Here is a 144,179-nt window from a genome sequence, read left to right on the forward strand (position 1 = left end):
TCATTGTGCCACAAAACCTTGTAAACTAAAAATTGTAAAAAATTTCAAGCGCCTGATATTATGTACTAATCTCCAATGAAAGTTCCCACAGAGAGAACTTTTTCCGCCTGTTTTCATGCAAAAACATACTTTTAGAAGCTCTAGGTGACCATAGTAACGATAAAAGATTGCACCGCTATCTTGGCGGCTCAAGCCTGGGAGTTTTTGTACTCTGGGAACATTCAGTAACTCTTGCGGTAGGCATATAAAGCAACTTTCTTGTTTCAACTCGTCGCTAAAGGGCGGAGCTGTTAGCCTATTTAGCTCGGTCTCGGTAAACGCCCGAGGTCCAGATTTCAAGGGTAAGTTTCCCAACCGAGTGTTCTAGTAACCTTGGCCTCCACGTACCTTCCACCGCATTGCCAGCTCAGAGGTGAATGCAGTATAGCGTTGATTGATATATCCCAAGGGTGACATCACATATCAGTTAAACTGACGAAAATACCTTTCCGGAAAATCCCACTAGGTCGTCAAACATTTTCTTTTATTTGTGGGGCCGCTCAATGTACGCTCGGGTCGGCCCAGTGTAGCCGAATCCCGGGAAATGTCCAACCTTGTACGGAAAGCCTAACTTCAAAGTGTAAACGTAAACTTTATTTGAACGAATGTGACATATAATTTAAAAAAAAATTAAAACATATCTTTTTTTACATGCATTCAAGTTTAGTCCCTCGTTGTCCCCTGGAGCAATGTTTGTGAGAAATTTCCCTCGGTTCGGCATCACTGTCGTCGACCCTTCGCTACTTACATGCTGAAAGCCGCGTCTTTTCTTCTCACTTAAACAATAAGGAACATGTAACAAAGCCGTTACGTACAGCATTTTATTGTCGTCCTGTGTTTTCGAGCGTTCTTAGATTCTAAAATTGCTAAATGTTATGCTAAATTAGGGCTCAGATATGAGGAAGCCGACGGAATGAGATTTAACTATGGTCCTTAGATAAACTATTTGTTGGTCCGGAATCTTGGGTGGTTTCCGCCCCAGTAAATATTGTCACCACAAAGACGAATATCCAAAAAGAAAAACAAACATAAAACTTTAAACTTTTTATTTTTGAAGGCAGCTAGTTGAATTCTTTGTTTTGTTTTAAGTTATTCCGAAATGACATGACCTCTAGGTTTCAAGCATATAGGTGGCGTTATCCATCGTCCATTTTTTCGACGGGTTTGTGGTAATAGTGGAGTTCTATTAAAGATTGGACGCATCCAATGACTTCTTTCCAAGTTGGTTTCTTGAAACATACGTCCATTCGTCAGGACTTGCGAGCGATCTAATTGCTTGACTCCTAACGTCGGCTGCGCACCCATAGTTCTTCAATTTGAACTTCGGGTAACGTTTCCGTAGCGTTATTAGAAGATTCCGGACAGGGTAACCTAAGGACAATGATGATACCTCCTGTTTCGTTATGTGACCAGGCAAGGCTAGAGAAACTTATTTTTGAAACGTCTTTTTTTTTGTCTTCTAGGTTGACACCTATAAAACCTTGAGTGCGTTTCAGCTGTTGGAAAAAATACGCAGACACGCTGTAGGTTTCAAACAATACGGTCTGAAACCAGGGTTCAGCGTGTGTGCTTACGTTGGCAATGGAGTTGAAAATGTAGCAGCAGCTTCTGGGGTTGTGTTTGCGGGCGGGACCCTCGTCATGGCAAGGCCGACCTCAGTGGCAAGTGAGTGCCCATTACACGCCTCCGTTTCGGTAGTAGCTAAGGTGCAGCCATTTTGAAATAAAAAAATTGCCTAATCTAAGACCGTTTTTATAGGGGAGCTAGTCTATATGATTGAAGACTCCCACTGCACTTTCCTATTTGTCGATCAATAAACCGCACCGAATATTGCCAAGTTTATAATACCCACGTGCGTTAAGGTAAGCATATCGTAATTTTTTTATTCAGATTAAGTATTGACGAGACAAAATTTAAAAAAAAAAACTCTTTGCCTTTTATTCGTTACATTAAAATGGGTCATCTAAAGTAATTTTTGAGTCTCATGATAGAAAATGGTTGACGCTGTCATTGTTTACTATCCTGAAGTCGACGGACTATCACTCCATTTAGGTTTAAGGAATTTCACCTATATTGTCATGAGAAATATGTGACCGTCAGTTTGTTCTTCCTGGGTAAGAGCATTTTGTATTACTTCGCAGGCGGTGTTCGCCGTGGGAAGCGTGCCCAATTCCATTGATGTTCTCCAGTTTGAAGAATTGTCGGATGCCCCATTCAAGCCTCACGTGCCTACTGACAGCGAGGAAGAAGTTGTGGTGGTACTGTACACGTCAGGATCAACGGGCCTTCCAAAGGGCGTGGAACTGTCACACAAAGCGTTTTGTGCTGCGTTTTATGGATTCAGGTATGCCGATCGGAGTGGAAGAAAGCGATTTATTTTTAGAAGACTAGATCAAAGTTGTGTGGTACCTGGAGACTCCCATTTGTTATGCTTCCGTATATATGTACAAAGACAGACAATTTCTGCCTTTAACATACACAGGGTCCAAGAAGAAGAACAAAAATGCATTTTGTACATCTCGCGTAAAAGAGTCAGATATTTAAAAAAAAGTATTCGACATGAAACCGCTGAGAGCTATTTTGTTACAAACCCTACATTATAAAAAGGTTTACATTACAAAAAAAAACGCTTACTTTCTTAAAGTGTACGAGGGAGGTCGCAAGTGACCTCCCTCGTGCATAGATTCACAAGTGACGTCACGAGTGACGTCGCGAAGCTCACGACCCTCATGAGGCCTCCACGAGTGACGTCTCGATGGAAAAGGGAGGGAGGGGGAGGAGAATGGGGGAGGAGGAGGGGGAGGAAGAGGAGGGTAGGAGGAGGAGAGGAAGAGGAGAGAGGAGGAGGAGGGGCATACCCTTCTCTCCGTACCCTCACCTCCTCAAGAGCTGCACTCTAATTCGGCATTATACAGAATTGTAAACGTCCTTCATTTTTCACAATCAAATCAACATGGCCGACAGCGTTGCTCGGTTACTTGGTCGCGACGACCAACGGGCATTTATTTTTCTGCGTGCTTTTCTCGCTCGTTCGACTTCAAACACCAAGAAAAAAGAAAGTACTTGAAACCGACCACGGCGGACATGAAGGCTGGATCCCCAAACGTGTGGGAAAAACTACAATAAAAACGATCCCGCCAATCAAGCGACCGCCGAGGGCTAGCTTAGTGAGCTCGGAAGAATATAAACCTGGCTAGGCAATCCGACCTGCTCCGACGCAGCGTTGCTCCGACTGTCTTTGGCCAAGACCGTCTGTTCATGACCGGATGGCCTACTGAATGGAATATGCCCGCGCAACCCTTGTGGACCCTTCCCGTATGAATAGTTTGATCGCTGACCTCAATTTTAGACTAAGAGGTCAATCTTTTCTCTTGTTTTCACAGTGAGTGGTGACGTGCAACGTCGTCGGAAAGGGACTCTCATCGACTCTATCTGCTTGTTTTGTGTGATATAAAGCTCAAACAAACGTCGTATGAATTACCTTCGCGACCTATCATATGTAAACTTTCTTATTAATATAGCATTTTTATTCCGACAGGACGGTATTTAAATACTGTCGAACTAGAACAGTTCGTGGGAGCTAGGCGATGCCAGTTTGGCCTTCCTTTAACGAGTGTCACGTCAGCATCGAATTGCAATTGTAAAAGATCGGTCCCGAAGCGGTTGCCAAGACGCGGTTCAACAACGGGAATCCAGCATTTGGATCAAACACGCGCGTCCCCTTCGAGAGTGAAAAGCTGTTTACGTTTCTCTAGCTGACACTCTCGTAGTTCAAACGTATATTTTTGGACGTCGGTTCGCTCCTGCATCTCCAAGGCCGCAAAAAATAACGTGTCGATTTGTTTCTATCTCATCGCAAACGACCGGTGAGGACCGCCTTCTTTTAGTAAAGGTAACAGTTATGTTGATATCGTAGCGATCGAGTTCGTACTATAGCACTCGACGAAGGCGGTTATCCTAGCCTCGGCATTCGGGCCCGTTTAAATCCGGTTAGCGTCGACATTTCACTGCACGGACACGAAAACCAGAAAAGTGTTGGCGAAAAGGCCGCCTCCGTTTGTTATTAAATATGCACATGCTTAGAAACATGCTATGCTCTCCGCTTGGTTGTTCGTGCTGCCAAAGAAGCTGTCGCCATAGCAACTGCCGCTCTCACGGGGATTGGGAGCTTGTGGGACCACTGAAGTTCTAGTTTTTCTGAACTAGAACGCCGCTTTCCTCCTCTAAGATAAGAATGCGCTCGCGTACCCATTGGCCTGACAGTCAGGTCAAACTGCTGTGAACGACGATCTTCGTAGTGTGGAATACACGTTGTGGAAGCACTGTGGACTTCTTCGCCAAGTTCAGTTTGACCACGCCACCGCTACCTCAATGCATCGAGGGAACTTTAGTCTTTTTGTACGAGCGACAGCTTCGCTGGAGCTCTGAGCGTGTAGAACACAAGACGGCACGCGCCCTCTCGTGCACTGCCGTTTGCCTCCTGGGGAGTAAAGTTATGGCGGGGTCACGCATGCATCGAACGCTTGGAAAGATTAGTCTATTCTGTTTAAGCCCGATTTGTCTATACATTTTCGCTATACTTCCGTGAGTGGCGCTGGGGTGTGAGGTATTCAACGTCATAACCACATCGGTTTCCAGACTACCAGGCGGTACTGACAAGTCACTTTATTTGCCTTAAAATTATTTTTCGTGTGTTTCCGAGCAGAAGACTGGCGTTTCTAAGGTACTGACACAACGTAGTTTCTGGCTAAGCGAAAGAAAAGTATTAAAATTGGGTTTCCGAACCCCTTTTGGCAGCTCTGCATGGGCGGCGCCACACCTGCCCTTCAGGATATGTTTTTTTTTATTCCGTTTATTTCACTTCATTATTACCATAGCAAGCCGAATTATTGTCATTCTAGATTATATTCTCTCCTTCCCCACAGGATTGACTTTTGTGGAGGCTTGTGAACGCCGTGGAGGCTTTTCAACGCCCCTTTTAGTGGATCGGTATCTCAGTAAGACGAAAGGTCAGCAAGGCTTTGAGGGACACTAACACCTCCAAAAATATTTAACTGTTTTGCCTTGCGATTTAATATGCTGTGAAGAGACTACCCAATCTCTATTTTGCTACAGACCCTATTGGAAATGACACTTCAATCCTGATGTGTTATGGAACGCCCTTAGCGCTTCAAATTCCTTCCGTTTATCAAACTCCTCAAACTTAATAGGTCTGGTGAACTTTCAGCGACCCGTGTATATGCCGCTACGTCCGTTGTGGCGATGAATTATACACCATGTCCCAAATAGCGGCCAGGCTCTTTAAATCGACCGCAAAACTCGGTTTCTTAAGCTATCGCGTTTTGATTTTGTACTGCGTTAACCAAAGGTGGTTATTTCTTCTATAAAATTCGCAGAGAGCGAGCTTACCTTAGGAAAAACGTAAAAAAAAGAAGAAAAAAAGGCTCAACTTTTACAGAAACGCAGCGAAGCCACCGGTCTTCAAACCATAGGGCGCCCTATGGTTCGAAGACCGGTGGCTTTGTTGCGTTTTCATAGGAGTTAAGCCTTTTTCTTTTCTTCCTTTTTCCTTAGGCAAGCTCGCTTTTTGCGAATTTTATAGAAGAAATGCACCACCTGTGGCCAACGCTGTACAAAATTGGAACGCGATAGGGTAAAAAACCGATATCTGCAGTCGATTTAAGGAACCTGGCCGCTATTTGGGACAGGCGGTAGTATGGTACATCGAGAATAATGTCGATTGCAATGTCTAGTTAAACCTTTTATACAATTATATGCTTGAGAATCGGAGGAATGTTCACCCTAATATGTCAAAGAGCTTACAGACGTCACATTTAACATCGTAACACCGGTAAACTTAGAGTTTCGAGCACAGTGTATCATACATTTTAGGTGCATTAGACGTCTAACCTTCTTCCTCATTTCCCGCATATATCAGCGCATGGCGCCCCAGTCATCGAGGCTAGAGAGCTTAGATTGAAGAGTAGGTTCGTTTCAAACCATCGGGAGCGTTTGCAATTTAATGGCGGTTGCCTCCCGCTTCGATCGTTCGCAGTGCGCATGCACTGCACTGTCGCGTGGCAAGAAGGAAAGCAGGCAAAAAGGCAAGTACGCTCGCAGACGATCAACGCGTTCGACACCTCCTCGCAGCTCGTATTGATAACGAGGCTTAAAAACCACGTGACCCCTTTCAAGCAGTTGGGAACGGTCCATAATAGAGGCTCTCTAAGGCCTATGCGACGCCGTCGGCTACGTGGAGAGTGAAACGTTCACCGTCTGCACCGAAGCGTTGTAAACACCCCCCCCCCCCCCTCCAAAAAAAAAGTTTTGTAATATTTTGCCTGGCTACCTATTATGGTGTCAGAAGTCTACCAATCAACATTTTGCTGGAGCGTTACCTATACTAATAATAAAGTGAAAAAAACGAAACTGTTCGAAACCGAAACCGAAACTGGACTGGGCAGGAAGAAGAAATATAGAGGAGAAAGTTATCGGAAGTTACGTAACTTAGCAACATTTAAAAAAATATACTGTAAACGACTAAATTTTCGCGAGGGCCTAATTTTCGGGAATTTCGTGAATCGCCTACAAACCCGAAAAATACGTCTCGCGAACAATTCGGGCAATATGTAAACACTACGGAAGCTACGCTCAATTCGCGAAAATTAGAACCCGCGAATAATTTCAAATTTTCCGCTTTGGCCCGATTCGCGAAAATTTGAGCCCGCGAAAATTAAGTCGTTTACAGTATATATTTGCAGTTTTTTAGAAGCCACAAAAAAGGGTATGAATTTATGTGGCTCTTTTAATGTGGTGTGTCTGCCTTCGATGGCCCCTGACTTCGATTATCTTTCATGGTTGTGTCTACAGTCTAAACCACCGAAAAAGCCACGTAAGCACGGAGAAGGCAGTGAGCGCGACTGAAACCAGCCAGTTCTTGATCGGCGGCTATCGGAAGCAAAGGAAACAAATTTCGAGCCGGAAATCGGGTTCTTGTTAGTTCTGGTCTCACATATGTCATGTGCAAATGAAACCCTCGGCAAGCATAAATACCCTGTCAGTGTCCCTTTAAACCGAGTGTGTTATTCTTCAGACCTAAAATCCGCTTTCAACAATAAAAGATGGCTTCCAGGTATCAAACCCAGTGTGCGAAAAGGAAAATGCAAAAGTTTTAATATGAGAATCAATCAGCACAGATAGTCGCACACCTGCATTTTCGGAAATGGTACTGCCAGTTGTCTATTTGAGTGAACACTATTCTGGACACTATACAAATGGTAACCAAAATGATTTCCTAGGTTATAGACCTAACCAGTGGAAACTCACTGGGCCCACACCGAAAAGGCGAGATTATGGTTCACAGCCAAAGCGTCATGAAAGGCTACATCGGGCATCCAGAAGCTACTGCTGAAGCATTGGGCGATGATGGCTGGTTGCGTACAGGTAAAAGGCCAAATAAAAATTTATATTTGCAGTTATCACAGCGACCTCTGAGTTATACTAGACTGGAATATCTCTTTTGAACTCGACTAATGCACAGACGCTTCACGTGCACTTTATTATATCCTGTCTCAATCTCATTCTTGCGCGTTGAACAATTTTAGACAAAATAAAATTACACTTTTTTTTTAACAATGCATCAAAACGAACAATTTATCTAGATCATCAATGATTGCTCATATGGGTTATTTAACACGTTTCACTCAATATATAAACAATCTCACAGTGGTATTATCCACATCTCCTAGTAATTCAGGTCCCGGGCGTCCACTTTCTGACGTCACGGTAGCCAGGCGAGTGCGCGGGAAAAGCTAGGAGTGGGCTAGGCGTGGAGCTTCACTGTGCCGGCGCGCTGCCGGCGCGGCGCGTAACTTCGAATGCAAATACTTTTATGATTGTTATTAAAACGGAACCCGTATATGTCTCATCGTTCAGTCGACTTTCAAGGTTCTTGAGCGAAAACACGTCGGCTACAGGAAAGGTACCAAACCGTTTACGAATTAGGCAGGCGAATGAGAGGCGATGAAATTTAGAAGGATGGCAAAGGCGAATTAAGAGGAATCAAAGTGAATTACGAGGAAACAAAGTGAACTAAAAGTAATTAAAGAAGAAGTAAGAGCAGTCAATGGGAAATAAGAAAGACTATAGACCGAATTATGTAAAAAAGAGAATGTGAAAAAGAGAACGTGAAACAAAGTAAATCATGTGTGTCTGTAATGCATCGGCGCTTGGGCTCTCGCCTTCAAGTCGTCTCAGAGATAACATAACAAACCCTGTGAATTTTTTCCGCGTGCATAAACCGCGTTCCAAAGATCAGGTTCTACGTTTTATACCTAGGTGCCCATGATAATAATTTTGACTTCTAGGCTTCGTGTATTAAATAACGATGATTAAAAAACGTGGTAAATATTCTCGACAACACCCTTCAAACACTTGTGTAAGTTGTCACTGTTATGAAACCAAAGGAAGCACTGTCCAGCAATCACAAGTATTCTAGTTTGAAATATACTTTATAGTCTCTCTATTTTATCACATTGAGAGCGTGCTTTCCTGATGATGAAAGGCTCCTGGATGTGAAATAAATACAATGAAGTAAAAATTAATTTTCTCCAGCAAACTATGACGCATAAAAGGAAGTTAAGCTTAGGTACATGCAATGCTAGTACCTACATTTTGTTTGCAGATGTTAAGAAAACATATTGAAAGACTTCGAAAACAGGAGTATTCATCCGAACGTTTTTATTGTATACAATAGAATTTGCTCTGAGAACAAACATCGCTCGCACACATGCATAGATTACTTCATCAGCCCACACATGCTTACACCCGAAAGCACACTGCCCAATAAGTAAGCAGTGAAAACAAAAAACTCATATTTAATCTCTCGATCTCAAGCAAACGACTGTGCCGCACATTCGTGTCTTGCTTTTCATTGCTTCCGATCCGGCTGTCGTCTAAAAAGCTGTATTGCCGATTTCCGTAATTTGTATAATTTTCTTTTTTGTTATATATACTCGGTACAATTAACAATACACTTATAGAGCGTTCGATGTTGAGGACGGAAGAGATGTCGCGACCGACCCCGAGCTTAGGGGAAAACGTCCTGTTTATACTCTCGTGCCGCCTGACTCGCATCGACGATCCAGTAACGTCGTCGTCTTTTATCGGCGGTTTGACAGGCCGATAGACCGCAACAGAGCTACTCCCCTCCCCTCCCCCCCCCCCCCCCCCCCCCCCCCCGAGCCTTCGCCTGCAGGTATGCATACAGCTTGTAGGGGAGGGACCGACTGAGCTGTTGCGGTTGCAGCAAGTGAGTTGGGCTATTGCCGTTGGCGTTATCTGTAGCGATTAACGAGGCGGCAGGTGCCCAGTCACTCGTCCGCCGCCTGCCGCTGCCGCTCATGACTTCGCTGCATTGCTCGAGGACAAGAGGGATCAAGATGCATAAGAAATAATTTGGCGCACCCTGGTAGTCGGACAAATGTCATCAAAATTGTCGCTGGTGCTTGGCATTAAAGACTTCGGCTGGCTCTCTGCGACTGCATGGCCCAGAAGCGGTAACATTGTGATTCCCAGTACAAAGCAAGCAGGCTTTGTATAGTATTATGCTTTGGAAGCAAAGAATGATGCAACATTTTTGAAGAAAAAGCAAAAAAAAAAAACATTTGTAATATGTCCGCTTGTTTATAAACAAAGCAAACGAAAAAAAAATTCCCCTAATGGAGTTTCAATATGACAGCACTTAATGACACCAATATCTATACGAAGGCACCGCAAATTTCTCTGTCCTGTAGGGGGAACATTTGTTCAATGAGCTTTAAGCTGCAATGCGTTGACACAGAAACACTGTCTACATAGGTATAGAATACGTTTTTTTTTAAGCAGTGCACTAAGTGGCGTTTATACCCGTATTTTTTTTTTTTTTTTTGCTTGAAAGGTAATTTGATGCTGGTGCTTTTGAACATCGTTATTTCGAAAGAAAGCCTTGTAATGGCCTCCGAAATCAAGGAAAATTGGATATCTATGTTGTGGGAGAAACCTGCCAGTGATATTAACTTAACCATGACTTTGTATTTCTAGAAAATTCTATTTCTAGAACATTGGTTCATATTTCGCAAAGGTGTAAGGTGTATTTCACAACCGAGAGCTTGAAACCCGCAAAAAAAAGCCTTTAGAGCGGAATGCATATATTTCCATACGGGATGATTGACCAATCAAAAGATATGCGGAGAAATTGTTTTCATAAATACGGCCTAACCATGGTTAGTGCACGAGCGCTAAAAATAAAATTTTTTCTTCTGCATAGCGTCTCATGCGCGCACTTCCGACGCGTGCATTTCTAAAACAACCGTTAAAATCGCGTACTTCGAATTGAACGAACATGGGAATTTAAACAGGGCCGATATTTCACTTTCAGGAGATTTAGGCTTATACGACACCGATGGAGGAATTCATATTATCGACAGATTAAAGGAGATGATAAAATGCATGGATAATACCGTCACCCCCGCTGAACTGGAAGAACTTCTATTGACCCATGAGGCTGTTGCAGAGGCCGCAGTTGTGGGGGTTCCCAGCTCCAAGTACGGCGAGGCTCCAGCAGCTTGTGTCGTTGTCAAAGACGGTTTCGAGAAAAACCTCGAGAGTCTGTCGATGGAATTAAAGGAGCTCATTGCAGGTATATGCCATGTTCTCGATATAGAAATTTCGTTTTATGTTGTATTTCAAGGACGACCTACCTCGTATCTTGTTTTAGTTTAAATCACACGTTAACTGCACCAAATATATTTATTTAAACAAATAACTTATAGGCTCCAAATATGAATGATGGTCACCTATAAAAGTATTATTTGTTTTGTGTGCACGAGACCGTAAAAGTACCTACAAATTCGAGATAAAGAATTTCAGGCAAAACGCAGGAAGATACTAGTAGGATATCTTGGCAGTCATATGGAAGCCACCCTTACTTAGAAACCATCTATTTTTCCTTAGCAGTCACCTCATTTAAAACACTACGACTACCTTTCGTCACCAGAGGAAAGTCGCACTCCCGTGTTTATAGGGAATATAAAAGATATAGTACTTTTTGAACATCATTTATGGTTGGTAAAAGCTACGTTCAGAGTCTGAAGATTTTGAAGTTGCAATAAAATCTTGTGACCCGGAAACAAAGCTTTCAAAGAAGCTCTTGTCCAGTGCACCGTCCAATATTATTTTTGTGCAAGACCTGGTGAAGTTGCATTACTTTGATTTTAAAGTTTCAATGAAGAAAACATTGGTTAACTTACTTCTTGCAAGCACGAGGGACGAAAAACTACAAGATTTTAAACCACATTCTGAGAAATGATGGGGTGTATAGGGGCACACCCTATGTACCATCATCCCAAGACAAAAGTTCGACGTTCAGTCCAAAGACGTCAAACCGACGATACTAACTTTCAAGAGTGGCTTGATTGTCGGCCGATACAACTTATTAGAATATATAATGTACGCATTAAAGGCTACAGTAAGATAACCGAGGTTTTTTTTTGGCACTGCTAAACCTCGGTGTTTTTTTTTTTTTATTCAAGTCTTCCATACACAGGTTAGCTATTTTGTACGTTATATCCAACAGCTATAATACCGCTCATAAAAGTTGGTATCGCCAACTCGACGTCAGTGAAAAGAACGTCCAAATGTAGTTTCGGGGTGTTAAACATGGGGCAAGCGGGGCACCCCTATATACCCCCTATTTCTGAGAGTGCAGAACAGTTTACTGCTTTTTTATCTCCGCACTGAAACAAAACACAGTTTAATATATGATTTTTCCAATAAATATATCATAACTTAAATAAATTATATAAGATGTGTGTATAAGTTATATGTAAGTTACTATATGATTTTATAATTTTCCAAATGTTTATTGGAGACGTTCACATAATTTTACACAAGGGATGCTCAGAAATGATTGAAGGAATGGAGTGATGAGCTTGCGCTACATTCTACTGATTTTTATTTGAATTGTTTCTGACCTTTCTTTCTGTTTCGCAGATCAAGCGGCTGTTTTCAAGCAGCTGTACGGCGGAGTTTCCTTTATGAAATCTCTTGCCAGGTCCCAAACCGGAAAGATCCTGAGACAAGACCTCAAGTCAAAGATTGCTCATGAAAAATAAAATCGAAAAATAATGGAGCTTGAGAAACTGTATAAGCCTTACTTTCGCTAATCTATGACTAGCGATAGGAGTGTTTCTTTGTTCAGACTGTCGTAAAAAAGTATCCAAAAATTAAACGAACTTGCGTGGATAATATTTTATGAAGGAGAAAGTAGTGAATACCGACCAATTCCACGTGAAGCCGAAATTTGGCTATTCTTTAACAATTTTAAGCAAAAATACCCAGACTCCGGCAAAATAATATCAACTTTACATTTATGTTGGTGTTTGGGGGGCTTCAGGTACCTAAATTGACAGACGGACAAAAGCAAAATCTGGCCCAAACCACTGTCCTACTTTGGAGAGAGTGTGCGGAAGAATAAAATTGAATAATTGTTTTTGAGCCAAAAAACAACGGCATTCAAGAAACGGCACCGGTAACCCCTTTGTCTGATACACTGTTTAGCATGACGTAATGAACGCGACATTCAGCGCATACGACTACATCTACCTCCCTCCTCCTTGGTGACTGGTTTATCATTTTTTTCTTACCTATATTATCACCCATACCTTCGGGTGATAACGGGGGGCGACGGGGCGCCCGCCGCCTCACAGGGGTTTCCCAACTGACCCCAATCTAAAAACGTTGGTACAGCTTCGTCCTGCCCTGTTTGATTTTCTCACTTCATCTTCGTCGTTTGAGGTGTTTTCATCGTGTATAGCCCTCTAAACTCAGTGGGGAGACGCTTCCCTTAAATTGGCTGACAAAGGAAACCAAGAAAAAAATAATTATTCTGCGATTTAAGTTTCATTCCATGGTTGAAACCACAAGCTCAAAATAAAGAGAAGCTAGAACAGAAGTAATAACTGAAAAAGTCACGCATAAAAAACTACACTCAAAGTTTGTTTGTATTTTTTTTAAGTACTTACAGAACTCTTTAGTTAATGTGACTTTCCACCTCCGCACAGCTCGCACATGTGGATACTGTGCAGATGTGCGAATAACACAGATCGTTCCATTTTTAGATAACAGAAAGTATAAAACAGAGAGAGGACGAAACACAGACGAGTACATGAAAGAATGTACTCGTCTGTGTTTCGTCCTCTCTCTGTTTTATACTTTCTGTTATCTAGTACATCGTACCAACACGCTCGTTAGGAATATAGTTCCATTTTTGTTTGCGGAGAAAGGATGTAGTTGTGTCGGGGTAAGTGGTGAGTTTCCAACTCTCCTAGGAAGGGTCTATATCGAGAGTAGAATCCCCTGCTTCGTTGTATTAACACAGGTTGGTAAAAGTGTATTCCTTGAAAAAAGCTGCAGTGCCTAACTCGGATTTTTTATTGCATTGCATCTTTTGTGCGGATAAATTCCTAATCCTTTAGGAGCAAAATTGCAAATTTGGTTAATGGAAAATTCCAATCTTTGTGATGATGCTATTCCATAGAGCAAAATTATAAAGAGAACTCCTGCAACTTCACTACTTCCTTCTTATTGGACCACATAACCAGTGACATTCCAGGTTATCTGACATGCTTTTGAAAAACCGGTTCTAATACCTCACTTTTGATTGGTAGTAGAAAAAAAAATTTCAAAGATGGTCTCTCGTATTGAGAACCAAGTGGTATAATCGCCGTTCCCTGATGTCGATGTTAGAAATAGTTCTGCGTTGGTATTTAACGATAAACGCTGGAAGACATTATTAAACGAGACAAATATTGTGATAATTGTTTTCCCTTTATACATAGCTGTTTGATTAAGAAGTTACACAATTTAAGGGTATAAAAGGAAGAAACTCCCTGTTGTATGTTATGTTAAGGCAAGTCTCTCTAATCTTTTAAAGAAAATAGAAGAACTAATATGCTATTAATATTCACGAAATGCTCATGCCACATGGTCCAAAAGGACAATGCAAACAAAAACCACAGCAAGATGAAAAATGTACAACTGCTGATTGCATCGCATTGTTGAGAAAAGAAAAACGTTCCATCAGAACCTCCTGCCCGGCTCTCCAAACTTTTTTTTTTTGATACTGATTTCGGTTCAGTTATGCGTCTCTGTGTAACTTTGCAAGAGCTGTAAAAGTAAAAAAGAGTAATCTGACAAGCCTTAGTAATAAAGATTAAAAAATCACATAATCCACAAAGGAAATCATGCTTAAAGGGACCCTGCAATCCTATTTAAGCGTCTACCTTTTTTGCGATTTCCACATCTCTCTTGGTTCGGGCAACCCAGTGGTCTCGGAGAGAGTAACTAAATATCAGTGCGTCATACTTTAACCGGACGACGTGGAAACTTCGTCCTACGCAGACTTATACTCGTTAATTGCAAAATGTAATGGATTACAATTACAAATTACCGAGCCTCAAATGTACCGTAAAGTTCCAAGAGATGCCCCACCCCCGAAAGATAGCCCACTCCTATTTTTGGCTTGATTTGCTATTTTTTTTTAAACATCGAGAGATACCCGACTCCTAGTAATAGTAGAATTGCGGTCAATGATGACCTCGGCGTAAATGCGGCTAGTTAGCTATGGCGGAATATAAGCGAACGTTGCTAGCTGGGAAGTACAGTCATCTTTGCTTCGTTGCCCCACGCCACCATAACAAGCTTGAAAGGAACATGACCTAAAAATAGTAATGTTTTAAAATTTTCTTCATTGTACTCCGAAAGTTAGGGAACTCCATATTTTCACCTGATTTGCTCTTGGTGTTAGGTGGGTTATCTCTCGGGATTTTACGATAATGGATTACCATTACAAATTACTTTCGCTGAAAAGTAACGAATTACTTTACTCGTTACCTTGCAAATTATTTTCACGTTACTTTTTACGTACACTTATCAGGAAAACAATAGAAACAATTTTGTTTTTTCGAAAATGTTCCGCGAGACTACTTTTCATTTCTCATACGCCCGTAATATGGTAGTCCTTGTAAAAATAAAGTATTGTATTTAAGAGCAAGAGTGTAGGTGCACTCCGTTCACCTATAATCTGACAAGGCACCGAAAGCTGCAACCACACCCGCCATCCCGCTAGCCTACAGCCTCCGGAAATGATGCCTGGCATTGTGCAGGCCAAGCTAGCGGTACGCATGCTCAGTAGCAGAGTCTCTCTCCGCTACGAGATTTGGTGCTAAAGAAGCGATCTACGAAAGCTCCCTTATGACTCGGGTGTTTCACCTGTTATTTACAAGAAAAGAAAACTTGGTTCTAACGTTATAATGTATAGCCCCCAATGCAGAATGCAGACGTCCCAGCTTACCTTGATGTGTTTCCGTAGATTAGAGTTCGTGGTTTTTGATGATGACATTGTGTGATTTTTGGCAAGCAAAGTATGCACTGAAGCACTAAGCTTCCGTTCTCCTTAATGCCCTGAATTCTGAACATCTCATTAAGAGATGGCCATGGAGACGACGGACACTCCATGACCGAAAACACGACCAGTAAGCAAAAAAGGGACGGGTACGGGTTATCGATCGTTTCATCGGTTCTCACTTTTATACCAATATTCGTGGAGGCCAGGGGAGGGGAGGGCATAGAGTACGAGAGAAGCGGTGGCCATCGGTCTCACAAAACAATAGAGGATCACACCACTTTTACGCGTTCTCTCTCTCTCTCTCTGTCAGCACTCCTTAGATAATGTAACCCTTTTTTATGTTGACAGTTGACTGTAAAGTGAGGAGTGGACTCGACAACAATGTCCAGACAAGTAAATCAACAGAAGTATTGTCCGTACCCTTGAAGACCATGCCCTTAGCCACACACCGGGCACTTTTCAGCCGTGCCTCAAGAGCGTGCTAGAATAAAGTAGCGCACATTAAAGGCAAAAAGAATTCGAGCCCCTTGCGCAAGGCTACATCGTTTGTTACGCGAGCTGTGAACCCGCGAATCGAGGGGGTACGGACCCGCGTTTGATGTCTGCGCAGGTGGCGGGTGACGTCGAAGAAGTTGGAAAGAGTGAAACGGTGTAAAAGACAAAAGCAATTAAGCACGAAGAGCTTCATCCTGCCCGGGAGATGAAGAAAAACACGATGGAAGACGACGGAGAGCCTACTCGGCTTTGTGTTACTTGATCTATGACTTTCGTATATTTGTACACGGACTACAGTTTTCCATTAATGCAAAATGTTGTTCGTATTTAGTATCCATAAATTAATATCAGTCCTTCACTTTGGTTCGACCTTTCACAGGAGATATCCTTTGATAGGCGCAGGTATAAGCCCCCTGAGGGGGAAAGCGGAGAAACGTAAGAAAAATAGAAGAGGTCGTTCTAGTGTAATATCTGAACTGGTTTTGTGGCAACAGCACTATCTTCAAGAAAGTCTACCCGGAAGAGCCCTAAAACTATTAAAAGCCTCCGCATAAGTGCTTTTATCTAGATACGTTAATGTTCACAGACAGTTTGCTGGATGTCGCCTACCTTAATGGTAGGCAAAATGAAATCTGACTTCCGAAATTTACATATTCAGCCTTATACATTTGCTCGTGAAATACGCTTCTCTAGAGTATGCGAGTACACAATTTTTAACTTTACCGTGATGTAAATGCAGTTATCAAAAATAGTGCTAACTCCTACTAGTAATTACGTGCATTTTGAGACCTAAGCGCCATGTTAATAAATTTAGGTCATGATATGAAAATATATATTTGCTGAGCCAAAAATTATTTATTTTTCTGCGTGCATAATGGGCGCTACTTTGGCAATCTAGAAGGAGAAAATTATAATATCAAAACGTTTTACCATTTCCAATCTGACCGCTGACAGCTCAGTAGAGCACAAGATACAGATGCAATATGCTAGAGTGTTAGGCTACCTATTTAACCCGTACGAACGGTCTGATTCGACGATCGTATGAGACTTGTATAATGTTCAGATAACGTGGGGTATGCAAGAATGCTTCTCGACTAGGTTAAAAATTTAGCACATCAATCCCCCTCCCCCCCCCTCCCCGATATAAAGAAGCAATTCCTTGCGACTCGCCTACTACGCCCACTTCGCTTTTAAAATAGTTTTATTTACATATCTATAAGGAAATATAGAGCACCGCACTGCGAATAATTATAACTTTCGATTATGCCTTTTAGCATTCCTCTACAAGTTCGCCTTTATATTTGTTTACAGTGTCGAATTACGGAGCGGCCTTTGTATTACTTTGTTCAATATTCGAGTGTCCATAATGATCTGCGTTTTCTGTTTTTATTAATGTAAACCTATAGGTCTAAATATGTTTCTCCCAAGGTAAGGTGACGAGCAAACCGCTTTCAATCTTATGACAATAAAAAGGACGAATTGGAGTCACGGCAGCTCGCTTTATTACCGTAGAATTATCGAATGCCGTCATCCTCACCGGGTGTAATTTATCATTCACATATTCATTGATTCAGTTGTTTATTTTCCGTGCTCATAAACGGCGAGCAGCCCACGTAATGATGCACAGAGTCAAAAGGAGCACACAGAAGAAATCTACGGCAAGCGCAACAGCTGAAATCTATTATGGGGGAACAAGAAATAAATAACAGTTAAATATCAGCCCTTGAACACCCAAATGATTGAACACATGAATTGAAAATGTCGATGCAAAATGTTAATGATATCAAGTTTCATGCTCTAAAAATAATTAGATGTAAGAATAAACATGCTTGGCAAAATATAATCATAAATGTGAGTCAGACAGCGGTTCCGAATCGGTTAAGGATACATTTCAGCAATCGTAACGAACAAATTATGAACGGCAGCCTCGATACAATGTTGATCGCAGTCCTTCATCACAGGGAGCAACACACCACTAGCCACAGCTGCGTTGTGCTCTTTGTATGAGTCCGAGAAGATTGGCAGACAAACCGCCTTATGTAGGCGTGTGCGCGAACTACTGATATGCACTGTACCCAGATGTCCGTTTTATACGTGTGACTTAGTCCCCTATTCATAAAATCGTATGAAGATATTTGAAACGCGTGTCTCACCGTTTCGTAAAACAAAAACAAGAAATATGGGTTAAATGAGGAGTGCTCTCATAATTAAAGTTAAAATGTTTCTTCTTTCTTTTTTCTGTGAGTGTGTGTGCGTGTGGTGTGGGGCGGGGGGAGGGGGGGGGGTTGAGAGAGACTGGTTTGGTTTAATATTATGTTTCAAGTACTTTAAAATCTATGGTCTCTGTTCAAATCGTGTGAACTATCTTGTTTTGTTTTTTATATCGCAGCATGGGCAAACTTGGCAACACAATTTCCGAGCTCTCCTCCTGCTTCATGCCTGGGGAGTTATTGCTATTGTTTGGCTGAAATACAGTATCTGGAACTTATAGTTGTTGCATTTGTTTCATATTTCAATGGAGCGCTTTTATCACAAAGGTGAGTATTTAGACTTGCTGTTCCCGGTTCTGCCGTAAAAAACTAGACTAGACCGAAAAAATCGGCAGCGACCTTTAACTTTAAAGTCCTATGATGCATGAAATGCACCTTTTAGGGGTGATTGTTTCATGTTTAGAAATCGTTACGGTTGTGAAGATCCATCATTTTTGTCAATTTTGGGGAACTCTAAATTGGTGTGTCACCTGACTAGGGAGGCGGGTAGGGGAAGGGAGGGAGGAAGGAAAAATACACTGTAGATGGGGAATGGAAAGGGGGAATAGGAAGGAGAAAGGAGGGAGAGGGTGTGGGAGGGAACAGAACGGAGGCAGTTGAGGAAGGGGCGAGGACGCTTTAGGAAGTTCAGGAGAGGGATTGGGAGAGGAAAGGAGATATATTTCCCCACTAAATTAGGCAACTGATTTGATGGGGGAGGGTATTGTATGAGAATGGGGAGAGAAAGGGAGGGTGGGAAGGGAGGAGAGAGATATAAGTAATTGGAGGTAGGTGAGGAGGGAGATGTGAAGGGTGTATGAGGGTAAAGGAGGCAGATGGGGAGGACACCATAAGAGGAGAATGGGGAAAAAACAGGATGGGGAAGGGGGAGGAGGGATGGGATGGGGAGAGGGAATTAGTGTGTCACGGAGGCGTATGTTTCCCCGCTAAATTTAGAGAGGAAACTAAATTTCTATATAGGTGACGCGACGTCAGGTCACGTTATATCGAATTCCCCGCTAAATTTAGCGAGGAAACTTAACTTGTGCTTAAGTCACGTGACTTCAATTTTCCCACTATATGTAGCCGGGATACTAAATTGTCGTATAGGTCACATGACTCAAATTCTACCGCTAGTGTTAGGGGGAAACACGACTGGTGTTTAGATCGTAGGAGATGTAAATTTGCCCGCTAAATTTAGCGTGACGTCAATTTTCCCACTAAATTTAGTTCACGTTTCGTTAGGACACGCGACGTCAATTTTTACCCTAAATTTTGTGGAAAATGCAAGCACGGGTGAACGGGCACATTTTGGGAAAGGGGGAGTCCGTTAAAAGGTATTTCATGCTCCAAAAAAGGGTGACGGCTTCAGAAATATAAAGACTATTTAAAAACGAAATCTTTATGGAAAAAAGTCCTACCGCGACTTAAAACTACACCCTAATTTGCAATTAACATGAGGCTATTAAGCTCTTAACAATTAATTAACTAGCCTCTAACGTAAGCAGTTACGGGGTGCTGAATAATATATCGTGGATACTCACGTTCACAAACAGCTCGCGCTTGCGAAACATATATTTTAAAACAAAAAGTAAAAAACAGAGAACTATTTTACTTTTGCGACATTACTTGTCCATGCTTGTATGTTACATTAGTTAAATTAATAGCCAAAAATTAAAATTGTAATGTTTCTTTTCTGCAAAATCTGAAAAGCTTTTTTTTTTTTCTTTTTACTCACCTTGGAATTTTTGTTTGTTCTATTTTGTCAGGAAAGGGAAGGCAAATTTGTCGAGCAGAACTACGTCGCGCCAGTCTTCACGTGATGGCCCGGCCTCCATAAATCTTTTGTGTGCTCTATACCGTTGCCATCTTTACGTCTTAGCTGCCGACCGGATCGTCCCAACACTACACAAAACTTCATCAAAGCCAAACTCTTTTATACTATCATAGATAAAACTTTGTTTTATCATATCTAGTTATAAATTGAAACCGACTCACAAACATCAAAATTATTTTAACTCGTGCAGCTTTTTTTTTATTCTTTTTTTTATTACAAGTGAAATACAGAAACACCTTTTAAGCAGGTTAAATCGTGGTATTCGTGTAACTTGCGGAGTCTGAGAAGCTCAACTATTTTTTCAACTTCTCTATTTCATGGGCCACCTTTGTTTTGAGGTCTTGTCTTAGGATCTTTCCTCTATCGCACTTGGGAAGAGATTTCATAAAGAAAACACCTCCATACAGCTGCTTGAACATTGCGGCTTGACCTTTGAAAAAATATATGAAGACGTAAAATCATCTAACCAATCTCCCCCAAGCTTAACGCTCCATTCATATAACCGTATTTTTGGCTGATAAAAAAGTAGAAAGACCTTTAAGTTCGTGTTCATGATATTCTGAGAATTATAGAAAAAGCATGACACAAACAAGTCACATTTGCTTTATTAGTGCCTTGAGCATTGTATGGAGTAATTTAACTAGTGTTTCTCTTCGTTGTCACTTTAAAATAGAAGTTAATAGAGTTTCAAATAGAAGCCAAATCCAACGGAACATCTGACCTAAAAATGAAGTCTGCGCTGTGTCATTACAAAAGGCAAAGCGCCATGCTTGCGTTGCGTAATGCCCCAGCGCAGCCTTAATTTTAATATCTAAACAGATGTTCCGCCTCATCATTCGCTCAGCAATATCCTAGATCGCAGAAATTAGCTCTTCGAGTGTTTTGCGGGAAAGTAGGCGCGCAGCCATTTCTTAGAGTGGAGATAATAGCCGGCTCTAATATGGTATCCAGAACATCTTGAAGTACAGTCTCAAGCAGAGCTAATTGGTACATGTTATGTATAAGTGTCAGTTAGAACATAAACACGAACACACTATAAGTATATAAAGGAACAAAAACACCGGTGCGTGTGTTTATCACTCTTTATAGTTTGTGAGTTCATGCTTATGTTCTAGCTAACACTTCGGTTTGAATTGACTAGCACAACGTCATTCATAGACTGCGGTGGAAAGAAAAGCCGATTCAACGTAAAACTTCGTTGTGCTGCTGGTGCTAGGGATGACACTGCGCTATTCGAATCGAACCACTATTCGCAGACCCCTAATATATAGTGACTGAACAGGGAAGGGAGTGATTAATAAATTTATTGCATTAATGTTAGGGAAAGGGAAAGAGAGCCGGCGAAAAATTGGGGCCAGGAGCGGCTCACTTTTTCGCCATCTCTCTTTTCATTTCCCTTCCCCTAGCTTTAATGCAATAAATTCAATAACCACTTCCTCGCCTCTTGGTTCACAATAATATTAGAGCAGCACTTCTGAATCTTCCTCACTCCACATATAAGTTCATAATAAAATCCAAACAGTAACTGCTCTCATGTCCAGAAAGTTTCACATATCTTCTTATCAATAGTGACTGCAGAAAACAAACAAATGAAGTACAAATTTACGGGATAAATGTGGCCTGGGTTCGACTACCAGTATTTTCTAGAAGTGTGTTTTTTTTACCTCAAATGTTTTATTCTGGATATGTAGTTAATTTTGTAGGACCCAGTGCCTACTGGAAAGGTGTGGAGAGAAAGAGCGAGGGGAGAGGAAGGGAGGGGAGAGAGAGGAAGATATATGTAATTGGCGGAAGGTCGGGAGAGGAGAGAGAGAGGGGGGATAGAGAGTAAAGGCGGCAAAGGGGGAGGACACCCAAGAGATTTCTAGTTATCATTTTGTATTAATGATTAGAGCTCATAGGCCGCTTTTCCCAAAATTAAATTTGTGCGTGATACTTAAAAGTTAAGCTTTAAAATGTGCAAGTTAGACACGAACATATCAAGTCAAAAATAAAGTTGGAATATGAGGAATATGACATATACCAGCAATGAGTTCCTTCAGTTCTGTCGCCAGACTCTCGAGGTTTGTCTCGAAGCCGTCTTTGACAACGACACAGGCCGTTGGAGCCTCACCATACTTGGAGCTGGGAACACCCACAACTACGGCCTCTGCAACAGCCTCGTGGGTATTCAAAATTTCTTCCAGCTCCGCAGGGGTGACGACATTATCCATGCATTTTATCATCTCTTTCAATCTCTCAGTAACATGAATCCGTCCTTCAGCGTCGTAGTAGCCTAAATCTCCTGAAAATCAAGATGCAATCTTGTCAGTATCTATCCTTCTTTAGTCAGTGACTTCGTGCAAAATAGGCACGCTGGTGGACTTTTTTTTGTTTGTTACGAAGTTTTTGTTTAGTTCTTGGGCATTGCAAATATAAATTTGGGTATTCAATGTTTAACTTGTACTTACATTTTTGTCCAATATTTGGCACTGTTCAATTCGAACTTGATTTGAGGTGAAAATTCACTAATCGTGCGCATCAAATAACTTCTTTAATATAAGAACCTTTTGAAAACCAGTCCTTGTTGATTGGTTTAACACGCCAGGGAGCTTAATGGGATGCCTCATTAGAGAAATAGTCACCTCTCAACCATCACCCGCGTTGTCAAAGCGGCAATTCGCGGCAGATGTTGTATGTTAGCTGTCTCGTAAGGGGCTCGAACAAGAGCCAAGAGCGATAATAACTTGCCTAAATAAAGATTTTTTTTTTTTTGTAGCGAAAGCTCTCTTTGTTGCGCGCAAGAACGTTAGAAAATGTACAATGACTATCGGCCATATGCATAATAACACAGAAACAGGAGAACACTACAATCCATTTCTCAAGAACTGCAGATCAGTGTCTAGAAATGCGCCCTGCACGCTTCCGTGCACACATCTAGAACACAGCGATGACAACCGAAGTAGGATCGTGGTGAATTCTGATGTCACGTAAAACTTCCTATGGTGAATTCTGATGTCACGTAAAACTTCCTAAAGCCCGCAATAATTTTGTCTACATTGTTGGCCGAACACCAAACTGCAGAGTTCTGAGACAGGTCATATGGTTAATCCTTGCCCCATCTCATGTCCGCATGTTATTTCAGTACGCACTTACAGCGTCATATAGAGGTCTCAACGCACACGCTGTAGGATAATGAACGTTAAAAAGTCCATAATAACACTCTGGTTCCACGCCAATTTGGGCGGAATAGAAATGTTTGGGTCAGACCGAGAAAGCCGTGTTCTTGTTAATAAAAAAAACAAAAAAAAACAAAAAAAAAAAGCATGTCGTACCTGTACGCAACCACCCATCGTTGCTCAAGACTTCAGCGGTAGCTTCAGGACGCCCGTAGTAGCCCTTCATGACACCTCGGGCATGAACCGCAATCTCGCCATTGTGATAGGGGCCAAGAGAGTCTCCACTGGTTATGTCCATAACCTGGGTCATCATATTGGGTCATCAATTCCTTTCATCCTTTAAAATAGTATTCGCCGACAGCTTCACTACCGTTTCCGGAAATAGTCAAATATTTGTAACAACCTCTGTTAATGAATTGTCCAATCGGAAGCGTACATCGAGCTAGTTTAATAAAGAAACTATTATCTTAGCATGAAAATTGTAGACAATAGGGGGTGATGCTGATGTAAATCAAGGCAACCCAATGGCAAAGCACTACTTTAGAAGAGAGGAAACGTTAGAATAAATGTTACATTCCGAGAGTAGGTATACGTTCTCGGAGGTCCCGCAAACGTAGTTACTCCCGAGTCGCGCATGATGAGTGTTGCCTCGCCTGTTGATTGTACTTTGTTTCATCTTAAGTCCAGACGCAGCCAACGCTACGATCTAATGCAACCAATCAAGCAGCGTGAAAAGTGCAAGTCACTAGTTCTTTTCATTTCATGATTGGTTTACTGATGATAGAACACGTACAGGAATATTGATGAACGCCATCATTGTGCTCTTTCGACGCTATGGGATGCTATTAGCTCGTATACGACGGCTGCGTATGGGCATGAGGTGAGACGAAGTACAGTCACAGTTCGATGTCGTTTTCTGGCATACTGGTCATGTTTTCGGTGTGTGCTTTGTAATACTCCCACTTAAGTCAACAGAACAACCCATCCAACTTCGGAAATTAGGTCAGTGCCACCATTTTTGAAAACCACAAATGTCTGACTATGCAGAGCCCGAAACGTCATCGGCATTCATTCAGTAAATCTTTATTTAAGGAGCATCAGGTACACATGTTAGCGAACCCGCCTGGTAGTGGGCATCCTTTGTGCGGGATACCCTGGCTGCGGCTGGCTGTTTAGGCCCACGTCACCAGGTCTTGCTGAATCCCAGGTTACGGGCTGGTCAGGCAGGCCATCCATTGATTGTAGGATGGGGTTGCGTTGGGAATGAGGTCCGGGGTTGAGAACAGAAATTACAGGTGGCGGGGTATTGACCGGGGTAGATGGAGTGAAGAAGGGTGCTGTGGGGATATGTGTTGGTCTGCAGTCTTTGAAGGGTTTTGGCTTCATCTCGTGGTAGTCCGGGTATTTTCTTTCGCCGTGACGGTAGTGGGACAGTATGTCGGCATACTTAATGAGTAGGCCGGGCATGGGGGGGTAAGAACCGAAGGTTCTTACCCCCCCTGCCTGGCCTACTCATTCTTGGCTAATATCCCGGTGTCTATGCGCGCGCGTAGCGGCATGTGCCTCCTCATTACATTCGAGGAATTCGTGTCCGGGTACCCAGACGAGTTGTACTTCGGGAAGCCGGGAGATGGTCTTGAGGACGCGAAGCGCTGCTTAGGAGATGCGTCCCCGTAGGTAATTGCGGCAGGCAACCTGGGAGTCTGTGAGCACTTTGATTGTATCGTCGCCTTTAATGGCGGCCAGGGCAATGGCAATTTCCTCGGCGGCTGCTGCAGATGTCGCGCGGACGACGATGGCGGTCATTTGATGCCAGTGCTGCAAACCTCCAAGGTGGTTTCTTGCCAGATTTGCATCTAAAAGGTCCCTAGACTTTTTTAGATTTTCAGAATATGGGTTACTTTGCATCAATTTCATTTCATTTCATTTATTTACTCTCAAGGCCGAAGCATTACAGAGAGGAGTGGTGAAGCAAAAAAAAAAAATACAACATGAACATAAACACAGCAGGGAGATTACAAAAAATGGTTGCAAATGGCGCTTTTGAAACGGTCGCTGTCGGTGATTGAAGCGATGGAGGCGGGGAGGTGGTTCCAGTCTGTGCAGGTTTTGGGAATGAACGAGTGGAAGTGCAAATTGGTGCGGCTGCTTGGGACGCCAACCTTGAACTGATGGTCGCTGCGGGAAGAAATGTACGATGGTGGCAGACAGAGAGAGTCACTGAGTAGAGAATTGAAATGATAAACCTTGTGAAAGAGACAAAGACGAGATAGTTTACGACGCAATGAAAGATCGGGTAAGTTAAGATTAGATTTCATGGAAGTGACACTGGCAGTTCGAAAGTAATTTGAGAAGATGAAACGCGCGGAACGGTTTTGAATGGCTTCTATTTGAAGAATAATGGAGTTAATATAAGAGTCCCAGATTGATGATGCATATTCAAGCTTTGACCTCACTAAAGTTTTATAAAGTATGAGTTTCAAGTTAGTTGGGGCTAAAGAAAAATTACGCCGTAGATAACCAAGTGCGCGATTAGCATTACTAGTGATGTGGTTGACGTGATCTTGCCATAAAAGGTTAGCAGAAATGATAATGCCAAGATATTTGTAGGACGAAACTTGCGTTAGGCGAACACGGTTAAGTAAGTAGTCACATGGTAGGATGCAATTTGAATGACGTGCAATTCTCATTGACTTACATTTAGCAGGGTTAAGTTTCATTAGCCAGGTGTCACACCAAAATGAAATGTTATCGAGGTCAGACTGAAGAGCATGATGATCAGCAGGTTCCAGAATTTTGCGATAAACAACACAGTCGTCAGCAAAATTTTTATAGATGAAGAAATGCAGCTAGGTAAGTCGTTAATATAAATAAGAAAAAGCAAGGGCCCTAGCACTGACCCCTGCGGGACACCGGACGTTACAGGACAGTGAGGGGAGTTATGGTCATTGGCGGTTACATATTGCGTGCGATTAGACAAGAAGCATTCTATCCATTTAAAAATATTAAGGTCCATGTTAAGTTTACTTAATTTATACAGGAGCAGACTATGACAGACACTATCGAATGCTTTAGAAAAGTCGATGAAAATGCAGTCAACAGTGATTAAGTGATCTGCAGCAGAGAATAAGTCGTTAGTAAAGGCGAGTAGTTGAGTTTCACATGAGCAATTTTTTCTGAAGCCGTGTTGATGCATACTAAAAAAGAATTAGTTTCGAGGAAGGACACCATATGACAGTATATGACATGTTCCATGAGTTTGCACGGTATACTGGTTAATGAAATGGGTCTATCATTATTGGGACAATGAGTGTTACCTGATTTGTGCAGAGGAACCACCTTTCCCACCTTCCAGTCGTTCGGAAGCGTACAGGATTCTAATGATTGTGCAAAAATCTTCGACAATATTATAGTTGAATACACTTCGGTGTTCTTCAAAAATTTGGGGTTAATGCCATCTTCACCTGGCGAAGAGGAAAGCTTCATATTTTGAATTAATTTCATTACGCCTGCCCAGTCAATAACTATTGGATCCATCGGAATAAAATCATAAACCGTAACATCGGGAAATATACATGGCGTGCTGTTAACAAACGACGATGAGAATGCAGAGTTTAAAACAACGCAGCAGTTTTCCCTAGGAACGACCGATTCGCTATCCGCAGCAAGTTCAATTGGTTTCCTTTCACTTCCGCTCACAACGTGCCAAAACTTACGCAGATTAGTTTCCAGTAGCGATGGAAGGGTTTGATTAAAAAAAGTATGTTTGGCGAGAGACAGTGCACGTGCGTACTCATCCTCTGCACAATGATAAGCTGCCCATCTCTCTGGGATCATTGATATCTTGGCTCGTCGAAAAAGACGCTTTTTTTTGTTTGATAACCGTTTTAATGTTGGCGTATACCAAGGTGACTGTGTATTTCTAATTTTACGAAGGGGTATATAACGGCTAGTAAGCTCAGTTACTTTCGATTTAAACATACACCAATTATCTTCCAACGATTGCTCAGAAAATTTTTGAAGAAAATCTGATAAAAATATCTCAAGTTCATTATTAATCCCGGTGTAGTCAGCCCTACTATAGTCTCTAAATACCTTTGAAGCTGCACATTTGCGAGGCGAACTGTTTGGAATATTAAAGTGAATGACGGAATGATCGCTTACACCTGGAAAAACTGAAAGTGATTGTACAAGATCCGGATGGGTAGTGAATACAAGGTCAAGGACAGTGGCACTTGTCGGGGTTGTACGGGTTGGACATTTCACGAGCTGAGTCAAGTTAAAATCCGAGCATGTAGTAAGAAAGGAATTGCACTCAAGAGAACCGAAGCTTGCTACGGGAAAAGGTGCGTCCCAGGAAACACCAGGGAAATTATAATCACCAAGAACAAAAATGGGCAATGACGGATACCTTACGTGTAATGTATTCAAAGCATCATATAGATCAGAAGAAAATCCAGAAGGTGAATTAGGGGGGCGATAACAAGCGCAAAAAATTACATCCTTGTAATTCAGACGAATGCGCACAGAAGTCAATTCTAGAGGCGAGGCAAGCGACACACCAAAAGAAACCAACTCGTCGCAAACCGCTATCAAAACGCCACCCCCAGACCGAGTTCCCCTGTCACATCTGTAGAACCGATACTTCTTTTGGCAATTTAAAATCTCACTATTATCTACTTTTGCGGATAGCCAAGTTTCCGTCAAGACCACAACATCAGCAAGACATGTGTCAATTAAAGAAGACAAGGCGTCGCGCTTGTTGATAACGCTCCTGACGTTACAAAGCAAAAAAGAAAAATCACGTACTAAGGAGGCACTGGACATAGTAGGCGAGGGAAGATTACGATCACCACCCCTCGCCGACCGCTAAAGTGATGTGGGTGCACTGGGCGCACCCTCAGACCTTGGTGATTGTTGCACCAAATTACGGGAGGGTCGTGGTCGAGAGAGCTCCGAGATCTGGTCTAGCTCTTGGGCATAAAAATAACACTTATCATTTACATACAACTTGTTATAAGTAAGTTTAAAGGTGGAACTCTGAGTCTTTCCAAATTCGATTAGGTTCCTTCGAGCCAAGCGCGTCGCAGGACAAAAATCTTCGCTAATGCTGATGCAGTTTAACTTTAGCTTGGCTCTGAGCTGCATCACCTGGTCCTTCGATTTAAAAGACGAAAATTTGACAATCAATGGTCTACATTTGTTTGCAAAAAACTGTCCCAATCTATGAGCACGCTCGACGTCAAATGACAGCGTGTTGGCAGTCAACTCAGCTGAACCCCTGTCGAAGCAGAGCGCTAACGCGTTTTTAACCTTTTCTTCCGCCTGTGACCACGTTTCAGACACACTGTCAGGAATTCCGTAGGAAAGTAGATTGTTTCGTCTGGATTGATCCTCCATTTCATTCAGACGTGAATGCAAGGCGGCATTAACATTCCTCTGATCTCTGTTTTCCCGTCGCAGTGCATCCAGTTCACTCTCCATTGTTCCCGCTTTATTCTCAACAGACGTAAGTCTTTCCCCGATATTTGTAATTTTGTCGTCGATTGTTTTTTGGCCCTGTTTTACTTCATCAATGGAACTTTTTAACTCTGTTTGACCCGTCTCAAACCTTTGCGACCGAGAATTCAGTTCGTTCAACAGGTGAAGCATCTGCGTGAACTGGGCCAACTGGTCTGCGCTCATAGGACCAGGATTTGATTCAACGTCGCCACAACAAAGAAGTGACCGAAAAAAAGAAGCGGAAGTCGCAACACAAGACTGCAAGGGGCGTGGGCAGGTCAGCAGCAATAAAAAACGATCGTCCGAACACAAGAATAGCAATTGTCAATTTTAAAACTTACCTGAACAAAATGAATAATGAGATTATCATTATGGAGTAGCTTAAGAATAAATTCCCGTATAGTTGGGCGTCCATTTAAAGGTTAAATTTGTTTGGTTAAAACTTTTTTACATAATTAAAGTTTGTTGCTTTGGCCTTGTGTGGCCCCCCGAAATCACTGTTGTATGCACTGCGAGATTATCTCTGACATCGACAATATACAAAGGAGCCTTGTTCCCGCTGCGCTCGGCCGGCACGAGGAGGAAAATGGGAAGGAACGTGTCTCTAAAGCCCTCTAAAACCCATTATTAAACAATCCCTAGATTTCAACACATTTTCCTTTGCCCCCAAACGACGACGGAAATCCCTAGATTTGGAAAAAAAATCCCTATGGTTGGCAGCACTGTTTGATACCCTGCTGCACTGGTTACACATACAGCATGGGCAGGCTGATGCGGATACGAAGACGTGTCAGTGTATCTTGCACTTGAGCTATCGTCGTATTTCATGCTCAATGTTCATTCTCTAGCGATGCGTCGAGCCTTAATGTGAATCGGATGCAGGTTCTTCGGGATCTCGGCTACTCGAATTAATTCTTTTAGGTGGAGAGGTACTCGTTCTTTGTGTTCTTGCAAGGGGGTGTCGCGTAGCCTAACTTTCTCAAGGTGGCTTGGCCTGGGGCGAGTTAATTTAAACCGTTCTAACTGAAAGATGTGATGTGCCTCATGTATTTCTTCCCAGGTGTTGTGGGCTCCTAGTGGACAAATTTTCAAAATGTATAGACTAATGAATGTAATGCGCAAAAGAATGCGTCAAAAAGAAGTTCGAATGCTTAAAGCATGATCGGAGAGCGCTCATTACGCATTGAAAAACTGTAGGCCATATCTGATCATAAAAACCTTGGTAAACGAAGTGAACCAAAACATCCGCGATCTGCTGCTTTACAGCATCGGATTTTGAAAAACCTGCCCCTGGTGTTCCAAATACCCAAGCCTTGCCCGGGGTGATTGAAGGATGACGATATTTCACCAGCTAGTCGGCGCAGTCTACCAACGGCCTTTAAACAACTGTGATTAGCGAATATAATTTCTAATTTTAGGCGTTAGGAAGTTTTAGGGAACCGTTTTTGCCGATCCGATACGCTATCATGGGCCCTCCGGTACTATTTGTGCAAGCGCTACGGCAAAAGACTCTCCCATGCGCAGTTCGTACCGAACGGCCCATGCTACCGTATCGGATGTTCAGAAACGGTTCCCGAAAACTCCCTATTATCCTCTTACCTCGAACTTCAAAAATAATTATGATATTGTTTTACGCGACCATTTATTCTAAAGTAAACGTAGATTGGACCTTCCAAATACTCAGACTTCGACTCAGATCGAAAGTATTCAGCCCTACTGATGGCGCCAGTATGTCAGTCTGTTCTACAGAGAGCCTAGATATGAGAGAGAGTCCATCGGAAACCACAATGAGTGTTTGCAATTTAATGGCGGATTCCCCCCGTGCCGATCGATCGCAAGTGCGCATGCGCTGCCGTGTCGCGTGGCAAGGAGGAGAGCAGGCGGAAAAACAGAGACGCACGCAGACTATCAACGGTTTCGTCCTCTTTCTCGCTGATGGTATTGCAAAATACTTCACAAAAACCACTTGATCCAGGTCGAGCATTTGGAAACTCTGTGATCTCTCGTTCGGGCGATTGTAAACAACCATGACACATTCGATCACCCTCCAGCGCCAATGCGTGAACCACCCTTTACACACCCCTTCGTGATCATCACGTTCAGGTGACGCCATGTTAAATTTTAATACTTAAATTGTATCATTAAGACCACCTATTTCTACTCTAAAGTTTACTGGAAAGTTTAGTCGTTTAGTGCTCTCTGAATCTTTTACGTGATCGTGTTCTATATTAAATGTAAAGTGTTCTAAATTACCTTCAAAAGAGTTTTAAGCAACATATTGTTTTTCGTACATGCACGCATGAAGTGCGAGGCGCATTTAAAACATTGGGCTTACCGATGTTCCAATGTTACATCAAACGTCTGTGAGCACCTAAACACATTAAATTCAGTATTTCCTGATTACCACGTGTATAAGCTCATGAGAACTTCAAGTTTGGTTGTCGATTTCTATAGATATTAGTAATCATACGCGACGTTCGATCAAAGAATTACGACACTGATTTTAGTAGCGTAAAAAAAGAGGGCACCACAGTAACGCGCGCACAACATTCGAAGCCCTTTGTGTCTCATGCTGAAGGGTGTCGTAATGTGATTGTTTGGAGCTGCGCTACACGAGCTCTTGCGACGACGTGCACGGGCGCGATGGCGATATCTCTATAGGCTGCAAACCAGAGCGTGAGCAAAGATTAATTTTGCATCAAACTCGTCAAAGTTAAAACCGAAACATTTGATTTGAATCTGCACGACTTTCACGCAGAATTGATGTTCTCTCTCGCTCTGGTTTGAAGTCTATGGTGAAATCGTATTACGTCCTGGCGCGTTGTCGCGAAATGCTCGTGCAGCGCAGCTCCAAATGTTCGCAAAATGAGACCCTTTGGCACAATGAGACACAAAGATAGATCCCTGCCTTTGAGTGCTGCGCGCGCATTACTTTCTTTTTTTTAAGGCTATAAAATGAGTCTCGGAACTTTTTATCGGATCTGTTATCCATTTAATATTTCGTTCCTGCTTGTAAATCATTTGCTCGCTGATCTTTGTCAATAAGTAATAAACGGTAAATACACAGCTATGGCAGATTTTAAACCAGACAAAAAGAAAACGTGTGAAATATCCGATAAGTTTCAGGCATACCTTGATTTTTACACCGGCAAGAGGAACTCCACTGTTGTCGAAGGTAATTTGTCCAACAGGTGAGGTGCACACTAGGCCAAACGTTTCAGTCATGCCGTAGCCAATGAGAAGTGTTTCGACGTCGAAGATTTCACAAATCTCCCGAGCAAGCGAAGTCGGGATCACTGAACCACCCATGAAAATTTTTTTTACACGAGGCACACTATCGTTGTTTCTTCGGACTTCATTGACAATACACTGCATTTGGCCCGCAATGCCAATAAAGGCAGATACCTGGGAGATAAAAAAAAATTAACGCCATATTTAAAGTGCCCTTCAGTTACTGCGTGTAGAAGGAATACAACTTCCTGGTCCCGAAAGTACTATTGTATTATCAGGAAGCCCTGGCAGTAAATATTTTATCTTAATAATTCTAAACTGATATACCACTACGTTAATCTGCAGTGGCTTAACAGGTGGATTAGAGTATATTTTATGGGTTGTAAGTTGGACGGACAAAGATTACTCACATATGAAAATTTGGAACGTAAACAATTGAAGTAACCATTGAATTAGTTTCCCGCAGCGCCTTTACACGAATGTCATTGGCCCCAACAGATATGAGGCAAGCAAGGTTCAACCCTAGAAACGGGCTCTCCCTTTGAAATCCTGTAACTTACGACTAAATGAAATGAGAGACGAAGGTTGCTGTCTCTCGCTTATCTTTTTTTAATAATTTTTATTTGGCTAGGTATTAGGAAGGATTGCAGTTTTAACAGGTGGTAACCCGGATAAAAATATTTTACCACCTAATCCCTAAAGGGGCACTGAAGTCATTTTTGAAAAAGGCCGTTTTTGATCTGACAATGCTTAAAATGTGTAAGTTCCCACATATACCAAGTCCTTTATTACAAAACCGTCTATTCATCTTAGGGCAATAGAAAAACATGTGACTATTTCCTCGCACGGACTACATTGTGTGGACCAATGAAAGCCCTACAACACGCGCAGATTTCGAATGATTTTATTATAACTTGTTTCGAAGAGAGTCTGATAGATATACATTCGGATAAGACTTCACTTTTTCTCTGCGGGCGAAGCCATCGCTTGCAAATCGCCGACAAGCGCCCTTCGTCGACCACCTTACTCGGACGAAAATTCTTCCCAAAAAGGGCGTGTCACGATCTTTAAGCACGCTTTTATCGAGGAAATAAGCTACGCACGATTGTGATTTTGGGTTTGTTGGGATGCTTAGACCGTCTAGATTGAGTTTTCACCACAAAAGGACGATCTCAGAATCGACTTCAGTGCCCCTTTAACAGTCGGATTGCTTATTCAGTTTCTTTTGTTCATGATAACGTTTTTTTTCGAAGCCTAAGGTGTAAAAACGAGTTCATAAAAACAAATCAAGAGTTATTACTTGTTTTTAGCGCTGTAGTAGATGCAAGCTCACGAGCAGGAATAAGAAAACAATATGATTTTGTTTAAATTTCTGGTCATATAAATTTTTTTTTATTTCAAATAGATTCAATAATTAAAGCAAGATGTATGCTATTATAACTATCACCTACAAAAGAGTGGTTTTGTAGTACACCGATGCGTCTCTGAAAAATAATGATATAAATATGTATTTCTTGAACCTTCATTGCTATTTATAAAACATGAGTGTCCATGAAAATTGGGAAACGGTCGACAAACGATAAATAGAAAAAAAAAATTGAAGATTAGTTTAGTGTAACGTTTTCCTCTTTGTAAACTGAAATCAACCATAATTAAGTCGATGCGAGCGTGTGGGCGGATTATATTCGTTAAAATAAACAACTTAGCTAAAGACTAAAAAAAAATTTTATAATTACTAATATTAATAATCTTTAGATTGAACCTAAACACAAAGCAAACGTCAACAAAAATATAAGATGGCGAGAGAGAGAAATAAAAGGACAACGATAATTTTTACGATCGCCCATTCAAGCCTCTATTTAGAAAAAATACACTTTTTGGATTTATAAAAGTGTACATCGGTAACTGTCACTCACTTTTTTTTTTCTTTTTCGGAGAACACTTCAGGTAAGTTCATTGAGTAGCGCGCGTTAGTGTTTCAGAATACGAAATTGTTGTGGACAATGATTATATTCGCATTAAACTGGGCATTCCGCGAGTTTGACGGGGGTACCAATGTTTTCAAATATAAGGGTGACTTCGATATTAACTTGAAATATACGGCGTTCTTCGGCTTTTCTGTTTTTAACAATTCTCAGAAAATGGAAGCTTGAGCATCACCAGTATTAAATTTAGGAAGAGCTCATCATCATCGTAGCTACGATTATATCAACGCAGCATTAAAAGCAGGCTTCAGGTATCTCTAAAAAAAAAAAAAAAAAAAAGCCGTAGTGAACTAAATAAAAAAAGGTTGCCTGACATCAGTTGTTTTAGTTTAAGGTGTTTCAAGTAATATACAAATCAGGCCTCAGCTCAACTGGACAACCTAGCGTAACACTGTACTCCACAATCCAACGGACACTTAGAAAAGCACTAAATCAGAACTAACCAATAACAATACTAATATAGGGCGGTCACTCTTCTTCACTGCATGGAAAGTACGATTAAGTTTGCATGTTAGCTCTTAAAATTCAGTAATCTTGTTGGGAATATCCTTTAGATCAGGACATCACATTTACATTGACTACCAGTACGTTTTTATTCTATTATTTATGGTCTTTGGGCATCTTTATTCATTTCCCTCGTGCGTCTACATGTGGCTGACGGTTGTGTCATTCTGTCACGACATGATTGCCAAGGTCAGTCACTTTTATAATCGTGTTCGCTCTCGGTGGGGCACTTGCAAGCATTTTATTATGGCTACATGCTGTCAACTTAAGCTGTCATATCTATAATGAATTTTGTAGTGACTTATAAGGGCTTTTTTAAGATTCTTTTCCTACCCATTTCTCTTTCGCATTAGGGTCTGTATTTCGTGGTTTTAATTGTATTTTTGCAGACTCATTTTATACTTTTATTTAGGTTTTACAATGTACGTAGTCTCGTGTATTTTGGTTTTGATGTGCATTATTTTGGAGATTTGTTTTATACAGTGTGATATTGAGTGAGGGTATATACTGCACAAATAAATAATGAAGATCAAGTGAACCGGGAGATTGGTTCTACCTTAAATATGTTCTTATGAATTCGTTCGCGTATTTCGACACCCATTCAATGTCAAAAACAACACAGCTCTAACCTGAAAAAAAAAAAAGTCACGAAAACGAGAAAACACGGATGATACTACCCTAACGGACAGTTTTCTGTATTTACTTTCGTAAAAAAGAAAATGAACAGCGTCACTATATTAGTGCCTTGAGAAAACAATTAAAAATTAACATTTATTTTACAGCAAAGTGGGTTTGTGTTAAAATTTAACATCAAATAGATACACGGTTTGCTCCTTCATGGTAAAGTTAAGGGGCTTGACACAGATATTTTTATTCTTAGGAAGTACCTCTATTCTTTTCACACGAAATTTCTCACCTCATGGGTCTTGAGAGCCTGCAGGAAAGCTTTGTACGGAATCAAAGGATCGGTTAAGACTATTTTTGCTCCTGAAAACATCCAAAACATGGCTACCGCAAAACCCGCCCCGTGGGTAAAGGGATTCCAGCAAAGGATGACATCCTCTTCAGTGCAAAGTCTAGCAGACCTGAAATTCAGAAAAAGCGGTGCATATGAACTCAAAAATGATAAATACAGCCTCCCAAAGCCTCAAGGAAAGATTATTTTGCCCACTGGAAGTCCTTTTTAAACTTTTTGTATAAGATAGTATATTGTTAATGTAAAGTAATAATGTAATATAGTTGAATATACTTGTATAACCTATAATTCAGTAATCAAGTCTGCAGCAGAGAGAACGAGACAGGACAGGACAACACAATATGATAGATCACACAAACAAATTACGCACGAGGGGCCAGCACGTAAAATCTGGGTGTTTTCGTGTGCATCAATACCCCATCGTGCTCTTCACCTTCTTTACAATACAGAGTTTTCTTTAGAATAAATATGCTCATAAAGCCTGCGAAAATCAAACAAACAAACTAACGAACAAACAACAAATAAAGATACAGCACACACGTTTGTTCTACATGTTTTCACTCTCAGGGGAAAGGGTACCACCTTACACCCTTTGTCCCATATAATACACCCCAAAACTTCTATTGGACGTACAGTCGGGGACAAAAGTCCCCAGGACGCGCGAGCTGCAAGTGAAAGGCATTGCTCTGGCCATCTGCCGGCGGGTCGCCTGGCTTCGAGATCACGCAAAAGCGCAAGCGCGTCCTACTGTGCCTGCAAACATGTCTGTTTTCCCGCTCTTCTGCGGCGAGGGGCGTAACTCAGAATCGGGCGCGTGGTACTGACTCGGAGATAGCGCTTACTGGCACTTCACCTATAAAGCAAGAACTCACGGCAGCTCAACTGAGCGATAAACTCAACCGGTTATAAAGCAAGGTGCGCTGACACGGCGAAATGCGGCACAATGCCACAGGCGATATCTCCAGTTGCAGAATGTGTAGCAGACTCTCGTCAACCGCAAGCGCTTTCTCCGAGGCGGTACCACGCGCCCGATTCCGAGTTAGGCGCCCCGCCGCACAAGAGCGGGAAAACACAGATGCTTGCATGCACAGTAGGACCCGCATGCGCTTTTGCGCGATCTCGAAACCAGGCGACCCACCGGCATGCAGATGGCAGAGCAATGCGTTTCAGTCGCAACTCGCGTGTCCTGGGGACTTTTGACACCGACTGTACATCGCCCTATGGTCGAACAGACGGCCCCATATTTCACCAGGGGCTCGATACACTCTAAAAAAAAAGGGTATCACCTTACACCCTTTTGTCCCATATAATACACCCCAAAACTTCATTTCGACGTACCGCGCCCTAGATTCGAACAGATGGCCCCGAATTTTACGAGGGGCTTGATAACGGTGCGATATAACTTATTAAATTGTTAAAGTATGTATCAAAGACCTAAGAAAGAAAACACGAAGTTTTTGCAGTAGGGCCAAGAAAACTTCGATAATCTTTTTTGTAGTCAATAATATGTACATTAGCTATCTTAATAAGTTGTACCACGCGGCTATCAAGCCCCTCATAAAATTTGGGGCCGTCTGTTTGATTATAGGACGCTGTACGTCGAATTGAAGTTTTGGGGTGTATTATATGGGACAAAGGGTGTAATAATACACCCTTTTTTCTGAGAGTGTAGCCGTGTGGTACAGCTTAGTAAAATAACTGATGTACGTGTTACTGACTAAAAAAAAAATAATCGGGGTTTTTTTTTGGCCGTACTGCGAAAGCTCAGCGTTTTCTTTATGCGGTTTTTGACACGTACTTCAGCTATTTAAAAAATTAAATTGCACCGTTATCAAGCCCGTCGTAAAATTTGGGGCCGTCTGTTCGACTATAGGGCGCTGTACGTCTAACTGAAGTTTTGGGGTGTATTATATGGGACAAAAGACTGTTAGTCTTTAGGTGTGATGTGCTTAAGAATACTTGAGTGCCTTCGCGCAATGTGATTGATTTCGTAAGATAATGCTTAAAGATACGGCTTCCCCCACGGCCTCACAGCGTTATGAAATGTTTTAAGATGGTGAAATTTACTTGCTATATAATTCACTTTCACATCAGACAAGTGATTAATTTCAATATACCACTGGGCATGTGAATAAAATAAGTTGGCGCTCGATCAGACCGAAATAGTTGTTTTTAACTTAACGCTGCTTTAAGCAAAATATACAATATACTCCTGCGTTTTTCTTACTAGACTTGAAAATCTATATATTCTGAATGTGCCTGCTTCCGTACATAAGTAGAGAAACAAACAAAAAGGCTGTCGGGGTGACATAATATACTTTGTGTCTTCTAAGAACTGGTTAGCTTTCAACAGTGTGATCAGCCCTCATACCTCAACGTGTGAAACGCGGCACAGTACGCCTTGTGCGATATTTCCACGCCCTTCGGAAGACCCGTTGACCCTGACGTATATAGGATTGCCACAACGTGTTCTTCGTTGTCAGTTGGTACGTGGGGCGTGAATGAGGCATCTGAAAGTTCTTGAAACTGCAGAACATTGATGAATCCGGGCGCGCTTCCTATACAAAACAATGCCTGCGAATCAAAGAAAAAGTTATCTATTAGTCGTTGTGCTTGTTGCATGGTGAAGCAAAATAATAGATACATTTGGCCGATTGCAATAGAGATGTAAAGCTTTTCAAATAGCGATAGTCACTCGCTCAGGGGATAAACAAACGCGGTTGAAATATTCTTTTTTTTTAGGAAAAGTACATGAGCCGTACTAAAGTGCTTTTTTAAATGATTTTACGACTGTAACTAGTAGCATGTCAAATAAGCACCACTTCGAATTATCAAAGTCCGACCACTAGCATTTGTACGTCATCACAATAATTAGGTGATGCGCAAAGAAAGGGTCACGAGCGCTGCGTCGTGAGCTGAAGGGCTTCGTGTTCATCCAATTCGTCGGAGGATGCTCGCCTTTGGAACAAGGCGCAATTTGTGAGTTGACACCATTCGGGTACACTCTCAGAGAAAAAGGTGTAGTATTACACCCCATGTCCCATATAATACACCCCAAAACTTCAATTCGACGTACAGCGCCCCGTAATCGAACAGGCGTCCCGAAAGTTTACGAGGGGCTTGATAGCCGTGTAGTACAACTTATTAAGATAGCTGATGTACGTATTATTGACTACAAAAAAGATTATCGGAGTTTTCTTGGCCGTACTGCAAAAGCTTTGTGTTTTCTTTCTTTGGTCTTTGATATGTACTTTAGCTATTTAATAAGTTATATCGCACCGTTATCAAGCCCCTGGTAAAATTTCGTGCCGTCTGTTCGACTATAGGGCGCTGTACGTCGAAATGAAGTTTTGGGGTGTATTATATGGGACGAAAGGGTGTATGGTGATACCCTTTTTTTTAGAGTGTATGATGACGTTACAAGGTGGTAGACGAGGCTGTTCGCATGCTTTAATTTTGGTGGAATAGGTCTCGTGCAGGCAGTAGGAGTCCACTCCTACCTTGAGCACAATTAGCAAAATTACGCCTCTTTGATAGGAAATAGCATACATTAACACTAATCATATGACCAGCACTGTGAAGTAAAAGAAAAGGAGCTATAATTTATTTGACTGGTGGGAACGCAGCGAGAAAACTTTGTTTTCTTGTGCGACGAAAGAAACACCTTGAATCTAATATTTTACTCTAGGGATTAGGATGTTTAAAAAGATGTGCCGAAATCACTGCTGCCACTGAGCTAATTCTCAAAGAAATTCGCCAGCATTTTGCGTACTGTTATATGTAGGGTTCTGCGTTTTCGGTTTCTATTTTTTCAAAATTCGGCGTACTTTTTTCGGTGTTTATTTTAAAATTCAATTTTCGGTGTTTTTCGGCGTATATTTATGTCCACAAAAGTTTATCGGCTTTTTTCGGTGAATATAAAATAAACACCAACGGACACCGGATCGGATGATCCTTGTAGCTCTGATACTTGTGATCACTCAAAGAATAACGGCATAGGTACATTGAAAAAGAAATGAGCACTTTATTTGGTAAATGTGTGCAGCTCTAGAAGAAACAAGGAAAAACCTGAGAAGCACGAAGAAGTCAGATATGAAGCCTATGCCCGAAAAACATAGAACTTCACCTTCTGTACTTCGGGATTGCGGTATCTTATAATGGTACACCCAGATGTACATTCCCAGGTTCTCCTCGTTGATCCGCACTCTTTCTTTCCTGTTGCTATATGGCCCTGAGCTTCGAGAATGCGCTCTCAACACTAATACTGGACACTGGCAGGCTGAGGAGAGGAAGCGCTGCCTGAGCCAAAATCGGCCAATCAACCAATTGTGACCACCCAAAAGAGACACGGTGCGACTTTGTGAAGCTCAACACAGCATGCAGAGCTTGCATAAAATCAGTCTTCCTTAAAACGAGTTTGAAAACATGCTCGTACATGGCAAAGTTATGAAGCATTTCAGACTTCAAGTTCCGATCGATGGTGCGCACATTAAACCAAAACGTCGTGATGGCAACCGTGCCAAACGTGGACACGTTTCAATAGACACTGTTGTTCTACGTTTTCGCCACGGCTCTGCGGTACGACTGGAAGGTCAAAGTGACCTTTTACGGTTAAAACAGAATTTTAGAAAATTTATTCGACATACTTTTATCGGTTTTAATAAAAAATTCCGAACCTAAAAACTGACCTTTTTCGGTTAAAGCCGAATTTCCGAAAATGGTTTCGGCGTACTTTTATCGGTTTTTATCAGTTTAAACCGAAAAGTCCGAACCCTAGAACTTATATGTAACATAGCATGGTGAATGCAACCTACGTGCACATTTCTACGGCCGTGAAGATTCCCGAAACCCCTCTTGTGCTTCGTGCGAGCAGATCATTTCACTTAGCGTGTGCACGAAGGACGTGCTCCTGATGCGTGTAAAGCGACAGAGCCCTTTGGTTGCGCGTATTTACTCACCACACACTTCCGTTTAATCCTGCGGCGGATAGATCATGCACATGAGCGAGCTATTCAACGTGAAGTACCCGACGTATATACTGCCGTTTGAATGTTATTTACCAGTCAGTCTCCGCGCGTGAACGTTGGAGGCCCAAGTACGCGTACATTGCGCGTGCATACGGTCACAGTACGCGCTCATTCGGTTCACGTACTGTTGTTTTCGGAGGGCCAATCGTTGCTCCCGAAAGCCAGCAGTTTCGTGCAACATGGCGCCGACGGTCCTCCCGAACCTTACGTTGCCGCGCCCGTTGTGCATACAGGGGCCAAGACATCGTGCATTACGGCCCGCTGACGTGGTAAGTGGACAACGCGTCCACAACGGTACGGCAGGCCTGGCAGGTCGAAGAACGGAACCGCAGCCCATGTGCGTCCCTTATTGCGTCCCAGGCTCTTAAATTGCGTTGCGTGTATGTTTAGACAGCCTTGATGTTGGTACGCCTGCACGGGTGACCCGTCTCTTAGCTGTAGATGAGATATTTAGCCAGTGCACAGCCGCTAACCTAGCGTCTTTAACGTGCACCACGCTGTACTGGTTACACGAACGCGTACCGGTACGAAACTCATCCAGATCGAAACGGGCAGGGGGTGGGGATCGAACCCAAGAGCTTCTGCAGCGCACGCTTTCGCTCCAAGCTGCGAGCTGAAGTGCGTTATCCCACTTGGCCACCCACCGATTCTGAAGGATTGGCGGGACTTTGAAAGTTGAGCCGATTGTGAAAAGTCGAGACTTTAATAGCATCACATGCTTTGCCGAAAGTTACTGTCAATTTGCATGGGTATCTCAGATTTGCTAGAGTGCTTTATTTGATTTTAGACTATTTTCATTTAATAACTTGTTAATTAAAAGTACTGCGATTGACACCAGTGATCATATTTTGTGCACTTTTGGTTGCAATACCATTTCGCGCGTTGAAAATTAGATCCTAAGCAACAAATCATAAAAAACTACGTATTAAAATGTCTTAATTGTATTATTTTTATAAATACGATATGCGGCAATATATGGGCAGGTCTCAATTTGTTTTCTTTCTGACGTATAAAAAAGTGTGACGTCGTTGTCAAGATAGACGAACAGTCAAATGCTGGATGTAAAATAAAGAACATTATTATACATCACGCGTTGCTTTAGAATACGCAAACAATTCTGAACTCTGCCTGGGATTCCACCTTTGGTTTTGATGCATAGGCAATAACTGTCTCGTGAAGCGAACCGGCGTTATCAGCTTCTGAAGCCTGTGGGGTGCGGCAGAGAGTTCCGAACATAGGGGGGCGGTTTCCGTTGCCGCCTTGAAATGGGACGGACTAGCCTGCAGCTACAAACATTGACTGTCCAGGTTGTTTTCAGCCAGAGTGATGGTAACGAACCCTTCCTGAGCCCACGGAACGAGTCGCCTGATCGATCACCTGCGGCGGGCAGCGGACGTCGAACACCACATGTGGCACCCAGCGTGGATCGCGTCGCTCGTCGTCGGTGGCGTTCTCAGCCGGACGGGTCGTTCTGCTTTTTCTAGTTTACATTTTTTCGCCTTTTCGCAGTGTTTTTCCAAAAGTTCTGTTCTTTTTGTCTTTTGCATTTGTGCCGAGATTGTGTCTAGTTACTTTCCCGTTTTATCGCGTAGCGTGCATCTCTTTGTTTTTTTCGGAGGACATTTCGTGATAGCCCGGTTAGGCTCGCGGCCTGTTTAGCGGTTAGTGCGTAAGTGACGCTGCGGGTGTTTGTTCGGCGTCCTTTCGTACTATCGCGTCTTGTCGTGTTTTTTTTTTTTTTTTTTTGTTTGCGCGTTTCTATTTTTTCTTTTCCCGTGCGGTTTGTCTTTCTCTGTTTTCATTCTGCCCCGGAAGGCGCTCCCGCACCCGCCCAAGCATGGAGACTCCAACTACAAGTATAGCTCGGGCCATCGACGGCGGAGGTCCTACATGTGTTCGATCGACGGGGTGCTCACGCGGCCCAGTTACAAGCTGGACCGCAAGCTGGGAGACTGCAAGGCCCGCTTTCGTAAAGATCGTCACCTAACCAACACCGGCGCTCTGTTTTTTTTTGTTTTTTTTTCAGCCAGTCTCAGCTGAGACGCTGCTCTAGCAAGCCGGCCCAGAGCAAACTGTCACCGAGATGTCGAGATTCAATGCTTCTATTTCACGCTTTAAATGTTGTTTCCAATACCCGACGTCACGGTCTGCTGGTTGGTCGATGCTGTGTCGCACATTTAGTTTACGCTCTAACCGCGGGAGGAGCATTTGGCGCTGGCGGCGGCCTTTGCTCCGCCCATTGGCCGAACTCTCCCAATATACGGCTCTGGGGCATAAACACCACTTCCGCCATCGGTCAGTGCTTACAGAAAGTGTTTCCTCGCCAGTTTCCGCGCCAGTGCGGCTGGAGTCACCATCCCGTGGCAACGTTGAGAACTTTGGTTAATCCAAACTAGTCAGACATCAACGCATGCGACAAAGCACTAATGCTAACGCATTAAAAGCATTCAGGGCGCTGCCAACGCTCAATGCGATAAATATATAATAATCTCGCACCTTAATGATTGATGGCATTACCACCTTGGCAGCATTCGATGCGCTTTCTTGGTCAGTTAGTAGGAAAGAGCACTGGCTGTCTTCAATCGTGTACGCCAGTTCCCCTACAAGAACGACATCATAATAAGTTATCTTTATTTTATTAAAAATGCTGTAATCAAATCCGATGAAGGCGTTGAGAGAACTCACTTGCAAGGTAGGTTGTCTTTGCCATGACGAGCGTACCGCCCGCGAACACAACCCCAAAGGCTGCCGCTACTGCTTCAACTGCGTTACCAATATACGCACACACCCTGGAGCCCCGTTTTACACCGTGTTCTTGGTAACCTACAGCGTATTTGCGTATCTTTTCCAACAGATGATTGGCGGTTAAGCTTTGATGGATGTCACCCTAGAAGAAAAAGAAGGTAAACTGTTTCGAAAAATAGAAGGCTTTTGACCGGTTTCTTGGTGCTGAAGGAAAGCACTTCTAACACCTTCGGCTCCTCCCTTTTTCCAGTAATTTTACATTAAAAAAATCTGCACGTCGAGGAACACATTTATGCAAACTGAGAGCTACGAGGATATGCTGGCGTAAAGGAACTTTTGTTCCTTTTTGGTAACTTTGAACCTATATATTATTTATCATGCTGATTCGCTCGATTTCCAGGGGAGCGACTGCAAATGATTTAGTGAAATGTATTTGTGAAAATTTATTTGGATATCAGAAGTCGACGCAAGCCCAGATCTCCAGAGCAACTACGGAGCAAGCTGCTGATTAAAAGCCAGAAAATGTGCTCATAGTTTCAGAGTGGCCGAGCTACGCTCCGCTACATCTGAGAATAGACTCCCTCCGAAATTCGCGTCCCGATTACTCAAAGGTCAGAACGACTGCACAATGGAGGAACAACTGACATCGTGGAACATGTAAGTCATCCCGTAAGATAGCGAACGTCGGAGCACGACTAATTCTTTGAGCCGACAAGCCATTAAAACAGCGTCGAAAGTGCAAGGTCACTGCGCTCATCACTGTTTTTCTGTGGATGTGTTTTGTCTTCTACTCTAAACGAATGCATAAAGTCTGCCGTGACGTTGTGGTTTTAGTTCGCCATTGTGCAGGGATTCCACAGCTCCCGATAGACGGCAGTGTTTCGAAAGGGGTCGAGAAACTGAGCGCTGGCCGGTGCGAGGTGTATTTTTACAATTAGCAAAACACCGATATCTTAGTCTTCTCAAAAACCCCATAGTAATCAATGATTATTATTTTTCTAGGTCTCCTGAACCCAAATTTATTGTTTTTTTATTGAAACTTAAATATTTATTTTATACAGTATCAGGCTACTTTTGATAACCTTATTAGTACCACTAAATTAATGCCGCAGAATGTCACCGGGATTTCAGAAACAAATTAATAGACGAAGATTTACGCTTCTAGACCTGCGCGGCATGAGGTACTGGTAAAACAGGGATGTGCTCTCCTTAATGCCACGTAGGCAGAAGCTCCAAACCGTTCGCCTTAGCTCGGTGGTATTTGTCGCAATGCGATGCCGTAGGTACATTTTGGAAATCCGCTCACCGCAAAATAATTAAAAACGTAATAAAAAGCAGCTTAAATTCAGCAGCCTCGCATCCCCATAACAAGAGCGCAGGATATTCGATCCTCTCATCTGCAATATTATACGCTTTCTAATTACGCCGAAGTGAATATAAATAAAATCATACTTACAATAAGTATCTTGGACGATAATTTCTTCAATCGCTCTTCTATAAGTTGGGAAGCGTAGCTATTTCCCACGTCGAAGTCCGCGAGAGTTGAGTGTATCACTCCGTTCACAATCCTGGCGGCCATTTTCGGGCGTTTTTTTTTTTCTAACGGTGTAAAAAGTACACATTAATACGCACTCCTTTCAAATAATAAAGCTTTTTCTTTTAAAGCGTAACGTGGTTCATGAAGGCACGGTGAAGTTAATTTACAAGAGCTCTCTTTACAGTTTTACCTTCGCGAAAGAAAGCCACCACTAAGACAGATATGGGCATTTCTGGTTTTTAAGTTACAGGAATTCATCGGAACAAAAGATATAAAAAATAAAACTGTGCTAGTTCAAAAAAAAAAAAAAAAAAAATCTGTGCTTTTTTTTCCTAAGAGTTAAACACATTTTACCGGCATTTACGAGAGAGCTCAACACACCGTACTACTCCACTCTGGTTTGAAGCCTCTTTTACGCCAGTGTCAAACTCACCACTCACTAGTACACTCTACAACATTCGCGCCCGTCCTAAATGGCGTGCGGGCACAACTGTCTGACGCGCACATCTACACACTACTCGTTTGTGCGAGCTACGTACCTGTCGTACGTTACGTCACCACCAACTGTTGTTAAAATACTTGCAACAGCAAAACGAATTCCGGGGGTGCTTGATCTCTTTCGATAAGCATTTGACGTGGTCTAATTTTCATGCTCGCTATTCGTGACTGCAGCGGCTTATAGGGGACGTCACCGTTAAACAAACACGGCGGCTGGGAACAGGTCGTGGTGCTCGGCCGGGCCGCCTGAATGGGTGGCGCATTCAATTTAATTGATATTCTTTCGTTTAATGCCCTTTTTTACAGGCATTTGAACTGCGACGGTTAAGTGTAGCCGGTGAACATAAACTTGCAGCGCATAGTTTTGTTTTCCCGGTGCTTTGGTCTTTTCCTGTCAAAGTTTTGTTTCGGAAATTTCGTTCAAAATCGAAAGTATAGGCTCCGGGAAGACGGTAATAGACTTACTATTTTTGATCAGCTAAGGAAAGGGGCGAGGACTACAGAATTGTTCTACCGAGAGTAAGTTTCAGCTGACTCTCATGCCTCGACCATGCGACTTATCTGTCCGCGAAATCGAGCTTTTGTGCATAGTCCGTGTTTAAGAAAGAGCTCCAGTCGTCTGCTTGGTCAACAACACCGGCTGCAGGAATATTGCGAAAATTAAACAAGCGCTTCTTGAGCCAAGGAGCATGTTAAACCGCTGGCGCCACACTAAGCCACTGATACTCGTATTTCAATACAGGTTTTGGTAGCAATCGAGAAGTCATTTCGACAAATATGCGGGTTATGTACTATGTTGCGTACTATGTCCCACTAAAACAATATTAGTATATTCTTCAAGTTGAATTATGAGCTTAGTTGACTAGATATTAGGTGAACTTTTAAATAAAAGTATATTTGGTAGACATCGAGATACTAATTAAACTCAGCCGGAAGCACGGAGACAAATTCGGAAAAACTGAAGAGTGTCTTCGTCGGAGATTCACGCAGATCTTCTCTTCATTGAACGTGACTTCGAATCCTGAACGGGGAAATTGAGTATTTCTGGTGGCCGGACAACCATGAGCAATGTAGACGTATATTGCTGCTGGTTTCGACGGGGGTATAATATAAATATTGGAGGCGCGATAGATCAAAATGTCGTGACAGCTTCTTCTAACTTTGCGAGACGCGTCCCCCCCATTTTGAAAGCAGACAATTTCCCTCATTAATTGTACGCAGCGAGCAGGTTTTCCGGAATCAAGTAATTGCGAAAGCAGCCCAACTCGTTTCGAGTGGTCCAGAGGGTCTTTTCCAAGATGAATAGCCAACGCACCGACCGGCGTGGGTGGCTCAATCTTGAAGCTAATCGAACACAACCAAACTCAAGAAAAGAAGCTATAGCGAACCTTCCCATTCACTTGACTGCAACATTGGTGTTCCCTCCAGTGAAACACCTCGTCTGTCGTCCTCAGTCCACTGTTTTGCATCCTTATAGAGAAACCACTTATCAGTTACCAAGTGGTCGTCCCTTGTGATTCGAGACAGAAACAAGATCAAAACATTTTGCCGTGATTCCTCCCCATCCAAGAAATCGAAATTACGCGACCGTGTGTTGTGGAGTAAACGGGCGCTCAAACTCGTGATGGAAGAAAACAATCTACTAAGGCTTCACAACACGACTGAACGGTCAGGAAAACTTAAGAAATATTCGGACCTTCGTCAAATTACATTGTTCGCCACCGCGCCGACAACACGTGTCCGCCAAAGCCGCCACAGACGCGGAGAGGCGCAAAGCGACCTGTTCCGGATGGTTCCCGATTTTCCCACTTGGTGGCGTCCGTTTTGCTGGAGTCACGAATATTTTCATGTTCCTCTCTGTTCGAGTCTTTTCATTTGTCTAGTCACATGTGGGAGCCATGGTGGGAGACTAAAAGAACACTCTGAGCCGTGATTTCTAACAAATTCTTGGCAGAAACCCGGTTTGTAGACCAAGGCAAGCAATGTCATCTCGCGGTTTGCACCAACCTTGATGCTTTCCAGTATCAAACCACGATCACTTTAAAGAGATTGCCCGTAAAAGCCGTAAGCTATTAGGCTTTTTCGCTGGTCACGTAGAGTGAGCTAAAATATATTACAATATTTTATATTTACTTCATTACAACGTGCCTTAATGTTTCTTGAATAAATTATGAACTTCAAAAGGCAGCTGCACGCCACATTTTACATGTATCTGTGGCTTGTCGTGTCATTGCGTCCCTGCAAGCATGGTAATGTCAGAGTCGCGGGCATTCCCGGCTTTGATCAACATGGTTGACGGTGCTTACAAATATCATCGTCGACGGACTCAGCTTCTTTCAATACCATAGATCTTGTCTTTCTCTCAACGAGGTTGCTTTACTGAGACAGCACTCAAGAGCTGTCGTAGCTCTCTTTGCATGATGTTCGTCAGAGCTTTCGCTGTTGCCAACAAAAACGCCCTGTGTTTTGTGGGTGCAATTCCAGGAGTTGGGCTCTGTTTAAAATTGAATTACTTGAGCGGGGGAGGATTCAAAGTTCCGATATTGTGCGCAGGATATTCCTAAAAGCAATGACAATATAATTTATTTGTTTTCTGAACCACACAATTTTACCGGAGGATCTCTTTAAAATTTGAATGTATGGTAGCCAACGGCGGAGCGAGTCACGAGCATCGAATAGAGTTTTGTTGAACAGTGTTTGCACATCCGTAACGGTACGACGGACCTTCCGGTACGAACCGCGCATCTGCGAGTCTTCTGTGGTAGCATATGTGGAGGCCGTATCAGAGGGCCCATCGCACCGTATCGATGAGGAAAGATTGTTCTTTAAACCTTTCTAATGATCGCTCCTAAGCCTATCTGATTGTCCGCGATGACAGCGCAGCAGAGGTTGGTTGCAGTATCTCTCCACGGGGCGCGGCGCCGCCGGGGCTGAGATCCGCTCTGATAGGAAGCCGAAACTTAAAAACTCGTCAACTTTGTGCGGTTTTTCAGAAAGCCATAAAATTCTTCGATCTGCAATTCGTTGATTTAGTGCTTTTCGATGATGCTGAGCAATTTCCTTTTTAAAGCCATGCCCTAAAACACAATATTAAAAAGGTATTTACGCAAAATTAATTAACAACTTCATTATCCCGGACTTTAATAATTTTCCTAAATGGGCCCCTGGCCCAGGACCAAAACGCCACAAGCCTTTTTTCGTTGCGATGAGTAGTTTTCGCAGGAGCGATTTGGCCTGCGTTCTCTGAAACACCCTATATATATTGTCACGGGTGGTGACAAAACAACTATAAATAAACTGGAAGAAATAAAAGTTTACAAAAGATAATAACACAGCGTCGCGGGCGTCGAAGTCGGCGTAGCAGCAGAGTCGAACGCTGGGGCGAAACTGACTGTTGCTTACCACGCGGGGCCCCTTATGTACATGCGTGGCCTTCTTGAATTATCGGCGTAGAAAGTTCGACGCGTAGAACATTGGGACCTCAAACAAGCCCAACAGGATTCTCGAATTTACCAAAATACTAGTGAGCAGGAATGAGAGCCAGGTACGATAACCATTAGGCCACGCACGCGGCAATATATATAAGAAATAGGTGACATGCCTCTACGCATTTATATACCATAAACCGCGAGCTCGCTTGCGAGCAGGGGCCACTTTTTCCGCAGCTGTACCATTTGGAAGAAGAAATAATTGTTACCACAGATATATTTCTACAGCCGGCAGTTAGTCGCTCACAATGAACGTCTGTTGTCTCAGCTGTAGATGAGCAATTTAGCCAGCGCACTGCAACCGCTAACCTGGGGTTTAACGTGCAGCACGCAGTAGGGATGCACGACCGCACGTCGGTACGATGTTCAACCAGATCGAAATGGGGACAATGAGCACAGGATCCCTGGTATCTGCAGCGCGAGCTTTCGCTCCACATGCTACAAAGTGGTGCAGGTTAGCCCCCTCGGCCACCGATTACCCTTAGAAAAAAGATAAATCTGCGCACGTTACATCAAACTAAAAAGAGCAATACACTGACACAATGAAATGTTACGTGCAGCGTTGATCAGCGTTAGTTAGGGTTGTCTACACAACACGAAGAGCCGCTGAGCGCTTTGGTCAACCTTGCGAACGTGCAACTCACGACACCAGATGGCACGGCTTCTTCTGGCAGATGGCACTACTGGTACGCGAGGCCATGGACTCGGATGGTCCATTTCATTTTGTTGATAACGCGACGTACCTCGTATGTGTGATTCCCTAGTTTGTGCTGCGTCGTACCTGCTTCTAAACACGCGAACTAGGGGTGCAGAATGCTGGCACAATGAAATACAGACGCAGTGAATTAACTGGAAAGCTCTCTACGTCACTAGAGCGAAAACAACTGCAGGTGTGAGGTGGCAAGCAATGTCCGTGTGGCTTTTGTAAAGCTGCACCCCCCCCCCTCTCCCAGGTTCCCCCTTTTCCAACCAAAGCAACAAAAAAAAATGTTTTTTTTTGTATATCGGGTATACTTCAAGGAAAATGCGGTTCGTGTCAGTGACCGCTTTTGTTGAAAACATCATTATTGCACAAAGGCCGGAGAGAGCGGAAGAGGCTGTGGGTAAAAACGTCCGTTACCGGCCACAACTGTTTTAATCCTAAAAAGTGCTCTAGACTTAAAACTGCACCCCTATTTGCAAGTGACAGCGAGGGTATAGCGCTCTAAACAATTGACTAGCTTCTGAAGTAAGCCGTTACGGGCTGTTGATTAATAGTGTAGATACTCACGTTCAGAGACAGGTCGTGTTTGTAAAACATATATTCTAAAGCAAAAATAAATCCAAAATCACATTACAATTTTACTTTTGCGACATCCCTTGTCCACGCTTGTATGTTACAATAGCTAAAATCATACCCAAAAATTAAAATGGTAATGGTTTTTTCTCTTTCTTTTTTTTTTAAATCTGAGAAGTGTATTTTTTTTTTTGTTTTATTGCTCACGTTTTAATCTTTGTTTGCTATATATTGTCAGGAAAAGGAAAGCAAATTTGTCGAGCACGACTATCTCGCGTTCGTCTTCACGTGATAGCCCGGCCTCCATAAGTCTTTTGTGTGTAATAGGCTTGCCGTCTATATAATCAAAGGCATACTTCATCAAAAGCAAACTATATTATAGTACCATAAATAAAATCTTGTTTTATTATATCTAGATACGAATTTAAACGAACTCATTAACATAAGAATTACCTTGTGCATTTTTCTTTCTTCTTGTTTATTACAAGTGAAATACAGAAAGACCTTTATCGCAGGTTACATCCTGGTTTTCGTGTAACTTGTGGAGCCTGAGGAGCTCAACTATTTTTTCAACTTCTCTATTTCACGGGCCACTTTTTCTTTGAGGTCTTGTCTCAGGATCTTTCCGCCATCGGACTTGGGTAAAGATTTCATAAAGAAGACACCTCCATACAGCTGCTTGAACACTGCTGCTTGACCTTTGAAACAGAAAACCATATATAAAGACATAGAATCATCTAATCAATCTCCCCCAAGCTCAACACTCCACTCATATAACCGTTTTTTTTTTTTTTTTGCAGATGAAAGAGCAGAAAGACGTTTACGTTCGTGTTCATCTAATTTCGAAAATTATAGAAAAAGCATATGGCACGAACAAGACACATTTGATTTTTTAGTGCCCTTTGCATTGTATGGAGTAAGTAAACTAGTGCTTCTCTTCATTGTCACTTTCAAAGAGAAGTTAATGAAATGTAGCCAAGTCCAAGGGAATATCTGTTTCGACCTAGAAAGGATGTGTGCGCTGTGGCATTACGCAATGCAAAGCGTCATGCTTGCAATGCGTACTGCCAGAGCGCAGACTTAATTTTGAGGTCTAAACAGATGTTCCGCCACATCATTCGCTAAGCTGATTTCCCAGGTCGCAGAAATTGGCTCTTCGAGTGTTTTGCGGGTAAGTAGGCGCTCAGGCATTTCTTGGAGTGTAGATAATAGCCGGCTCTAATATGGTATCCAGAACATTATGAAGCAGAGGCTCAAGCAGAGCTAGTTGGTACATGTTAGGTATACACTCCGCGCGGGAACTATAGGGGGCGCTTTGAAAGCGCGCGTAGCGCCGCTAGCCGAGGAGCTGGCGTTCGACAGAGAGGCAGGCTCAGCAGCCTGCGGCGCCTTTTCGCGTGCGAAGCTGTGGCGGCGGAAGCGCGCAAGGACGGAACTTTAGCTTTTTAGGCCGATAAGGTGAGGATGACATTGCATTAGTGTTAAGGCAGATTTAAGAAGGGCATCTAGCTTTGAGTCGTCAATAGGGATAATTTCTCTAGTTGCGGTCGAAAAAGGGGTTTGGGCAATTTTTCCGAAAAGCAAGATGGCAGCCACCATAATTGCTCTCAGTGGGAAATTTGTTTCGCTCGTCGCTGTGAGGGTGGTGGGAGGATGATATTTGGAGGCAAGTGAGATGTTCACTAAATTCGTGCACTAAGTGGGCCAAGTTTTATTAGGACAGCAAGTGCGAAAGTTATGGTTCGAACGAATAAAGTAATAAAGCTGTCAGGAATATCCCATAATGGACCCAAAATGTTGTGTTATAACCGGGCTGTGCGAAGTGCAGATTTAGACACGCAGGTTCTTGGACATGGCCGTAACTTGACACAACAGTTATAATAGCAAAAATAGGTGGCATAGGGGAACCAGGTGGAAATTTGGTTTGGGCGGCGTAACGGAATGGGAAACGATTTTGGCCGTGAAAGGCCTGTCAAGAGAGTACCACTGATCGTGGAAGATGGAGACCTTACAGGTAGGAAGGGACTAGTGCACTGTACTTCCAATTGAAACACCTTTACGGAAGGTGGCTTCAAAACCGAGAAAACCAAGTTGCCGGCCAACACACGGTTTGGCCGTCACAGACTTTTGCGGTGAGCTGTTGTGTAGTAATCTGGTTGTGCGAGGTGCTGATTTTCGGCCCACAGGTACTTGGACAACCGTAACTCGACAAAACACTTATTATACCTAAAAAAGGTGGTATGGTTTAACCAGGTGGAAATATTTTTGGCCGGCGTAACTAAATGGGAACCGTTTTTGACCGTCAAATGCTGTCAAGAGAATACCACTCATCATGGCCGGGAGGTGCACACTTTACAGGTAGGATGGGATCAGTGAATGGTACTTCCAGTTCGAACAACTTTGCGATAGATGGCTCTAAAGCCGAGAAAAAAATTGTTATCTGCGCAACTCGGGGTGTCAGCGTTTCCACATCGAAAAGAAGGCTGAGCGAAAAAAAAAAAGTACACCACATAAACTTCCATACTCAATCGTCGATTGTCCAGTGATCCCAAGTTTCATTGTAGTTTTCCTTAGATTCATATTTTTCCCTTTTTTAACCCTTCGAATCTTTCTTCATGAAGTACAGACTGCGTGCCATACTGGTCCGGAAATATCAACCACACGTGCGATGGGGACGAAACTTCTTTCGAGGGCATTCCTTCAACGAAATTCGCACTAAATACCCGCGAGTGTGGAATGGCATTTCAGTGCGAGCTGAGATATGTAGGTGTTACTGGTACGAAAACAAACGCAGAGCGCAAAGCGGCAGTGTAGAATATGCCAGCAGTGCCGACGCAGTGGCAGACATGATTGGGAGACCAAACTTCTCGTGTCGTACGGCATGGGTCCATCGCGGTCGCTGTCCCACAAAACATCGTCGAGGTGAAAAACTGTGAACCTGCGTCCCCACGAGGTACGACGCATTACTATTGGAGCACTTAACGACGCAGCAGTTCATGCTGTCAACCCAGCGCAACCGCACCGCTCCGACTTCAATGCATACCAACGTACGCGGCGTGTTTTCGCTTCGCTCGGGCTCTCACTGCCTACCTTCGGTAACGGCCGCGCGCCGGCGCCCCGGTCGCGTCGCACGTAGTGTGTCAGCTAGAACATAAACACGAACACCACTATAACTATATAAAGGAACAAAAACACAGCTGCATGTGTTTGTCCCTTTTTATAGTTAGCGTTCATTTTTATGTTCTACCTGACACTTTACGTTTTTGAAGGTTATTTGTGGCATCAAATGTTTATTGAATGCTTCGAAATCTTCTGATTAAGAAAATAGCTCTTTCAAATAAAAACTATTATCTAATATGGGCAGTGTTATATATATATATATATATATATATATATATATATATATATATATATATATAGAGAGAGATATATATATATATATATATATATATATATATATATATATATATATATATATATATATATATATATACGGTGTTTTTATTTCAGCTTTACAGGTTTCGGTTCGAATCGAATATATCACAACGTCATTCATGAGCTTTGCGGTGCAAAGACAATGGCTAACGCAACCTACAACCTCTTTTCGCTGCTGACGCTAGGGATGACTCTGCGCTCTTCGATTCGAACACCCATAATATATTGTGAACGAACAGGGAAGCGAGTGAATATTGAATTTATTGCATTAATGTTAGGGAAAAGGAAAGGAAAAAAGAGCTGGCACAAATCGGGCCAGGAGAGGCCGAATTTTTTGCCAGCTCTCTTTTCTTTCCCTTCCCCTAGCTGTAATGCAATAAATTCAATAGCCACTCCCTCCCCTCTTTGTTCACAATATTATTACAGCTGCACTTGTGAATCTTACCTCACTCCACATATAAATATTTATAATCATAATAAAAACCAAACAGTTACTTTTCTCATGTACAGAAAGCATGGCATAGCTTCTTACAAACAATGACTGCACAAAACAAATAAATTGCTAATTTACGCGATAAGTGTTGCCTCCGTATTACTCCCGCTATTTTCTAGAGGTGTGTTTTTTCATTTCAAATATTTTATTCTATACATGTAGTTAATTTTGTAGGATCCTGTGCCTACTGGACAAATATGGGGAGAAAGAGGTGGGGAGAGGGAGGGAGGGGAGAGAATGGAAGCTCTAAATAATTGGAGGAAGGTGGGAGAGAGGGGAGAAGGAAGGGGAGCGAGAGTAAAGGCGGCAGGGGGGAGGGGAGAGCACCCGAGAGATTTCTAGTTATCATTTGCATTAATAGTTAGAGCTCATAGGCCGTTTTTTCCAAAACCAAATATGTGCGTGATACTAAAAGGGTAAGCTTTGGAATGTGCAAGTTAGACACGCACATATCACATCATGAACAAAGTTGGAATATCGGAAACATGGCATACCAGCAATGAGTTCCTTCAATTCTGTCGCCACACTCTCCAGGTTTTTCTCGAAGCCGTCTTTGACAACTACACAGGCTGTTGGAGCCTCGCCATACTTGGAGCTGGGAACACCCACAACTACGGCCTCTGCAACAGCCTCATGGGTCAATAACATTTCTTCCAGCTCAGCAGGGGTGACGACATTATCCATGCATTTTATCATCTGTTTCAATCTCTCGGTAACATAGATCCGACCTTCAGCGTCGTAGTAGCCTAAATCTCCTGAAAATCAAAATGTAATGTTGTCAGTACTTATCCCTCTGTGTTCAGTGGCCTCGCGGTAAAATAAACACACAAGCACACCTTTTTTTTCTATTACGCGGTTTCTTTTTTGGGCATTGCAAATAGAAATTTGGATATAAAATTTTTAACTTGTACATAAATCCTTCGCCACTCTCTATGACTGTTCGATTCAAATTCGATTTGAGGAGAAACGTCAGTAATCCCACACATCAAATCACTTATTTAGAATAAGAGTCGTTTAAAAACCAATTATAATTGATTGGTTTAACGTCCCATGGAGCTTGAATCGATGCCCCACGAGAGAATTAGTCACCCCTCAACCATCATTGTTGTAGTCACTGTGGGGATTTGCGGCAAGTGTTGTTTAGGTTCGCTGCCTCGTGAGGGGCTCGAACACAAGCCGAGGACGATGATACCATGCCTAAATAGATATTTCTTTCGTAACGAACGCTCGCTGCATTGCGTGCATAAACGTTAGAAAGTGCACACTGACTATCGGCCATATGTATAACAACGCAGAAACAGAAGACCAGCAGATGCCGTATCTCAATGACTGCAGATCGGTGTCTAGAAATGTGCCCCTCCACGCTTCCGTGCGCACACCTAGCACACAGCGGTGGAAAGTGAAGTAGGATTGTAGTGAATTCTGATGTCATGTAAAACTTATATTGCTACGCATGACAATTGATGAGGCGGGGAAACCTGATGCAAACCGAACGTTTAATGGGGAGAACTTGAGCCCAAACACAGAATAGAAAAAGGCTAGCGTCGCAGGCGTCGATCGCGGCGAAGCAGGAGGATCGAATGCTGAGGCGATACTTACCCCGGCTCGCCAGGCGCAGAGCCGTATATGGGGAGAGTTTGGCCAGTCTATGATCTCGCCGCCGTAACGCTCTCCTCCCAAGTGAGCCGATCAGCACGCGGCGTAGAGCGAGAGGCATGAGCGCATGAGCGTGAACTCCCGAATCGACAACGCCATCTCTCGGCGACTAGCGGCAAACGCCCGAGGGTTCCAACTCCGGTCACAAATGCATGGGGAATGTGAGAAAATTGCCGTTTCTTGAATATTTGGGGATGTACAGAACATAGAGTTATTATAATGTACGCTAGAGGTTCAAGTGGCGCTAGTGTGCTGACGCAAATTGAAGCAGACAGCAACCAGTCTAAAATTGACTTCCGGTAATGCATTTCTACGGGAAAAAGTGAGCGCATTTTCTCTCTGCGCTCGATCATAATAGCAAATATCCCGAATAATTCGTACGTACTAGGTAGCTTGGAACATTTCTCAGTCAGGCCGACGAAATAATTGGTCAGTTACTGCGTTTTTCTTTCAAATTCATCGCATTAAAAACGGTGCTAAAACAGCTTCGTACGTGTATTTATGTGCACTGTCGGACACTGTTAGCGCGAACACGACGTCGGCGCTTTTCAGCGTGGGGGATATACGTGCCAAACGAACGAAGAACATCTGGAAATTAAGAAAGACGGCAAGAACTACGCAGTAACACCGGATCAGTAACTACACGTGCATATACGATCAAAATTAACTGAAGGCAACGTAATCTATTCCTATTTTAAATAAGTAAGTACCGTTTTATTCTTTCTGCTCTGAGCGAAGCTGCTTGTTCTACGTTCAAAATATCACTCGCACGCTCGAAATCTTTGAGAACAAGTGCCCGATAAAAGCTGCTCGGCAGAGAAAACAATACGAAGAGACAACTTTTATAGCCCACGGACTTTATTCTCTACGTTTTGAACGTTTTTATCCGCTCATGCACGACGGGGTCATTTTTATATAGTGACAGGACTGGCATATTATCAATATATAAGCGTCACCGGATTGCTGGCGAGCCTTGAATACACTCTACATTCCTTTCGATTGTAATTTTGCTTCGAATCGTCGCTTGTTTTTACACACCTGCTGCGGAACACACGTTTGGGACTGAAACGTAGCGAAGTTAAACATCGGTCACTGATGAAGAAAAATGCGCTAACTAAAGCAATTACACTTTTACAGTGTTAATCAAGGTACATACTATTCGGTGCGACCCAAATAGCCAAAGTGTTCAGTGTTATTTTCCGGCGAAGAGACAAAATGCACGCGCGCTTTCCCATAGGAATACACAGGAAGACTGGAAAAGTAGACTGGTTGCTGTCTGCTTCAATTTGCGTCACGGAAGTCGCATAGACACTAGCGCCAGTTGAACCTCTAGCGTACATTATAATAACTCTATGGTACAGAACGACAATAGTTTTTTGACATAATAAAGGAACTGTTTATAATAATTTGCGCTACGTTGTGGGCCATTTAATAACGTAATTTGTTTTAAAAAAATGCCTGAGCGGCATTGTGCAGCAAACGACGCGTCGACGTCACAGCGTTCACGTGACCCGCTCCAGCCAATCCATAAAGTCCATCTCCGCTGCGCAAAACAATCGTCTGCTTCAAACGCCATTGCCTTGGAAATTGCCTTCTCAAAATTTTCACATGCGTCCCATATTATTAAAACTTTGATGAAGTGTTTAGTAGTTTACCAACTTTACGACAGACTAGTTTTGAAAAGTGTGAACTCGCCGCTTATTTTTCAATGAGCCGTGTTGAGTCGATCTCCATGTATTCTCCCATAGGGTGTGCCGCCTCCTGGAACCCTGAGTACCACGTGACTCGCGCCGACCTGCTCTGTCGGCCAGGTTGTCGGCGAAACACGCGGATCAAAAGATTGCGCTACTCTGCTCCATAGGAGCTATATAGTGCTCTAGCTCCCACCCGAGTATGGAGGGCCGCCATCTTCGATCATTCTCCCGGCGGAATGCGTATGGTCGGCATCTAAATCTCGATTATTGCCTTTTATATCGCTGGCTCTGGCAAGAAAATGACATTCTGTTATTCCTCGGTGGGTGAAAAAGTTAATAAATTGAGATTTTTCGGCGTATGGCCACAAACTTTTATTCAGGCGAAAAAGAAGTCGGCCCGTAGCAGACGACGCGTAGCCTCAGCAGTGCTCTTCTCCGTCCTGTCTCCGACAACGTTGCTCAAATATGGCGGTCCTCTCCTTTCCGCTCCCTTCATTCTCTCTCGCTTCTTCTGCGCTCTCCTCCCTTTCATTTCCTTTTCTCCTCTCCGGCGCCTTCGTCGCCACACCCACTGGCCAAACTCTCCCAATATACGGCTCTGTCCACGCGAAGCCCCCTTATGTACTCGCGTGGGCTTCGGGAACGTTCGGCATAGAACATTCGGCCCCTAAAACATTCGGCGCCTGGAACATTCAGCGCTTAGAACATTCGGCGCCTAGAACATTCGACGCCTAGAACATTCGGCGCCAAGAACATTTGGCGCCAAGAACATTCGGCGCCTAGAACATTCGGCGCCTAGAACATTCGGCGCCTAGAACATTCGGCAACTAGAACATTCGGCGACTAGAACATTCGCCACCTAGAACATTCGGCGCCTAGAACATTTGACGCCTAGAACATTCGGCGCCTAGAACATTCGGCGACTAGAACATTCGGCGACTAGAACATTCGGCGCCTAGAACATTCGGCGCCTAGAACATTCGGCGCCTAGAACATTCGGCGCCTAGAACATTCGGCGACTAGAACATTCGGAGACTAGAACATTCGGCGACTAGAACATTCGGCGCCTAGAACATTCGGCGACTAGAACATTCGGCGACTAGAACATTCGGCGCCTAGAACATTCGGCGCCTAGACCGTTCGGCGACTAGAGCATTCGGCGACTAGAACATTCGGCAACTAGAACATTCGGCGACTAAAGCATTCGGCGACTAGAACATTCGGCGCCTAGAACATTCGGCGCCTAGAACATTTGGCGCCTAGAACATTCAGCGACTAGAACATTCGGCGACTAGAACATTTGGCGACTAGAACATTTGGCGACTAGAACATTCGGCGACTAGAACATTCGGCGCCTAGAACATTCGGCGCCTAGAACATTCGGCGACTAGAACATTCGGCGCCTAGAACATTCGGCGACTAGAACATTCGGAGACTAGAACATTCGGCGACTAGAACATTCGGCGCCTAGAACATTCGGCGACTAGAACATTCGGCGACTAGAACATTCGGCGCCTAGAACATTCGGCGCCTAGACCGTTCGGCGACTAGAGCATTCGGCGACTAGAACATTCGGCGACTAGAACATTCGGCGACTAGAGCATTCGGCGACTAGAACATTCGGCGCCTAGAACATTCGGCGCCTAGAACATTTGGCGCCTAGAACATTCCGCGACTAGAACATTCGGCGACTAGAACATTTGGCGACTAGAACATTCGGTGACTAGAACATTCGGCGACTAGAACATTCGGCGACTAGAACATTCGGCGACTAGAACATTCGGCGACTAGAGCATTCGGCGACTAGAACATTCGGCGCCTAGAACATTCGGCGCCTAGAACATTTGGCGCCTAGAACATTCAGCGACTAGAACATTCGGCGACTAGAACATTCGGCGACTAGAACATTCGGCGACTAGAGCATTCGGCGACTAGAACATTCGGCGCCTAGAACATTCGGCGCCTAGAACATTCGGCGCCTAGAACATTCGGCGCCTAGAACATTCGGCGCCTAGAACATTCGGCGACTAGAACATTCGGAGACTAGAACATTCGGCGCCTAGAACATTCGGCGCCTAGAACATTCGGCGACTAGAACATTCGGCGACTAGAACATTCGGCGCCTAGAACATTCGGCGCCTAGACCGTTCGGCGACTAGAGCATTCGGCGACTAGAACATTCGGCGACTAGAACATTCGGCGACTAGAGCATTCGGCGACTAGAACATTCGGCGCCTAGAACATTCGGCGCCTAGAACATTTGGCGCCTAGAACATTCAGCGACTAGAACATTCGGCGACTAGAACATTTGGCGACTAGAACATTTGGCGACTAGAACATTCGGCGACTAGAACATTCGGCGCCTAGAACATTCGGCGCCTAGAACATTCGGCGACTAGAACATTCGGCGCCTAGAACATTCGGTGACTAGAATATTCGGCGCCTAGAACATTCGGTGCCTAGAACATTCGGCGCCTAGAACATTCGGCGACTAGAACATTCGGTGACTAGAACATTCGGCGCCCAGAACATTCGGTGCCTAAAACATTCTCCGCCTAGAACATTCGGCGACTAGAACATTCGGCGACTAGAACATTCGGCGACTAGAACATTCGGCGACTAGAACATTCGGCGACTAAAACATTCGGCGACTAGAACATTCGGCGACTAGAACATTCGGCGACTAGAACATTCGGCGCATAGTACATTCGGCGACTAGAACGTTTGGCGCCTAGAACATTTGGCGACTAGAACATTCGTCGCCTAGAGCATTCGGCGCCTAGAACATTCGGCGACTAGCACATTCGGCGCCTAGAACATTCAGCGACTAGAAAATTCGGCGACTAGAGCATTCGGCGCCTAGAACATTTCGCGACCAGAACATTCGGCGCCCAGAACATTCGGTGCCTAAAACATTCTTCGCCTAGAACATTCGGCGACTAGAACATTCGTCGACTAGAACATTCGGCGACTAGAACATTCGGCGACTAGAACATTCGGCGACTAGAACATTCGGCGCGTAGAACATTCGGCGACTAGAACATTTGGCGCCTAGAACATTCGGCGCCTAGAACATTCGGCGACTAGAACATTCGGGGTCTAGAACATTCGGCGACTCGAACATTCGGTGACTAGCACATTCGGCGCCTAGAACATTCAGTGACTAGAAAATTCGGCGACTAGAGCATTCGGCGCCTAGAACATTTGGCGACTAGAACATTCGTCGCCTAGAACATTCGGCGCCTAGAACATTCGGCGACTAGAACATTCGGCGCCTAGAACATTCGGCGCCTAGAACATTCAGCGCCTAGAACATTCGGCGACTAGAACATTTGGCGCCTAGAACATTCGGTGACTAGAACATTCGGAGACGAGAACATTCGGCGCCTAGAACATTCGGCGCCTAGAACATTCGGCGACTAGAACATTCGGCGACTAGAACATTCGGCGCCTAGAACATTCGGTGCCTAGAACATTCGGCGCCCAGAACATTCGGCGACTAGAACATTCGGCGCCTAGAACATTCGGCGCCTAGAACATTAGGCGACTAGAACATTTGGCGCCTAAAACATTCGGCGACTAGAACATTCGGCGCCTAGAACATTCGGCGTCTAGAGCATTCGGCGCCGAGAACATTCGGCGACTAGAACATTCGGCGACTAGAACATTCGGCGACAAGAACATTCGGCGCCTAGAACATTCGGCGCCTAGAACATTTGGCGCCTAGAACATTCGGCGCCTAGAACATTCGGCGCCTAGAACATTCGGCGCCTAGATTATTCGGCGCCTAGAATATTCGGCGACAAGAACATTCAGCGACTAGAACATTCGGCACCTATAACATTCGGATCTCAAATACGCACAGGGTTCTCGAATTTACTAGAATGCGAGAGTTACAGAGATAATATAAAAGTGAACGTCCGCTGCCAGGAATCGGACCGTGGCCCTTTACGTGGGAACCAAGCACGATAACAATTCGGCCACGGGTGTGCTGCCTGCTTCGTCAGCTGCGCGCGCGGCAATATTTTATTAATAAAGCCTGCTATAATGTTCTCTACGGTGTTTCCATTTCCACGAATGTTCTCTACATTGTTAACCGAATGTCAAACCGCATAGTTTTGGAAGTGGTTATATGGTTAATCTGGGGGGTACCCCTACTCGTGTCAGCATGTTTTACAGTACGTATTTACAGCGTCATACAACGGATGTGCTATGGGCTAATGAACATTAAGTGCATAATGACACTCCGCTTTCACGAAAATTTAGGCGCAATAGAAATATTTGGATCTGATCGAGGAAGCCGCAGTCTTGTGATTGGGAATGAAAAAAAAAATAGAGCACGTCGTACCTGTACGAAACCATCCATCCTTGCTCAAGACCTCAGCGGTAGCTTCAGGGCGCCCATAGTAGCCCTTCATGACGCCTCGGGCATGAACCGCAACCTCACCACTATGATAGGGGCCGAGAGAGTCTCCGCTGGTTATGTCCATAACCTGGGTCATCATGGTAGGTCATCATAGTAGGGCACTACCGTTTCCGGAAATAGTCAAATATCTGTAACAACCTATGTTAGTGAGATAGATGAACAAAAAAAAACAATTGTCTTAGCATGAAAGTTGAAGATAATAGAGGGTGATATACTAAAGTCAACCCAGGCCACCCAACGACGAAGCCCTACTTTAAAAAAGAGGAAACGTTAAAATATATGCAACGTTCGGAGAGTAAGCATACGTTAGCAAATCGGTACCGGAAACATAGGTACACCCGCCGGCAATATGAAGGTGAACGCCGGGCCGTCGACCGCTCCGTTCTATCAGCGCGATAACGCGGCTGCCGTGACGCCTTGTTTTCTTATCGCAATATGAAGGTGAACGCCGGACCGTCCACCGCTCCGTGCTATCAGAGCCATAACCTGGCTGCCAGGGCAGCCGCGTCATGGCGCAGATAGCATGGAGCGGTCGGCGGCCCGGCGTTCACCTTCATATCACACACGACTGAAAACTCCCGAATCACGGATCATGAGCGTTGCCTCGTATGCGGATTATACACCTTTTCCGCCTAACCTCGACCCAGCGCGTAACGTGCGTAGCCTCGACTCGGCGACTCGGCGCACAGCGGGAATAGTTCTTCCGGTTCTAACACTTCCGGTATGCGGGAGCAGGCCTAGCCGGCTGGCAAAATGCTGAAGTGGTGCGCGTTAAATGGGGTTTGAAGCCCCTGACAACGAAGTGAGTTGTAATAAGGTAGGTTAATACGTCAATGTATCATGTCCGCGCATATTTGGTCATCGGGCTGCGACTGCGCAGTCGTTGGCTGCAGCAGCAATTTCCGAAAATGGAAGATAGCGCTCGACAAATTGTGCACCGAACACAAGAAGTTGCAAAGCGTATGCGGCTGTAACGTATACACTTTGCATCGCTTCCCCGCTGATATCAGCGATGAAGCGATGGAATATCAGCACATAAAAAAAAATAGGCAGTATAGAAACGGACATTTACAAGTGCAGTAATAGGCCTGGACAAGTCAAATGTAGAACGAATTTTGCAGCTTGTGGTGCAAATGTAAGACCCTGGGTGTAATGATTGTTATTGGCTACTGAAGTTTTGTTTTTCATTCCGTTCATTCCTACGAGGATGTGCACTATAATTTTGTGTGTTGCGCGGTAGCGACGCCCGATAAAATACGTTAATGGAAACAATACGAAAAGAGGGCGCAAAATCGTCGTCGTCCTCCCCCCCCCCCCCTTTCACCCCCATCTCCTGAACATACCTCGGCAAACCTCACTCATGAGGGCCCTCACTCACCCTCACTCACCCTCATCTTCACAGGTGAGGTGAGGGTGAGTGAGTTTCTGAACCAGGAAAATTCATGAGTGTGAGGGTGAGTGAGGGTGAGTGAGGGCCGTGAGGGCTGTGAGGGTGGTGAGAGCCGTGAGGGCTGTGAGGGCGGTGAGGGCCGTGAGGGCCGTGAGGGCCTTGAGGGCGGTGAGGGCCGTGAGGGCTGTGAGGGCTGTGAGGGCCGTGAGGGCGGTGAGGGCTGTGAGGGCTGTGAGGGCGGTGAGGGCCGTGAGGGCCGTGAGGGCTGTGAGGGCTGTGAGGGCCGTGAGGGCGGTGAGGGCTGTGAGGGTGGTGAGGGCCGTGAGGGCGGTGAGGGCCGTGAGGGCCGTGAGCGCCATGAGGGCCATGAGGGCGGTGAGAGCGGTAAGGGGTATGAGGGCCATGAGTGCGTAAGGGGCGTGAGGGCGGTGAGTGGCGTGGGGGCCATGAGTGCGTGAGTGGTGTGAGGGCGGTGAGTGCGTGAGGGGTGTGAGGGCCATGAGTGCGTGAGGGCAGTGACATGAGAGGGGTGAGGGCCGTGAGGGCCGTGAGGGCGGTGAGTGAATGAGGTGTGTGAGGGCCATGAGTGCGTGAGGGCAGTAAGTGCGTGAGGGCGGTGAGTGCGTGAGGCGCCCTTCAGATCGAGCATCTTTCTCAGCAATTTCGGTGTTAATGGCGGGTTTTTCTCTTGCTTTCCCTAGATCGACACATATTGCTGAGATCGGGTCTGGCTCGAAATGAGCAAGCAACTCGGAACAATGCGAATACGTTTGAAGCGGCTGCATCCAATCAGGGACGCCAAATTTTCACGTGATAACTCGTGCCGGCGATGATGACACCAAAAGACTTGGTTCTGGTTTGAAATCGATCGTTTTTTTTGAAAATAAACTGTTTCAGAAAGGTGCATTAGTATCCTTAACGAGATTTAAATGCCCCACCCCATCTTAAATGTAAGATGGGGTGGGATTTGGAGGGATGTCCGGGGTTGAAAAGGACAGAAATTACAGGTGGCGGGGTAATGATCGGGGTACATGGCGTGAAGAAGGGTGCTGTGGGGACATGCGTTCGTCTGCAGTCTTAGGAGGGTGTGGGGCTTCATCTCCTGATAGTCTTGCTCTCAATGCCGGGCATTTTCTTCCGTCGTGACGGTAGTAGTATGGTATGTTGGCATATTTGATGGGTAGGTCAATCTTGGCGGTAACACGCGAGGTTGTTTTCTCTAGGGTAATATCCCGGTGCGTATGACTGCGAGCAGCGGCATGCGATGCCGCCTCATTACATTCGAAGGATTCGTGTCCGGGTACCCAGACGAGGTGTACTTCGGGAAACCGGGAGATGGTCTCCAGGATGCGTAGCGCTTTTTAGGAGAGCAGGCTGCGTGGGAGTCTGTGAGCACTGTGATGGAATCGTTGCCTGTCGTAACGGCTCGGACAAAGGCAATTTCCTCGGCGGCTTCTGTAGATGTCGTGCGGACAATGAGGGCGGTCATTTGACGCCGTGCTGCATTGGTTACACATACAGCGTGGGCTGGCTCATGCGGATTCAGGGACGCGTCGGTGTTTCTTGCACTTGGGCCATAGCAGTATTTCGTGCTCATGGTTCATGTTCTAGCGATGCGTCGAGCGTTAATGCCAACCGGATGCATGTGCATCGGGATCTCGCAGAGGTACTCGTTCTTTCTGTTATTGCAAGGGGGGTGCCGCGCAGCCTAACTTTCTCAAGGTGGCTCGTCCGGGGGGGGGGGGGGGGGGGGGGGGAGGGGAGGCTAATTGAAGCCGTTCTATCTGGGAGATGTGATGTGCCTCTTGTACCTCTTCCCAGGTTGGGGGGGGGGGGGGGTTCACAGTCGACAAATTTGTAAAATGTAAAGACTAATAAATGCAATGCACGAAATAATACTTCAGAAAGAAGTTCGACTGCTTAAAGCATGGGCAGATAGTGCTCATTACGCATCGTAAAACACTATGCCATGTGCGGTCATAAAAGCCTTGGTTAACGAAGTGAAAAAAAAAAACACTATCTGCTGATTTACAGCATTGGATTTTGAAAAACCTGTCCCTGGAGTTTCAAACACTCAAGCATTACCTGGGGAGTTTAAAGCATGACGATATTTCACCAGCTAGTTGGCGCAGTCTACCGACAGCCCTGAAACACCTTCGATTTGCTTATATATTTGCTGATTGTAGGCATTACCTTTTTACCGTGAACTTCAAAAATAGTTACACTATTGCTTTACGCGACCATTTCTCCTAAAGAAAGCGTACAATGCGGTTTCTTTAGTGTACTGCAAAACCGTTGACTCAGATCGAAAGTGTTCTGCCCGGCCGATGGCGTCACAGTGTCAGTCTGTTCTATAGAGAGCCTAGATTGAAGAGAGAGTTCATCTAAAACCATAAATAGTGTTTGTATTTTAATCGCGGACGCCTCCCGCGCCAATTGACCGCAAGCGCACATGGGCTGCGTTGTCGCCTGGCGAGGAGGAGAGCAGGCGGAAAGGCAGAGAGTCTCGCAGACGATCAATGCTTTCGCCATCTCCTCGCAGATTAGGTTGCAGAACGTGACAGACAAAACCACGTGACCCCCGGTCGAGCAGTCGGAAACTCTATGTGATCTCTCGTCGTAGGCGGTTACAAGCGACCAGGACACACTGGATCACTCTACAGCGCTAATGCGTGAACGACCCTCTACACACCCCTTAGTGATAATCATGTTCACGTGATGCCATGACAAATTTGAATTCTTCGATTCTACCATTAAGACCATCTCTTTCTTTTCTTAAAGTTTACTGTGGAGTTTAGTCGTTTACTGCTCACTAAATGTTTTTTTTTAAGTAATCGTGTTCTAAAATAAATGTGAAGCAAAGTACCTTCAAAGAGTTTTTAGCATCATTTTTTTTGTACATACAAGTACCCATTGCGAGGCGTATTACGAGCAGAGGTCGGCATTTTAGGTCGCCCTCACTCACCCTCACCCTCAGAGCCACACTGACCTAAGGCCCTCACTCACCCTCACCCTCACAGCTACACTCACCTTCAGCCCCCCACTCACCCTCACCCTCACAGTCACACTCACCTTCAACCCCTCACTCACCCTCACAGTCACACTCACCTTCAGCCCTTCACTCACCGTCACTGAACCTCACGGCCCTCACGCACTCACCGCCCTCACGGCCCTCAGGCCCCACACCGCCCTCACGGCCCTCACGCCCCTCACTCACTCATGGCCCTCACGCCACTCACCGCCCTCACTCCACTCACTCCCTCACGGCCCTCACCGCCCTCACGGCCCTCACCGCCCTCACGGCCCTCACCGCCCTCACGGCCCTCACCGCCCTCACGCCACTCACCGCCCTCACGCCACTCACCGCCCTCACGGCCCTCACCGCCCTCACGGCCCTCACGGCCCTCACGCACTCATAGCCCTCACGCCACTCACCGCCCTCACCGCCCCCACGGCCCTCACCGCCCTCACGGCCCTCACGCTACTCACCGCCCTTGCGGCCCTCACGCCCCTCACGCACTCATGGCCCTCACGCCACTCAGGCCAGCTTCAGATGGGGCGATTTCGCCCAGAAACTTTACGTCGCAACACCAGCACCACGGGCCGCCCGCGATCACACGCAGCAAACAATTGCTGCAATTAGACATCGTCATCATAAAATTTTATTTTCTTGCACTATTTAGACACAATTACGCGTTATAAACGTGTTTTTATGCATTTAAACCTCGTTAAGAATACTAATGCACCTTTCTGAAACAGTTTATTTCCCAAAAATGATCGATTTCAAACCAGAACCAAGTCTTTCGGTGTCATCATCACCGGCACGAGGTATCACGTGAAAATTTTGCATCCCTGATTGGATGCAGCCGCTTCAAACGTATTCGAATTGCTCCGAGTTGCTTGCTTATTTCGCGCCAGACGCGATCTCAGTAATTCGTGTCGATCAAGGGAAAGCTAGAGAACAACCCGCCATTAACATCAAAATTGCTGAGAAAGATGCTCGATCTGAAGGGGGCCTCACGCACTCACAGCCCTCACGGCCCTCACCGCCCTCACGGCCCTCACCGCCCTCACGGCCCTCACCGCCCTCACGGCCCTCACCGCCCTCACCGCCCTCACGGCCCTCAAGTACTCGTAGCCCTCACGCCACTCACCGCCCTCACGCCACTCACCGCCCTCACGCCACTCACCGCCCTCACGCCCCTCACCGCCCTTGCGGCCCTCACGCCCCTCACGCACTCATGGCCCTCACCGCCCTCACGGCCCTCACGGCCCTCATAGCCCTCACCGCCCTCACGACCCTCACCGCCCTCACGGCCCTCACTCATCCTCACACTCATGAATTTTCCTGGTTCAGAAACTCACTCACCCTCACCTCACCTGTGAAGATGAGGGTGAGTGATGGTGAGTGAGGGCCCTCATGAGTGAGGTTTGCCAAGGTGTGATCACGAGGCATCGGGCCTACCGATGTTACAATGTTACATCGCACGTCTCTAAGCTTCTAAACACATTGCGACGCAGTATTCTCTGATTATCACGTGTATAAGCTCATGAGAACTTGAAGTTTGATTGTGGATTTCTATAGCTCTTAGTAATCATATCTGAGGTGTGATCAACGAGTTACGACACTGATTTCGTAGCGTAAAAAAAGATGGCACCAAGATGACGCGCGCGCATCCTTCAAAGGCAGGGACCTTTGTGTCTTATGCTGAGGGCGTCGAAATGCGATCGTTTGGAGTTCCGCTATTCGAGTTCTTGCGACCACGTGCACTGGCGCAATGGCGATATCACTATAAACTACAAACCAGAGCCAGAGCAAAGATCAATTTGCATAATGTGCCAATTGATCTCTGCTTTCGGTCTCGCTCTTGATTTAAGACATATTTTGCCAAAGGGCACAATGTGTCTCATTGTACGCTTTGGCACAATGAGACGAAAAAGATCCCTGCCTTTGAGCGCAGCGCGCGCATCACTTTTTTTTTAAAGCTACAAAATTTGTATCGGAAATTTTATCGCACCTCCTATCCATCAAATATTTTGTTGCTGCTTGTAAATCATTAGCTTTCCGATCTTTGTAAGTAAATGATAAACGGAAAACTGCACTGTTATGGCACATTTTAAATCTAACAAAAAGAAAACTTGTACCATCCGATAAGTTTCAGGCATACCTTGATTTTAACACCGGCAAGAGGAACTCCGCTGTTGTCGAAGGTAATTTTTCCGACAGGTGAGGTGCACACTAAGCCAAACGTTTCAGTCATACCGTAGCCATTAAGAAGTGATTCGACGTCGAAGATTTCACATATATCCCGTACAAGTGAAATCGGGAACACTGAACCACCTATTATGATTTTTTTTACTCGAGGCACACTATCGTTGTTTTTTCTGACTTCAGTGACAATATACTGCATATGGCCCGCAACTCCAACAAAAAAAGACACCTGCGAGATAAAAAAAAAAAAAAATTAACGTCATATTTAAACTGCCTCTTAGATACTGCGTGTACAATGAATACAACTTTCCGATTCCGAAAACATGACTGTGTTTTCCAGAAGTCCTGGCAGTCAATATTTTTATCTCAGTAATTCTGAACTTAAATAGCGCGACGTTAATCAGCAGTGGTTTAACACGTCGATTAGAGTATTTTTTATGGATTGTAAGTTGGATGAACAAAGATTACTTATATATCGAAATTCGGAGCACAAACAATTGAAGTAACCATTAAATTAGTTTTCCACAGTGCCTTTAGGCCAATGTGATTGGTCCCAATAGATTTGAGGCAAGCAAGTCTCAACCCTAGAAATGGGCTCTCCCTTTGAAGTGCTGTAACTTACGACTAAAGGAAATGAAAGTCAGAAGTTGCTACTTCTCGCGGTTTTTCTTTTTTTCTGGGTGTAAGGAAGGATTGCTGTTCAACAGACGGTAACCCGGACAAACAAATCCAGCCACCTAATGCATACCAGTCGGATTGTTTAAAGGAGCTGTACAACAATTTTAACGCTAAAAGAATTAGCATCTTCTGCTTCGAAATGGTTCACCTTGTCACAAATGACAAAAACACACCTCCTTTCATCGAAATGCTGCGATACCGCCGCGTAACCGCTAGGCAAGAATTATAACATTCCCCGACCTGCAGCCGCGAGCGGCGGCCTTGAGAAACACGCGGCATGACGTCAATAGGGGTCTTGTAGAAAGATAGCAAGTTGTGCGAATACCAGCTCGATAGAAGGTAACTTTTCTATAAATTTGTCGTTCCGACAGAAATATAAACGCGTCAGAACCCTGGTATCATCGACAAAACTTTTATTATACGGAGTTTTAGTGGCGCCATATATCTTAGGTCAGCAAAACCGTCAGCTCCATCTCAAATATTTGCTACCGCGAACAGCCGCCAGAAGCCGGAGGGGGAGGGGGACAGAGCCGAACGGTGATGGCCGGACCCGGATGAGACTTTCCTCTTTTCACCATATTGTTCGCGCTGCGCCCGCCAGCACGTGGTCACTCGGTCGCGAGCGGATGAGTTCTCGCTGCTCACTGATGGCTCTAGAGAGAGAATTTTACCGGAACCCCGAGCGTAGCCCATCGACGTCATGCGGACGTGACCGGGAAGACGATGTACGAGTTGAAAGGTGCAAAAAGGGAAAATACCTGGATCTTTTTTATTTTTTTTTTATATAAACACTAGGGTATCCAGGCAAAATCTGTTTTCTGTAGTTCACTTCAGAAGTGTCAGGAATTAACTTCCACAATTATTTAAGCAAAGCCCTGAAATTGCACAGCTCCTTTAATCAGTTTCTTTTTGTCCATGTTAACGTTTTCTTTCCAAGACTAGGGTGTACAAACGCTCTAATAAGCTAATAAGAAAAAAAGAGTTAGTACTTCTTTTTTTGCATTGTAGTAGACGCAAACACACGAGCAAAACTAAAAAGCATGATTTTGTTTAAAATTTAGGTCAATTTAATTAGCATCATCTGAAATAGATTCATTATAATAAATAAGATTTATGCTATTAAAACCATATCTTCTAGAAAATGGTTATTTTGTACCTAGATGTGCTTGTAAAAAATAGTGATATAAATGTTTCTTGCTTGAACCTTCATTGCTATAAATACAAGATAAGTATCCATGGGAATTTGAAAACAATCCACAAATTATAAATGGAAAAAAAATTGTTTTAATTTGTTTAGTAATACTTTTTTTTAAATTTAGATCACCATATTAATATCGGTGCGAGCGTGGAGGATTATTTTCGCTAAAGTAAAAAAAAATCGCGTAGAAATACACAATTTGTATGATTACTAACATTATTAATATTCACATTGATCCTAAACATAAAGGAATTACGACGAAATAAAAAGAACATAAGAGGGAGAGGGGAGAAAAATTACGTTAAGCCATTCAAGCTTCTGTTAAAGAAGAAAAAAATACTGCCGTTTTTAGATTTACAAAAGTGAATATTGGTATCACGCACTTTTTTTTTTCGGGGAACACTTCTGGTAAGTTTATTGAGTAGCATACGCTAACACTTCAGTACAGGAAATAGTTGTGGACAAGAATTGTATTCGCATTAAACTGGGTATTTCGCGAGTTTGGTGAGCATACCAATGTTTTCAAACTTGAGGGTGGGTTCGGTATTGACAGAACATATACGGCGTTCTTAGTTTTTTTTTGTGTGTTTTTAACAATGCTCAGTAAATGAAAGCTTGAGCGTGACCAGTATTAAATTTAGGTCGACAATATCATCATCGTCGATCATATCAAAGCAGACTTAGTGGTATAGGCTGCGGGTATTTCTAAAAAAATGCCGTAGTGAACTAATTTAAAAGGGTGCCGTACGTTGTTTTCGCTTAAGCTGTTTAAACTAATACAAGTCAGGTCTCAGCTCAACTGGACATGCTAACGCAGCGCCGTATTAAACAATTCAACGGACGCTTAGAATGGCACAAACATCCTGAACAAACTGCGGAAAACAATTTGAATGTTAGGCGGTCACTGTTCTTCACTGCATGGAAGGTAGTTCTTAAAATTAAAAAAAGTGAAAGCCGTTTACAATTCCCTGTAACGCCGAATTGGAGCGCAGCTCTTGAGGAGGAGGAGGGAAGGGTACTGAGGGGAGGGTAGACCCCTCCTCCTCCTCCTCCTTTTCCTTCCCTCATTCTTAATATGCTCCGGGGGGTCACGTGACCTCGGGAAGGGGGAGTCACGTGACTTCGGGGAGGGGGGTCACGCGACCTCGGGGATGCGTGATCTAGGAATCACGTGACCTTGGGGGTCACGTGACCTTGGGAGGGGTCACGTGACCTTGGGAGGGGTCACGTGACCTTGGGAGGGGTCACGTGACCTTGGGAGGGGTCACGTGACCTCGGGGGGTCACGTGACCTGGGGTGGCCTTGGGGGTACCGTGGAGGTCACCTCGGGGGCCACGTGACCTTGAGGTGACCTTGGGAGGGGTCACGTGACCTCGGGGTCACGTGACCTTGGGGTGACCTTAGGAGGGGTCACGTGACCTCGGGGGGTCACGTGACCTTGAGGTGACCTTGGGAGGGGTCACGTGACGGGGTCCCGTGACCTTGGGTGACCTCGGGGTCACGTGACCTTTAGGGGGTCACGTGGGGGTCACCTTGGGGGTCACCTTGGGGGTCACCTTGGGGGTCACGTGACCTTGAGTTGACCTTAGGAGGGGTCACGTGACCTTGGGGGTCACGTGATCTGGAGAGGTCACGTGACGTTGGGGTGACCTTAGGGGTCCCGTGACCGTGAGATGACCTTGGTTACGCCGACGGCGACGGCGACTCCGACGCCGCTCAAGCCGGAAACGGGCCCCTAAGAGCTGCGCTCTAAAAAAAACTGCATTGGCTTAACTCGGCTATTCTAGGATATACGTAGCGTGAGCTTATGCGCAGAAAATGAGAGGCGCCATCAAGCGCCTCCGGTGCAGCGTCAGACTTGGCTACTGCGCAACGGAGGCGCACAGCTGGGCACGCGGCGGCGCCCGTGCGTCTGCCGCGGCTATGAAGTAACTCTGGAATGCGCAGACCGTTCGAGGCGCGCGTGGCGGCGGCGGAGCGTGCGGCGGTGGCGGCTTAGGCGCGCCAGCTGTGCGCCGTGTGAGTTCACTGCTGATCGCGCCTGCGCAGCACGGCTCATTGGGAGCCACGCTAAACTGCTCAACCTCGGCCAGTGTAGCTCACGCTACACTAATCTTGCTGCGGAATATCTTTTTGATAATGACATAATATTTCCATTGACTGCCATCACATTTTTATTATATTATTTGTGGTTTTTGGGCATCTTTATACATTCCTTTCGTGCTTCTCTCACTGAATGTCGTGTTTTTGTTTTACTACATCATTACCAAGGTCAGTAATTTTGATAATCGTGTTCGTTCTTGGAGCGGCGCTTGCAAGCATTCTACTTTGTCAAGCTGGTGTCCGCAGTTAAGCTCTCGTATCTATAGTAAATTTTTATAGTGTTTTCTAAGTGTTTTTGTTTTAGATTCGTTTCATACGGTTCATACAGTGTAATGCTGTCTGAAAGTAAATAGTGAATAAGTAAATCATACAGATTACGTGGACCTGGAGATTGGTTGTATAATAAATACTTTTTATGAATGCGTTCCCATATTTTAACAACCATTCATTGTCAAAAGCAAGACAACCCTTACCCGATTTTTTGTAACAAAAATGGGAAAACACGGATGATACTGCCCTTACGGCCAGTTTTCCAGAATTTACTGCCGTAAAAAGAAAATTAACAGCGTCACATCGCTCAGTGTGTTGAGGCAAAAATAAAAATTCAACATTTGTTTTATAGAAAAGTAGTTTTCCTTTAAAATATACCATAAAATTGAGTCACGGTCTGCTCCTTTATGATACATTTATGTACCTTGACACAGATAATTTGTTCTTAAAAATTACCTTTATTCTTACTTAACTCAAAATTTCTCACCTCATGGGACTTGAGAGCCTCCAGAAAACCTTTGTACGGCGTCAAAGGATCAGTTATGACTATTTTTGCTCCTGAAAACATGCAAAACATGGCGATCGCAAAACCCCCAGCGTGAGTAAAAGGATTCCAGCAAAGGAAGACATCCTCTTCAGTGCAAGTTCCAGCAGACCTGAAATCCAGAAATACCGGTGCATATAAACTCAAGAATGATAAATGCAGCCGCCTAACATCTCAAGGAAAAGTTTCTCTGCCACCCAGAACTCATTTTTAAACTCTTTGTAGATGGTAATATTGTTAATGTAAAGTAATATCGTTATATAAAGGAATATATTTGTATAACGTAGTATATAGTAATCCGGTCGGAAGCAGAGAGGACAAGACAGAACAGGAAAAAACAATATCATAAAGCACACAAACAAATTACGCACGAAGGGCCAGTACGTGGAACCTCGCTGTATGGTCGTGCGCACCGATTCCCCGTTGTGTTCTTCACCCTCTTTTCAATACAAACTTTTTTTTAGAATAAATATGCTCACAAAACGTGCAAAACTCAAGTAAACAAACAAACAAACAAACAACATATAAAACTACGCACCCATGCTTGTTTTACCTGCTTTGGTTTTTAGATGTGATCTGCTTAGAAAGACTTGAGTGCTTCTGCGCAATATGATTGATTTCGTAAGATAATACGTAATGATCAGCTTCCCCCACGGCTTCACACCGTTATGAAATGTTTTAAGCGAGGTGAAATTTACTTGCTGTAATTAATTTTTTTATATCAGGCAGTTGATTTGTTTCAAAATACCACTACGGGTGTAAATAAAAAATGTTAGTGCTCGATCAGGCCACGAGAGATATTTTTAACTTAAGGCTGCTTTAAAACACCCGAGAAAAGAAAAGAAAAAACGATTTTAGCAGCTTAGTTGGGAGACTCGTGTCAAAAACTAAATTTCACGCGAAAAAAAAATATTTTAGAGCAATATTGACGGCCATAGATTTATTTGAGATTCTGCGCGCAAAGCCCATGACGTCACGGGTCATTCCAGAATGACCATTTCGGTCGTGAAGGCGAATCCGCTCCACCTCTCCTCCACGCACCCGAAATGCCAAGAGAGAAAACAAGTGGAATAGAGGTGACTGTCGAATAAATCGCGTCACGCGCCGTCAATATTGATGCAAAAAATTTTGTATTTTTCGCGTAAATTGTATTTCTTGGCTCGCGCGTTTCTCCCGGACTATTAAAAAGAAACGTGTTTTTCTTTTTAGTGGTTTTCTGAGTAAAAACATATTATATACTCGTGCGTCTTTCTTACTATACCTGAGAAACTATATATGCTTCCGTGCATATATAGTGAAACAAACAATAAGGCGGTCGGTATGACATAATATACTTTGTGTCTTCTAAAAACTCGTTAGCTTTCAACACTGTGATCAGCGCTCATACCTCCACGTGTGAAATGCTGAACAGTACCCCTTGTGCGATATTTCCACGCCCTTCGGAAGACCCATTGATCCTGACGTATACAGGATTGCCACAACCTCTTCTTCGTTGTCAGTAGGTACGTGGGGCGTGAATGAGGCATCTGAAAGTTCTTGAAACTGGAGAACACTGATGAACCCGGGCGCGTTTCCCACGCAGAACACTGCCTGCGAATCAAAGAAAAAACGTTATCTATTAGTCGTTGTGTTTATTGCACGGTGTAACAAAGTTATAGATGCATTTGGACGATTGCAATAGAGATAGATGTAAAGCACTCCAAATAGCGATGCCATTTCGCACTTGGGATAATTAAAATGGTTTAAAAAGTTTTTTTTAAGTAAACGAAAACAAAATTTAAGATGCGTACTAAAGATTTTTTTTTAATTATTTTATGACTGTAGCCGGATGCGTGTCAAATAAAAAACACCTAGAATTATCAAAGTCCGGGCACTAGAATTTGTACGTTATCACAATAATTAAGTCATGCGCAGAGAAAGGGTCACGAGCTCTGCGTCGTGAGCAGAAGAGCTTCGTGTCCATTTGATTTTTCGAAGGACGCTCGGCTTTGGGACAAAGCGCAATTTGTGAGTTGACACCATTCGGTTGTGATGACGTTGCAAGGAGGCAGAAGAGGCTGCTCGCATGCTTCAATTTAGGGAGTGTGTGTCCCGTACAGCAGTTGCAGTTTACTCCTTGGTAGGTCCTCTAGCTGGAACAAAGTTTGCAAAGTGTATCCATCTATCCTAAGAAATTGCATACATTAGCAATAATAACCTGGCCAGCACTGTCAAGTAAAAAAAAAAACATTTTATTTACCTGGTGGAAGCACTGCAGCGGCAAAAGTGATCTTTTTTTGTTTTTTTTTTGTTTTTTTGTGCGACGGAAGAAACATTTTACATTTAATAGTTAACTCTAGGGAATAGGATGGTCCGAAAGATTGGCCGAAATTACTGCTGCCGTTGAACTAATTATCAAAGAAATGCATTGGAATTTCGCGGGGCGGTTATATGTAACACCGTAGGCCCGTAGCCAAAAAAAGGGGGCCCATGCCCCCCCCCCCCCCCCCCCCCCCCCGAAAACTTCTATTTTGCTGGAACCACCTCTCTCTCCTCCCCCTCATAAGACATTATGTCCTGTCGGACAACGCTCACAAACACCACCACCTGTCGGACAACGCTCACAAACACCACTCGACAAACAACGTTTTTTTTATTTTTTTTAAGACGATGCCAGAAAGTTTCTCACGTAGTTGCGCCATGGACTTCCTTCTCCGACATTGTGACGTAACCACTCGGAGCGCTACGGCCTTCTCATCTGGGAGGTGTTGGTGATACTGTGAGCATGAAAGTGAGTGAGGGTCTGAAGGTGAGTGTGGCTGTGAGGGTGAGGGTGAGTGAAGGGCTTAGGTGAATGCTGCTGTGAGGGTGAGGGTGAGTGATGGCGACCTAAAATGCCAACCTCTGTTAAAGGCCGACTTACGAAACCATTTTCCGCAGGGTAGGAAAGCGCTCCCCAACGACCTTCGGTCCCTCCCCTCTCGCACTCCTTTTTCTTCCTCCTCTGAAAAGCGTGGGTCCTGAAGCTACTCTGTGGAAAGGAGAAGGGATTTCCTCCTTTCTGGGTGGCAAGGAGGAAATCTCTCGGAAAATGGTGTTGTAGGTCGGCCTTTAACAAGTCATAGGAAGTGCTTATACAGGTTTACCTCGAGCTTTTCTTCTCATATAAGTGTGGCACTGAGCTCATTTGCAGCCCGCATTCACATCCGAACGCCCTGAAGCCGCTTTCAATCTGTTCGTCCAACCGTGGATCCCAAAAGTGCTTTGGGTAATCGTCCCAATCGTCCCTACCGAGTTACATCAACGGTCAGTGTCTCGTGGGTACCTGACCGCCCCTTCGGCTTCACAGGAACCGCAAATCCTTTTTATTCATCTTATCAAACTGCTCAATTTCAATTATCTTTTCCACGATTTCAGATGATTCACTACTTATTTTTAATAAGTGGAGAAGAAGCATGCTCATGCTTGTGGCGCTGGCTTCATTCGCATTTATGTTGGATTTGAGTATAGATATATCAACATGCTTGCGTCCGCAGCCGCGAGAGCTTTGCAAGCTTACCAACTTGGTCCGAAACAGAGGATGGTACGCGCGCACGTACGCCACACTTGACGAGCGAGCGTATTTCGCACCCCCGCACGCACCCGTAAGTGGGAGCGACGTAGATGCTCCTAGTGTGCACGAGCATGAGCAGGCCGTTCTGAACGACGCTTCTTCAAGGGCACGGGCGTCCGTGCATGCCAAATCGGCAGTCTTGTGATCGCTATTACATCCCTAGCGCTTACGGTGAAATGGAGTGCATAACTCGATCTAAACGCCTGTCGCTGTTTTTTTGCATTTTGGTTAACTTTATACAGAGCACGTACATCGCATTACTCTGCGACTCCCGCCGGTTTGAAATCTTTTCGACCGAACTGGTAAAGCAAGATCGTCTTCCGAGGTGTATTTTTCGGTCCAGAGAGAACACTGAAAGGCCGAATCTAGAGGCGCGGCCGCCCGTTCGCTGCGGCGTAGCAACAGTTCGGGAAAGTTATGGCGATCGGAAGTCCAAAACCGAAAGCAGCATGTCACGTGACGACTGGTAATAGTGTGCGCGGCGGCTTGTTCAAAGAATGGTGCTACTTTTCCCAGAACAGAGGGGCTTCAGGGCATCCACACCCCTTTGGCCATCTGTCGGCGGTTGCAGAAAGTATTTCCTTACCAGTTTCAGCAGCTAATGCGGCATGCAGTCACCATCCCGTGGCGGCGTTGCGAACTTTGGTTAGTCCAAAACAGTCAGAGGTAAGCGCATGTAACAGAACACTAATGCAAGCGCAATGAAATTATTCATAGCGTTACCAACGCACAATTCGATAAATAGATAATAATCTCTCACCTTAATGGTTGATGGCATTACCACCTTGGCAGCATTTGATGCGTTTTCTTGGTCAGTTAGTAAAAAAGTGCACTGGCTGTCTTCGATTGTGTGCACCAGTTCCCCTAGGAGAACATCACATCATAATACGTTTTTTTATTTTATTGAAAATTCTATAATTATAATGTTCAAATCAAATGAAGGCTTTGCGAACACTCACTTGAAACGTAGGTCGTCTTTGCCATAACAAGCGTACCGCCCGCGAATACAACCCCAAAGGCTGCCGCTACTGTTTCAACTGCGTTGCCAATAAACGCACACACCCTGGACCCCGGTTTTACACCGTGTTCTTGGTAACCTACAGCGTATTTGCGTATCTTTTCCAACAGCTGATGGGCGGTCAAGCATTGATCGGTGTCAACCTACAAGGAAAAGAAGGTAAACTCTTTCGAAAAATAAAGGGCTTTTGGCCGCTTTCTTGGTGCTGAAGCAAACCTTCTTTCATTAAATTGTGCTGGCTCCCATTTGTGGAATACTTTTACAACAGAAAATCAGCAAACTGAGTGCTACAAGAATATGGTGGCATAAAGTAACCATTGTTTCTCTTGGTAACTTTGAACTTTTATATCAGTATTTATTAAGCTAAATCGCTCGATTTCCAGGGGAGCGATTGCCACTTATTTAAGGAAATGTGCTCGTGAAATATTTTGGATATCAGGAATCGACGCAGGCCCAGATGTCCAGAGCAACTACGAATCATGCCGCTGATTAAAACCCACTAAACGTGCTCATAGTTTCAGAGTGGCCGAGCTACGCTTCCTCTACATTTGTGAATAAACTGAGCGCTGGCCGGTGCGTGTGTGTATTTTGTAATGAGCTAAACAATGATCTTTATTTGCTCTCAGTGGTCCCGTATAGTAATCAATGATTTTTATTTTTCTAGGTCTCCTAAGTTTGTTCTTTTTTTTTTACTTTTTTTTCATTTTTATAAGCTATCCGGCTACTTTAGATTGCTTTATTTGTGCCACTCAATTAATGCTGCTAAATGTCACCGAGATTTGAGTAACACATTAATGAAAGAGGACTTAGGCGCCTAGACCCGCGCGGCATGAGGTACTGGTAAAACAGGCTTGTGTTTCAATTAAAGTCACGTAGTCAGAAGTTCGAAACGGTTCGTCTTTAAAATCCACTCCCCTCACAATAATCAAAAACGTAATAAAAACCAGATTGAATTCAATAGCCTTCCATCACCATAACAGCGCAGGATATTCGATCCTCTTATCCGCAATATTATGCGCTTTTTATTTACACCGCAGTGAATATAAATATAACCATACTCACAATAATTACCTTGGACGATAATTTCTTCAAGCGGTCTTCTATAAGTTGGGAAGCATAGCTGTCTCCAACGTCGAAGTCCGCGAGAGTTGTTTTTATCACTCCGTTCAAAATCCTATCGGCCATTTTTGGGCGTTTTTTTTTTCTAACGGCCTAAAAAGGACATATTAATGCACATTATTTTCAAAGAATAAAACTTGGTAAATAATATAACGAGGTTCATTACTGCACGGTGCAGTGAATTTACAAGAGCTCTCTTTATAGTTTTACTCTCGAGAAGCACAATCAGCACCAGTATGGCCATTTCTGATCTGCTAAAGTTATATAAATTTAATGGGTACAAAAGATATAAAAAATAAAACAGCGCTATTTAAAGGGATGGTGAAACAAAATTTGGATTTAAAAAAAAAACTATGCTAGGAGATATGCTGCAATCGCTACAACAATACTAGTAAGGCGATATCTCTAATGAATGGCCGTATTTTTGGAAAACGAAGTGGAGATTGAACCAGGCCGACGAAGCGCGTGACCGTCAAGATACCTAGTTTCCTCCTCTCTTCGCTTCGCTCCCTCAAGGCCTCGAGGCGGAGAAGACGCGAGGCCGTTCCCTCTCCTTCTCGGAGAAACATGACGTGAGCATTCCTGCCAAATGCGCCTCTTTTTTTTTTTTTTGAAAAATACGGTCATCCGTTTGAAATATCGCTGTATGAGTAATGTTTTGGTATTTGTAGCATCCCGTCGCACGCTTTTGGAGCCTGTTTTGGGGAATCCAGATTTCGGTTTAGCATCCCTTTAAAGCGCGAAGTGTTTCTTTTTTTTTTTTTCTAGAGAAAAACTTATTTTACCGTCATTAACGAGAGAGCTTAACACAATGTACTCCACTCTGTTTCGAAGCCACTTTTAAGCCAGTATGAAACACACCACTACCTAGAAAATTATACAACATTCGTGCCCGTCCTAAATGGCATCCTTGCAGACCTGTCCTCATGCGCACATAAGCACAGTTCCCATATGTGTGAGCTGCGTCCATGTCGTACGTTACGCCCCCGCGAACGTTTGTTAAAGCACTTGCAACAACGATAACGAAAAATACAGGTGTGCTTGAACTCTACGATAAGTATATGACGCGGAATATTTTTATGCTCGCTACATTTTTACTTTCATTTTTGTTCGAGTCTTTTCATCCGTCTCCTCACATGTGGGAGCCTAGGCGGGAGACTAAAAGAGCACTCTCAGCGCGATTTCGGAGAGAACTTTTTCCCAAAACACGGTTTGTAGATCAAGGCAAGCGATGTCATTTCGCGGCTTGCACCGACCTTTATGCTTCTAAATGAAAACCACGACCACTTTAGAAGGACAGCCCATGAAATCCGGAAGCTACAAAGCTTTTGCGGTGGTCACGTAGAGTGGGCTCAAATATAATAATAGCTGATATTTACTTCATTAAAAGGTGCCTCAATATTTCCTAAATCAATTATAAGCTTGAAAACGCTACTGCACGCCACATTTTGCAAGTATGAGCGGCCGGTCTTTGCCACGACGTCCCAACAAGCATGGTAACGTGAGAGTCGTGGGCGTGGGCTTCTTTCTGACTTTGATCAACATGGTTGACGATGCGTACAACGATCATCATGGAAGAGCTGAGCTGCTCTCAATACCGTTGATGTCTGTCTCACAACGAGGTTGTTTTACTGAGACAGCAGCCAAGAGCTGCTCGTGGCTCGTTTTGCGTGATGTTCGCATAGGCGACTCTTCTGCCGTAGCATATGCGAAGTTCGTTCCGGAGGACCCATCGTATCGTATCGGATGAGAAAAAACTATTCTCTAAAACTCACTAATGATCGTTCCCGAGCCAATCCGGTTGCGGTTTAATCCGATAGAAATTCTGTAGAACAAAGCATGAAGCGACATCGTTAACATCATTGGCCACGGTATGCGATTTTTTTGCTGGCTGTGGCTAGAATGAAATTACGTGTGCATCTAATTTACCCCACAGGGCGCAGAAATGTCATCAATCTTCAGGACGCTCTTGGCAAATGTCAAGAACGGATTTCTGTTTTTAGGCGATTTTATACATCCAGCTCCCTCCACCGACTTCAGTTACTGCACTCGTTGCGCTCTCTAGGGGCAAAAAAATAAAAAAAAGAAGAATACGCTGAATATTTTATTGTGGCAAACTTATTTTGAATTTCGTACGCCCGTATGCCCACATTGATTCAACTGGGGGTCTAATCCATACACTTGGCAAAAAAAGTCGGAGAGGGATTCCACCGCCGTGATTGGCCGGCGCCAAGGTCAAGCGCAGCGCAGGCCAATGATTGACTCCGGCCCTTACAAAAATATGTATGGACACTCTTGGGACGTTGTATAGACCAGCGTCCATTGGCAGAACGTAAGATAGACCACGACTGCTGTGGCCTTCGTGAAGTCGTCCTATGGCTACCCTACAGAATATTGGCCAACGGACGTTCTATTGGCGTCCTATCCCATTGACGATGTAAGGTCATCCTATACCCTCTCCATAGCTACACACTCTATAGAGTCCATACGGACTCTATAGAGTGTCTACACGGGATCTTTTTGGGGTTGGGTGCCTGCAGAGAACTGATACGAGGTCTACATGAAGTCTTTACGGGGTCCACAGGGAAGCCATACAGGGTCTTCAAGGATCCTTATGGGGTCTGCAAGAAAGCCATACAAGGTCTACAGGATAAGTCACTCAGTCTGCGGGGGGGGGGCATGCTACGGGGTCCGCACCGACCAACGTTACTAGAACAAGTCAGTTGGGAAACTCTCAAAGTGCTTGCTCTGAAAAAGCGGCACCGACCCATACTCGAAAACCGAACCAATTGCGATCGCAACGCCGCCTTTTCTCCCGCAGCGGCCACGCGGAGAACTGCACGACCGCGTGTATTGATTTGGGAGTAGCGTGTGACTGTTCTGCTTGGGTTTTAATCGGCCATTTTGGCGCCGAAACATATACGGTAGAAGGGATTGCAGGGATGCCAACCGCCGTCTCCCAGGCGGACGCGACGTGACTTGCCACCGAAGTTAGGACGCACCCAGGTCGGGACGCGCAACCTGAAGTCACCTGTGAGACATGACTGTATAAAAACAATAATACTTGTGCCGCAAAACCCTGTAAGCTAATTTTATGCAAACATCACGCCTGTGTCATTTTAGTTATTTTGTAAGAGTTAAGGTCATTTGGGGTCTCCAAAGAAGCCATAGGAGGTCTATAGAGAGTACGTACGGGGTCCGCAGGGAAGCCATAAAAGGTCTACAGAGGGTCCTTAGGGGGTCTGCAGAGAAGCCATACCGGAGTCCCTACGGGGTCCATAGAGAAGCCACTCAGTCTGCAGTGGGTATTCACAACTTTCAGCGGTGGTGTAACCGCGTTGTGAGAATCGCGTTTAAAGGGCTTGCCTACACCTTCCTGACGTGAAAAAAATAATTTAAGGCTCTGATACTGCTCGTATATAGCAAAACTAGAATTATTTATACGTCGCAGACCCAGCCTCGTACCGCTGTTCTATCTGTTGTCCGGCTGGGTCTACGACGATCATCCAGATGATTGCCATTTCGACAAGCACCAGTGCGCAACTTATGGGTCGTGAAAGCTGCGAATATCTACGGGGGCGCAGAGACCCACATACACCTACTTCCCAATAAGAAAGTAAAGGAATTGTTCCGGTAGTTATAGAACACTTCCATCTGCACAATGATTATGCCCTGAGGTTGGACAGGCCTCCGAACATCAATGTAACATATTGATCCCCGGCGCTTAATTAACTACTCTTTAAGTCGGACACTTCCCTACACCTAAAGAAAATGTCTACCCGTCATCACTTTATTAATGTACCAATATATAGCTCACACCATAGAGAGGCAATAGGATGTCCATAGACTCACCAGGAGATCCCTATGGCGTTGACGGTTTTTGTGGACGTTCCAAGGCAAACCAGCGGTACATAAATGGTCTAAAACTATCTACAGGAATTCATAAGATCTACAAAGGGGTAATAAGACGGCAAAAGTAACACATATGACGTACGTCCCTACATATTTTTGTGAAAGGGGTTCCTTGCCCACTTTTTTTGTTTTTTGCCAAGGGTTCACATTGGAACGAAATGTATCTAAACAGTGGTGTTCCGGAAGCTTACGCTTTATACACACACACACACACACACACACACACACACACACACACACACACACACACACACACACACACACACACACACACGCGCGCGCGCACACGCACACACACACACACCATACCTCTCTCCCTCTCTCTCTCTCTCTCTGTATATATATATATATATATATATATATATATATATATATATATATGAAAAAGCAACAGGTACCATGACACTTGGCATTTATATAGCATACACCGCCAGCTCACTTGCGAGCAGGGGCCACTTTTTCCTCATCTCCTTTACCATTTGGACGAAGAAATATTTATCGTATGCGTATATTTTTACAGCCGGATGTTAGTCACTCCCAATGGGCGTCAGTTGCCTCAACTGTAGATGAGCAATTTAGCGAGTGCAGTATACAACCGCTAGCCTGGGGTTTAATGTGCACCACGCAGTAGCGATACATGACCGCACGCCGGTACGATGTTCAACCAGATCGAAAAAAAAGTTCAGGGGGCGCACACAGCATGCACATGCTACGAGGTGGCGTGCGCTAGTCCCCTCGGGCCACCGATTCCGCTTTGGAAAAAGATAAATCTGCGCACGCTACTGCAAACTAAAAAAAAGAGTACACGGTCATATTGAAATGTTATGTTAAGCGTTGATCAGCGTTAATCAGGGGTTGTCTACAGAGCAAAAAGAGTAACTGAACGCTTGGGTCAGCTTTGCGCATGTGCGACTCGCGACTCCAAATGGCACGGCTTCTCCTGGCAGAGGGCACTGCAGGTAGACGAGGCCATGCGCTCTGATGGTCCATTTCGTTTTGTTGATGACTGTACTTACCCCTCGTACGTGGAGTTCCTCAGTTTGCGCTGCCTCGTACCTCCTTCCAAACTCGCCAACTAGGGCTGCAGAATGCTGTAACAATGAAATACAGACGCAGTGAACTGGAAAGCTCTCTACGTCACTGGAGCGAAAACAACTGCAGGTGTGAAATGTCAGCCAATTTACTTGCGGCTTTTGAAAAGCTGCACTCCCATGGATGCTCCCCCTTCTCCAGTTAACGCAATAAACATTTTTTTTTTGTGTGTGTAAAACGGGTTTATGACAAGGAAAGTGGAGTCCGTGTTCATCACCTCTGTTGTTGAAAACATCTTTATTGCACAAAGGTCAGAGTGAAGGGAAGGGATTGCGGGTAAAATGTTCATTACCGGCCACAACTTTTTTCATCCGGTCCTGTTCCTAAATTTGTTATTCTGCAGGCAAATAGATTGATGTGATGTTAGAAGATTTTCCAAGTTGCTTTTTCCTTTCGCTGATTAACTTTGAGATCTCGGGAGCGTCTACTTTGACGCTATGCACTTGTGAGACGCGCTATGCACTTGGCGACAAGGGGAACATGGCGGAGGAGTAGCTGATATGTTTAAACCTACAAAACAGTCCGCGCTGTGGTATTAAGCATGGAATTTCAGCCTGCTCAGTGTTAAAGCGCAGACTTTGTTTTTTACGTTTAAACTTATTATCAGCCGAGTTATTTCCGCCGACTAAAGCGATCGGTACTAACCTGTTTTTGTGGTTTCCGCAGTGTATTCGCTGCTGTGCTCAACAGCCTGCTTTCCCTACCTTACGATGTCTGTTCTTTTAGGAGGGATCGCTAGCCCTATCAGGAGTTGTAGAACTGAATTCTGGGCCACTAACAGGAATTGAAAAATTAGAAGTGGTGTTTCAAAGCCTCGCGGCAACAAATGAAGAGAACCAAAAGGAAACCCAGGAAAGGCTGCATTCTATCTGTTCAGAAATGGGTGAAGTTAAACAAAAGGGGCATGTTCTATAGGAAAACAAATTCAGAAAATAAGTGAGGTTAACGAAGGACTTACCGTTGTTGAGGCAAGTATTAGCGAATTAAAGGTTGATCTTGGTTGCACGCAAGCGAAATTTGATTCACTCAAATCCGGAATTGATGACCAAAACAATAGAATGGGAAGGAACAATCTGATTTTCCGGGACATTTAAAAAAGCAGACTAAAACATGGGAACAGTCATCTGTCATTTAAAAGAGCTTGTGAAGACACACCTGGGGCTTCGAAGCCGGTGCGATTGAGCGTGCGCACCGCGTGGGTGGCAAACGTGACGGCGCAAAACGCCCCATCGTTTTGCGCTTCCTCGACTATCAAAGTAGACAGGATGCTCTTCCTAACGCTCACAGACTAAGAAACGTTCTCTCTCTAGGAGTTTCCATTTCGGAAGATTTCACTTCACGGACCCGTCTACATCGTAGCAAACTATGGCAATTTAGTGAACAATTCAAAGAAAGAAACATTAAAGTTAATCTTCTGTACGATAAGCTCTACGCAGAAGGCAAAAAATTCTGCTATTGTCCCCAGAGTGACGAGGTGATGTTGCTAAGGCAACTTCAGAACAACAATATGACTGTGCAATAGGTAACACGCAGCCAAAAAAAAAAGCTGACGTCTCACTCATTCTCGCTAACTTCCGTAGCCTTTTCTAAACAAGACGATCTTGCATGGGTCATCGACGATACCGATGCTAAGATAGTATTATGAACTGAAACGTGGTTAACACCTGAAGTTGAAAATGTAGAGCTTCTACTGAATAAGTCATTCAATCTATTTCGGAAAGATCTTTCGCTGCCACGGGGGGGGGGGGGGAGAGAAGAGTCCTTAGTGCAGTTAGCAAATCCATTAACGCATCCCTCATTCCCGTTGATAGCAGTCAAGAAGTGCTGTGGGTTCGACTAGAATTTGCTTGCTCATGTCATATTCTTTGTGCCTGTTATCGCCCACCTGGAAGAGATAGGGGTTTCTCAGAGAAATTGTTTGAATGCACCGAATCTATTAAAGGGAAGCTACGGAGCTTCTTGAAAAGAAAATTAGTTAGAAGTGAATTCTACTGTATTTTTACCTCGTGAACCCGAATACTCGAATCATTTGCTGGCAAGTGCTGCTAAACGCGTGAAAATGCGAAAGTCGCTGTACGTGACGTGATCGGCGGATCTTTTGGGAGGCGGGGCTTCCGCCTTTTTTTAAATTGATCTTACGGATCTCCGACGCGTCGCATTGAAACATAATTGTGATACCTAGTATTCTAAAGGCCAGATGAACGCAATCCAATTGTTGTTTTTTTTCAAGTGCAGAAGTGCCCCATCTTCCATTTAAATGTCCCTACCCGGATTGTTGTATTATGTTACGAAGGGACTTCAACTACCCTGGTGTTAACTGGAAAAGAGGGCGTATTTAAAATGCATGTTCAAACCCAGTAGAAGCCTCTAATATTTTGGATATAGCAAGCATTTTAACCTTAATCAAATCGTTACTGAGTTTACAAGGAGTAATGCTATACTAGAACTTGTGTTTACGTCGTCTCCTCACAATATTAGGTCAGTTGATGTTCTCGGCAAAATTAGTGACTATAACGTTTTTTGTTGAAATGACACTCCCAATTGAGTTTAAAGCTACGGCACCAAAAATTATATATAACTGTTCGAAGGTCGACAAGCGAGCTCTTGTTGCCTCTTTTCAAAGTTTTGCGTCCAAGTATTAGGAAATGTTTAAAAGAGATCACTTGAGGCAAACTGGAATACGTTGAAAATAGAGTTGAAGAGACTAAAGTCGACCTTCGTTCCGTAAATTGTGCTACAAACGAATGCTGAACAACCATGGTTTACTAGTTGGTTAAAAAGGCTATCTAATAAAAAAAACGTCTGTTTTCTAAAGCAAAGTTAAGTAATCTAGCTATAGACTGATCAAAATATAGTGAGTGCTACTAAGAGTACAAATATGAAATTACAACGGCAAAAAATAAATATTTTAAAATACGTATTAAATATAGTAAAAACAAACCCCAAAAAATTTTGGAAGACCATCGGCCCTAACCAGGAGCGAACCTCGCTTAAGATTTATTTTGAGCAGGGACAGGAGCTCTCCAACCATGATTCAGCAACCGCTTTTAATGAGCAATTTGTACCTGTTTTCACTGAGGAACAGTTTCCTTTGCCATGTGATTCAATGTGTGTATCCCCAGCCATATCATGTGAACCTGTCAGCTTTACACAAGGAGGCATTTTGGCAATTATTGATCGAATCTCCCCAAGCTCTGCACCTGGCGAATACGATATATCTCCCAAACTTTTGAAGGTAACACGAACGATATCTTGCCATCTACTATATCTCATCTTCAAGAAATCTGTAGAGCTGATGTCGCTTCCAGCGGAAAGGAGATTTGGAAAAGTGCTACCAATTTTTAAATCTGGTGATAAAAATATGTCTCTAATCATAGACCAATTTCATTAACAAGTGTCCCATGCAATATTATGGCGCATGTCATATATTCTCATGTCATTAGCTACTTATTTGACCATGACCTAATTTCTACTAACCAACAAGATTCAGAAAGGTTTTTCGTGTGAAACGCAACTTTTTGAATTGGTTACTAATTTGCACGAAAACATTCACTCTTCCAGACCTATTGATGCCATATTTATTGATTTTGCCAAAGCTTTTGACTCCGTACCTCACCAATGCTTGTTGTACAAGCTGTCTCAACTTAAGATTCGTCTTGTTATCATACAATATATTTCCACTTTTCTTGAAAATCGTAAACAGGCTACATTTGTCGGAGAGAGTAAGTCTTCAAAATTATCAGTGAAGTCCGGTGCCCCTCAGGACAGCGTATTGGGTCCGCTTTTATCTCTCATTTACATAAACGACCTTCGTGTTAGCTTAACATCCTTCATAAGACTTTTTGCAGATGACTGTGTAATCCACCGGCGCATCACTAACCCGGATGATCAAGCACTGATACAGCAAGACCTCGACATGATTTCACTTTGGTGCAGCACATAGCAACTGAGATTGAACACTATCAAAACAAGATTTATAACATTTGCCAGTCAGCCTTCTTCCACGCAAAGGAATTAGTTCATTAAACACGAAGACAGAAAAAGTTCGAACATACAAGTGCTTAGGAGTAGTTTTTTTAGAGAACATCACCTGAAACGATCATATCAATAACGCCGTGTTAAGCGCATGTAAATCACTCTGATAGATCAAACGCAACCTTTTCCGCTCATATCAGAACTAACCGCCTACAAAGCATTTGTGCGATCCAAACTCGAATACGCCAATATCATCTGGTGGCCTCATCAAGCATACCTTCTTAACTAGCTCGAATCTGTTCGAAACAAGGCATCACGCTACATCATGCATGACTCTTCACGAACCTCCAGTTTCAATATTATCAAAACCGACCTGGAGTTGAAACCTCTAGCCGTTACAACTAAACTAGCCCGTCTTGCCTTCCTTCATGGCACCTACTACTCATCCTCGGAATTTTGTAGCCTCTATGTCCAAGATCCATCTTACATTTCAAAGCGCCGCGATCATCCACTAAAATTCAGCCTCTCTTCTCCAGAACTAACGAATTTCAATATTCCCTCCTTTTACTTCCTATCGCCGATTTAAATTCTTTACCCGCTTACATCGTCCATGAAACTAATTAAATAAATTTCGCGACACTTGCAATTCTCATTTGTAAAGTGTGATCAATGATTTTTTTTTTGTTTTGCTGTTAACATTTTAAGATTGTGCACTGAATGTTGTATCTATTCCCCCCCCCCCCCCCCCCCTCATGTAATATATCCCAATAGGGATACCTTTGAGGAAAATAAACCTTATGTTTTCTGAGAAGAGCTCCGCAGGAAAGTAGATGCTTTAGCATACTCGAGAAAAATTAGGAAAAAAAAAGCTTTTTGCTTTAGTGGAAGTACTTGATACGCCAATTTGAAATGCGTACACGCATTTAAAGTCGACTAATTTTTCCCGAACGTATATTATTTCATAATAGCCCATTGCTTCCTTTATGTTATAAGTCAAGATGTGAAATTCTTGATAAACAGACTGAAGTTCATTCCTTTTTCTTAAAGACAAACACATGTTTCAATCAATCTGATGTGTTATTTGAGTATTATGTGCGCGTTGCGATTGTAATGCTTGGTCCTGAGGAGAGGTTTGGGGCATTTCAGGTCCATTAAACGTTTCGCCATTAGATTAAGGCACTTAAGGTATATCTTTGATGTAGGATGGCTTCTACTTCAATGGCGCGTTTAGAATACTGCTAGGCAGTCTTTTAGTATGCCTTTAAGCAGTTTTTAACTGGGCTATTAGGCAGGCTTTTGGTATGGTATTAAGCAGTTTTTTGGTGCGCTATTAAGCAGCCTTTTATACCTTGATTTAACACAGTGCAACAAAACCAAGGCCAAACAAAAGACAAGACATTCAACAGCGCTGCAAATAGCGCTGTCGTCCGTCTCTTTTTTACCTTGTCTTTGGTTAAATACCAAGGACGACAACAACTTGGTTGAATTAAACGGTGACCGTAAAAATTTACGGTCGCCGTTTAATTTTATCGTAAACCAAATTTACAGTGCACCGCTATTTTTGCTGTACAATTTCGGCAGCATTAGCTGCCTGGTATTTGACCGTATATTTTACGGTCCATTTTTTTGCAGTGTGGGCCTGGGCAAACAGTCTCGAAGTATTTGTAGGTAGTTTAAGAATGGAGAAATTCCTGACTCAATGACATTCTTTTCTGCCCCCTTTAACTTCCCAAGCCGCTTCGCGAGACCCCTTCCTCAATTGGTCACGACCCCCGGAGGTCAGACTCACAGTTTGGGAAAAACTGTTTTAAGAAATTTTTCAAACATAAAATGAACATCGTTCAACGCTAATCGGTTGGGCGTCACTCGAAATTGATTTGTGCATATCTGTTAAAAAAATATTTGTTCAATTTTTTGTAATGCAATCTAAACTTTTTTTAAAAAACTGACATGCAGATTGTTAGGCGTGTTGGTGCTGGGTATTCAAAAACATTTAGAAACAGCGCTCCCTCTTTGTCGTGTGTCTGCAGTCATCATTTACAGCAGTAAGCATGTGCTTGGCCGTATCTCAAGCTTTTATTGTAAATTTGCTTCAACCCTTGTATCGAGTGTTGCAAGTGCCACAGCGTTTCCTCGTGCTCTTTTAAGTAATAAAAGATTTGTCAGCAGTTTGTCTTCCACTTTTAAGTAGAAATGTAATGCGGTCAAACCTCGAGAAAAAGGTTCACTGAGCTGGCGCAGTCTTTTTGAATCAATGTCAGGCTGCCATTGACCTACAGTCCGTACTCAGAATTGGTTAGAGGCAGCCCCGAGGAAAGAAAGGTGTTTTTGATGAAAGCGATGAGTTTGTGAAAATTCTCTGAATGTAGCGGCTTTAGTTTCACTGTTGGGCTCGAAACAACATCACATGGATTCAACTGCTTAATCAGCTCTAGCCTCAGCAATCCAAGCAATGTATGCTCCCTCCACAGTAATTGCGGTGTAAGGCAATTGCATAGTCCACTCTCCAGGAATTGGAATTTATTCTATGTAGTAATCTTGCTTTACTTGCAGTTTTCAAAGTCTGGGCCAGTTCTTGCGATGCCTCGAGAATACTTATTTCGTGTTGATGCAGAATTTTGACTAGATATCAGTTTTCATGACGAAATCGACGTTGCTCATGTGAAACATATGTGCCACACCGGGGATACAAGCTTCCTCGCCTTCCGAGTCATCAAATTCTAAATCTACGGAGTCAGGCTGCCGCTGTCGTCTTCTGGCGATTGTCCCCGTCCGGATTGCCACGGTAGTTCTCCACTCTGCCAGGAAGCCGACCTTCCAGAGAATGTCGGGCGGCGAAGCCTAACTCCTGAGGCCCGTCGCCATCAGCTCGTTCAATCATAGTAGCACTTAAAGGGACCATGAAATGATTTTAAAATCGAATTTCATCCACCGCATGTTGTAAGAGGTGTGAAAAGAAAAACAAAAACCACAAAAAAAGGGAGCCAAACGTATTATTCGCTATAGAACTTTTAAAAGAACACTGGACTATTTTGCGCCTCCTTTCCTTCGAAAGCTCTCTGCGTTTTCTCTGCGGTGCATCCGCGGAAACGCAGCACGTCAGCCGAATGCACGTCACCTATTGGGTAAGAGCCTGCACACTAAATATTGTAACACCCATATTCGTGTAAAAAATGTGTAAGGAGGGTGTAAGTTAGGAAACACAGCCTTTTTACAGCCTTTTTACACGAGTTCCGAATATCAGTGGGTGTAAAAAGGGTGTGTTGACGTCTTACAGCCCTTACACGCCCTTTTTACGCCCCACTCTTAGCGATGGCGAATTTTCCGCCCTCATTCACACGGTGTGAGAGGGGCGTAAAGTTGATACTCTCGATTATACCCTGATTTCATAACCGTTCATGTTTATTGCTTTGGTGAAACGGTTGCTGATGTACGGCGGTACAAACATCGAATATAATTGATCGCCACACAAAGGCGCGTATGAGTAAGAGTGCAAGGGAATATTTTTTGCATCTCCAATCAAACTCTCCGTCCGACAGAAGCCGAAAATTAGGTGTCGCGCGTGCATCAGTTTTATCAGTTCAACTTCGATTTAAAAAATCTCCTCCGCTCGCAAAAGGTGACCGAAGACGTGTCCCCCCAGGCAGCCCAGGCAACACAACGTATGTCGCCGATATTGAATCTAATCGAAAAGATTATGCCCACACCATTTTGGTTTGGCCAATATTTAACGAATGGGATGAGTCGCGTCGACGATATCGTGACATAACGTACGCGACGCGGTTTTTAGTTGAGTGTTGAGAGTATCCTGTGTGAATCGGCTATGGCGGAGAGGTATGTCTATTTCTTTGCCGCCTAAATTACAACGTAAAAAAAAGAAAGATTAAGCAAAACGGAATCTACTTGCTTTTCCCGAGAAGTCTTTCTCGGGCAAAAAGCGAACAAGTTCTGTTTTGCTTAATCTTTTTTTTTTAGAGCGCAGCTCTTAGACGCCCGTTTCCGGCTTGAGCGGCGTCGGCGTCGCCGTCGGCGTAACCAAGGTCACTCCAAGGTCACGTGACCCCAGGACACGTGACCCCCCAGATTCACCCCAAGGCCCAAGGTCACGTGACCCCCCAAGTCACGTGATACCTCCCGAGGTCACGTGAACCCCCGAGATCACGTGGCCCCCCAGGTCACGTGGCCCCCTCCCCCGAGGTCACGTGACCCCCTCCCCCCGAGGTCAGGTGACCCCCCCGGAGCATATTAAAGAATGAGGGGAGGAGGAGGAGGAGGAGGAGGAGGGGTCTACCTTCCCCTCAGTACCTTTCCCTCCTCCTTTTCAAGAGCTGCGCTCCAATTCGGCGTTACAGGGAATTGTTAACGGCTTTCACTTTTTTTTTTTTTAATTGCGCTGAAGTTTGGAACAAACTGTGGCGCCCTTATTTTGGGTAGCACAAATTCACCCGACTGAACCATTAAATACACTTCCAAAGGGAAAAGAAGGAATTCAAACGCATAAACAAGACAACGATCAATGAGTTCTACTCAGACAGCATAAGCCACTCTTCGGCTCCGCACTTTTCGAAAGAAAACCGCCACTCGAACAACAGCTTCAGGGTCTTACACACAAGGCGACCCTCCTCTGTGTAGCCCAGGAGGCAGCAGAGGGAGATTAGCAGCTTTGTCCTCCCCCCTTTGACCTCTTCTTGTGATACTTTCTTTTGTGTCCGTGTGACTGTGAGCGAGTGCGAAGGCCGCTTCTAGCGAATCAGAGGTGTGGAGCGAAATACGTGACCGCTCTCCGTAGGACTAAAACGCTTGGACGAAAATTTGTCACGCGACTCGCTTTGACGCGCTGACGCGCTCACAGGGGTCATAGCCTTCAACATTTGCCAAGTTATGGTGAGTTGTAGGGACCACGTCCGGTTTCGAAAAAGCGTCCGTCAGTGCTCTCTCGTGTTTCGTACAAGCAGGTCCTGACGAGTTCCATTTCGCGACCGTGGTATTTCCTCGTGAACGGCCGGAATACATCTATGGTAACTTTTTCATATATTGGCCGTTTATTTCGTCGGAGTCTATGGAATTATTGTGCTGTGTTTGTGGACGAGTTTCGACAAAGAGCTGCTCATCGGCACACGCGAGAGCCGTTGAATGTGATCGACGGTCTTCATCCTCGACATTGTGTCTGCGTTTTTTCGCGCTGCCCGAAGCAGATTGCGCATCTATCACGATAGAAAACTGCTCATCGGTGACCGCGAGACTTTCGTTGAATGTGAGCGACCGCCTTCATCCCCGGCATTGTGTTTGCGAATTGTTCTGTGCTGCCCGAATCGGGGGGGGGGGGGGGGGGGGGGGGGTTATGCATCTATCAAGGATTACATGAGATCGCTCTCTCATTTGTAAGTAGTTTGCAAGCATGATTTTGATAGTAGTCCTGCTTCCGTCTCAATAGACCCTTTTACTGTTGAAAAACATGAACTGCCGCTTGCGTCCCAAGTAACGTCCGGTCGTTCCGTCTTTGCAAGCCTGTCGAGTTTTGCTCACGTCACCAGTGCTAGAAAGAATACATATCGCAAGAGAGGTAAGGTTGGAGATTTAACTAGGGACTTCGGTCGGATGGAGCGTTCATGACCTAACAGAGGCGTAGTGGTCCTAGTCTGGTCCAAGTATACTCGCACGGACCGCCACTGACTCAGAAGCGTCTTGGTCGTGGTGAAATTGCGAGGATAAAAGGGAACTATTTCTTCAGTCTTGCCTTCGCCGAAATTGATGATCTGCGCATGAACGTAGTTTTGCCCTTTGGCAAGCCTGTAATTGCACGCACGTGCCTGCACAAGCAGAGACATGGCTGCGGCCAGATGACCTGCTTGCAATCCTCTAAAGAGTATTTAGTACAACCTACTAGAATCTTGATCGAAAAATAAAAAGTGAACCAGGCATGTCTCGACTCATTGTCATTTCTTCGTGCAGTTATTTTGGGTTATTGCACCCTATCTTATGGGTGCTGGTAATTGTGTTTTTTTTACTTACCTTTCTGGTGGTGGTACGCCCAATTTAAAGGGCGTACTGGGCAGTCATAACACCCTAATAAAACGGTGTACTGTGGAATCACACCTTAATTTAAGGGTGTTCGGAATGACGCCTTAATTTAAGGGTATTAGGAATAACGCCCTTCTTTTAGGGCGTTATGCAGCACCCATGTAGGTGTTGGTTATACACGAACTCAACTCTGTGACGTCACGGCGCGGTGGTGGCGCGTCGGTCGCACTTCCGGTCTGGGGCTTTGGGCAGAAGTCCCCATGCCAGACGTGTACTATTTCTGCGTTGTTTTGAAAGGAACCAGACAAAAACCTGCCTTCTCGTCAAAACGCCGCGACTGGGGCCGTACCAAAAGTGTCGAGAAAGGTTTGAAGGTCAGTTTTTACGTGCTCGGTTCGTCCGAGAATCTGGATATGTGCCGTGAAAAGGAAAAAGCAGACGCCGTCGGACAACGATTGCTTGGGCGGGAAGCACTTTGGGTGGAAATCACGGATAGTTTTGGTCATCAGATTTATCTGTTTTGTTCCAACATGAACGCCGGAAAACCGTCAAGTTGTGCGGACCGCCTGCGGACTACGTTCAGTGCGTCTTCAAGTTCAAACGGCCGCCTGATCGTTCGAACTGTCGTCTGCTCTTTCAAATGTTCCTGCTTGTCGTCTGCTCTCTTAAGGGGTGTCCAAACAGGACACTACAAAACGCACGACTCCGACAAATCGTGAAAATTGAAGCGGGCGCAAAGCGGGCGCGTCCGCTTCCACTTTTCACGATTTGTTGGACACGTGCCTTTTGTAGTGTCCTGTTTGGACACCCCTTAGACGACGCCGGCCGGTAGTCCAAATGTTGGCCCTGTACTTACGAAAAGAAGTAAGTGCAGGCCTCAAAAGACTTAAATTTGAAGGTTGGTAAACAGGCTCGATGTAAACAGTAGATACAAGGAGATGTTGATCATTGTTACCAGTGACCATCACCGACTTGTTCTGTCTAATTCACTTGGCCCGATTCTGCTTGCGATTTTCAGTATCGACGTCGACCATCTCAGCTACGGTTCACGCTTTTGCTGCCCGAGCGGCGTCGCGACTGGAAATTGCGAGCGAAATCTCATCATGCGAATCAGGCTTTAGCGTACATACTGCGCGTCCACGCGTAATGAATCGCCACGTGTCACATTATTCAAGCAAAGTTTTGCGGTGTAACGAGCCTCGGTAATTTTACTGACGCCGTTCAAGTAGTCAGACATCGCCAGGAGGACGTAAAACTGACAATTCGAACGCGAAAAAGGGCAGGAGGACTCACACCGACGCCGACAACATCGCATTTCAATGGTTTTTTTGTGGGCGACGAGGAGCTTCTTGCCCACACCCCCAGCGCGCATGCGCGGCGCCGGTGACGTCCGCTAGGGGCGCTCCGGTTTGTTTGTAAACATGAGTAGGTGTATAGGACAAGCCATTTACACCCCCAAGGGTGTTACGATGTTTAGTGTGTACCTCATCAGCACCGCGATCGTAAACAATAAATAGCCGGCGAATGTTTCCTAAAACTTTTGTTAAATAATATTTAGATCAGCATTTTGCAGCATAATTAGAGATGTGACGAAAAATTGCCAAATTTGAAAATGCTGAGAGCCAAGCGCCATCTATCGTGTGGTAAACAAAACAGGAGTGGTAGGGTCGACGGGCCGACAGTGTTGGGCTCAGTTACTTGGCCGCGACGTGTTCTTCTTGCGCGTCCCGACTTCAAGCAGCAAGAAAAAAAGTACTTGAAACAGACCACGACGAACAAGAACGCTGGATCCACAAATACCCGAGAAAAGCAAGAACGGCCACGAATTCACCGACCCGCGACCAAGCGAACTCAGCAGATATGCCTAGCAGGCACTCCGAAGCAGGCACTCCGACTCCGGCGCAGCGTTGCTTCGACGGCACTTGGCCAAGGCCATCTGCCCACGACCGGCTGGCGTGCTGAATGGAATATGCCCGAACGACCCTCGTGGACCCTTCCCGTACTTTGATCGCTGACCTCAATTTTAGATTAAGGGGTGAGGTGAATCTCTTCCCCTTGGTTTCCGAGGCAGTGTTGACGAACACTGTCGTCGAAAAGGGACTCTCGTCGATTCTATCTTCTTGTTTTGTGCGACATAGGGCTGAAATCAGAGCTGGCAGTAATGTAATTACTGTAATGAAATTACAGTAATTTAATTACTTGTTCCAGTAATTAGTAATGTAATTCATTACTTTTTGTAGCAGGTAATTTAGTAATGTAATTAATTACTCCAGCGACGGTAATTGTAATTAAATTACCTAATTACTTTTTCGCACCAGGCATATTTTTTTGTGTCCAAAATACACAAGGCGCTTTTCTTTTTATTTTACTTTTTCTTTTTCCTCTACACCTTTCCAAAAAACGCTCTTTGGCCGCCGCTATGTTGCTGATGCTAATGCGGCTGGTGCGACTCTCGCGCCCGCTACCAGCTAGACATTTTCTGCCACTCTCTTGAACTGTGAAAACCCGCTCAGCGCGATTCTCTACCTATGTTTTGCGGTTTTGCATTCGACGTTTTCTGGCCCCTCTTGAAAGTTTCCGCTTACTTTTTCTGATGCATACTGCGTACCCTCTCTGTGTTATCGTACACTGTGAGAAATAGGGCTGGTAAGTGCCTTCCATTCGAGCTTTTCTGCTCGATATTCTCGGGAAACGAAGGAGGGGAAGTAGGTCGAACCAAGGCCCCTGGTGGAACGGCCCTCGACGCGATTTTGCGAACAATGACAAGTGTTCTCCCCCTCCCAGAGATAATCCGCGTAGGGTCCTCAGTTATTTCCAAAAATAGTTGTCCGGGTTGGAGTGGGAAACGGATCAGTCGCGAGCGTTCCTCTGTCCATCGGTAAACATGCAACAGATAGTTCTAGCTGCGTGCCATGAACTGTGTAAATAATGTAAATAAAGTTATCTGCAAAAGGAAGTTATCAATAGCACCAGACTTGGACGTAGTTCAACTACTCTACTCAAACTACTGTAGTTTAACTACTTTTCCGAGTAACTTGGTAAATTTCAATTACAACTTTATTTGGGTAATTAGTACTTTAATTTAACTACAATTTTCAGGTAACTTTTACTCAAACTACTAACTACTTCCGAAATCTAATGCTAATTTTGCTCATCACAAAAGTTTGAGCGCAGAAATAAATAAGACGCCGGCAGATGAAAGGGTATTCCCCAACAAGGGGCCCCATCCCATTCCGTTCCCGTAGAAACTGCATCACAGGCGTCCTTGGGTCAAGGTGGCGACGAGCAGCCAAAGCATAATACCGGCGCGCGCGAACGCAGGCAGAGATGCCTAACAAGCCTTCGTCGGGTATTCACCTAATCCGGTAATGCACGCAGGCGCCGCGCCTCCAACTGCAACCGTGAAAGACAGGGACACTCCCAGGGTTATTGTTGTTTTCATGCTGTCTCCCTTTAGTGAGCTCTGCCTCAAGCGGTTTGGGGGTTCCAGGGAATGACCTCGCAGCTGGGCACCTGCTCCCATGGTCGCCTTGTCGACAGCATTTACTCCCTTGCAAAGCACGGCTCCCCCGCGCACAAACGTAGACACGGAGAATCCGTTCTTGGGAGCAGATTCACGCTTCCAGCTGCAACTGTATGAGCGACAATGCTTGTTCACGCAGTTCAACTACGCGTCCTTCCGTCCTCCCACGCTAGGAAACCTCCTTTTTGTTGAAAACGATTTACTTGTCCGGCGCGCCAGGATACCGTAGTCGCCGGCGAAGATTGCGGGTCACCCTTGGGAGTTCCTTTTTTTTGGACCCGGCATCATCGGCGAAGTATACCTCGTTTCATCTTCTGTCATACCAGAACAATTTTCTTTTCAGTAGCGTGCACTAGCACTCTAACAAGACGCGCAGACGTCCGGATGATCTCATCGTCGTGGCGCGAGACTTGAACCCTTGGCGGTCAGGTGCACTCGCTCAGGGTACTCTCTGAACGCCGTTGGAATAAAGAAGGGCCAGTTATAACAATCTCAACTTGCCGAAGAAAATAGAAAACTGTAGGAGATTTTCATATAAAAGACCCTATAGCTGAGGCAAACCTCACCTGTTTCGTCATGGACACCTCAGATACCGACACTCGCTTACCCGACCCTGCACAGCCTGTTTCTCAAATTCAACGCTGCCGTTCCATCCAGCGCGTCGATAGAAAGCCTTTTTAGCTTGGCTGGGGACGTCTTTAGGAGGAAAAGGGGAAAACTCTCCTATCAAGAACTTTGTAAGTCCATTGCTTCTGCGAGCGAATAAACTATATTGGTGAAAACGCAAGCCATAAAATGACTGCTTTTTATTTTAGGCTCGCTGGGTTTTTCACGGATCAAAATTGATGTACATTTTGCTACCACAAATATATAAAAAAGTAACTTCGAAAGTAACTTCAAAGTAACTCCCTACTTTTTTACAGTAGTTAGTAGTTTACTCAATTACTATTACAAATGCGTAATTTCTACTCTACTCCAATTACTTTTGGCGTCGATACTCAGTAACTTAACTTAACTACCTTTTTTGAGTAATTTGTACATGTCTGAATAGCACCTTTATATTTAAAAGTATACAAATGTAATGCGAAAGTAATGTCATTACTTTCAAAAGTAATTTGTAATGGTAATTGATTACTTTCTGGCTGTGCTTATTTGTAATGTAATTTAATTACATTTCAGCAATTTTCAGCAAAGTAATTAGTAATGTAATTTAATTACAAAATATGAGTAATTTGGCCAACTCTGGCTGAAATAAACGCCGTATGGATTACCTTCGTAACACGGTATGTACACTTTGTTATTAGTATGCCATTTTTGTTCAGACTGACTGCCACTGTCGAGCTATAACAGTTCGTGGGAGGTATACATGCAATGCCGGTCCAACCTTTCTTTGCCGAGTGTCGTGTCGGTAGCGAGTTGCAATCGTAAAAGATCGGTCCCGAAGCGCTTACCAACAGCGCGAATACAGCCCTTCCATCAAACGCAATTGAATGTCGCTCAGCTGCGATGTGTCCATGGCTATTGCGGCGATGAGTGGCGGCGATTCAGAAAATACATCGGTGTCATCCGCGCCATCAGAGCAGTAAAACCTACCGGCACACCGCCGACTCGCCGCCGCTAACTGCCGCTAACGCTCCCATTCTCCTACTTCCGAGAGAACTTCCGGTTCCGGAAACAGGGCACGTCACGACCGTCAAAATTACGCCGCAGCTTGTTTTGCGGTCAGTTGGAGAGAAAGAAAAAGTCGGTATTTCACATATTTTTTGTGTAGATGTTAGTAAACCGAGAGAAAAACGGATGCCTGTTCGGCATTCAGTGAACATTGACTGAAGCTTCATTGGGACAGACTTAGCTAAGATTTCATGGGTGCCTGGCGAAAGACCCCGATAGCCCGTTAAACGTAGGTTAAAGTTATTTGAAGCATTTAGGAACCAATCTTAAAACACGAATACAAAAGTACTCCCGATTGGAACAGGAACTATATCGACTTAGCTAGGCAGAACAGGTGCATGGGGACAACCATGCGTTGATTAAAGGTAAAGCATTTGCACTAGCTTAATTGCGTGGATAAAGACCGCTAAACACAAAACGTGTTCAGACACCATTATATGAAATATGTCGTTCCACAATCCCGCCATTTTCAGCAAACCCCCCCCCCCCCCCCCCCCCCTTTTCATACTACATACCTGCAGTATGTAGTGGGAATCTCAGTATCAGTCAGCACGATTAAGCTAGTGTATATTGTTGCACACAATAGACCTTATTCAGATTCGCCCGCCATCTATCGAACGCGGCGCCAACCTTCCTTCCGACGCCATCTTTGAGGCGACTGGCAGAGCGCTGTGGCCGTTTGCAGCGTGTGAAAGCGACGCGTAGTGCCCGTACGACTGCTCTGTTGTTCCGCTACGTATTCAATGAAGAAACAAAATGAAAAACAACCGATGTAAAGATTCGGATCGTGTTGTTTTCTTTTCGAGTGAAAGGTATTATAGCCAACGTTTGAATAGCCGTAGCGCTTTCCTGCTCCTAAAAAGACAACGAGGTGGAGGGGCTTAGAGCGATAAACCGGAAGTTCCGAAGTGGCACCCCCCCGGTTGCCGCCATGTTTTACGCAAATGTGACCATTCGTCACGTGACCTCACAAGAGCGTGACGTCGCAGGTAAGATGGCAGCGCCCAGAGCTGGTGGATGCGAGTTTGTTCGGTGCGCGGCAGCCGTGATGTGCAGCGGCTTTCCGACGATTTCGAGCTTTTTCGTGCTCGCTGACGCAGGTATTTTGTGAAAATATGAAGGAATGAGACTTTATACCCTTTTTGCGCAAGATCGCTCTGGATCATATGGATATTAACACCTGTGAGACAGCATCAGCCCTATCGCCGTACCGGTGCTCGGATTCCGGGATGTGTTCGAGGATCGATAGAACTTTGAGTTCTATCGATGAAATTTTCGCGTTTTCTTAGCTTTGTTTGAACATTGAAATGGCTATGAATCGACGCGAAAGGTATACGTCGCGTTAGGGCCCAGGAGAAGTTGTTTCAGGCCTGCGTCGCCGAATAACCATAGCAACTTTTAGCGAGGAAGCTCCTGCGCCCTTTGTGCTAATCGGCGATTCTACATTCGATCGCCTTTCTTCCTTTTTTGGTGAATGCGAAGTGCACACTTATTTTTAGCTATAAGGATGACGTTTTATTGGGTGTTTGGATGAATAAATCGTTGCAGGCACCTGCTTCAAAGCTATTCGACTTGCAATAACAACAACTGATTTGTTGTATGCATAGATTAACTGCACCTTTTTCTCTTTCGTAGGATTTATTGCAGCAATACTTTTTTTCATCAAAACTGCATTGTATTAGTGGGTCAATTATTTACTTGGTCTAATTACCTGGATAAGATGATTCATATTTGTGTTCATCCCTTGCCTGAAGAGCAGTCTTGTTGAAAAATGTTGACCATTCCTTTCGGTCTCTTCAATAGCCTTTTTTTGAAAAGTGTGGGTTGTCTATACTTCGTATCATTGTAACCTGGAAAAGGACAACCGCCACAGCCCCTTCGAGCCAATCAGAGAGACAGAGCGAAGGTGTGTGACAAATCTGTGCAGACGAGCACTCTGAATGACATGTTGTCATGTGCCTCTCTCCAATGTGCATATTGGCTCACCGAGACTGTAGCCTTTGCTGTTTGCCAAATTGTGATAAAACAAATTACAGTAGCTACTACTCTAATTGCCCCAGGCTTTCATACTTTGGTCATTTGTTCGACAATAATGTTACGTCCGCCATCACTGTGAACTCAGCTCAGCGCCCATTGGACTCAAATGCTGCATTAGCATTTGTGTGATTTACGCCGAAAAAAAATGGCAACAGTTGTGTTGCTTGATGGGTTTCTGCAAAGGGTCTACGTATAGGAAGTGTCCTGCTATATAACAATGCATCAACACATACGATTAAAGTATATGCTCAGAGGTCTGTTCAGGAAAAGTGGAATGAGTGGAGCCCAATGCAACGAGTCTGCCAGTCTGGTATGTCCCATCAATTAATATTGAAGGGTCAAAGTTGCGAGTGTCCTCAAAAGGACCTTTGCGTGTGGTGAACACAATTCTTGGTGTATAAACTCTCAAGCCATAAAGGCAAGTGGAAATAGGTTTATCTGGTTAGTGTATCAAATGTTTATTTCCACTGCATTACATAATTATTAATTCTTAGTTAATGGTTCTAGAACGAGTTCTTTCTGCGACAGTCTCCTGTCAGGCGTTCAATCGTAATACCTGTGGACCTTGCTGTGGGATGACGCTCCTGGCACGTCGGTGTTCAGTTTGGTTGAGTAGCAACTTTAACCGACTGATGCCGTCTTGTAATCATACGCCATGTGCGCCTACTGACATCTGATGCACTGAAGCTGCAGGGCCGGCTTCTAATCCGCAAAATTTTCCGGGTAGTTTTCTGCATCAATGCAGCAAGCTTGGGCATGTATTGGTTATATGGCTGTGCCTTTTGCTGTACCGTTGACTTGATAGCTGGCAAGAATGTTTGCTATCCAAGCCATTTCACTTCCATTTCGTAATGGAGATTTATTGTGCATCTCACGACCACTGCAACTTGTGCAAGTCTTGTGTGGCAAAGTGAAGTCTCGTGATGCTTGCAGTCCACTTTTGAGAGAAACCAACCATTCTATTTCTTAAGGTCACTGAGCGGCATTCTCCCTCAAAGTTGGAAATTGTGTGCTTCATGGCGTGGACACAGATAATTAGTGTCAGCAAATTATTAGGTGTTGTCCTTGGGCGACAACCGACGCCAGATCAACTCCCCTTGCATTGCCGCTCACCTGCTTAGTCGTGCTTACCTCCCGTTGAGATGAAGTAGATCACGAGCTTCGGGGTAATATCGACACCAGGGACAAAGACCGCCGAAGATAATCCTCAATCTTCCACGGACTCTCGTCAAGACGTGGTCGAGGGTCGTTCGGCACGAACCCTTGCAAGCCAATTCATTGGTACGGGCACCTCCAGTAGACAAGGTCGGCCTCATGCAGTGGTAGCAGAGTGGTTTTCGGTTGGCCATTCGCAGTACCTCCGTCTTCCTCAGTGTACTTTGTTCAGCGCGGACCTACACCGGTTCTTCTCGATATCGGGTATGCTTCGGCATTGGGGTATTTCGTTGAATTGGCATTGAATAGTAACAGGTAGCCGGTGGTGGTCGTTGTGACTTTGTGGCATAAGTCGCCCTCGTTTCGTCAGATGCCGCTTCGCTCGAAGAAGTCTCCAGTTGAAATGCCTGTCAACCTTCTGAAACAAAAAATAAAAGCCGTTCACAAATCCCTGTAACGCCGAATTGGAGCGCAGCTCTTGAGGAGGAGTAGGGGAGGGTACTGAGGGGGGTCACGTCACCTGCGGGTAGTCACGTGACCCCAAGGGGGTCACGTGACCTCGGGGGGGGGGATCACGTGACCCCCCGGTTACGCCGACGCCACTCAGGCTGGAAACGGGCCCCTAAGAGCTTCGCTCTAAAATCTCGGCGATCAAAATTAAAGCCGGGCAACTGATGGCAGGAACTAGCTTCCTTATCTCCTCCCGGACACCGTTCTGAATGATGTCACTGATGCCTGGGGGGCTGGCGTCGAAGTTGCAGCTGGACGACTTGAGTGTCGCGACGCTGGGGAGTTTTTAATAGTGACGTGCTCGGGCCTGCAGTGTGTATTCAATGTTGGAAGCTGCATTGATATGAACCCTTCGACTGTTGTCGTGGGGTTGCGGACAAGGCTGCTGAAGGTGTCCCTCACATGAGGAACATGGGATTCTTAGCTTCTTGTCTTCTGTAGCATCAGGGTTGTCGTGGGTGCTCGATCAGAAGCAAAACATCCTCCACGAAGGTGGTGACGCTCTCGTTGGGGCCGTGTCCTGGGCAGAATCGGGAATTGGGCTCTCTTTTGTCAATGTTGGATCATGAACATGCACTTCAGCTCGGTCTTGCAAACTTCCCACGACGTTAAGGAGGACTCGTGGTTCTCAAACCAGTGCCTCACAGTTTATTCCACGAGAAGTATAGGTTCTGCAGAAGCTGGTTGTCCATCTACCCACTGTGGCGGGCGACACGGTCATATTGTTCAATCCAGCCCTCGACGTCTTGTGCACCTTGCGTGAAAGGGCATCGGAGTGTGAGGTGCGACGGGCATGCAAACGATGGTAGGAACAAACGTGGTTAGCTGCGACAAGGTTGTCATTGTTGGCTTAGTCAGTTTCGGTTTTTCTGGCGAAAGACCTTACTCCGTTGGTTCTTGCTGGTAGCAGCGCCTGGCTTGGATTTCAAGTTCTTCGTGGTGTATTTCCGAGTTTCGCCCTTGTGGTACTCGCTCGTCTTGCAATTTTGCTGCCGGGCTCGGGATAGGACTTGGTTCACGGCTCGCCGGGAGCTTAAGACTCGGGATAATGTGCCACCCGTGCCTTGTTATCGGGCGACTCGGCTGTGGAGCCGCCAGGGTAGACACAGAGTGAAGGGCTATGGGTAAAGTGCGCAGCACCCCCACCAGAACATACAATGACAGCTGAGCATGGCCTGGAACTTTCCAGAATAGTAAATATTGATAGAAAATAAGACTGGAGCAAGCATCCGAGACATAACAAAACAGACAGAAAAGAGTCTATCCTGACCACTAAAGAAGCTGCACTGCTTTAGTGGCATTCTGTCCAAATAAATCCTCTCCTTCGGGGTCTGGCGACTGCCGTGGACGAGCTGAACTGAAATCGATGTGAGACCGCTTTTCTGGTAATGAGCCGCTGCAGACTGCCGTCGCAAAGCGGCGTGAATGGGTGGAGTGTGTAGGTAAGCTTACAATTCGCGTAACGAGTGTTGAAACCTTGGTGTCGACGAAACTCAATACAAACTGGAACACCTGTGCTCAGTGAAGGTGCACGTCTACGCCAGAACAATTTAGTTGGCAGCACAGCATTACCTAAAGCATGGCACAGGAACAACCAGCTTGAAGGCAGCTCTTCGGCGCGCCGCACACCTGTGCTCCGTAAAAGAGCACGTCTACGCCAAAACAATTTGGGAAGCAGCACAGTATCACTCAGCACGGCACGGGAACTACAAGCGGCAAGGCAGCTCTGCGGTGCACCGCACAACCAAAGTGAGCCTTCGGGCATTTGAACGAAGCGACACCACGATTGCACACTGCCAAGCACGACTCACACAATTTCCGTCGCTAAACTGTAGTGTATCCATACATCGCACACGCTTTACTGCAGGTCTCGAAGGTTCCGACGGTCGACGAGAGCACAGAAACGTCGCCTTAAATTTTATCCTAGCGGTATCCGAATCAATCCGAGGTGCGAGCAACGTAGGGCAGATTGTCTCTTCCGTGGCAATATCGCCGTCGGTCACCAGCGAAATGCACACCATTCCTCCGTATTTTCACCTTGTACCTACGTCAGACACCACGCTGAACTCTGAAGTCGCTGTCGACCGGCCTCATATGACGGTTTCTGCGCCTGAAATCAACTCGCCAAGACGAACGACAACCAACAAAGCATTCGACCATAGAGTAACTCAGTAAACGAAAAGAGGGGACACTCGAGCCGATTCGCGGCCCACGAGCTAGGGACTACGACGACCGTTCAGTGGCACTGCAGTCACACACCTAATTTAGACATTTATCATATTTTCACCCTTGATAAATAACTCCACTCTATAACCTAACATTTCAAAATTAATAGCAGTTCCAAATACTTTTAAAAACAATTTGGACAGCTGCGGCTTTGGCTGCGGCTCAGTGGATGGCTTTGGGGCCGTCGGCTCGGCGGACGGTAGCTTTCCGGTCACGTCGCTCGAAAGGTCGGTTGGGCTGCACTTGAGTGGCTCGTGCGGGCTTCTCGACATTCTTCCGTTGTTAGGAAGGTGAGTCGTTTTACTGACACCGTATTTTGCTTGCTTTTGGCTATAGTTGGATGCACGGGCTAAAGCGCGAGCTAATTGCTCTGGATGAAGCCTCGGCAGTTGCACGTGCACGCGTGCGCTCGTGCAGCGAGAGCGCCAGTTAAGGCACTCAAGGCATACTCAATTTCATACCTCATGTGCATCGCTGTCAATGCTGGTAACGCGAGCGCGTGGCTTTTGCGCCAGCAGCTATGACAGCGTTGTACCTGGCGCCATGTATGAAGCAGGGTAGGTACCGCAGGGGGTACAGGTAGCCTTCATGCGCGCTTTGCTTAGGGCGAGGCCATCCTAAGCAAAGCGCGCTCACGAGGAAAATACAACAAAATGGAAGGTGACAATACCGTGAAGGCTTTTCTTTATCACCACTCTTTGTTGTCGCTTTAACAATTTTGGTTCCCGAATTGCTATGAAATGAAGGCACCAAATTCGCGTAATCTCAAATTGAATTGTGCTATTTTCGTTTCCCAGCTGATGCCGCCAGGATGTTTGGCTACGGCAGCTACTGTTGCGTAGCCTGGTGCGGAAACAATGGGAGAACGCGCAAGAAGCCAGGAACAAAGTTATTCCGAGTTCCACGAGACGACAGGTTGTCCTTTGTTTTAACAACGTACTGGACGCATAGTTCTAATGAAAACCGGAGAGAAAGCTGAATGTTTAATCAAAACTTACTTAATCAAAGCTTTACTTCTGTTAGTACTAAATTTAGTTTTAAAACACCCTTTCCATGATAACCGGATTGTGGTGGACTAGCTTCCCAGCTCTGCAAGGCAGACTGCATTACAAATTCGTTGCTACGTGCTGAATTAACATGACATGCAAGGAAAGCACAACTCGTTTTTTTTATTTGTTTTTTATTGAGATTAAGTTTTTTAATGTTTCTATAAATGAGCAAGGCACTAAAACTAGCTGATGCCCATTGTCAGCACTGGTATAAAACTACCAAACTCCCAAAAAAGTTGCACTTCTTTTTATAGCATTGCGCACCTTTTAACCAGTCAGCAAAATTGTGTATGTGTGCAGTCAATAAATAACTACAACCTTCTGAAGCACTATTAGTTTGCTTATCACCTCCATGTGAAACCACAATATCTAAACCATTAAGCGCCGTTCACACTCTTGCAACCGAGTACGACCGAGAGAGACAAGACCGGTTTTTAATCCTCTTACGACTTCTTAGGACCAGCTCCGCAGCAGCGCGCCTGGTCCTAAGATGTTTCTCTCGGTCGTACTCGGTTGCAAGAGTGTGAACGGGCCTTTATGGTCAAATATTTTATTTTTAACAAAAATAAAGAATAATGAAGTTCACTACATCTTCCAGGTCAAAGGCATGGCTGAGGTATGCCAAAAGAGACGACCTTCTGCGAAAATCGTCCAGTGAGCTGCATGCGAAGTATTTCGTCTGCAGCAGTCACTTCACAGCGCGTGACTTCATGGACCCTGGGCGAACAAAGCTAATGAAAACCGCTGTGCCTTCAGTTCGCCCATCGACATATTCAGATGCTGAGAGAGCTAAAGGTAAAGATTTATTTAACTATCCATATACGAAAAGTATATTACTTGTGTAAAACTTTATTTAAACACAATATTGCCTCTACGGCTTCACAACCTAACTTCTAATAGACGAAACTCTTCCAGACTTTATGGAAGCGACAACCCCACCGTGCGGCGCAAACCCCATGGAGGCTACAGCCTCCAGCTTCCGGCCCGAAGAACCCTCAACCGCTGCCCATGGTGAGGAAGGACTTGTGTTAGAAACAACAGCCTGGGTCTAATAGACAAATTTTTCCAGACTCCATGGAAGCGACACCCCCACCGTGCGGCGTAGACCCCATAGAGGCTTCAGCCCCATCATGCGGTGCAGCCTCCAGCTTCCGGCCCAAAGAACCCTCAACCTCTGCCCATGGTGAGGAAGGACTTGTGTTGGAAAGAACAGCCTGCGTCTAATAGGCAAATATTTCCAGACTCCATGGGACCGACAACCCCACCGTGCGGCGCAGACCCCATGGAGGCTACAGCCTCCAGCTTCCGGCCCGAAGAACCTTCAACCGCTGCCCATGGTGAGGAAGGACTTGTGTTGGAAACAACAGCCTGGGTCTAATAGACAAATTTTTCCAGACTCCATGGAAGTGACACCCCCAGCGTGCAGCGTAGACCCCATGGAGGCTTCAGCCCCATCATGCGGTGCAGCCTGCAGCTTCAGGCCCGAGGAACCCTCAACCGCTGCCCATGGTGAGGGAGGACTTGTGTTGGAAACAACAGCCTGCGTCTAATAGGCAAATATTTCCAGACTCCATGGGACCGACAACCCCACCGTGCGGCGCAGACTCCATGGAGGCTACAGCCTCCAGCTTCCGGCCCGAAGAACCTTCAACCGCTGCCCATGGTGAGGAAGGACTTGTGTTGGAAACAACAGCCTGGGTCTAATAGACACATTTTTCCAGACTCCATGGAAGCGACAGCCTCGCCGTGCGGCGCGGACTCCACGGAGGCTACAGCCCCATCATGTAGCTCGCCCTTGGATTTCCGACCGGTGACACCGTACACAAGGTCCTCCTCTGAACCAGTTGGAGCTTGTAAGTGTCCCATTTCTTTTGTTCACCTGTGCCCATATGCTACTACTCATATAACTAAAATTCATGCATGTTAAGGTGGGTATTAGTTTGTCTACTTTTCCGGTAATGGGCTTTTCATGCCAAACCTGTAATATACCTTACGTACTGTATTGTCAAGGCATACAGTGGAAATATGTAAATTTAGCAAACATAGCTTCAAAAGCCCAGTTTCCCACGATTTCTAATTGTCTGTAGTTTAGGGGCATATTATCTACTTGCAGATTATGTCACTGTAAGGTAATGTTGGCTATGCTGGTTATAAGGAGAACTGCTTACCTGCTCTGATTTCGTTATTTTTATTTTTTACCTGTTTCAGGTACTTCTACGCCTCCTCTGCGCAGTTCTGCGCCGAGACCTAAGGACATCATAAGGCGTCTCCAGGCCAAGGTTTCAAAGTACCGGAAGACCATCGCAAGGCTGCGCAAGCAAGAGAAGAATATGCCTCGATCGGCTGCGGAAGCTCTCAACATCATTCGCCCTCACGTGACAGACGAGGTATTTCACCTACTGTCAAGCCATGTTAAATTGAAATCCAAGGGCAAGGGAAAACGATTCCCGTTATGGTTGAAAAAGTTTTCTCTTCATCTCAACTTCCGTGGGCCGCGGGCATACCGTTTTTTGTCTCGTTATCTCACTCTTCCTACTCAGCGCACACTAAGAAGATGGCTGTCGGATGTCAAAATGACACCTGGAATTATACCAGGCATTATGTCATCCATTTTTACAAAAACACAATCATGGAGTAAGCGCGATCGCATCTGCACTCTCATCTTCGAGGAGATAGTGTTAAAAAAAACTTGTCATATGACGTGTCACAAGATGTTGTTCATGGATTTACGGATGATGGCTACGAACGAACCTCAACGATTGCCGACAGAGCCCTGGTTATCCATCTTTCCGGAGCTTCCCGGAGATGGGTTCAACCAGTCGCTTATACAATTGGGCACACGTCTACGCCATCTACCGTAATCCGGAACTTGTTGATCTCGCTCACTGAGCAGTTGCAAGACATTGGAATCACAGTTAAAGCTGTAATTTGTGACCAAGGGGCTTCCAATGTAAGCTTAGGGAACCAGCTTGGTGTCTCTGTGGCGCAGCCCTTTTTTTGTAAAACGTGAACGCGTTTACTTCATTTACGACGTTCCCCATTTAGTCAAAACAACTCGGAACAACCTAGGCCCACAGGCTTCATATCGAAAATGAGATTGTAGACTGGGCAGATATTGTGAAACTGTACCACTCCACACATGAGATGCGACTGCGGTTGGCGCCAAAGTTGACTGAAAGACATATCTACCAGAAACCTTTCAGTAATTTGAAGGTTAAGCGGGCGACCCAGGTATTGAGTGCTTCAGTGTGCGTCGCGCTTTGAGCTCTTGTCTATGCGAAACAGCTGCCTGAAGCAGCCATGTCAACTGCTTATTTTTGTGACCGCATGGACAAGCTGTTTGATTGCTTGAATAGCTCCAGTCTAAAGAAAACGGAGCAAAAGTTGCGCCATGCTATTCGAAAAGGGCAGCCGGATTTAGTTGAATTTCTCGGAAAACAGCTTCCATGGATTGCGTCTTGGAAGTTCGAAGGCAAACGTCAGCCACACACTATCATCGGGTGGCAAATTACGATCAAAGCCGTCTTGCTGCTGTGGGAAGATGTTTCCCAGAATTACGACTTTGAGTTTCTCCTCACGCGTCGACTTCAACAAGACCCACTTGAACAGATGTTTGGACACATAAGACAAAAGCAGGGATGCAACTCGAATCCCAATGTGCCTCAGTTCATATCTGGCCTGAAACACATTGGGATTCAGAAGCTCCTCACACTGTCACCGAAGGGAAATGTCGAGGAGGATGAGACGGACCTCCTCCAGGAGTTGTCCCCATTTTCACTTAGTAGCGAGTCACTCGTGGATGTTGTGCAGCATGTCCCACAGGACGACTTTCCATCTTTGGAAAACATCACTGAGTTGGCAGCCCATGAGGAGTCCCAGGTTATTGACAACTCTGCTACTTATTATGTTGCTGGCTTCATTGTTAAAATGTTTACTGAGAAGGCTGCAGAAGGTTGTTGTTGTCCTGACTTGCTTAGAGATGAGCACAGTAACCTTGATGAGCCACATCAGTTTTTTTATGATGCTGAAAGCGTACCACGTCCCAGGCAAGCTCTTCGGCAACTTGACTTTGCCACCAAGCGCAGCTTTCACACTTGTTCAGCAGCTCGAGTCAATCTTTCTTTCTGTTATCGAAAGTGTAGCGCGCCTCCGAAGTGTTTGTGAAACATTGTACATAACTCTCTCGCGTGTTGGTGATTTTAATTTTTGCACTCCAGAGTGTCGTGCACGGTTTTTAAAAATGTTTTGCCGAAATCGATTGTGCTGGCATGTCCGTTTTGTAAATAGAAACTTGGATAAAGTTTGCTTCCATTCTCGCGTCTCTGGTGTACAGCTTGAAAAGTTCAGTGGGTAGAAGATGATGTTTCAGCCTTTATGTTGCATCTCATAAGATATCTGCAACAGTAAAATTAATTTTATTGGGATTTTATTGGGCCGTGCAGACTGCACACTAGCCATCTGTTGGAATTATTTGCAGTCAGTAGGTTGCACTCTACTGGTCTATTGTAATGGCTGCTTTTTTAGATGGTCATGTCTGTTTTTTTCCTATTGTGGTCATGTGGAATGTGTAAGTTCCCATATTGATCTTTGTTAATACTCTCTTAGGTCACTCATCGCGGATGCAACTTTCTTTTCTTTTGGACACTGTTTCTGCTTTACACATATGTGGAGCGTGAAGGAGATTGAGATCAGGGGTGTCCACCAACCTAGCAAGCCTGAAATGCTCTGGGAATTTTGGATCACCTGGAAAAGTCAGGGAATTATCAGGGGAACTGTCAAAAGGTTGGCTAAATCAGGGAAAGTGACGAGTAAAAGTGGTACGGTGGTGCGGAACGAAGCCCGGCGATCGGGTGTCGTCACGGTTCTGCTGAATAACATTGCCCGAAATGTCATCCTTCGAAGGAAGGAACAGCCAGGAAATTTTATCAAAATAGTCAAGGGAAACCTGGAAAAATCATGGACTTTGAAAAAGTCATTGGGTAGACACCTTGTAAGATGTACCTAATTAGGCAGTGCAGATTGCATGCCAAGCCTTGGTGGAATCATTTGTGATGAGTGGGTCGCAGGTACACCGTGCACCAGTCTGATTTAGCACTCTTTTGTCAGCCATTTCATGTGCGCTTGTTATGGTAGTGGTCATGGTAAACCTTACATGTTAAATGTGACATGTTAAACGTGACATGAACGTAAAACCTGTATTAGACCGTCGGTTGGCTTTCAGTTCTTGTTATTTTGGTCATTATTGTTACTTAAATCAGCAGGAGCAAGGTATTTTTAATTCTGTAGTTCAGGCTGTGTTAGGGTTATTTAATGACTATGTCACAGACTAAGAAGGTCTACTGACGAAAAGGCAAACAGCGCGCAGAAAACGGGGACTAGAGGAAGTGCAGACAGGACAAGCGCTGACTCTCAACTGAAATTTAATCACAAGGAAACAAAACAAAGAAAACAGCAACTCCTCGAGTGCAGGTACTGCACTCGAGAAGTCATGTCATCATGTCGTTAACGATAGTTTCTCCCGGCAGGTTGAGAGACTGACCGTGGCAGGTTTCCCAACTTCGGTTCCATTGAGCGTTGCGGAGGGTTTGTTGAAGAAACTCAAGGGAGAACCCCGTCCCCGGACTGAAAGGCCAAATAAGAGACCGCTCGTAATACCGTATCTCCATAAAATTTCACACAACTTGAAAAAAGTTGCCTTGAGGTACGATGTGCCATTGGTGTTTTCCGCTCCGTGTAAGCTGTCGCAATTATGCGCGAGAGTTGCCGATAAGAAGGACAAAGGCCCCGCCTGCTCGGTGAAGCATGAGCATCAATATGTTATTTGCAAGGTGGGAGTTGTTTACACGATTCCACTAACGTGCGGGAAAGCCTACGTCGGGCAGACGGGCAGATGTGTTAATCACAGATTGCGGGAGCATGACTTGTCGTTGCGATCTGTGGTTGGTGCTGTAGGGGGGCATTTGCCATTGCATTGTCATAGTTGTGGGTGCAAACCTATCTTCAGTAAGACTAGTATCATTGGCAATGGTAGGGAAAGAGTGAATAGAGAAATTTTAGAGGCGCATGCAATCATCAAAGCCGGCGCGAACTGCGTAAGCCAAACGTCACTGGGCCTGAGTAGCAAAGAGATGTTTTTTTTGGACACGTGGTGAATTTGTCATGTGACGTGGGCGGAGTTGCTGTTTTCTTTGTTTTGTTTCCTTGTGATCAAATTTCAGTTGAGAGTCAGCGCTTGTCCTGTCTGCACTTCCTCTAGTCCCCGTTTTCTGCGCGCTGTTTGCCTTTTCGTCAGTATTAACCAACGAACCCACATCGCCACCCTTATTAAGAAGGTCTATACTAGTGGCAATCTTGTTTAGGCATTTACTTGTCTGTTTTTCTCATTGTGGTCATCGTGCATTTCAGATTTCTTCTGCTGAGCGTTTTATTTGCATACAGATTGCATTGGATCAACGAGCTTTGAGACTGCAAGGCCAGTTTTTTTTTTAGTATGTGTTGCTGATGCTGCATATGTTATGTGTGTGGTGCACCTTCCATGGAACATGCTTGAGAACACAAAACAGGCTTGCAATGCAATTGCAGTTGTAACATTGTAATTCCAGTTGTTTGATAAGATTTTCATGAATGCCATAATATGCTTGTCATTTTTTTGTACGATGTATTGTTTGTGAATCCTTGATGCACGGTGCTTATGTTTTGTAGTTTTGGTAATTATATACGAGGCACAAACTGCCCACCATATTTTGATATTCTTGTTGCGAAAATAAACTGTGTTGATTACTCCCTGGTGGTGTTCTTCTGGACAGCACAAACCTACATGGGTTTCCTGGCTTGTAAAGTCAGTGTTAACTGTATATAGTATTGTCCATTAGTTGTCCGCATTAGGAATCGTACATACGTGTGAAGTAATTACAGCTGAAATTTACCATGCGGGAATAGTAAGAAAAACATAACTCGCGGCAAACCAGATGGCGCAGGCTACCGCCCAATACACTACGCCAAACTATATATCTATCCATCCGGTAAGTATTTTATTGTGACTCCATTCATTCAGTTGGGGACTACGACGGCCGCTGGGTGCGCTCCCTGCCAGCTAAATGGGCCGCTGGGGCCTATGGGAGTGTCCGCTCTTTACCTTGTGTAGATTACTCTATGATTCGACAAGCTCCGGCCCAGCTGGGGCCAGCCGCTGCATGGGCGCTGCCATCTTTCCTGTGACGTCACGCATTTTGTTCGGTCATATGACGAGTGGTCAAATTTGCGTACAATGGCAGCTGCCTTATGGGGGTCACTTTCGAGTGCAGACCGGAACCCCGGTTTATCGCTCTAAGCCCCTCTACCACGTTGTAAAAAGAGCACCCGCGCGTTAGTGTTGCTTGCTTTTACATGGTTCTTAAGGCTGCGGTCCCACGGCAGCCATCTTGAACAAGGCGTTAGTTCAACCAATAGATGGCGACACGCACCCGTGGGGTGGCCGAAACATTGGTTCACAGTAGAGTGCCTTCATACACACGCGCGCTTTTGCTTGAGTGGTGACATCTCGGCCATTTTTCCGCACAATCGTTCTTTCTATGCATTTTGAAGTGCGCGCAATCCGGTGTCACTCAGCACGAGCGCGTAGCTTTGGCTAATGCATAGACGCCATTTTACCGCCCAAGTTACGCACCAAGTGCGCGAGAGCGTCACGCGCTGGCGCATTCAGGGCAACAATGGATGTCTTCACCCTGAGACAGACAGACATGTAGGCACCCTAGTTCACAGTGGGATGGCTCGAGCACCATCACGCTCCCCTCGTGGCCTTGCTCGCGCCGCTGCTAGCGGTGCTCAGCTGGCTCAAGTAGCGTGGCCTAGGAAACAGATGTATACGAGAATGTCAGGCTGGGTATAAATTTTTCTCTGATATAGGGAGATGCGGTTCGGCGGTTGTAACGGGCTTTCGCAATAAATCTTACCAAGAAGGAATCAAATGTTGATTGACGTGTCAATATTCTATCAATGAAATTTTCTTCTGCACGAATGCACGTTCAGTAGACTCAATCTTCCAAGACACCAGTGGAAGCGGACGTCAAGTACACTGCTTCGCGATTTACGGTACTTACATCACCATTTTAATGACGACTAAAATAACGTCACGATATATTGTGTTTCACGGGGTCCGGAAAATGATGTAAAGGTTGTTACATTATAGTTCCCAGAAAACAAACGCCGTTACAATATTTTCGGGAGTACCGACACTCATAATGTTGTAAGTACAGCTTAGGAGGAATATGATGAAAACCATCAGAAGAAATAGGAAGACGTTTATTTGCAATGACGACGCTATGAATTAACGGCGTTTAGCGACGGCAAGTTATGAGCGTTCGGGAATTTATAAGTTCACGTGATTGCTAACTATGGACATGCGTTTTTGTCGGGAGATGGTGTTGCGGTGATGACCTGATATCGGACGACTCGTGGCAAATGAACAAGCAAGTTTCTTCTCAGCGAATGATAAGTGTCCAGTGTCAAGCACAAAGCGTGGCTGCCGACGTTGTCGACGTTTCGAACACTTACCGCTTTCGACAAAACTCCTGGCACCTGGGCTAACTTTCTGGAAAGACTCGAAGTCTTCCTTGAGTCCAACGCCATCATGAACAGTAACTGAAAACGATCCACAATTCAATTGGTGGGTGGCAAAACGTATCCGCATCTGCGGAGTCATGGGCGATGCGTACTTTAAGTGGCTGGAAGTTTACACGATGCCTGCCACGACGTCCAAACACGTCATCGACGTTCTACGGTCTCTTTTACCTACTTTTGCCCTACCGAAAATACTTTTCTCTGATAACGCTCCAAATCTTGCTTCAAACAAAATAAACAAGTTTTTTAAGAAAAAAGAACGGCATCAGGCATCACATTAGTGTACCATACCATCCTGCAACAAACGGGCATGCAAAACAGATAATGTGCGAAAAAAAAAAAAAAAAAAAATTTGAAGCTTTTGGAAGAAGCAGTTCAGTGAAGAATTGCCAGGTTGTTGTTCCAGCAGCACGCGATGGTCTCATCTTAAACAGTAAAAACACCCGCCGACACAATATTCGGCGGACAAAGACACCCCTCGAACTCATGATACTATGGCTTACGAACGAAGATCGAGAGATTCCCAGATCAGGAGTAATTGCAGTTTATTCGGTCGGACAGCTCGTCTACGTAAGGAATTTCAGCGGAAGTCGGGCCTTCCGTGTAAAACTTAAGTAGAAAAGGCTCTATGTTGGTTGACCAGAAGGAGTCATCGCTGAATACATTGCATATCAATGCCCTTGAATGTAAGTATAACTAAATCACAAAACTCCTTTTGTGTATTGAGAAACTGCCCTTGTATTTGATAGTAGAAGCTAAGGTGGTGATTTGGACCTTTCACACCAGGCTCCTTTTTCTTATTTTTCGCCTCATACTCCTTTGCGGTTTAAGCATGCTTCAAGAATCTTTTGGAACGGGGACACTTTACGTCAACGAGGCCATTTGTTCCAAGCAGTCAATCAGGGAATGCTGCTAGAAATCCGTCCCTCATATTAACGAATAAGCCGCACTTCTGCACAGTGGAGTTTTCCTGTTCCACGTACAGTTGTAAAGCAGCATTCTCATTGATTCTACCATATTCTGTTGCGGGTGAAGAAAGTCTTCGGGTACACGATACTTGAATCAAGTCTGGCACTGTGTCTTGTGGTTCGACACCCCTTAATGTCGTCGTCCTTATAGAGCCTCATCATTTAATCATTACCTCGTAACCTCATATTGCTCTTCATCAACAGTAAGTACAGTAGGCTACTGACGTATTACAATCCGAGAAATTGAGTCTATCAGTCCTTCAACAAGTTTATTATTTATATATTGTTATTACGTTACATTACCTCGAGACGATCGACGTTCATCGTCGATCTTCAAATAGCTGTATATGAATTAGACGCACAAGGGGGGGGTCGGTGGCCGAGTGCATGGTGTAGCGCACACCAGCTGGAGCACTTGGCGCGAAAGCTCGAGCTGCAGAAGCCACCGCGCCCCTGCCCGTTTCGATCTGGAAGAGAATCGTACCGGCGTGCGGTCGTGTTTCACTACTGCGTGGCGCACGTTAAAGACCCCAGGTTTGCGGTTGTACCGCACTGGCTAAATTGCTCTTCTACAGCTGAGAGTCAGACGCCCACTAAGGCGGACTAACTTCCGGCTGTATAAACATACACACAACAAATTGCAATTAGACGCATAATAACAAAGAGCACAGCGTGCCGCCTCTTTTCTTTGCATGCCTTTCTTTTAAGCCAGCGCAAGATCGCGCGTTCTCTCTTTTGAGATGGTTAAAACGGTCGCACATAAAACCCGCGTTTCTCCTACCCGGCCGCTTCCTCCTTCCATTATGCGTAGTTGGTTATAACTAAATAAGCTATAATAATGGTGTATTATTCATATTTACTTTCAGTTTCAGTCAGGGAAAAGGGATTTCGCGGGAACAAGAGCAAACAAAATAGCAGCGCTTAGAGTATCAGCACTCTCTGCCCCGACAGTGTTGTGAACGCCTCCATTCTGGTGCTTGTGCAGAGCGGGCGCAACTGCCGATCGGCATGGTTCAAAAGTGCGACATCCTCAGCATTAGATTCGGTGTTGGGAAGCTCATGTAATGTTGCTTTGCTTTGTCGCACACTGTTTAAAGTAGAGGACGGAAAAGCGTTTCTTGTGATTTCAGATAAAGCTTCAAATAACTGGCAACCATGATTTTAAGCCACAATATGGCAAGTGTCGCTACTCTGACGCGTAGCTTATTTAATGACACTATTCATGCTGAACAAAAAAACTGCTCCGACTTTACTCAACAAGATTAACAATTTAATCAAACGTTTCGTCTCCCATGCAGGAAACATCGTCAGTGAAACCTACAAGCAGGAATGAGAGAAAAAACTTCAACAGTCCTATTTAAGCAAGTCCGCGTACACATCGGGGAGGGGGCCGCGGTTCGAGTTGCAAGCTGATGAGTCACTTCGGATGAACCATGATTCCACGAACCTGCGTGGACCCCACCTTTGTTCGCGCGCCAGAGTGGACGCATTCTCAAAGTCGAAACAGTGACCCGTATTCCAACAATGGTCTACGAGTTCCGTCTTCGCTCTTGTCGCATGCGTGGCCTTCGCCACGTCCCTTTTGTGTTCGTTTAAGCGAGTGCAGCGCTTCCGGCCTGTCTCCCCAATGTAGGATGCGTCACAGTCTAGACAATTCACTTTATACACAACACCGCACTGGGACTCTGGGGGGGTGTAATCTTTAGGTTTAGAAATGAGGTCACGTAGTTTACGATGGGGTTTGAAAGCAGTACGGATATTCAAAGGGGCGAGGGCCCGGCGAATAGACTCAGAAACACCTCTCAAATAGGGTATTGTTACTTGCCCTGTCCTAAGTCGTCCATTATCCTGACTTCTCCTTTGCCCCATCTGTTTGCGCGTGTTATCAATAAAACGTTTCGGATAATTTCGCTTCATCAACAGGTCAACAATAACAGCATCTTCAGAAGCGCGCAATTGAGGATTAGAAGAAATGCGTTCGGACCGATGTAGTAAGGTTTTTACGACAGCCCTTTTATGTTCGACAGAATGGTGGGAGTTAAAGTTTAAGAGGTTGCCTGTATCGCAAGCTTTGCGGTACACTGTTGTATCTAAGCGACCGTTACTATGTCGGAACACATTAACATCCAGAAAAGGCAGCGCACCGTTCTGTTCAACTTCATGTGTGAATTGGATTGATGATTCAACATTGTTTAAAGCTAAATGAAAGTCAGCAACATGGTCCTTGTTTAAAATTACAAAAGTGTCGTCCACATAACGTTTGTAAAAACCTATCGGGAGCATACCCTGTTTAAGGACAGTTTCCTCCAAATACTCCATAACCAGATTTGCCATTGTAACAGAAATTGGGCTACCCTTTGGACATCCTTCAATTTGGTGATAAATTTGTCCGCGAAACGTAAAATGCGATTGTTTAAGACAAAAACGCAGCAAAATTACAATATCATCCACCGTTAACGATGTGCGTGATGGGAGGCTGTCATCCCTACGTAGGCGTGTTTCGGCTATCTCAACACCCCGAGAGGTGGGGACATTCGTGAACAAGGACACAACATAAAATGAAACCATTATGTCGTCTTCGTCTAGGACGTGATCCCGAACCAGGCCCACGAATTCTTGGGAATTCCGTACTGTTAAACCATTTTTACCTGTGACCGGAGTGATGGGTTCGACCAGATATTTTGACAGATTGTACGTCGGAGACCCAATAAATGAAACAATAGGACGCAACGGGCACTCGGGTTTGTGAATTTTGGGGAGACCGTACAATTTAGGTGTAGACCCGTCAGAAGAAAAAAGACGACGGTACATGGCATCGTCTAGGCGTTTCTTCTTTTTTAGATCGCGGAGGTGATCAACAAGGGATCTCTCAGATTTAGGGGTGGGGTCCCGCGGTAACGTCACAAAATGCGCTGTGTCGTCAAGAATTACCTGCATTTTTTCATAATAACTTTCTTTATCGAGGATAACAGTGCCTTTCCCCTTGTCAGGTGTAAGAATAATGATTGATTGATCCGATTTAAGATCCCGTAGTGCCGACTGCTCCACCTTGCTCAGATTCGATGGCGTTACTTTAGCATTATTAAGCATAGTCGATATGCGGCTGCGGGCCAGATTGATCCCGGTCGTATCCTGTAGGTGACGAAGTGCCTCCTCAATTTCAATTATAAAGTCTCTTTTGGGAACTACACGTGGGGCTAGAGCGAAATCAAGTCCTTTCGAAAGAAGACTTACATGACCGGCGGAGAGCTCTTTCGATGACAAGTTGTAGACCGCTGATGCCGGTGGTGTGGGGACCTTTGGAATTAGTTGGGACAGTTTCTTGTCATGGGTATCCGTGCATTTGATCCTTTCCATTTCTTCTGCTTGCTTCCGTGCACCGAACACGTGGTGCATGTCGTCAGGTTGGAGAGTCCGTCGCAGGAACTTCTCAGCTGTAACAAGCCGGTGCCGACAGTCGATGAGTTTCTGCTTGTTGTCCAGGATCAGTGCCTTAAGGCAGTCACGGCTGAAGTTCTGGGCCAGTTTTCTTCCGTAGGGTGTGTCGACCCGGGGGCGACATCGTAGACCATGTGGAATCACGTTGTGGTTCAGGCACTCACGGTTGAAGCGTTGATGGCATTCCAGGCGGACGATCTTTGTGGACTGGTTGAAGTATTCTCTCAAGTTGCCCAAGGCAGCAGAGCCGTACAAGGTGTACGGCTCTGCTGCCCTGCTCTCCGACTTTACTCTTGTTGAGTAAAGTCGGAGCAGTTTTTTTTTTGATCATTATGATTCCCGGCTTTTGGAATATTTTTGCACTATTCATGCTCTTGTTCAAGAGGCTTGTAATACCTGGAGGGGCCATGACGTAAGCCCCGTGGATTCTACAAGTCACTACCTTTTGACACCTTCCTCTTCCTCATTGTTCCCGCTTGTGCCAGTAAATTAGCTACGGTTCAGAGTAACAACACTTGGCCATACTGTGGCTTAAAATCATGGTTGCTAGTTACCTGAAGCTTTATCTAAAATCACAGGAAACGCTTTTCCGTCGCCCACAAATCTTTAAACAACCCGCGACAGAGCATTGCAATATTGCATCAGCTTCCTAGCACCGCATCTAATGCTGAGGAAGTCGTACTTTTGGATCATGACGACCGGCAGTTGCTTTTGCTCTGAACAAGACCCGAAATGGCGGCGCCCAAAACAATTTTGTGGAACGGAGTGCCGATACTTTAAAGCTCATTTAGTGACTCTAGGCATGAAGTGAACTCGGGTGTATTATTGTCCTCTTCGTCTTTATTGTTTATTGATTTCAATCATATCGAATAATGAACACATTATATCACGCTACGCGTGTGTAATTATTTGTCTTATATTGATAACGTGACCCAGTACTTAAACCGTTCATTTATTGATAGTAAATCTTCCAATATATTTTTTAAATGTGAAGGTAAAAAGACACGGAGATTGGTGATGATACAGACGCCAACGCCGCCCTCGGAAATTTTTTGAACACTAGAAATCAGCAGTTTGTCTGCCATTCAGCAGGTAGCGCAACAAAACACCCAAACAGTTTTTAATTGTTTTTAAAATTAGCTAAGCTCTACACTAATTAAGAAACCAAAGCAAAATCACTGTGAAACTTTAATACATCGCAATGTATATTGTCACGAATTAAGGCGACGAGAAGGCGAAACTTGAACTGAAAATAAAGGTTTAATGGGCGAACTTGTGCCAACCAAAAATAAGTAACGAAAGAGCGTCGAGGGAGCAGAAAAACAGGCGGCGACTCGGCGGCGAAACAGAAAGCGCGAGCGAGACTGAGACTGACTCGACAAGGTCGCGGGCAGTTGCTTATCTACCGTGCGTCACTATCTCGAAAGTTCGGCAAGGAAGGTTCGAGCGTCGCGCTCTCGGGGCGAGGATGAACTGGCACTTTCGAGAATAACAAGGCAGAGGGAAAGTTACGTCTGCTGCGAGAATGACCGGGAATCTTCTAGAAGACCGTGACCAAGCGTTGCCTTCTCGGCTCTGCGGGCGGCATTATCCCCCTTTTAAAAGTGCATCGCCCCGATGCAAAGCGAAAGGAAAACGCAAAGGGCTAAAACAATTACGGCGAAACAAAACAAACATCCAGTGTCACAATCCTAACGCGCGTAGAACGGCTTGAGTCGAACTACGTGGACGACTTCGGGTCGAGGCAGGCGGCGTCCTGATGGTCGAGTTCCGTCGGGGAGCACCTCGTAGTTCAAGTCCCCAAGGCGGCGGATGACCTTGTAGGGTCCGAAGTAGCGCTTTAACAGTTTCTCGCTGAGGCCGCGGCGGCGAATGGGCGTCCACACCCATACCCTGTCTCCGGGCTGGAACTCCACGTCGCGGCGGCGGAGGTTGTAGCGGCCTGCGTCGACACGTTGCTGGTTCTTTATTCGAAGACGGGCTAGCTGTCGTACTTCTTCTGCTCGTTGGGTGACCAGCTGGGCGTCGTCGGTGCCGTCGTCCGTTGGATCGTGGGGCAGCATGGCGTCGAGCATCGTCGTCACCTTTCTGCCGTGCACCAGCTGAAAGGGTGTAACGCCGGTAGTTTCTTGAATCGCCGTGTTGTACGCAAACGTGACGTAGGGCAACACTTCGTCCCACGTCTTGTGTTCCACGTCCACGTACATCGAAATCATGTCGGCGATGGTCTTGTTTAGTCGCTCCGTCAGCCCGTTTGTCTGCGGGTGGTATGCCGTGGTCCGGCGGTGGTCGGTGTGGCTCAGGCGGAGTATCTCTTGTGTCAGTTGCGCCAGGAACGAGGATCCTCGGTCCGTAATCAGGACTTGGGGAGCGCCGTGTCGGAGGACGATAGACTCCACGAAGAACTTGGCTACTTCCACGGCGGTCCCCGACGGGAGTGCTTTTGTCTCGGCGTACCTGGTGAGATAATCAGTTGCCACGATTATCCACCGGTTTCCCTGCGTCGACGGTGGGAAAGGTCCGAGAAGATCCATTCCAACCTGCTGGAATGGTGTAGTCGGGGGCGCGATCGGTTGCAGGAGACCTGCCGGCTTCGTCGGTGGTTTCTTACGTCGTTGGCATTCGTGGCACGAACGGACGTAGAGGTGGACAGTTTTCGGGAGCTTGGGCCAGTAGTATTTTTCTCGGATCCGTGCAAGAGTCCTACTGTAGCCAAGGTGACCAGATGTTGGGTCGTCGTGACAGGCTTGGAAGATTTCTTCTCGAAGACTAGCAGGAATGACCAGGAGCCACGTCGAGTTGTTGTCCCCGAAGTTCTCTTTATAGAGGAGACCTCTCCGGACGGCGAATCTTGGCAGGTCACGCGAGAAGGCTCGGGAAATCGTAGCCCCTCGTCCCTCCAAGTGGTCGATCAGTGCACGCAACTCAGGATCGTCCCGCTGAAGCGCTGCCATGCCGTGAATGCTCACCGCGCCAAGAAAGTGGTCGTCGTCGTCGTCGTCTTTGGCACATCCGGTAGCTGACTCGACAGGGGCTCTGGACAGGCAGTCGGCGTCGCTGTGTTTTCGGCCTGACTTGTAGACCACGGTCACGTCGTACTCTTGCAGTCGTAGGCTCCACCGAGCGAGGCGTCCCGATGGGTCCTTCAGGCTCGCTAACCAACACAGCGAATGGTGGTCGGTGACCACCCGAAAAGGAGTCCCGTACAGGTATGGGCGGAATTTCGTGATGGCCCAGACGACGGCCAGACATTCCTTCTCGGTCGTTGAGTAATTGCGTTCCGCGTTCGACAGCGTCCGGCTAGCGTATGCGATCACGCGCTCCGCACCGTCTTGTCGTTGGACCAGTACCGCTCCGAGTCCTGTATTACTGGCGTCCGTGTGGACCTCCGTTTCGGCTGATTGGTCGAAGTGGCCGAGAATCGGTGGTGACTGGAGCCGTCGCTTTAGTTCGTCGAATGCCTGCTGTTGTTCTTCACCCCATTCGAAGTTCACGGCGTCTTTCGTAAGGCGCGTTAGCGGCGCAGAAAGCTTGGCGAAATCCTGAACGAATCGCCGGTAGTATGCGCAAAGTCCAAGGAATCTTCGAACGGCCTTTTTGTCGGTGGGCGGTGAAAAGGCCGCTACGGCGCGAGTTTTCTCAGGGTCAGGACTTACACCTTCGTTGCTCACAACGTGGCCCAGGAACTTCAGTTCGCCGTAGGCAAACCGGCACTTCGTCGGCTTGAGGGTGAGTCCTGCGGTCCTGATTGCCTCAAAAACGGCACGAAGACGTCGCAAATGCTCGTCGAAGTTGGCGGAAAATACCACGACGTCGTCGAGGTAAACGAGACAGCTCTGCCACTTGAGGCCTGCCAGGACGGTGTCCATGACACGTTGGAACGTTGCCGGCGCCGTGCACAGTCCGAAGGGCATCACCTTAAACTCAAACAGTCCGTCGGGCGTGACGAAGGCAGTCTTTTCTCGGTCCCGTTCGTCGACTTCGATCTGCCAGTAGCCACTCTTAAGATCCATCGACGAAAAGTATCGGGAGTGGCGCAGCCGGTCCAGCGTGTCGTCGATGCGGGGAAGCGGATACACGTCTTTCTTGGTGACCGCGTTGAGCCGCCGGTAGTCAACGCAGAATCGAAGCGTTCCGTCTTTCTTCTTCACAAGCACGACTGGAGATGCCCACGGGCTGCTCGAAGGCTGAATGATGTCGTCGTTGAGCATCTCCTGTACTTGTTCATGAATGGCCTCTCGTTCTTTTGGGGAGACCCGGTACGGCGGCCGATGCACAGGGAGCGCGTCGTCGTTGGTAATGATGCGGTGTTTCGCAACTGTGGTCTGGCGCACCCTCGAAGTCGTCGCAAAGCAGTCGCCGAACTCAGCGAGGAGGTCTCCGAGCTGTCGTCGTTCCGTGGCGCTGAGCTTGGGGTTGACGTCGAGCTGTGGCGGCACTGTACTGGACGGCTGACATGGCGACGGCTCGTCGGAGATCGCGGCGATTTCGGCGTCGGCCAGAAGTTCCTCAACGTGTCCTATAGTGGCCCCTTTCGTGAGATGCTGCGCCTCCGGTCGAAAGTTCGTCACGAGGACCACACAACGTCCATCCTGCAGCTCTGCTACGCCCCTTGCGACGCCTATTCCTCTTCCAAGAAGCAGTTGGACGTTGCCTTCCAGAAGGACTTTCCCGCTGGCAACTGCGTCGGTCACGACGGGCACACGAACACTCGACCGTGGCGGCAGGTTCACGTGGTCCGCAATGACTCGGACGGCGGCTGGCGACGTTTTGGATTCCTTCGGAGGTAGCACGGGCTTTCGCAGCGTCAACCTGTTTGCTCCAAGGTCGATCACCGCACCGTACTCACAGAGGAAGTCCATGCCAAGGATGACGTCTCTCGAACAGTCTTTGAGGACGACGAATTTCACGGGGCAGGTCTCTCCGTGGATGTCCACGCGCGCAGTACACCTTCCCACTGGTGTGATGAGATGTCCGCCGGCGGTTCGTATCTTCGGGCCATCCCACGGCATCATCACCTTCCGTAGGCGGCGAGAGAGCTTCCCACTTAAAACCGAATAGTCTGCTCCGGTGTCGATGAGCGCCTTCGCGTCGTGGCCGTCGATGATTACGTCGAGGTTATTGGACACCGTCTCGTCGCTAGTGGGGGAGCCCTCCGACGTTTGTGGAGGATATTGGTGTCGTTCGTCCTCGGCAATACCACCTCCCGGCATTGCCGCACTTAGTTTTCCCGACGGGAAGCGATGGGTGACGGGCTGTCTCGGCGAGACCGGCGGAAGGGCGATGACGAGCGTCGGGGAGATGGTGAACGGAATCCTCGGCGGCGAGACGACTCAGGTGATGAAGAGCGGCGGAGGTAGTCCTCGATGTCCCGAGGTCGCTCCCCAAGACGTGGTCGAGGGTCGTTGGGCGCAAACCCTCGTAGGCCCAGCTGGCGGTAGGGGCATCGACGGTAGATGTGGTCGGCTTCCCCGCAGTGGTAGCACAACGGGCGTCGATCGGCCGTTCGCCACACGTCGGTCTTCCTGGGCGCCGGTTGCTCTTGCCGGACGTACTGAGGTCGATCGTCGAGACGTCGGGGGTACGGCTGTGCCGGTGCGTCCCGTCGTCGTGGTGTTGGAGGTTGATGGGCAGCAGGTGGCGGTCGTCGGGCCATGGCGGCGTAGCTCACCGTCGGTTGCTCGAGCGGAGCGGGGTTGACAGGAGGCCGTTGTTCGATGGCTCTCTCGAGCTCGTCCCTCACAACTTCGGCAATGGACAGCGACGCCGGGGGGTCGGCAGCAGGCAGCAGTTTCTTGAGTTCTTCGCGGACGACTTGACGGATAATCTCGCGAAGCTCGTCGGTGCTGGTGCTGAACTCGGAGCTTGCTGATGCCAGAGTTGAAACGTCGTTGAGCCGATGGTAATGCAGCGCTCGGGCCATTAGCGCCCGCTCGATGTTTGTCGCTTCGGCAACAAATTCTTCGACGGTCGTCGGAGGGTTGCGAATAAGTCCCCCGAAGATTTCGCTTTTTACGCCTCTCATAAGGAAGCGCAACTTTTTCTCGTCAGTGGCTTCCGGGTCGGCGCGGCTGCTCAGGCGGAGGATGTCTTCAACGAAACTGGTGACCGTTTCGTTGGGGCCTTGAGTCCTCGCCTGGAGAAGGTCTTCGGCCCGCTGCCTACGGTGCTGACTGGCGAACGTCCCTTGGAGCTCTGCTTTCAGCTGGTCCCATGACGTAATCGAAGTTTCACGATTCTCGAACCAGTGTCGTGCCGTTCCCTCGAGGGAAAAATAGACGTTTTGCAGACGCTGTTCAGGAGTCCATTGGTTGTGCAGCGCCACCCGTTCGTATTGCTGCAACCAATCTTCGACGTCTTCGTAGATCTCGCCGTGAAAGGACGTCGGCGTACGAGGGGTGACGGGCAGGTAGACGACTGGGGCGGCGGTCAGGGTCTGCGACGACTGGGGGTCCATTGTCGGCTTCGTCGACTGGTTGGTCTTCTTCGACAGTAGACCGAATTCCGGGGGCAACCCTTGAATACGGCGGCTGGCACGATGCTCCGAGTCTTCAACGGAAGGTCGTCGGGAAATGAGGCTTGCTGATCGAGTTCTTGTAGGGGTACGCTGCACGGGTTTTGTACCCCGCACCTCCACCAGAAATGTCACGAATTAAGGCGACGAGAAGGCGAAACTTGAACTGAAAATAAAGGTTTAATGGGCGAACTTGTGCCAACCAAAAATAAGTAACGAAAGAGCGTCGAGGGAGCAGAAAAACAGGCGGCGACTCGGCGGCGAAACAGAAAGCGCGAGCGAGACTGAGACTGACTCGACAAGGTCGCGGGCAGTTGCTTATCTACCGTGCGTCACTATCTCGAAAGTTCGGCAAGGAAGGTTCGAGCGTCGCGCTCTCGGGGCGAGGATGAACTGGCACTTTCGAGAATAACAAGGCAGAGGGAAAGTTACGTCTGCTGCGAGAATGACCGGGAATCTTCTAGAAGACCGTGACCAAGCGTTGCCTTCTCGGCTCTGCGGGCGGCAATATGTATTCCAAACAATAAATAATATTAGATGCAATAAATCTGTTTGGTGTCCAAAAAAGATATGCGTCAAGAACAGGTAAGTTTGAAGGGCTCCTGGAGCGTTATGACTTTGAAAATGAAAAAAAGCCATCGTCCACCTCTTGGGCAACCATTGTAGATCTAAATGTTATAAAAGATATTATCATAGTTTAATTATTTCCTCAGCGGCATTTGAAGTACCATGACTCGAAGCACAAAAAAGTGCTACGTTTGATATAAAATATCTAAACAAAAAAATTGTATACAACATTAAATTTTTTTCTGCATATTACCAATGATAAGCACTACATCTGTAGTAAATTTCATTGCCCTAGGGCTTCTCAATAAAAACATATTTGTGCTGAAAAATGTCGTTTTTAGGGCAATATTTGGAGAGATGAAAAAAACAAAGTAGTGCAAATACCAAAAAAGTATATCGTTACATTCTGCTCCGACATCATCTTAACAAAACTGATATATTGGAACCGTGCTATCCTTAATGGATCGTTCATAAAACATGAACTAGCGGAGCAAGTGAGGGCACGCGCTATCATATTCGCAACGCTGCAAACGCGCATTAACAGTAAAAACCAACACATACATAATATCAAGTGAAAGAGGATTGCATTGCCTTTCGAATGACATCAATCCCACAAAACAGTATTTAAAAGGAGATGAGTAATGGAAAAAATAGTCAGAGCGCAGGTGAGCTGGTGTAAGTCGAACATGATTGTAAACCTGAGACTGGGGCAGGAAGAGAACACAACAGAAGGTAGTAAAAGAAGAGGCAACGCCTCAAACTCAGCTGCAAAGTTTATTTCGAACACGCTTTATATACCCAACCCCAACGTCGTCTCCACAAAAAAAAAAAAAAAAAAAAAAAAAAAAACATGACAAGATCCGGCGAACGTAGGTGAAAACATTACTGAACACGAAGAAAGGGTTTGACCTTCACAGGTGCGTTCCCTCTAACAAATCACTCAGTCCAAAGAAACAATACTATACTCTGCTACCAGCCGGAACTGGGGCCATCTCCAAAAATGTGAACAACATTGCCCTCCTACCACGAACCACAAATGGATAACACAGCGTCTTTCTCGAATAAGTCTAAAGATACATATATAAACAACACTAGTACTACAAAAAAAAAAAATTACAAGCGTAGAAATTGTTTGCATTCGTTCCAAACTGCAATGACGCCTGACTTATACAGTTGCCAGACGTTTTTATACGAATCGTTTCTTGGACTACACGTTTCATATCATCGCGTTCTTTGTGAATTACTTCCGTTTCGGACCAGTTGGCTTTACAATTATTACACTCTAAAAGGTGCCTCGCTAACTCGGAATTGGACGGGTTGTTTATCACATTCCGTTTGTGTTCCGTCATTCTATCATATAGACATCTCGACGTCTGACCTACGTATTTTAATCCACACTCCAAAGGTATCTCATAAACCACCGAATTCTCACACGTTACCGACTTCTCGCGATGTGCCTTCTGGCAAACTTCCTGTTTCGATTCAAAAGGTGTAAGCTTGCATAACTTAAAATCGGATGTGAACACTGTTTCTACGCCAAACCTTTTTGCCGACGCTTTTATGTTATGGGAAATATTGTGAAAATACGGTATAGCAACTCGTCGGTTCCTAACAGTTGGTTCATTCCGCTTGCCTCTGATTTGAATAGAAAGCTGCCGTTTCAGAAACGTTTCGTCATACCCCACGTCCTCCAGTCTACCCCATTGTCTTTTTAAAGCTTGACTCATGAAATGGGTACATGACCTTTTTAGCGCATTACCAATTAATGATTTCGCAACTCCCGCCTTAATAATTTTAGAGTGACAACTTTGTCTCGGGAGCACCGGTTTAGCCATCTTCTTACCATATTCCCAACATAAACCATTTTTTACCTGAATGCGCAAGTCCAAAAACTGCAACATGTTCTCCTCTGGTTTTTCTACTGTGAAATGCAACTCCGGGGCCGTTGACCTAATAAGCTTTTCAAGATACTCCGACTTTCCTTCTTCAAACTTGCAGACAAAAATATCATCTACATATCTTCTGATGAAGCCCACGTTAGGTGACAACTCATTCATCCTGTCAAACAATACTCTATCCAAACTGTTCAGGTATATTTCAGCTAACAACGGAGCGACGGACGAGCCTATGCATACACCTTCTTTCTGGATGTATTTTCGATTATTATATTCGAGGACTGTTGACTTTAAATAGAGATCTAACACGGTAAGGAAGCTTTCCACTGTTACGCCCGATCCTGATTGAAACTTTACCAGATTCAAGTCTAGCACCTCCTTCACGGCATTCATCAGCCTCTTCTTTTCCAGAGAATAATACAAATATTTTATATTCATGGAGAATACCGAACACCTCCTCCCATTGTTTTGTTCTAAGATCTGAATGAGTTCTTCTGTGTTTCTCAGCGATAAGGATTTGTCTAAACTGACCTGACCTAACCCATGCTGCAGAAACTTAGACACAACTTTTTGCCACGTTCCGTTTTCGTTTACCACCACTCTGAGAGGCATCTCCACTTTATGGTCCTTTAGGAAAAATTTTAAACATAGGTACATTTTGGATTGACTCATTATGCTTTTGACAACTTGCTCTTTATCTTCTTCCTTTAACACTGTGCATATATCCCTTCTCGTCTTTGCCAACTTTCCGTCCCAGTCCTTGAACAATACACTCATGGCATTTTCAGCTTTGTTTTGAAATTCTTTCATCGGGAGGATACCAAACCTCCCCGATTTATCTGTTTGGAGTAATTTTAACGACCGTGAATCTATCTCATTCTTGACCATGTTTACATCCTTAAATTCCTTTTTTCTTTCGGGTACATATCTCCCATAATTTTATCTAATCTCCCCACCGTCTGATCCAAAAAATTCGTCTTTTCATCATGACCTACTACGCGCGCAACGTTTTGAACTGCGGAAAATACATCGAGTCTGGAAGGCCTCACACTGAGACAAAATTTAGTAATGGCCTGCCAAAAAGTACTTAAACGGCCACATTCAGTGGGATCGTGGCCTTAAACCTTTCTTAATATATGACACTTACCACAATGGCATGAAGGGCTCATGATATTTGTATGTAACATCAGCGAGCATCTGTTATTGTATGTGATTTTTGGGGGCTTGATGAAGGCTAGCATTGTAGTTTCGCTCCCGCAGATGAACGGTGAGGTAGAGTCAGCATCACTCGAATACACGGTTTTGGGCTTGTGTTTTTTTTTGTTTTGTTTTTTTCGTTTTTCTTTCATAAGTAGGTCATTTACACCCGATTGAAGGCTGGTGCAAAGTGCAGAAGAGCTTGGCAACGTAACAACTTCGTTCGCACATGAATGATGAAGACAACGGTGCTAAGAAGCAAAGGTGAACGCTTGCTCACTTTACGCTGTTTCATTATAATCACGCGACTCTTACATTTCGAGAAACATTCTCGAAATGTAGATGAAAGCATTAAAGCGGGCCCTTTGACTGCTAACCTGGACCGGTTGGCGAGTTTAACAGTCGCGCTTGCTCGCTTCCCAACAAATCGGACTCACGCTGCGGGAGAAGCTTTTTTTTATTTGTAGGCAATACTGCAAGCAACCACCTTTATGAGCACTGGTCATATTCTATTGCGAGTAAGCATGAAATTTAACTCTATGTGACCGCGCTACCAGGAGGAGCACATTAAAATGTCGCTAATATTTATTAATGCGTTTTCTCTCAAGGGACCGAACAGTATATATGCGGAAGTACTGAATTTATTTGTTAGTAATATTCTTATGATTATAAAAGGAAAATGTTTGGGTTCTCTGTTGAATTGTGCTCTTTTTTTTTAATACGTTACATATCGTGTACTTGTACCGCGGCGATACGCCGGTCATTTCCTTTTACGCTCTTGTGCCTCGCATACGCTTGTGTGAGTAGGCTAGTGTAGATCTTCAGCGTAGTTTTTATTTTTTACCTGCAATAAAAATACTACTATCGTAAATTCCTGCTCAGTCCTTATAATGATGTCTTGAGCTACTATTCGGTGATCTCCCCAAGGAATTAAATAAAAATGTATGTAATAAATTTAATTTCATATATGTGCGTGTGTGTGTCTGTGTGTTTGTGTGTGCGCGCGTGCGTGCGTGTCTGCGTGTGTCTGTGTGTGGAATCATATCTGCAATATTCGCAAGGTTAAGACAACGGGGAACCAAGATTAAATGTTTAACGCCGCCATCATAGAACTCTGCAATTCGGGTCTGCACACGCTGGGTCAAGGCGCATCGGGTGAACAACTGCTCGCATTCTTCAGACCCGCAGCGGTGAATGCCAAATTAAAACAAACTGTCGCACAGGGGCTTACGGCCCTGCTAAATATATCATACAAATCGTCCTTGTGCGAAAAGGCATAATCAGCTGGTCAGGCAAGTTAACGCATGATTCTAAACATTGCGTGAGTCGGCCTGCTCTAGTGCTGGAATGAAGCTCATTTTTTTATAAAAAGAGATTTTTAGTAAAACCACTGAAATTAAACTTCAGCTTAATATTCGTAACTTATTCCCGAGCGGCCTACACCACCAATAAAAAAAAGAATAAAAAAAAAAAAAAAAAAACGTGCACGAACGCAACGTGGGGAGAGGGGTTCGTACTGCGGCGGGCAACCTGACGGTGGCGAAGCCTCAAGGATGGCGCCGAGCCTCTGATAGTACGCGTGGCCGCCGAGAGATGGTGCTAATAATGAATAAGGTCTATTGGTTCCCGTAAAGAAAATCGCAATGCGTGTCCTTGGTTAGCCAGGACTCCTTTTACCCACTACTGCATGTAAGTTTATTATTTTACTGGCATACACAATAATGTGATGGTGGAGGAGTTTTAGCTGTATTTTTTTTTTCGCTGAGTCTATGGTTGAAATATAGTTTCGCCAAATCAAAACACGCTTCCCCGCTGTGTGCGGAAACTATTTCACGAAGAAAATGAAAACATTTTCTGCTTCAGTGACAGCTCCTAAAACGCAGAAATCAACTGAGTATAGAAGGTTTAACACTTGGAGTGCCTGTCGTGCTTTTCTTTTCTTCGTTGGCTCTTTTTTATCTGTTTATCCTCATTATGCAGAACGTTCAGCCAACTGGCCCTATTCGCTCACTTAGTTTGGTGTGACCATTGTTTAACTTTCTGGACACAATACTGTTTTGGGATACAGTAGACCTTGTGCTCCGTATGCAATTTTAAAATGGCGATTTCAGGTAAAGCTTGAAGTGACAGGCGAAAAAAATACTTGCCTTGACCATTTTGATAAATCCGGATAGAATTTGTCGTTCGTACATTATCTGTGTCTTGATTTGTTATGCTTACAAATAAACACATGTGTCTATGGCAATCAAAGCACACAAACACTTTTATCGGGCGTTTTCTATTAGTTCACGTAGGGCTTGACGTAATGACATTCTCCACTATTCTTTTAACATTTCGTTTTCATGAGTGATCTTCGTCTTGAGTTCTTGTCTCCTAACCTTTCCGTTATCAAATTTGGGAAGGTATTTCATAAAAACAACTCCTCCGTACAGATGCTTGAAGACTGCTGCTTGTCCTGCAAACAAGACGTCGAGGTTAAACAATTGCAAAAAAAAAAATGGAAATCAATCACTATCTGTGCGTCTGATTATGTATTATACCGATTAAATACATTAAAGTGTTTGGATTTACATTCTTGTAGACTTGTAGCTTTGAGAAAATGCACGGAAGGAAGGGAACAAAGTTCACCTGATCTTGCCTTGAGTATTTCAGGAAGTAAGTTGACTTTGTATCCATTGAGAGGTTGAGAAAGCCAGGGAATCTCTTTTAGCATGCCCGAACCCTAGCACGCGCTCATTCCTTGTAGTCGTGCTTTGGCTTCGAATGCACACTCGAGGTTCGCGAGGCCCTGAGGCGTTATCAGGCTAGAAAGCTAGCAGTGGGCGCGGGACAACTAAAGGTCATCCGTGGTGTTCTGATTCTGTCAGTGATTAAAAATTTATTTTTTTACCTTCCAAATCAAAGTTAGCCAAGTGCAACAGAAGTCAACATCTTCAAAGCTATGCAAATTGCAGATGTCACGATGGTTCTTACGCAAACCTTCGTGAACATAAAATTATTAAAAAATGAAAGACGTTTACAAATCTCAGTAAAGCGAAATTAGAGCACAGCTCTTGAGGCATTTTGATTTTGCGATAAACCGTGCTCACCAATTTAAGAACGAAATATATATATGTACAAATATAGGTCACTCTCCTCAGATACCGGTTCTGCACCCTCCTCCTCTTCCGTGTACTCTTCCTCCTTCGTGCCCCATTCCTCCGCATCCTCCTTTTCTTCTGTACACTCCCCTTCTCCATTTCTGCGCCCTGCACTCCTCTTTCACCGTACCCTCTACTCCTCCTCCTCCATACCCCCCTCTACTCCGCACCCTCCCCTTCACCTCCTCCTACGGCTCGCCCTATATATAGCTGGAAAATTGACGCCACGTGATCTCAACACCAATCCAGTTTCCCCGCTAAATTTAGCAGGGAGCGTGACGTCACATGGGACTTCGTGTCACGTCACCTACGAACAAACTCAGTTTCCCCACTAAATTTAGCGGGAAACGGAATGGGTGTAGAGGTCAAATGACGTCATTTTAACAGCTAAATCTAGCAGAGAAACTGAATTTGTTCTTAAGAGTAGAGACAGGCAGACGTGTTGTGACTTTTCCTGCTAAACTTATCGGGGAAACTGAGTTGGTCATAGGTCTGTGACGTTCAGTAATGCAACGCGCGGTTAGGTTGACGGCGATGGGGACGGCTGCGCTATAAATGTTGCCTCTATACAAACATTTGCTCTAACCTATACAGCATTCCTTATTATATTAACCATAAACACGGCACTATAAATCTTTCCTGGTTACGACAGGTATTTAATTTTTTTAAACAAGCAGAATTTTCAAGAAACAAATTGTATCAACGGAAAAGAGGGCTTGTATATGATTCCCCGCATTGTGTGCTGGTGTTATTTTACTGTGTTTTAATTAACATGTTTTTGTTTTATATATTTGTAGTTTTTAGTTTGACCTCGTATACATCGAGAGGAGAATTTGTGTTTCAGTTTATAATTCTCGAAATAAAGTGGCTCATTACATGTGCTTTTGTACGAAGTAAATTGTGTGCATTAAACTTGTCACTTAAACTTTTGAACGCACCAAAGTAGGACATGCTCACAGTACGCCAATGGACGACATTTGAATATTGACAAGAGGACATATACCTGCGATGAGCTGAGACGACACAAGTAGTTGGAGCCTCGCCGTACTTTGGATTCGGAACACCGACAACTGCAGCCTCTGCTACAGCCTTATTATGAGTCATTAAAGGTTCTTCCAGCTCAGCAGGGGTGACCACATTATCTATGTATTTTATCAGCTCTTGTCGTAGTGGCCTAAATCTCCTGAAAAATTAGAAAGGTCATATTTAAAATTTTTGGTGCCCATATTGTTTTGTTTTTAAGTATGGGTTGATTTGATCTATTCACGGGTTTGCACCGATTTCTAACACACGTCAGGAGTGTGGGCGAAAGGGTGCCTTGCAGTTCGGAAATTAGCGTTTCTCCAGTTGCCAGAGTCGTGCATAACGTAAGCAAGGATTACCTCCGCATAGTGGTTTATGATTGCCTTTTGCGGCATTAACATGTTTCTTGCAATCCGCTTTAAAGCTGATTTTAGTTTTGTACTAAATTAAATGTACAACGTGTCTCTCCCCCCCTCTCTCCAGACAAATGTTAAGTGTCATTTTTTACCACTTAAATCGACTACACAGCGCCGGGCGCTCAGTCAGTGCCACGGTTCGGACCAGATTTTAAATGTTGAGAAATAACCATTATACAATTCAAATGTTTTATGCAATTTGTTTAAACTTTCAACGGGAAATGGGGCCCATTTCCTATAGCTTCAAAATTCCAAAATAAAATGCTTACAAATTTTCATTTGCATAACGGTAAGCTTTGAAACTTTTTCATCTGCTCCGGTTCATTAGCGTCATGTTTGGACGGATACTGAGCGTTTAGTAATACTTAATATATTTTTAATACAAAAACAAATACATTTCTGGGGGAATACACAATTCGCTTGATGTCAGCCTCGGCTTGTAATCTAAGGGCCTCATGAGTATTAAAAAACGTTCGCCACAGTATAATGTCTCCATTAGCGCTAAGCTCTCGGCAAGTGGTCTTTGTTTCTTATTTCCGGCATGGCGGACCTTTGACAGCCTAACTTTGGCAAATATTACCGAGAGGCCGAATTCAATTGTCTGAATTAAAAACACATTATGGCATTGTTTGGCGACGAGCGACACATTTCTACTTGAAATGTGCAAGCTCAAATGTATATTTGAAAGGGTGAAGTGCTAATTTATGGTTATTCATTTTGTAATTCTCACTTTAAACTTGTTGTCTGGCGTTCGAAGCGGTTGATGGCGTTCTCCTAAAGGAATTATTTCATTATGTCAAGCTCTTAAAAACAAAAATTATTTTTCTTTTGTTAAACGTTTTGTACATTCGCAAATGATGATAATATTCTAGCTGTGGTCAACTATACAATCAAATTAGTAAACGTTTGATGCAGCTAGTTTTATTAATTAGCCTTGAAGCACCAAATATAGATATATATACCTGTTTCCCAACACAATTCTTGACCAATATAGCTCGACGAAAGAACTGTGTTCAGAGAAACATGATGAAGTGCACAAAAACTGTTGATTGCTACGTGCGACACCCGCACGTAGCAATCAACATTTCGTCAAAAGTGTATTTAGAGGTCGGTCTTTTCTTGTAAAATTAGAAAACGTATCTCTCTTTTTGTAACAAATGGGACCAAGAAACTTGCCAGGGTCTACGGCAAACGTCGACGCAGACGATCAAATTCATTAGCGGCGCATGTTTGGCATTCGTATTGATAGATGGCGCTACCTCATTATTGCGAAGGCTCGCGACCACCGTGGTTTATTAAAATGAACAGAAGCTTTTTGAAATGTACCTTTGGTTAAAAAATAAATGCAAACATTAAAAGCAGAACCTATAAAAAAACAGTTGCATAACGACGGCGCTTTTTCTGCCAGCGGATTTTGTCTGGACGGCTGCACCTACGGACGCTGCACCCGACGCCATCTATCAATACGAACGCCAAACACACGCCGCTACTTGACCTGGTTGTCTTCGGCGCCGCCCGCTGTAGACCCTGGCAAGTTTCGTGGCTCTATTTTTTACAGAAAGAAAGCTACGCTTTATAATTTTACAAGAAAAAACTGACCTGTGAAGTACACCCTTGACGAAAAGTTTAGATTGCTACGTGCGCGCATCGATTTTTACGGTTCATTTTATATTGAGCCTGGCCACTTGGTCACCCTATCTATCTACTATCGGCGCGGCAAGGGTGCACTGATAAGCTTTCATCTGTGCAGTGATTACAATGTATGCGCAAGCGGGATCTCGTTTCAATCAGTCGAACAACAAGTATAAATTCGAGGCAGAGTTTCGCTGTTAGTGTTCGTACTTGTAGAAACCTATCAGCCACGTCATTCGCCAAGTGCGCCTTGTCGACGGCGTCTACTGACTCTCACAAGTGCATTGCTGCAAAGTAGACGCTCCCGAGATCTTAGAGTCAATCAACTAAAGGAACAACAAACGTCGGAAAACTCGAGGGAGAGGACCGGATAAAAAGAGTCGAGGATGTTATGAGTATTTTTACCCCCAACCCCTTCTCCTAGCTCTCTCCGGCCCTTGTGTAATAGTGATGTTTTCGACAACAGCGGTTATGGACAGGCACCGCACTTTCCTTGTATTAAGCCAGTTTTACAAAAATGATTTTTTTTTTGCGATGATTGGAAAAGGGAGAGCCTGGGAGTGCAGCTTTTCAAAAGCCACGAGACCATAGGCTGACACCTCACACCTGCAGTTGTTTTCGCTCCATTGACGTAGGTAGCTTTCCAGTTAACTGCGTCTGTATTTTATTTTACCAGAACTCTGCACCCCTAATTCGCGAGTTTTGAAACAGGTAGGGGACAGCGCAAGCTGAGGAACTACACGTGCGAGGACCATCGGATCATCGGAAAGCGTGGCCTCGCGTAAACCTGTACCGCCATCTGCCAGGAGAAGCCGTGCCATCTGGTGTAGCGAGTCGCACATGCGCAAAGCTGAGCCAAGCGCTCAGCGGCTTTGTGGGTTTTGTACACAACGCCTGACTAGAGCAAATTTAACACTGATCATAACATTGCAAAATTACCGTGTAATTTGTTCCTTTTTTTTTTTTTTTTGAAGTAGCGTGCGCAAATTTATGTTGTTTTAAATGGGTATCGGTGGCCGAGGTGGCTAGCGCACACCACCTTGTAGCATGTGGAGCGAATGCTCGCGCTGCAGATCACAGAGATCCTGTGTTCAATCCGCGATCCTCCCCCCTCCCCCTTCAGTTTTGATCTGGTTTGACGCCGTCATATATCACTACTGCGTGGTGCACTTTAGTCCCCAGGCTGGCGGTTGTACTGCACTGGCTAAATTGCTCATCTACAGCTTTGACACCAGACACTCATTTGGAGTGATTAACTTCTGGCTGTAAAAATAATAGGTTTATTTTTCCAACAAAAGGTACAGTGTTGCAGGGGGCTTTGAAAAAAACGCTGTTTATACAGCTGGACTAGCCCTAAGCCCCCATTACTTCAGATGCTACAAGCAGCATGAATGAAAAAAAAAAATACACTGAGAACACTAAACAAGAAAGAAATTGAACAGTCGGCAATTTGATATATGAAACTAAAGAAAAAAGTCAGACACTATAGTAAAACGTCACTGGCAAGCTTCGTTCAAGGCGCTATAACAAAAAAACAATTCTGCCATTCAATGTTTTAGAGTAGACAAAAAAATATAGCACTGCTCCACATCATTCGAGGAAAAACAAAAACAAAAATAGTCTACGTAAATAATTGTACAATATACAAAACACAAGCATATTCCCCTTTACAAAAAAGTGAAAGCCGTTTACATTTTCCTGCAACGCCGAATTGGAGCGCAGCTCTTGAGGAGGAGGAGTGGAGGGTATATTCCTCCTCCTCCCTCGTGATCATGCCTGCTAGTCTTCTCCCCTCCTGCTCCCCCTCCCTCTCCTTTACCAGCTCCTCGTCCTTCAAGCTCCTCCCCTCCCCTCTCCTCCGCCTCCTCGTCTCTCCTCCCCCCCTCCTCCACCTTCGTACTGCTTTCCTCCTTGCCGCTCAAGCCGGAAAGGGTCGCGTAAGAGCTGTGCTCTGAAATATAGAGTCGGGACAAATATTTTGGAGGGTTGAAATTTTATTGATTGGGGAAAAACCGTGGTGTATATTGGAAACTGCGTTTCCAATGTACTCATGCTCATCCTCCCTGCTCATCCTCCCTGCTCCCCTGCGTTCTCCTCTTCCCCTCGCGGGGGCCACGTGATCTCGGGGGGGGGGGGAGGGGAGGGGGCAGTCACGTGACCCTCCCGAGGCCACGTGACCCCCCGCTGAAGTCATGTGACCCCCTCCCCCCGAGGTCACGTGACCCCCCCCGAACCATACTAAACAATGAGGGGAGGAGGAGGAGGGGGAGGAGGAGGAGAGGGAGGGGCGCGGTTACGGCGACGCCGACGCCGACGGCGACGCCGACGGCGACGCCAACGGCGACGCCAACGGCGACGCCGACGCCGCTCAGGCTGGAAACGGGCCCCTAAGAGCTGCGCTCTAAAAAATACTCCGAAAATACACACAAAGGCACCGTTCAATCCTGGCCGATTTGCGCAGAGAGTATCATGCCTCGCAAGGTACCTACCTATAGCGTATCAAGTTCTATGTTGTGCATATGAAGGTGGTTAAGGATGGTCGGTAGTGTGTATGCGATGGTATAGTGGCCGTAATTTGTTTAGGAACTTGCCAGGGTTGCAGAATGCGCGTTTGGTACGAGTGTACTTTTGTGCTAGATTCGCTAAATATTCAAGCTGATGTGCATGCATTTTTTTTCGATCATATATTTTGCGCAAAGGCGATATTTATACAAATCAAAATTTTTTAATTACACCCAGTTGAGTAAAAAGTGAATCCATTGAATATTCGGGTGGCACCTTGCAAATACAAGTAAACATTGCACCAATTAAACACGTGTCTACCTTGATAAGTAAGCCACTAGAACACATAGCAAACCTTATATTTGAAAGTGATACTTTCCCAAGTCCGTTAAAACTGCGAGAGTTACTGTGAGACATAAAAGTGGCGACAAAGATAACACTAGTAACTATCGTCCAATTGCCATACTCCCAATACTATCCAAGGTTTTTGAAAATCTGTTAAATAACAGAATACGAAATTCTCTAACATCTTTTTTGGCACTCTCGCCAGCTCACAATCACGAACAATATGTACAAATCAATGGTATTTGTTTTGACCACATGACACTTAAGTATGGGGTTCCGGAGGGTTCCATTTTAGGACCATTACTTTTTATTATCTACCTTAACGACCATAGTCAACATCGCAAACTCTCGAAGTTTACTTATGTACGCCGATGACACTAGTCTGTTTTTATGGCAGTGCTATTGATGTCATTGAACGCGATGCAAATAGTTATTTATGAACTTCAAATAGCTAGCTAGAGGCAAATAAAAGGCAACTAAAAACTAAAAAGACCAAATATATGCTATTCAGGGCAAAAAAAAAAAATTTGCCACACAACCACGCATGAAAATAAATGACTGCACTATAGAACACATATCTGACTGCAAGATTTAGGTGTATGGTTTAATGACCAATTATATTGGACTACACAAACGATGAACATCAAGAAAGAGTTACCTAGAGCTATAGGAGCAATTTATAAAACAAAGGATATCTTGCCTACCTGGCTAAAAGTACAACTATATTATACCCTGTGTGATCAAAAACTGTACTATTGCATTCTGGTATGGGATACAGCTTGCAAAACAAACTTTATTGGGCTCATTAGTTTACAACAGCGCATATTACAAATTCTAGCAAACGCAAAATACGATCATAACGCCAATGAATAACTTGAAAAGTTCAGCATCTTACCGCTCAACAGCAAAATACCACTATAAACTTGGACAGCTAGTTCATGCAAAAGGAATAAATAGCTTTGATTTAATCCCCTCAAATCTAACGAACTATAACCTAAGGGCAAAGTCAGCTTATAAACAACCACGAACTAGAACGAATTACGACAACCAAAATATCAAGTTCCAAGTACCACAGCTCTTAAACGCTCTAGGCAACAACGTATCGCTTGTCGGCACTACTGGGACTTTTAAAAAAACAGCTTCGCTCCTTCTTGATCAAACATGAGATACGTATTGTGTAAATGTTTTATTGGTTTTTACTTTTGCCTGCATATGTTCTTATTGTTTTAAAGGTGAATTATGGGCAAGGAGTTTCTTGCTGACCATTTTTATTTGTCACTGTTTTAGATTGTCTTTTTGACTGACGACCGTAGAGTATATATGGTATGTTTTATCTTGTAATGCTTTCCATACACAAGCGTTATACTTATTTTTTACACTATGTACTTTATACCATGTAATTCATGCTTATACTCATTTTTACATAGTATACCTTACAGTCCTCTTTTTATGTCTTATTTCCAGAGCGTGTTTCTTCTCTCTCACTCCCCGACAATGTCTAATGGCGGGCGGTGGGATTTATTGTGCTTCCATGTGTTGTTTGTACGCATATGTAATTTTGTTTTGCTTTGTACGACGTCTGAGTGTTATTACGATATTGTGTCGCTGTAAGTTTCTGCATGCGCGAAAGTTTTTTTGTTTTTTTTTGTTTTTGCTTTTTGTATTTGCCGCTGGATTTTGCCGTTCTTGCCGGCCGCTGGCACCTCGTCAGGCAACCTGTTTGCATTTTGTGCCAGCGGACTGTTCGAGTCGAATTTTTATTTGACTTGAAAAACAAAATGATTGATTGATTGATTGATTGATTTTGTAGCCCATCTATTGAGCGGTACCTAACGCCACCTAGTTTAGCTACGTGCTATTACTCTGCTTGACCCTGCCATTCGGTGGCAATTAAGCGATTTAACCTTCTTTCATACTTCGCCCTATTTTCGGTCAAAGTAGGGAGCTTCGAATTTGCTGTTTTTGAGAGCGGCTTTTGTTTTCGCGAATGGTTTACCACTCCACCGTGATGTGCGGTTGACGAAGGAATTGTGGCTCGAGGAATGCAAAGGTTGGACGTGAAGTTCGCGAAGTAACTTTGCACCGGTTGTCTCCGTTAAACATCGCAGTGTTAACGATAAGAAGACCGAGTGAGTGTTTTCGAAACGCAAGTTTCTTTACCTGCAGGACGAAGCCAGCTTCAGAAATAAATACAGTTCCTGGAACGGTCGTGTTATGCTTATATTTTCGGCTCTTCTCGCCCCGTACTATCGGGGAAAAATGAAATGCGAACAGAGGAGCGCGTGGCTCGCGGTACAGGCTGCGCCACCTGGGAAGTAAGCCTAGGAGCGAGGGTGCGTGGCCTACTTCGATGTGTTCACGCCCCTCCCTCTGCGCTCCCCAAGCTTCAGCAGTGCGCCTCTTAGTGCGCTGAAAGCTATCACTGCTATCTTTGCTGGCTCAGCGCGTGCGGTGCAAAGAAGCTCGCCGCACTCGCCGAGCAGGCAAAGATAGCGGTGACAGCTTTCAGCGCATTGAGCGGCGCACTGCCGAAGCTGGGGGAGCGCCAATCCGGGGGCGTGAACGCATCGAAGTAGGCCACGCACCCTCGCCCCTAAATTCACTTCCAGGCGGCGCAGCTTGTACCGCGAGCCACGCGCTCCTCTGTTCGCATTTCATTTTTCCCCGATAGTACATTACACCTCGTTAAGCCCTATTGTCCTCGCTTTGCTCAATTAGGCGTCGCCATAATGAGATTCAGGCAACGGAGAAACTTTGTCACCTTGCTTTCAGGGACGAAAGTTTCTCCCTTTCTGAAGGAACATATGTGTCAAGAGCGTTCCTGCCTTTAGGGTAGACTATATAGACCCTTTTTTTATAAAAGTGTATACCACGCTTCTTCTGACGTATGACATGACCGGCCATCCATACTTGGAAAAATGTGGCCTGCAGTTTGTTTTGAAGTTCCTAATTGATACAGGAAATATTGAAGCGCCTTTTAATAACGTGAATATCAGATATTACCATATTTCAGCTCACTCTACGTGATCAGCGCAAAAGTTTAGTAGCGTCCGGATTTTACAGGCTATTTCTTTAAAGTGGTCGTGGTTTCATATTGGAAGCATCAAGGTCGGTGGAAAGCGCGATATGACGTTGCTTGCCTTGATCTACGAACCGTGTTTTGGGCAAAGGATTTCCTAGAGATCACAGCTAAAAGTGCTCTTTTAGTCTCCAGCCACGGCTCCCACATGTGACTAGACGGATAAAAAAGACTCGAACACATATGAAAACGAAAATGTTGCGACAATAAAGATATTCCACGTCATATTATTATCGTAGAGTTATAGCACCCCAATTATGTTTGCAAGTATTTTAGCAACAGTTTGTGATCACGTGACGTACTGCATGTGCGTAGCTCACATAAATAAGTACTGCGTTTAGGTGCACATCAGACAGGTGTTTTCGTATTTCATTTAGGACGGGCACCAATGTTATAGAATGTTCTATTGACTGTTCTGTTTCACACTGGCTTAACAGGGACTTCTAACCAGAGTGGAGTACGTTGTTTTGAGCTCCCTCGTTACGGTAGATAAGTTGTGTTTTAGAGCGCAGCTCTTAAGCGCCAGTTTCCGGCTTGAGCGGCGACGGCGTCGCCGTCGGCGTAACCGCGCGGTGCATTATGGGTAAATTTTCCCGAAGGAACCCGAGGTGCTTCCGAAGGACCTCGGGTTCCTTCGGGAGGACGTCGGGAGGACCTCGGGTTCCTTCGGGAGGACCTCGGGAGGACCTCGGGCTCCTTCGGAAGGACCTCGGGAGGACCTCGGGCTCCTTTGGGAAAACCTCGGGAGGACCTCGGGAGGACCTCGGGCTTCTTCGGGAGGACCTCGGAAGGACTTCGGGTTCCTTCGGCAGGACCTCAGGAGGACCTCGGGTTCCTTCGGGAGGACCTGGGGGGGGGGGGGGCGGGGGTCACGTGGCCTGGCGGGTCACGTGACGATGACGTCAGCAGTGATAATGACGATGCCGATGACGTCATCGGCATCCGCATCGTCACCGTCATCATCACTGATGACGTCATCGTGACGTGACCCCCCCAGGTCACGTCCCCCCCCCCCCCGAGGTCCTCCCGAAGGACCTCAAGTTCCTTCGGGAGGACCTCCTGATGATGATGCCGATGCGGATGCCGATGACGTCATCAGTGACGTCACTGATGACGTCATCAGTGATGATGACGTCATCGTCACGTGACCCCCCCGCAGGTCACGTGATCTCCCAGCCCCTCGAGGTCACGTGACACCCCCCCCCCCCCCCGTCCGAGGTCGACTGACCCCCCCAGTACCCTTCCCTCCTCCTCCTCAAGAGCTGCGCTCTGATTCGGCGTTACAGGGAGTTGTAAACGGCTTTCATTTTTCTCTAAAACAAAAGAACAAAAAAAAACAGCTCTCTTTAGCTAGCACAGTTTTATTTTAGAGCGCAGCTCTTAGGGGCCCGTTCCCAACTTGAGCGGCGTCGGCGTCGGCGTAAACCAAGGTCATCCCAAGGTCACGTGGCCCCCAAGGTCATCTCAAGGTCACGTAACCCCCAAAGTCACGTGACCCACCTGAAGTCACGTGACCCCCCGAGGTCACGTGACCCCCCTCCCCCGAGGTCACGTGACCCCCCCCCCCCCCCCCCCCCGAAGTCACGTGACACCCCCAGGTCACGTGACCTGGGTGTGTTACGTGACTTCGGGGGGGCATCCGGATCGTCATCATCACAGATGACCTCATCAGTGACGTCACTGATGACGTCACCGACATTCGCATCGTCATCATCGCTGATGACGTCATCGGAGTCGGCATCGTCATTGTCACTGATGACGTCATCAGTGACGTCACTGATGACATCATCGGCATCGTCGCGTGACCCCCAAGGTCACGCGACCCCCCCCCCCCCCAAGTCACTTCACCCCCCCAGTACCCTTCCCTCCTCCTCCTCAAGAGCTGCGCTCTAATTCGGTGTTACAGGGAGTTGTAAACGGCATTCACTTTTTTTATATCTTTTGTTCCCATCTTTTTTATATCTTTTTTTCCTTTAAAAACTAGAAATGGCAGTTTCGGTCTTGGTCGTGATTTCATTTCGCCAAAGTAAAACTATATAGAGAGCTCTTGTAAATTCACTACACTGCACCTTAATGAACCACGTTATACTCTTTACCTAGTTTTATTGTTTGAAAAGAGTGTGTTTTAATGTGTCTTGTTTACACCTTTAGAAAAAGAAAAAAACACCCGAAAATGGCCGCCAGGATTGTAAACGGAGTGATACATTCATCTCTCGCCGACTTCGATGTTGGAAATAGCTACGCTTCCCAACTTATAGAAGAGCGGTTGCAGAAATTATCGTCCAAGATAATTATTGTGAGTATGATTTTATTCATATTTACTGCGGTTCAATTAGAAAGCGCAGAATATTGCAGACAAGAGGACCGAATATCCTGCGCTGTAGTTATGGTGATGCGAGGCTACTGAATTCAATCTCTTTTTTTTTTAATTTTTGATTATTGTGCGATCAGTGGATTCTCAATATGTTCCTATAGGTACATCTATCATTTGTCGCAATGCAACGGCGTATATGCCGCAGCGTTGCGACAAATAGCACCGAGCTAAGACGAACCATTTTGAGCTTTTGACCACTTTCGTGACATTAAAGGGGTACGTAATCAAAATTCTAGCGCCCCTTTTCTAGCTGAAATGGGTTGCATGTTGGAGCAGAACCTCAAAAACACCAGCCTTTCGTTAAAGGGCACGAGAAAATTAAATTTAAACCTAATTAAACGATTTTCCAATCTGCACCTTGTGGATACCTGTGAAGCTTGGTGGAAAGGTAGTCTAGCAACCTTTGGGATCTTGCTACGTAGAGTATGACGTTGCATGAACCGTTACGTAGTCGCACTAAACATCGGCGCATGTCGCTA

General features: G+C 45.1%; 3 protein-coding genes across 3 annotated transcripts; 1 reads left to right on the forward strand and 2 right to left on the reverse strand.

Annotated features, from left to right (window-relative positions):
• The first annotated feature begins 7,391 nt into the window (after positions 1-7,391).
• Positions 7,392-12,191, forward strand: LOC121838198 (4-coumarate--CoA ligase 1-like). The gene is made up of 3 exons (XM_042294293.1): positions 7,392-7,482; positions 10,457-10,717; positions 12,070-12,191. The coding sequence occupies exons 1-3, from the start codon at positions 7,392-7,394 to the stop codon at positions 12,189-12,191; spliced, it is 474 nt and encodes a 157-aa protein (XP_042150227.1).
• An 8,167-nt stretch (positions 12,192-20,358) lies between these two features.
• On the reverse strand, positions 20,359-44,772 carry LOC115316226 (4-coumarate--CoA ligase 1-like). The gene is made up of 9 exons (XM_040213892.1): positions 44,650-44,772; positions 43,134-43,335; positions 42,945-43,048; positions 37,793-37,995; positions 35,362-35,530; positions 31,858-32,130; positions 23,380-23,524; positions 22,089-22,349; positions 20,359-20,495 (listed from the first exon to the last, which is right to left on the reverse strand). Exons 1-9 carry the CDS (start codon positions 44,770-44,772, stop codon positions 20,359-20,361), a joined length of 1,617 nt encoding a protein of 538 aa, XP_040069826.1.
• Positions 44,773-50,553: 5,781 nt separating this feature from the next.
• LOC115328102 (4-coumarate--CoA ligase 1-like) lies at positions 50,554-78,886 on the reverse strand. The gene is made up of 9 exons (XM_040213891.1): positions 78,764-78,886; positions 77,643-77,844; positions 77,444-77,547; positions 74,479-74,681; positions 73,035-73,203; positions 68,255-68,527; positions 61,619-61,763; positions 54,415-54,675; positions 50,554-50,690 (listed from the first exon to the last, which is right to left on the reverse strand). Exons 1-9 carry the CDS (start codon positions 78,884-78,886, stop codon positions 50,554-50,556), a joined length of 1,617 nt encoding a protein of 538 aa, XP_040069825.1.
• Positions 78,887-144,179: the final 65,293 nt, after the last annotated feature.

Source organism: Ixodes scapularis, unplaced genomic scaffold (assembly GCF_016920785.2).
Source record: "Ixodes scapularis isolate PalLabHiFi unplaced genomic scaffold, ASM1692078v2 PGA_scaffold5__190_contigs__length_132052651, whole genome shotgun sequence".
Taxonomy (NCBI): Eukaryota; Metazoa; Arthropoda; class Arachnida; order Ixodida; family Ixodidae; genus Ixodes; species Ixodes scapularis.

Bases quoted from the DNA above. Each gene is read 5' to 3' on its own strand.
- LOC121838198 (XM_042294293.1), top strand. From the start codon at position 7,392: ATGGTTCACAGCCAAAGCGTCATGAAAGGCTACATCGGGCATCCAGAA. The intron at 7,483-10,456 runs GTAAAAGGCCAA...TTTCACTTTCAG, and splicing joins TGATGGCTGGTTGCGTACAG to GAGATTTAGGCTTATACGAC. The intron at 10,718-12,069 runs GTATATGCCATG...TCTGTTTCGCAG, and splicing joins ATTAAAGGAGCTCATTGCAG to ATCAAGCGGCTGTTTTCAAG.
- LOC115328102 (XM_040213891.1), bottom strand. From the start codon at position 78,886: ATGGCCGATAGGATTTTGAACGGAGTGATAAAAACAACTCTCGCGGAC. The intron at 74,682-77,443 runs GTGAGAGATTAT...TTTGATTCGCAG, and splicing joins TAATGCCATCAACCATTAAG to GCAGTGTTCTGCGTGGGAAA. The intron at 54,676-61,618 runs GTACGACGTGCT...TTTGATTTTCAG, and splicing joins GGATGGATGGTTTCGTACAG to GAGATTTAGGCTACTACGAC.
- LOC115316226 (XM_040213892.1), bottom strand. From the start codon at position 44,772: ATGGCCGCCAGGATTGTGAACGGAGTGATACACTCAACTCTCGCGGAC. The intron at 37,996-42,944 runs GTGCGAGATTAT...TTTGATTCGCAG, and splicing joins TAATGCCATCAATCATTAAG to GCATTGTTTTGTATAGGAAG. The intron at 35,531-37,792 runs GTATGAGGGCTG...TCTGAATTTCAG, and splicing joins GCCGCGTTTCACACGTTGAG to GTCTGCTAGACTTTGCACTG.